The sequence below is a fragment of the Elephas maximus genome, assembly GCF_024166365.1.
Source record: "Elephas maximus indicus isolate mEleMax1 chromosome Y unlocalized genomic scaffold, mEleMax1 primary haplotype SUPER_Y_unloc_1, whole genome shotgun sequence".
Classification (NCBI taxonomy): domain Eukaryota; kingdom Metazoa; phylum Chordata; class Mammalia; order Proboscidea; family Elephantidae; genus Elephas; species Elephas maximus.
The window spans coordinates 3,733,705-3,877,883 of NW_026060237.1; the positions used below are offsets into that span (position 1 = coordinate 3,733,705).

The 144,179-nt window shown below is 39.5% G+C and overlaps 1 pseudogene; it reads left to right on the forward strand.

Moving 5' to 3' along the window:
- Positions 1-104,905: 104,905 nt before the first annotated feature.
- Positions 104,906-106,326, forward strand: LOC126069902 (PC-esterase domain-containing protein 1B-like; annotated as a pseudogene).
- The last annotated feature ends 37,853 nt before the right edge of the window (positions 106,327-144,179 follow it).

The following is a 144,179-nucleotide window of genomic DNA, read 5'->3' on the forward strand; positions in this document are numbered from 1 at the left end:
AGGTGTGTAGGTGAGGACCCCACTTAATAGGCAGAGCAGTGTCAAATGTCACAAACCTACCTCTGCACCATATAGCTGAAACAGTTGAAGTTAGACTTCAGGTATATACCCTGTTGTACTGTGATAATGAGGGCATAGGCTGTTGAAAAGGACCCACATAGGTCTATGCAGGAATGAAAGGCATTGAAAGTCTGTGGACTGCATATGCCTGTGCCTAGGCAAATGAGCTGTTTCTCCCCTGAGTTCCCAGCTTAGGGGACCCAGCAGATTATTTTTCCCCCTGTTTGTTAATTTATTCCTTCTCTAAGGCTGGGAGGATGACTCAGGGCATGTGAGAGTTCCTTCTTCTATCCCAGGGGAAGCAGCTACCACTGAAGACAGCTTTGTATCTGTGCAGAACAGGAAGGGGTCAGTTGAGAGAGGTTTTTTTTTTTCCAAAGGGCTGTTTTTTGGTCCACATTGTACATTGGGGGCAAGTTCTTATCACTTTCTGGGGACAGTGATTTTTGCTGATTTTGTCACATGTGTGGACTCTCTACCACTAGGTCTCTGCTGACTTGGAAAACATGTCCCAAATGCCACTGCTTGCCTCACTGCACTCAGGCCAGCAGATCTGGCTTGTAGGCTACTGGTTCCCACAAGATCAGGTCTGGTATCTCCTTGCTGCTTCTGTGCTGTTTCTCAGTCACCATGCCTCTCAGTCTGATTCCTCAACTTTGCCTTTGAAATTCAGGGTCCCTAGATTGTCATATATAATTGATTCAATTTTTTTCAGGCCTTTGCTGTAAGAGGGACCACAGGATTCATCTGACTACTCCAGCATCTTGGCCCCCGCCTCTTTCCAAAGTTCTTGACATAGACAAGTGAGAACCTCCAGTGCTTCATCAATTTGTTGAAACACCTGAATGGGTGTTCTGACACTTCTTGGAAGCTTGTTTCTTCACAGATGTGTAGCTTCGACTTCTTCATTCAGTATCTTAATTTCTTGATGATATGCCACCTCCTGAAATGGTTGAATATTGGCCAGTTCTTTTTGGTACAGTGACTGTGTGTTCCTTCCATCTTCTTTTAGTTCTTCCTGCATCATTCAGTGTTTCGCCTACAGAATCCTTCAAGATTTGCTACAAGTGGAAATACCATAGGAACCAGCAAATAAGAAGAAATGATGGAGCAATCAACAATAAGTGGTAAAAATCCTCGCAGAAGGCTACTGCATTGTGAGTGACAGCACCTCCTGGAGGGGCTTGACCAAAAGGAGGAAACTGTGGAAGCTAGAAATCTATGTAGAGTCTAAAAATGGAAAACTGAGGACATTTCTGCCTAGTCTGGAGAATATGGAGAAACCTGGTATCATGGAGCAAGTGTTTTAAGACAATAAGAAACCTAAACCTTAGAGTTAACAACTAGCTAGTTTCTTTAAGTTAATTTGTAATGAACCCTATTAGACTTGCTCTGCATTCCACATAAATTGGCTTAGTTAGGCATTGACCCCTCAGACCTTTGTCATTTGTCTTCTTAGCCAAACACAGTTCTGAGGAAGAAAGGATTTCAAAAGACATTTGGATGAATATCTGAAAGACTTATCGAAACCTCTTGGATTTCCCTGACTTTCTTTGTTCCTCGGACTGTAAGGACTCCGTATTGCTTCACCTTTTGTACAACACACATTCTCATGCTGTTTGTTATCCAATTCACGAATTGTATGATAAAATAATAAATCCCTAGCACTATTTTGAACTTTGTTGCCATCCTATGCAATTCTTTTACATAGGTCACTACTAATTTGATGATATTTTGAAGTGGCTATCAACATGCAATGCACTCATTCTTGCTATCTCCAAATGAATTAACAAATGAGCATTTTAGTTAAATGATCTTGAATTTTCATTTCTAATGTGCTTAATGTTTATAGTTACCCTCCCACTCCCTCAATGAACTCTCAAAGTCTTTAATTCTGAAGCTTGAAGAGTGCCAAGGAATTTTGAAAAAAAATAAGTATATGATTGAATAAAATAAACATTGTTTTGAAAAAACACCTAGTCGTTTTCTGGGGCTGCGCAAGAGAAGTCAGTACATGGTTGTATTCCTCTGAAACTGTTTTCTTCTCAGCATAGTCTCATCCCCTATCAAATTTCATAACTTTTAAGGAAAGTAGTTCTATTACATACAGAAAATTGAGGGGCAGATTTTTTCATTGTGATTTTTGTCTTTTGACTTAAAATTTCACCACCATAGAGAGTGCTTGTTTATGGTTCATTTATTTTCTGATATCTGTATTATCAAAAACCAAACTTATGTTGACATCATGTTGATTCTAACTCATAGCGACCCTAATGGACAAAGCAGAATTGACCCATATGGTGTCTAAGGCTATTATCTTTTTGGACACGGACTACTTCTGTGGAATGGCTGGCAAGTATGACATGCCAGCTTTTCAGTTAGCAGCCAGAAAACTGTAGTAAGAAATCATTTTTTGTTATTTTAAACGTCATCAATGTCCACATTGTTTATCCTGTTTTCTTTTATCTCTTTAAAGTTATTCACTCTGTTGTGAGGAATTCTCTCTTTAAAAGTTTCCCTGGGGCTCCACCTGCAAACCTCAGGCCTCAAAGGGTATTGTGTGCTGAGGCCTGATCCTAAAACTCTTCCTTTTCTGAGGCTAATTGTCAAAAAGGATATGGAAATCTCAAATAATTTACATACATTTAAATTAACATAGGTATTTTGGAAGACAAAAGAAACTTTAATACCTCAGGTTATTTTCAGAAACCAATTTCTTTTCTTTTTCTTTATTATGCTCTTGTGTGATAGTTAAGGTTGTGTGTCAGCTTGGCCGTGTCATGATTCTCAGTGGTTTAGGAGTTCTGTAAGTATATAGTTAGGTAGTTTTGTAATGACATATTTTGACGGTTATGTAAGGATGTATTTATCCTCCATGATGTCTCTGAGATGTGATCAGGAAATCAGTTGTAAGGAGAGTTTCTTTGGGTGATGTGGCATGCATCCAATGTATGTATGGACATTCTGGCAAAGCTCACATTGTAGCTCTGGATTCTGCATACAGCTCATTATCCTCCGATGTCCAGTTCTTGGGATTTAAGACAGCAGCCTACTTATTATGTTGCCTGCAGATCTTGGATTTGTCATCTTCCACAGTGCATAAACCACCAGACTGTTGTCTGACCTACTAATCCTGGACTCATTGACACCTGCAGCTATGAGAGTCAGGAGAAGCCTATAGCCTGAAAGTTCGAATACTGCTAGCTTCTAAAATTGCATGAGCCATTTAAAACAGATAAATATAATAAACATCAAAAACTAATAAACACATAATAGTTTTCAGTGCTGACAGGTCTTAAAGGTGCTGATGTCTCTAACCCCAATAGTAAAAAGGGTGCTGCTAATCCATGGAGTAATATTTGACAATATTAATAGTCAAAATATTACCAATAGATCAAGTGATATTAGAAGTGAGGCTATGGGTGATTGCATGTTTGATGCTCTTCTGCAGTTTGTCAGAATGAGGAGTACAGGCCAGCTAGTTGACTGATCTTACTTTAAAAAGGCAAAGTACTGAAAAAAGAGATGAGATCAGGGTTTCAGAATCACAGCTTCAGAATCAAGCGCCATATAAAAAATCTGAAAGTTGCCGTGTGTGCCCTGAAGGAAAGCCATAGTTCTTATAGCAACAGTGTTGATACGCTGAAAAACCAAACCCAGGGTCATATTGTAAAAGTGACTGAATTACAAGGCCAGCTGAATTCCCAGCCTTCAATGGTGTCTAAAGTGAGGACAATGATTCCAAAGAAATACTGCCCTGCAACTTGGAATGGGGACATATGGGCAGATAATCAGGAAGTTGTAGACATGGAGCCCCTAAATTCCATTGAATCGCTCCGGCCTACAAAGCCAACCCTGTCACTCCCATCTAAAGAGATTACTCAATTTTTGTCTGCTAAACCACCTACCCCAGTAAAATCGTTAGCCCCTAAATTCCTATCTGATTACATTAACCCAGGTGTGTCTGAAAAGCCTTTGAGATATCAACTGGGGCAGCATCTGAGACATGGCCTGGGACATTGCCTGAGGTACATGCCTTGCATGACATTGATGAATGTTCCCAAGAGCTACACTAGCCACCCATTTTTATTTCTAGACCTATACCTAGGCTTATGTCCCTGTCAGACTCCAAAGGTGAAGTATAAAATGTGACCCAGGAGGAGGTATGCTACACTCCAAAAGAACTGTTTGGTTTTTCTAATATGTACAAACAGAAACTTGGAGAATAAGTGTGAGAATGGCTACCAAGGTTTGGGATAAGGTATGAGGAACATAAAGTTGGATCAGTCTGAGTTTATTGATATGGACCCTCTAAGCACAGATTCTTCATTCAATGTTTCAGCTCAGAAGTTAGGAAAGGATCTAATAGTTTATTTAATCAGTTTCTGAAGCATGGATTATGGGGTGACCTACAGTAAATCAAGCTGAAGTATCAGACCTGCCTTAGTACACTAGAGAAGAGGGTATCCAAAGGTTTAGGGAAATAGGCAAATTAGAGTAGACTTATCAGATTTATCAATGGATTCATCCAGAGACAAACACGGAGTGCACAGAGAGTGCACCTTTTATCGCAAATGTGAGAAAAAAGTTTGTCACAAGACTCCAGGATCCATGAAGACTGCTGTGATTCCTGTTTTATGTCAGTAAGATTTGACATGGGAATTGCCCTAACTAAATTAAGACTCCTAAATAGTATGGAGCTGATCGGACCCTGTGGTGGTAGCAGCCGAAAGGTGGGTATGGGTTTCGTAATGGACAGCAGAGTGGAAGTTGTCATCAGAATAATCTGACTCCTACGGTCTATGGTGTTGGCTAGTCATGGTGACCTTAAGAGTGAAAAACATAGGAAATTACTAAATGTTTACTTGATCTGTAGAAGCAGATGAATTCTAAGTCAAGGTAACAGCAATCTAACGCAAATATCCAGAATAGAGAGTCATAGCTCCTCAATTCATTCCCAGATTGAGCAAGTTTAAAGGCTCACAATCCCTTGAATGAAGGGAGGTGAGATCCCCTCGAGGAAGGACTCCAGTACATCGACAAAAATGTATACTGGAAATCTTCCAGCCTTCCTTAAAGGGATCTGTGGCCTTTGAGAGAGTGACTTTTTGTTGGAGAAAAGAAAATGAGACTTTTCAGGGATTCATATACTGGCTCTGAACTGACACTGACTCCAGGAGACCCAAAACATCAGTGTGGCTCCCCAGTTACAGTGGGGGTGTATGGAGGTCAGGTTATTAATGGAATCTTAGCTCATGCCTATCTCACAGTAGTTCCAGTGGTTCCCCGAACTCATGCTGTAGTGATTTTCCCGGTTCCAGAATGCATAATTGAAATAGATACACTCAACAACTGGCAGCACCTCCACATTGGATCCTGACAAGTGGAGCGTGGCTATTATGGTAGGAGAAGCCAAGTGGAAGCCAATGAATTGGCTCTATGTAGGAAAATAATAAATCGAAAGCAATGCTGCATTCCTGGAGGGGTTATGAAGATTACGGCCACTATCTGATATTAAGAAACAGTTTTTGTCTTGTTATTCATCCTTAGCTCATCCATGGGCCACCAAGTCACCATGTGGCCTGAGCTGCACATCATGAACTGGGTGTTGCCTGACACAGAGAGCGTTAAAGTTGTACACGCACAGCAGCACTCCATCATTAAATGGAAATGGTATATACAAGATCAGGTCAGAGCACGACCAGAAGGCACAAGTTGCATGAGGAAGTGACCTATATGCCCATGGTGTCCACTTCTGGGTCATAACCTTACATTTCCCAGTCTACACTATGGCCTTACTGGGAGTTCCTTATGTTCAGTTGACTAAGGAAGAGAACACTTGTGTCTAGTTACAAGTGATTCTATGTCAGCGCCACTCGAAAGTGGACAGCAGCAGCACTACAGTCCCTTTCTGGGACCTCCCTGAAGGATAGTGGTGCAGGGGAATCCCCCAAATGGACAGAACTTTGAGCAGTTCACCTGGTTGTCCACTTTGCTTGGAAGGATAAATGGCCAGTTGTGTGACTGTATACTGATTTGTGGAAGTTTTTCGGCTGGATGGCCAGGGACTTTGAAGGAACATGATTGGACAACTGGAGACAAGAAAGTATGGGGAACAGGTTTACAGATAGAGCTCTATGATTGGGCCAAAGAAGTAATGGTATTCATGTCTCATGTGAATTCCCAACGAAGGGTGACCTCAGCAAAGGATGATTTTAACAGTCAATTGGGTAGGATGACGCATTCTTGGACAACCAGTCATCCTCTTTCCCTAGCCACTCCCATCCTTGCTCAATTAGCTCATGAATAAAGTGGCCATGGTGGCAGAGATGGAGGTTATTTATGGGCTCAACAACATGGATTTTCACTCACCAAGGATGACTTATATACTGCCACTGCTGAGTGTCCAGTCTACTAGCAACAGAGACCAACACCGATTCCCAGATATGGCACCATCCCTTGAGGTGATTAGCCAGAAACCTGGTGACAAGTGTTTACATTGGAGTACTTCCATCATGGAAATGGCAGCATTTTATTCTTATCAGAATAGACACATATCTGATATGGGTTTGCTTTCCCTGCATGCAATGCTTCTGCCAAAACTACAACCCATAGACTTACAGGATGCTTTATCCACTCTCATGGTATCCCACACAACATTACCTTGGATCAAAGGACTCACTTCAAGTGAATGAAGTTCATCAGTGGGCCCATGCTCATGGAATTCACTGGTCTTACCATGTCCCCCATCACTGTGAAGCAGCTGCTCTGATAGAATGATCGGACAGCCTCCTAAAGACACAATTATTGGGCGAGCTGAGTGTCAATACCTTGTAGGGTTGGGGGAATGTTCTCTAGGAGGCTATATATACTTTAAACCGGCCCCCAATATATGGTGCTCTTTCCTCCATAGCTCCAATTCATGGGTCCAGGATCAAGGGGTAGGAATGGGAGTGGCATCACTCATGATTACCCCTTGTCTTGGATGGAATTTTGTCCCCTGAAAATATCTGTCAACTTGGCTGGGCCATGAGTCCCAGTATTGTGTGACTGTTCACCATTTTATGTGAGTTTCCTATGTGTTGTAAATCCTGTCACTATGATGAAATGAGATGGATTAGTGGCAGTTATATTGATGAGATCTACAACATGAGATAGTGTCTTAAGCCAATTTCTTTGATGTATAAAAGAGAGAAGCGAGCAGAGAGACAAGGGGACCTCATACTACCAAGAAAGCACCACCGGGAGCAGAGTATGTCCTTTGGAACTGAGTTTCCTGTGCTACGATGCCCCCAGAACAAGTGAAAATTGATGACAAGGACCTTCTTCCAGAGCAGACAGAGAGAGAAAGCCTTCCCCTGGAGCTGACACCCTGAATTGGGACTTCTAGCCAACTAGACTGTGAGAAAATAAATATCTGTTTCCTAAAGCCATGCAATTGTGCTATTTCTGTCACAGCAGCACTAGACGACTAAGACTCCCCTAGTGACTCACTAGCAAAACTTTTGCTTCCTGTTTCCACTACCTTGTGCTCTGGTGGTCTAGAGCACACAGTTCCAAAGGGAGGAATATTCCCACCTGGAGACACATCATTGAAATGGAAGCTAAAAATGCTACCTGCTATGCAGGAACAGCTCAACATTAGGAAAAAATCTGATGTAATCCATCACAGAAATAAAACAAAAGACAAGAACCACATGATCTTATCAATTGGGGCACAAAAGGCATCTTTAAAAGTCCAACACCCATTCACGATAAAAATTCCCAGCAAAATAGGAATAGAAGGAAAATTCCTCAACATAATAAAGGGCATTTATGCAAAGCCAACAGCCAACATCATCCTAAATGGAGAGAGTCTGAAAGCATTCTCCTTGAGAATGGGAACCAGACAAGGACGTCCTTTAATACCACCCTTATTCAACATTGTGCTGGAGGTCCTACCAGAGAAATTAGCGTAGATGAAGAAATAAACAGCATCCAGATTGGTAAGGAAGAAGTCAAAGTATCTCTGTTTGCAGATGACATGACCTTATACTCAGAAAACCATAAGGGATCCTCGAGAAAACTACTAAAACTAGTAGAAGAGTTCAGCAATGTATCAGAATAAAAGTTAAATGTACAAAATCAGTTGGATTCCTCTAAACAAACAAAGAGAACATCGAAGAAGAAACCACCAAATCAAAACCATTTAGAATAGCTCCCAAGAAGATAAAACTCTTAGGAGTAAATGTGATCACAGAAATAAAAGACACAAAGAAAACTAGAAGAAATTACTGCAAGAAACATAGGTGGAAAAACACACCTTGTTCATGAATAGGAAGACTCAACATTGTAAAAAGGTCTATTGTACAAAAAACGATCAATAGATACAAGGCAATTACAATCCAAATTCCAAAGGCGTTTTTTATTGAGATGGAGAAACAAATCACCAGCTTCATATGGAAGAGAAAGAGGCCCCAGATAAGTAAACCATTACTGAAAAAGAGCAGAGTCGGAGGCCTCACACTACCTGATTTTAGAACGTATTATACCACCACAGTAGTCAATACACTTCATCCACATTTGAGCAACTGATACTTCACAAAGGCTCACAATCGGTTATTCGGAGAAGAGACAGTCTCTTTAACAAATGGTGCTGGCATAACTGCATATCCATCTGCAAAAAAATGAAACAAGACCTAGACCTTACACTATGCACAAAAACTAACTCAAAATGGATCAAATACCCAAATATAACTGCTAAAATGATAAAGATCATGGAAGAAAAAAATAGGGACAATGCTAGGAGCCTTCATACATGGCATCAACAGTATACAAGGCGTTACTAACAATGCACAAACACCAGAAGAGAAACTAGATAACTGGGAGCTCCTAAAAATCAAACACCTATGCTCATCAAAAGATTTTGCCAAAAGTGTGAAAACATTATCTACAGACTGGGAAAAAATTTTTAGCTGTGACATTTCCAGTTAGCATCTGATCTCAAAAATTTACATAATACTGTAAAAGCTCAACAACAAAAAGACAACTCAATTAACAATTGGGCAAATGATATGAACAGGAACTTCACCATAGAAGACATTCAAGCAGCTAACAGATACCTGAGGAAATGCTCATGATCATTGGCCATTAGAGAAACATAAATGAAAAGTAAAATGAGATACCACCGCACTCCAACAAGCCTGGTATTAATCCAAAAAAAAAAAAAAAAGGAGAGGTTGTGGAGAGACTGGAACACTTGTACGCTTCTGGTGGGAATGTAAAATGCTATAACTGCTTTGTAAATAGGTTTGGTGAGAACGAAAAATGGTATAACTATTTTGGAAATAGATTTGGTTCTTCCTTAAAAAGCTAGGAATAGAACTACCATGTGTTCCAGCAATCCCACTTCTGGGAATATATCCCTGAGGAATAAGAGCCTTTACACCAACAGATATATGCACCCCCATGTTAATTGCAGCAGTGTTTACAATAGCAAAAAGATGGAAATAACCAAGGTGCCCAAAAACAGATGAATGGATAAATGAATTATGGTATATTCACACAATGGAATAGTATGCAATGATGAAGTACAATGATGAATCCATGGAACATTTCATAACATGGAGGAATCTGGAAGGCATTATGCTGAGTGAAATTAGTCACTTGCAAAAGGACAAATATTGTATGAGACCACTGTTATATGATCTCAAGAAATAGTTTCAACACAGAATAAAATATGCTTTGAAGGTTACAAGGTGGGGAGGACAGAGAAAGAGGTGTATTCACTAATTCTATAGTAGACAAGAACTCTTTCATGTGAAGCGAAAGAAAACACAATACAGGAGAGGTCAGCACGACTTGACTAAAACAAAAACAAAGAAGTGTCCTGAATAAATCGAATTCTTCCAATGCCAGCATAGCAGGGACGAGGGTCTGGGGACCATGGTTTCAGGGGCCTTCTAGGTCAATTGGCATAATAAAATCTATTAAGGAATCATTCTGCATCCCACTTTGGTGAGTGGCATCTGGGTCTTAAACGTTACCAAGCTGCCGCCTAAGATGCATCAATTGGTCTCAACCCACCTGGAGCAAAGGAGAATGAAGAACACCAAAGACATAAGGTAATTATCAGCCCAAGAAACAGAAAGGGCCACATAAATCTGAGACTCCATCATCCTGTGACCAGAAGAACTAGACGGTGCCTGGCTACTACTGATGACTGCCCTGACAGGAAACACAACAGAGAATCCCTGATGGAGCAGAACAGTGCGATGCAGACCTCAGATTCTCATAAAAAGATCATACTTAATGGTCTGACTGAGACCAGAAGGACCCCAGAGGCCATGGTCCTCAGACCTGTTAGCCCAAGGCTGGAACAATTCCCAAAGCCAACTCTTAAGACAGGGGTTGGACTGGACTATAACAAGGAACGTGAGGTGTGAGCTTTGTGGCTCAAGTAGACACATGAACCTGTGTGGGCAGCTTCTATGTGGCAGGAAGATAAGATGGCACAGGAGGAGAGAAGCTGGCTGAATAGACACAGGGAATACAGGCTGGAGGTAAGAAGTGTGCTGTCTCATTAGGGCGAGAGCAACAAGGAGTACAAAGCAAGGTGCAAATAAATTTTGTATGAGAGACTGACTTGATCTGTAAATTTTCACAATAAAAAAAAAGAATACCACCTGCCACTTTGGGGTCCTTATGCCTCTAGATCAACAGGCAAAGAAGGGAATTACCATACTGGCTGATGTGATTTATCCTTGTTACCAAGAGGAAATAGCATTGATATTATATAAAGGAGGTGAAAATGAGTATGTCTGGAATGCAGGACATCCCTTAGGGTGTCTTTTAGTACTATCATGCCCCATGATTAAAGTCAACAAAAAACTACAGCAACACAATTCTGACATGACTACTCATGACCAGGACACTTCAGGAATGAAAGTTTGGGTCACCCACCAGGCAAAGAAACACGACTAGGTGAGGTGCTTGCTGAGGCCAAAAGGAATATGGAATGGGTTGTGGAAGAAGGCAGTCCTAAATACCAGTTATGACCATGTGACCAATTGCAGACAGCAGACTGTCATGAGGATATGTGCTTTGTATGTGTTCATCAGTTTTTTTTTCACTTATAAAATATGAGATGTAAATAGTGCTAGTGCATTTTTGGTTGTATCTGAATTCACTGTATGATGTTAGGTGCAACTGTATCTTTATGATTGTGTTTATTCGGTGATTATGTAAGGCTTACGGAGATGTGTACAGGTGCCAAGTTGATAAAGGGTGGATGGTAACAGTTAAGGTTGTGTGCCAACTTGACTGGACCATGATTATCAGTGGTTTGGCAGTTACATTTTGGCTATTATATAATGTTGTGAGCGTTTCCATGATGAGATTTGATATACATAATCACCTCCATGATGGCATCTGCTGTGAGTAGCCAATCAGTTGAAAGGGAATTTTCTTGGGCATGTGGCCTGCATTGAGCTGGCAAAGCTCATTGCCTTTTGCTCCCTCTGGATCCTGCAGCTGGCTCCTGTTCATCTGACCTCAAGCTCTTTGGACTTGGGCAAGGAGCTTACCTGCAGCCTTGTCTGCTCATCTTGGGATTCATTGTTCTTCACAACCTGTGAGAAACAGCCTTGCTCTCTGTCTTGCCAATCCTGGTTTCACCAGCCCCTGTGGCTACATGAATCAGAAGTCTCTATGCTGATCAGCGGACTTGGGATGATCCAGCCTCTACAATGATGTAATCATTTCCTTGATATAAATCTGCCTACTTATATTTATATGCTTTTCTGGTTTTGCTTTTCTAGAGAACCTAGCCTAAGACATAGGCTTTATCAATTCCCAGACTTCAGCCAGTACTACTTAAATGTAAGGGAGGCCCAGTTCCCTTGAGGATGGACTCCCCTGCATGGCCAAAAAATATAATTCTAATTTTCCTTGTAGCTTTCCAAAGAAATAAACAATGACTTTTTTGTTTGTTTCTTACAATGGTGACTGCTCTTGAGGTAAAGGAAATAATCAGACTTTTCTGGAATTACTGGATACCGACTCTGAACTGACACTAATCCCAGAAGATCTAAACATTACTGTGGGCCAACACACACAGTACCGCACTATGTAGATAAGATTATAATGAAATCTTAGTTCAGGGTCCAAGAGCCCATCCTGTACTGATTATCCATGTTAAATGATTCATAATTGGAATAGACATACTCAACCACTAGCGGAACCCTCACACTGGATAATTGACAAGTGGAGTAAAGGCTATTATGGTAAGAAAAACAATGTGGAAGTCATGAGAACTGCTTCTACTTGGAAAATAGTAAAATGAAAGAAATATTCCATTCCTGCAGGAATTGATAAAATTACTGCCTCTATCAAGGACTTAAAGGGTGCAGGGCTGTAGATTCCCACCACATCCCTATAAAACACACAAAAATAGGTGAATCTTGGAGAATGACAGTGGGTTAACTTAAACTTATTCAAGTAGTGACTGGAATTGTAGCTGCTATTCCAGACGTGCTTTCATTGCTTGAACAAATTCACACATTCCTGATGCCTGGTATGCAGCTATTGATTTGGCTAATACATTGTTCCCCCTTAAGAAGAGACACCAGAAGCTGTGTCTTCCACTGGTAAGGCCAGCAATACACCTTCACTGTCCTTCCTCAGCCGTATAGCAACTCTCCAGCCCCATGTCATAAATTAGTCTGCAGGGATCTTGACTGCTTTCCCATTGCACAATATGTCATACTGGTCCATTACATTGATGACATTTTTCTGACTGGGCCCAGTAAGGAAGAAGTGTCAATGGCTACGGACTTATTGATGAAACATCTGCTTTGCAGAGGGTGGGAAATTTGTCCCACAAAAGTTCAGACCCTTTCCACCTCAGTGAAATTCCTAGGAGTCCTTGGTTGTGGGACATGTTGAGATATTCCTTCAGAAGTGAAGGGTAAGTTGTCAAACCTGGTCCCTCATACAGTTAAAAGAAAGGACAACACATAGTGGGCCTTTTTGGATTTTTCAGGAAATATACATCTAATTTGGGTGTGTTACTCTGGCCTATTTATCAAGGGACTCTAAAACCTCCTGGTTTTGAGTAGGGCCACACAAAGAGAAGTTTCTGCAAAAAGTTCAGGGTGCCATGCAAGCGGCTCAGCGGCTTGGGTCATATGATCTGGCTGATCCAATGGTACTTGATGTGTCAGTAGCAGATAGAGAGGTTGTTTGGAGTCTTTGGCCAGCCCATATTAGTGAATTAGAGTACAGTCCCTTAGGATTTTGAAGCAAAGCACAGACATCCTCTGCAGATAAACACTTTCCATTTAAGGACAGGTTTTAGCTCATGTCCCCATGGGAGTTTGTTATGGTCACTTGACTAAGTTAGGGAAAACTTGTGTCTGGTTTACAGATGGTCCTGTATGCATACGGTTAGAGCACTACAACCCCTTTCTTGGACCTGCCTGAAGAGCAGTGTGAGGGAAAATCCTCCAAAGGACAGGGCTTTGAGCAGTGCACTTTGCTCGGAAGGAGAAACGGCAAGATGCACAATAGAATACTTCTTCAAGGGCTGTGGCCGATACTTCGACTGGATGATCACAGACTTAGAAGGAACTTGATTGGAAAATTGATGACAAGGGTGTATGGAGAAAAGATATGTGGACACACCCCCCTGAATGGGCCAAAGAAGTGATGCTATTTGTGTCTTATGGGAATGCTCATCAAAGGTTGACATCAGCAGAGAAGTATTTTAACAACCAATTGGATCTGATGATGTGTTCTGTGGAAACCAGTCATTCTCTTTACCAGCCACTCAATTCATTGCACAATGGTCTCAAGAGCAAAAAGGCCATGGTAGCAGGGATTGGAGTTATGCATGAGCTCAGCAAAATGGAGTCCAACTCACTGATGCTAACTTAGCTACAGTCACTGCAGGGACCAACACTGAGCTCCTGACATGACACCATTCCTGGAGGTGATCAGCCAGCAACCTGGTGGCAGGTTGATTACATTGGACAGCTTCCATCGTGCCAAGGCAGCATTTCATTCTTACAGGGATAGACACTCTGGATACCTGTCTGCCTTCCCTGCACACAATGCTTCTGCCAAGACTACCATCCGTGAACCCACAGAATGCTTTATGCACAGTCATGTTATCACAAACAGCATTTCCTCTGATCAAAGGACTCACTTCACCTAAAGTGAAGTGCAGCACTGAGCACATGACATGGGATTAACTGGTTTTACCATGTTCCTTTTCATCCTGAAGCAACCTGCTTGATAGAACAATGGAATGGCTTTCTAAAGACACAATTACAGTGTCAGCTATGTAGCAACACTTTGCAGAGTTGGGCAATGTTCTCTAGGAGGCTGTATATGCTCTAAACCAGCATCCAATATGTGATGTTATTTCCCCCATTGTGAGGACTCATGGTTCCAGGAATCAAGGTGTGGAAACTGGAGTGGTACTAGTCACTATTATCCCCAGCTTTCCACTCACAATGTTTTGCTTCCTGTCTCTGTGACCCTATGCTCTGCAGGTCTAAAGGTCTTAGTTCCAAAGGGAAGAATGCTCCCACCTGGTATTCATGATTCAGTGGAACTGGAAGTTAAGAATAACCTCTGAACAGTTTTAGACCCTCATGCCTGTGGATGAAAAGGCTAAGTACTTACAATGTTAGGTGGGGTAATTCATCCAGATGACCAAGAAGAAATCAGATTGCTCTTGCCTAATGAGGTAAAGAACATTATGTCTGAAATACAGAAGATCCCTTAGGGTATCTCTTAGTACTATCATGCCCTGTGATTAAGGTCAATGGGAAGCTATAGCAATCTCATATCTACATGATTACTAATGGCTCAGGGGCTTCAGGAATGAAAGTTTGGGTCACTCGACCAGACAAAGAACCATAAACAGCTATGAGGCTTGCAGAGGTTACAGGAAATACAAAACTGATGGTAGATGAAGGTAGTTTTAAATACCAGTTATGACCACGTAACCAGCTACAGAAATGAGAACTGTAATTTTTTTATGAATATGTCTTTCTCATATGTGTGCATCAGTTTTTTTGTCTTCACTTATAAAATATAAGATGTAAACTAGGCTAGTGTGTCTCTGGTTGTACACGTTTGTTGTATCATGTTAGGCACAAGTATAACATTGTCATTGTCTTTATTTAGAGATTTATTAGAGCTGTGTATGGTTTTAGGTGATGTGTAAAGGTACCAAGTTGACAGCAGATGAACTTTGGTGGTTACAGTTGTGTGTCAACTTCGCTGGGCTGTGATTCTCAGTGGTTTGGCAGTTTTGTATTACGTAATGATGTAATTTGACAGTTATGTATTGATGTAGTTATCCTCCATGATATTTTTTGATGTGATCAGTCAATCAGTTGTAAGTGGAACTTCCTTGGGGGTGTGGCCTGAATCCAGTATGTATATAGACACTCTGTGAAAGTTCACATTGGTATCCTTCATCTGATTCATCATCATCTTTCCTACTGACATAGTGGCCTACCATATTGCCTGCAAAACTTTGGAATCATCTGCCCTCACAGTCGGTGAGTCAGTGTCCCGCTCTCTGACCTGCCAATTTTGGGCTCATCAGCCCCTGGAGGTATGTTACGCCTGACCCACTGACTTGGGACTTGCCACTGTCCACAGGTGCATGAGCCATCTCCTTAGACAAATCTCCCTTATTTGTACGTACTCTTCACTGGTTCTGCTTGTCTAGAGAACCCAACCTAAGACACTTGGTGAACACTTTTGCCTTCTCTTCATAACCTTCTTTTGATCATTTTTAACCTGCCGTAGCCACCCAAATTTCCTTCTCAGTGTTTCTCTTTCTAATTCTGGACCAACTAGTTTCTTTCATTTCAGTGCAAAGTTACTATCTTTTCACTTAAACATACTCCATAATCTTAAACTATTCTAAGGTACTTGGAAATTCCTTTGAAATTGACATAAAGTTTTGTAAGAATTCACTTTCATTAATTCCTGGGAATATTTGAACTGTTAAATATATAGAACCACTTATTTATCATTAGATAAAACAAAATAAATCTCTTTAACAGAATATTATAATCTAACAATACCATCCATAGGTAAGAAAATATTCCATTTTCATAACTCTATCATCCGTGTGCTTTAAGTAGTTCTTTATAGAAGTAAATTTAGAATAAATTGTATTATTTCGAGGCTTTGTTATATCGGTCAAAATAAACAACCCATAGTTTTCCTTTTTAGGTGCACTTTTCAAATGAGCCAACTTGTACCAACATTTCTCAGGGTAGCTACTGAAAGCCCAGATCATAAGACATGCATATGAAACACTTTTTTATAGAGCAGAGTTAAAGTAAGCTCATGACGCTGTTCAGAAAAACAAAAATTAAAAATCCCAAACTAAATATTCTTTCTAAGTCAAAACCAAAGTACTCAAGTTAAAAACTCATTCACTTATTTTTTTAGATGACCCACCACAAAAGTTGTCTAAGTGGACATGATTTTTGGGGAAAAAACACACATTTGGCAGTGTGTCAAGCCAACTTAAGCATCAGGCTCATAAGGTCTAAACCAAACACATTGTAGTTAAATTAATTTTTATTCATAGGGACCTCACAGAACAGAGGAGAATTGTGTAAAAGGGTTTGTCAAGCCTGTAAATCTTTACAGAAGCAGACTGCCACATCTTTCTCTCGTGGAGCAGCTGTTGGGTTTGAGCCACCAAAATTTCAGTTAGCAGCTGAGTGTTTAATCACTGTGCCACGAGGGCAGTTTTCAGGGGCAAATTTATAGTTATAAATGTCTACAACAACAAAAGAAGAAAAGGCCCTAACTTTAAGTCTTGAGGAACTAGAAAAATAGCAATTCATCATCAGTAGTAGTATAAGGAAGGAAATAAAATATACTAGAGCACAGATATAAATGAAACAGAAAAAAAGCAATCAAGAGAATCAATAAAGCCAAGAATTAACTCTTTGAAAAGAGCAACAAAATGGATAAATCGTAGTTAAACTGGCAAAAAAAAAAAAAAAAGAAAGATGTTCGTAACTAAAATCAGAAATTAAATTCATAATGCAAAACCCAATCCTGACTCATGGTGATCGAACAGGCCGGAGTAGAACTGCCCCATAGAGTTTGCAAGGCTGAAATCTTTACAGAGTCTGATTGTCACATCTCTCCTACACAGTGGCTGGTGGAATTTGAACCACTGACCTTTTAGTTAGAAGCTGATTGTTTAACCACTGCACCACTAGGAGTCTCTTTGAAAGTGCCAACACTACCATCAAGTTGAAAGAAATTAAAGGCATTATAACAATACTATAAACAATTCTATGCTAAAATCCTGGGTAACCTAAACAGAATAACTAAATTGACAGAAACATACACACTACCTAAACTGGATTAAAAAGAAATAGAAACTAACCTATAACCAGAAAAGAGGTTAAAATTGCAATCAAACATCCCAGCAGAGAAAAGACCTTTACAAGAAGGCTTCATTCATAAATTCTACCAAATATTAAGGCATTAGAAACAATCCTTCTCAAACACTTGTTAAAAATAGAGGAAACACTTCTTAACTTATCCTGTGAGGCCAGCATTGTTGTGATAAAAAAAGACAGAAAAAGATGCCTACCTCAAGAGAAAAGGTACAGCAAAAGAAATAGTCTTCATGATTATAGATACAAAATCCTCACTGAAATAGTAGGAAAACAAATACAACAGCATATTAAAATGATTCTATACCATGACCAAGAAGAATTTCTCCTAGGATGTAAGGTAATTTTCAGTATAAGAACAGTAATATTTTTATACAAACAATGCACACCTTCTATGCTTGTTTTCCACCCATGCCCTCCCTGCTGTGAAGTATTTCCATAAGTACCACAATGTCAAACTTAATTAACATGTAAAAAATAGCATACTGCACTGAAGGATACCTTGTGGCAGGAAGAGATGTATGGCAAACAAGCAGAGAAGGCATGCATTATTTGAGTAAAAACATGATAATTCTCTTAATTGATTAAAAACAGGCAAGTGACAAAATCTAACACTCTTTTAAAATAAAGGTATTCAACAAACTAGGGATAGTAGAAAATTCCTTAATATAAAGTTTATTTATAATAAAAACACAATAGAGGAGGCAGAGGGCGGGGCCAAGATGGCTGACTAGGTAGAAGCTACCTCTGATCCCTCTTGCAACAAAGACTCCAAAAAACAAGTGAATTGATCACATACCTGACAATCTACGAACGCTGACCATCAAACACAGATCTAAAGAGTTGACCTGAGTGACAGGTGAGCGAAAAACTGCATCCTGAAACAGCAACTGCCTCTGAAGCCGGTGACTGGCACCGTAGCCTTGAGCCCTTGCAGTTCCCTGGTGCCGAGTGGTGAGGCTGATTGCAGCTTGCTGAGGAGGGGCAGGCAGGGACACAGCCCTAACCTTTAGCCCCCGGGGTAACCTCCATAGAGACTCAGCCAGCGCAAACAGGCTGCACATTGACGTGGCTAATGGAAGAACGAGCAACCACGGGGAAGCAGCGACTGTTTTTGGAGCCTGGAGCCAGCATCCCTGTCAGAAAACCTTGGCGCCAGCCTTTGGTCTGGGCGCAGGGGAGCTGAGCAAGTCATCCTGAGATGGCGCAAACACAGGATGCAGCCCTAGCCCCCAGAAGTGACCTCAGGGGAAGCCCAGCCAGTACCTGCAGGCAGCACAGTGATTCAGCTCACAGAAGGAAAAGTCACTGGGAGGCAGCAACTGTTTTGGAGCCTGGAATTCAGCGTCCCAGCCGGGGAACCTTGGCGCTGGGCTTTGGATAGGGAGTGGAGGAGCTGACCACGGCTTCTGAGACAGCACAAGCACAAGACACGGGCCTGATCTTGGGGTTAATCTTGACCCAGGCAGTGCACACAGGCTACATGCCCCTCGGGAATCTCAGATAAAACAGGCATCACCAAGCAAGATAAGTAACTTTGTCTATATTCCTGGGTGCTACTCTCTCCTATCTATCTGATCCCTCCCCTCCCTTCCCAGCGGCTTCATTAACATTGGAATTCCCTGGGCCAGAAAGTGAAGTGCTCTGCAGTTTTTATTTTATTTTATTTTTGGTCTTTTCCTAACCCATTCTCCTGGCCTGAGAGAAGCAGCTACAAAAAAACCAGGGACCAAAAATCCTTCCCTGACTTCTCAAATTTGGAATAAAAATACAGAACCAGCTCCAGCCAAGCATATGAGATCCACAGTCTTGAACTTTCATCCCTACAGGGAACAAGGTGGATGTTATAATGCAAAAGCAATTCTGATACTGATCTGACTGTAATTGTTTTAGCAGATTACTGGAAAGACGAGTTCTCCAGGTCTGATATCTCTACCTATTAAACAAAGCCCTCACTGACCCACAATGGGGAACTGAGGGCTGAAACTCCACCCAAACCACGTAGCCTCCTGCCATAGGGATATGAGGATAATGACACCTACCAATCTGTAGGGGTACCAGCATTCGGTGCCTAAGGTACAGCTGCACAGCCCACCCACCAAAGTCCTTTAGAAATAGAGACACATCTACCTCACTGGCACTTGGGGGAAGCCTGTCAGCATCCTGCCCCCGCTGGAGTGTGACACCCTGATCTACTAGAATCTGATATACAAGACTATCACCGTTACTCCTCTAAGTGAAAAGGTGATAGTCTACACCACACACTTGGTGACCCAAAATCAGATTCTACTCAAGAAAATGAATGGACTCTTAGGTTTATATATCTGGTAACAGCCCAAACCAGCTGGTAATAAGACATAAGTGATTCAAAGGCTACAACAATCAAGACAGCGCAATCTAGTAGCCCGTCTATGTATATTGAAAGAAAACAAAACAAGATAAGACTCAGTGAGCAAATATAAAATAAATCACTACAATATCTTAGAGATGGCTCGGAGACAGCAGTCGATATTAAACCACATAAAGAAGCAGACCATGATTGCTTCTACAACTCCCCAGATTAAAGAATTGAAATCTTTCCCAAATGAAGATACAATCCTGGAATTGCCAAATGTAGAATATAAAAAACTAATTTACAGAATGCTGAAGACATCAGAGATGACCTCATAAATGAAATAAGGCAATCTACAGAAAAAAACAAGGAACACACTGATAAAGCAGCAGAAGAACTCAAAAAGATTATTCAAGAACATAGTGCAAAAATTAATAAGCTACAAGAATCCATAGAGAGACAGCATTCAGAAATCCAAAAGATTAAGAGTAAAATTACAGAATTAGACAACTCAATAGGAAGTCAGAGAAACAGAATTGAGCAATTGGAATGCAGAGTGGGGGAGCTGGAGGATAAGGCAATTGACACCAATATAGTTGAAGAAAAATCAGGAAAAAGAATTTTAGAACATGAAGAAACCCTAAGAATCATGTGGGAGTCTATCAAGAAGAATAACTTGCATGTGACTGGAGTTCCAGAACAGGGAGGGATAACAGAAAATACAGAGAGAATAGTTGAAGATCTGTTGGCAGAAAACTTTCCTTACAGCATGAATGACGAAAGGATATCTATCCAAGAAGCTTGTCGAACCCCACTTAAGATTGATCCAAAAGGAAAATCACCAAGACATAGTATCATCAAACTTGCCAAAACCAAAGATAAAGGGAAAATTGTAAAAGCAGCCAGGGATAAAAGAAAGGCCTCCTACAAAGGAGAATCAATAAGAATAAGTTCAGACTACTCAGCAGAAACCATGCAGTCAAGAAGGCAATTGGATGACATACATAGAGCACTGAAGGAGAAAAACGGTCAGCAAAGGATCATATATTCAGCAAAACTCTCTCTCAAATATAAAGGTGAAATTAAAACCTTTACATATGAACACAAGCTTAGAGAATTTGCAAAAACTAAACCAAAGCTACAAGAAATACTAAAGGAAATTGTTTGGTCAGAAAATCAATAATATCAGATACCAGCACAACACAAGGTCACAGAACAGACATCCTGATATCAACTCAAATAGGGAAATCACAAAAGCAAATTAAGATTAATTTGAAAAAGAAAAAAAATGCTCAAAACAGAATCATTGAAGTCATTATGTAAAAGATCACAATAATCGAAAAGAGGGACTAAATACAGGAGGCCTAGAACTGCCATATGGAGAGGAAAACAAGGTGAAATAGGACAATACAAGTTAGGTTTTTACTTAGAAAAATAGAGGTAAATATTAAGGTAACCACAAAGAGGTCTAACAATTCCACAACTTAAAATAAAAACCGAGAAAAACATAACGATTCAGCAAACATAAATTCAACTACTGTGAAAATGAGGAACACAATTTACAAAGAAAATGTCTCAGCACAAAAAAGTAAGTGGAAAAAAGAAATTGTCAACAACACACACTCAAAAGCATCAAAATGACAGCACTAAACACATACTTATCTATCATTACACTGAATGTAAATGGACTAAATGCACCAATAAAGAGACAGAGAGTCTCATACTGGATAAAGAAACACGATCTGTCTATATGCTGCCTACAGGAGACACACATTAGACTTAGAGACACAAACAAACTAAAACTCAAAGGATGGAAAAAATATATCAAGCAAACAATAAGCAAAAAAGAGCAGGAGTAGCAATACGAATTTCTGACAAATAGACTTTAAAGTTAAAACCACCACAAAGGATAAAGAAGGACGCTACATAATGATTAAAGGGACAGTAGACCAGGAAGATATAACCATATTAAATATTTATGCACCCAATGACAGGGCTGCAAGATACATAAAACACACTTGAACAGAACTGAAAAGTGAGATAGACGCCTCCACAATTATAGTAGGAGACTTCAACACACCACTTTCAAAGAAGGATAGGACTTCCAGTAAGAAGCTCAATAGAGACACCGAAATCCTAATTGCTACATCAACCAACCTGACCTCATAGACAACCAGACACTCCACCCAACAGCTGCAAAGTAGTCTTTTTTTTTTTTCTAGTGCACATGGAACATTCTCTAGAATAGACCATACTTTAGGTCATAAAACAAACCTTTGCAGAATCCAAAACATCGAAATATTGCAAAGCATCTTCTCAGACCACAAGGCCATAAAAGTGGAAATCAATAACAGAAAAATCAGGGAAAAGAAATCAACTACTTGGAAACTGAACAATACCCTGCTCAAAAAAGACTGGGTTATAGAAGACATTAAGGATGGAGTAAAGAAATTCACGGACTGCAACGAGAATGAAAACACTTCCTCTCAAAACCTCTGGGACACAGTAAAAGCAGTGCTCAGAGGTCAATTTATATCAATGGATGCATGCATACATAAAGAAGAAAGAGCCAAAATCAGAGAACTGTCCCTACGACCTGAATAAATAGAAAGTGAGCAACAAAAGAATCCATCAGGCACCAGAAGAAAACAAATAATAAAAATTAGAGCTGAACTAAATGAATTAGAGCACAGGAAAACAATTCAAAGAATTAACAAAGCCAAAAGCTGGTTCTTTGAAAAAATTAACAAAATTGATAAAGCATTGACCAGACTGACTAAAGAAATACAGGAAAGGAAACAAATAACCCGAATAAGTAACGAGATGGGCCATATCACAACAGACCCAAAGGAAATTGAAAGAATTATATCAGATTACTAAGAAAAATTGTACTCTAACAAATTCGCAAACCTAGAAGTAATGGATGAATTCCTAGAAAAACACTACCTACCTAAACTAACACAATCAGAAGTAGAAAAACTAAATAGACCCATAACAAAAAAGAGATTGAAAAGGTAATCAAAAAACTCCCAACTAAAAAAGCTCTGGCCCGGACAGCTTCACTGAAGAGTTCTACAAAACTTTCAGAGACGAGTTAACACCACTACTACTAAAGGTATTTCAAAGCATAGAAAATGATGGAATACTACCTACCTCATTCTATGAAGCCATATCCCTGATACCAAAGCCAGGTAAAGACATCACAAAAAAAGAAAATTACAGACCTGTATCCCTCATGAGCATAGATGCAAAAACTCTCAACAAAATTCTAGCCAACAGAATTCAACAACATATCAAAAAAATAATCCACCATGACCAAGTGGGATTTATACCAGGTATGCAAGGTTGGTTTAATATTAGAAAAACCATTAGTGTAACCTACCATATAAATACAACAAAAGACAAAAACCACATGATCTTATCAATTGATGCAGAAAAAGCATTTGACAAAGTCCACCACCCATTCATGGTAAAAACTTTCAGCAAAACAGGAATTGAAAGAAAATTCCTCAACACAATAAAGGGCATCTATACAAAGGCAGCAGCCAACATCACCCTAAATGGAGAGAACCTGAAAGCATTTCCCTTGAGAACGGGAACCAGACAAGGATGCCCTTTATCACCACTCTTATTCAATATTATGCTGGAGGTCCTAGCCAGAGCAATTAGGCTAGACAAAGAAAAAAAGGGCATCCGGATTGGCAAGGAGGAAGTAAAATTATCTCTATTTGTTGATGAAACGATCTTATACACAGAAAACCCTAAGGAATCCTCCAGAAAACTACTGAAACTAATAGAAGAGTTTAGCAGAGTCTCAGGTTATAAGATAAACATACAGGAATCACTTGGATTCCTCTACATCAACAAAAAGAACATCGAAGAGGAGATCACCAAATCAATACCATTCACAGTAACCCCCAAGAAGATAAAATACTTAGGAATAAATCTTAACAAAGATGTAAAAGACCTATACAAAAAAAAACTACAAAGTACTAGCGCAAGAAACTAAAAAGGACCTACATAAGTGGAAAAACATACCTTACTCATGGATAGGAAGACTTAACATTGTAAAAATATCTGTTTTACCAAAAGCCATCTATACATGCAATGCACTTCCGATCCAAATTCCAATGACATTTTTAAATATGATGGAGAAACAAATCACAAACTTCCTGTGGAAGGGAAAGAAGCCTCGGATATGTAAAGCATTACTGAAAAAGAAGAAGAAAGTGGGAGGCCTCACTCTACCTGATTTCAGAACCTATTATACAGCCACAGTAGTTAAAACAGCCAGGTACTGGTACAACAACAGACACATAGACCAATGGAACAGAATTGAGAACCCAGATAGAAATCCATCCACATATGAGCAGCTGATATTTGAAAAAGGCCCAGTGTCAGTTATTGGGGGAAAGATAATCTTTTTAACAAATGGTGCTGACATAAATGGATATCCGTTTGCAAAAAAATGAAACAGGACCCATACCTCACACCATGCACAAAAACTAACTCCAAGTGGATCAAAGACCTAAACATAAAGACTAAAACGATAAAGATCATGGAAGAAAAAATAGGGACGTTAGGAGCCCTAATACAAGGCATAAACAGAATACAAAACATTACCAAAAATGACAAAGAAAAACCAGATAACTGGGAGCTCCTAAAAATGAAACACCTATGCTCATCCAAAGACTTCACCAAAAGAGTAAAAAGACCACCTACAGATTGGGAACAAAATTTCAGCTATGATATCTCTGACCAGCGCCTGATCTCTAAAATCTATATGATTCTGTTAAAACTCAACCACAGAAAGACAAACAACCCAATCAAAAATTGGGTAAAGGATATGAACTTGCACTTCAGTATAGAAGATATCCAGGCAGCTAACAGATACATGAGAAAATGCTCTCAATCATTAGCCATTAGAGAAATGCAAATTAAAAATATGGTGAGATTCCATCTCGCTCCAACAAGGCTGGCATTAATCCAAAAACACACAAAATAGTAAATGTTGGAGAGGCTGTGGAGAGATTGAAACTCTTATACACTGTTGGTGAGAATTTAAAAAATGTACAACCACTTTGGAAATCTATCCGGCGCTTTCTTAAAAATCTAGAAATAGAATTACCATACAACCCAGAAATCCCAATCCTTGGAATATACCCTAGAGAAATAAGAGCCTTTCCATGAACAGATATATGCACACCCATGTTTATTGCAGCACTGTTTACAACAGCATAAAGCTGGAAGCAACCAAGGTGTCCATCAACGGATGAATGGTTAAATAAATTTTGGTATATTCACACAATGGAATACTATGCATCGATAAAGAACAGTGACAAATCTGTGAAACATTTCATAACATGGAGGAACCTGGAAGGCATTATGCTGAGTGAAATTAGTCAGATGTAAAAGGACAAATATTGTATAAGACCATTATTATAAGATCTTGAGAAACATTACAAACTGAGAAGAATGCATTCTTTTGTGGTTATGGGGGGGGCGGGGGAGGGAGGGTGGGAGAGGGTTATTTACTGATTAGATAGTAGATAAAAACTACTTTAGGTGAAGGGAAGGACAATACTCAATACAGGGAAGGTCAGCTCAGTTGGACTAGACCAAAAGCAAAGAAATTTCCTGGATAAACTGAATGCTTCGAAGGTCAGCAGAGCAAGGGCGGGGGTTTGGGAACTATGGCTTAAGGGGACTTCTAAGCCAATTGGCAAAATAAATTCTGTTAAGAAAACATTCTGCATCCCACTTTGAGTGTGGCGTCTGGGGTCTTAAATGCTAACAAGCAGCCATTTAAGATGCATCAATTGGTCTCAACCCACCTGGATCAAAGGAGAATGAAGAACACCAAGGTCACACGATAACTATGAGACAGAAAGTGCCACATGAACCAGAGACTTACATCATCCTGAGACCAGAAGAACTAGGTGGTGCCCGGCCACAACCGATGAGTGCCCTAAAAGGGAGCACAATAGAGAACCCCTGAGGGAGCAGGAGAACAGTGAGATGCAGACCCGAAATTCTCATAAAAAGACCAGACTTAATGGTCTGACTGAGACTAGAAAAATCCCAGCGGTCATGGTCCCCAAAACTTCTGTTGGCCCAGGAGAGGAACCATTCCTGAAACCACTCATCAGACAAGGATGGGACTGGACAACGGGTTGGAGAGATATGCTGATGAAGTGTGAGCTATTTGTATCAGGTGGACACTTGAGACTGTATTGGCATCTCCTGTCTGGAGGGGAGATGGGAGGGTAGAGAGGGTTAGAAACTGGCAAAACAGTCACAAAAGAGACTGGGAGGAGGGAGCAGGCTGACTCATTAGGGGGAGAGTAAATGGGAGTATGTAGTAAAGTGTATATAAGCTTATATGTGACAGACTGACTTGATTTGTAAACTCTCACTTAAAGCACAAAAAAAATTATTTTAAAAAAAGATTTTAAAGGACACCTCAAGAAGGCAAATTCAGTATTATAAAGAAATGTGCAAAGAACTGGAATTAGAAAACCAAACGACAAAAACACACTTGGCATTTCTCAAGCTGAAGAACAGAAGAAAATCATCAATTCTCCATTTGCAGTATTCTAGGATTCTATGAGCAAAATGCACCACTTTTCATGTCAGTTTGTCATGCTGTGGTTTCTTTAATTTTCCTGTGATGCTGGAAGCTATGTCACTGGCATTTCAAGTTAAAGCAGGTCAGCCAGGACGGACAAGTTTCAGTGGAGCTTCCAGATTAAGACAGAGTAGGAAGAAGGACCTGGTGATCTACTTCTGAAATAACTGGCCAGTGAAAATCTTTTCTCATTGTCTGATATAGTGTTAGAAGATGAGCCCTTGGGATTGGAAGGCCTTCAAAATAATGCTGGGAAAGAGCTGATTCTTCAGAGTAGGGTTGATTTTAATGATGTGGTTGGAGTCAAGCTTTTGGGACATTAATTTGCTGATGTGGCATGACTTAAATTGAGAAGAAACAGCTGCAAACATCCAGTGATAATCCGAGAGTGGAATGTACAAATTAGGAAAAGTGGAAGTCACCAAAAGCAGAATGAAATTCATAAAAATCAATACCCTAGGCATTAGTGAGTTGAAATGGACTGGTATTGGCCATTTTGAATGAGACAATCACATGGTCTACTCAGGAATGAAAATTGAATATGAACAGTGTCTTATTGCTTATCATAAAAGCATTTCAATGTCTCTCCTAAAGTGAAATGTGGTCAGTGATATGATAACATTCATGGGATTGCAAAGAAAACAAGCTATTAAAATTATTATTCAAATTTAGGCAGCAATCAGTTGAGCCACAGATGAAAATTTTTACCAGCTTCTGCAGCCTGAAATTGATCAAACGTACAATCAAGATGCATTGATATTTACTGGCAACTGGAATGAAAAAGTTGGAAGCAAAGAAGGATTGGTAGTTGGAAAATAAGGCCTTGGTGACACAAAAGATGCCAGAGATCACATGTTAGAATGCTGCCAGCCCAATGACTTCTTCATTGCAGATACCTTTTTTCAGCAACATAAATGATGAACCATACAAGTGGGCCTTACCAGATGGAATACACAGGAATCAAACTGATACCTATGGAAAGAGATGATGGAGAAACTAGATATCATCAGTCAGAATAAGGCCAGGGTAACTGCAGAACATACTGTCAACTGCTTATATATAAGTAGAAGTTGAAGCGAAGAAATTTAGAGCACATCCACAGAGCCACAATTTGACCTTGGGTATTTTACACCTGAATTTAGACACCATCTCAACAGTAGATTTGAAGCACTGAAAACTAATGACTGAAGACCAAATTGTAGAACACCAAGGACATCATAACATGAAGAAAGCAAATGGTCATTAAAAAAATGGGAAAAAAGGAAAAGACCAAATTGAACATAAGAAGAGACTCTGAAAGTTGCTTTTAAATGTAAGGTAGCTAAAACAAACTGAAGAAATGATGAAGTAAAAAGAGCTGAACAGAAGATTGCAAAAGCAGCTAGAGAAGGCAAAATATTACAAGCACATGTACATAGACCTGGAGATAGGAAACCAAAAGGTGAGAAAATGCTCGTTATTTCTCAAGATGAAACAGTTGAAGAAAAACTTCAAGCTCAAGGTGCAATATTGAAGGATACTACAGGGAAAAAAATCTAATGACTTACGAAGCATCAAAAAAAAGAGGAAGAAATAGTCACCGTACCAAAAAGAACTGGTCGATGTTCACCCATTTCAGGAGGCAGCATATGATCAAGAACTGATGGTACTGAAGGAAGAGGTCCAAGATTCACTGAAGGCATTGGTGAAAAACAAGGCCCCAGGAATTGAGGGGATAGAAACTGAGACTTTTCAGCAAATGGATGCATCCCTGGAAGCACTCATTTGTCTATGGAAAGAAGTTTGGAAGACAGCTAACCTGGACAACTGACCAGAAGAGATCCATACCTGTGCCCATTCCAAAGAAAGGTAATCCAAGAGAATGCGGAAATCATTGAACAATATCATTCTTATCACGGGCAAGTAAATTTTTGCTGAAGGTCAGTCCAAAGCGGTTTCAGCAGTACATTGAAAGGGAACTCCCAGAAATCTAAGCCAGATTCAGAAGAGGACATGGATCAAGGGATATCATTGCTGATGTCAGATGGATCTTGCTGAAAGCGGAGAATACCAGAAGAGGTTTACCTGTGTTTTATCGTGTATGCAAAGGCATCTGAATGTGCAGATAACAACAAATTATGGATAACATTGTGAAGAACGAGAATTCTGGAACACTTAACTGTGCTCATGAGCAACCTGAACTTAGACCAAGGAACAGCTACTCAAACAGAACAAGGAGACTCTGTATGTTTTGCAGTCAACAAAGGTGTGCATCAGGGTTGCGTAATTTGACCATATTTATTAAATCTGCTGAGAAAATAATCCAGGAAGCTGCACTACATGAAGAACAATGGTGTATCAGGATGGGAGGAAGACATGTTAACCTGCGGTATGCAGATGACACAACCTTGCTTATGGAAAGTGAAGAGGACTTGAAGTGCTTACTGATGAAGACCAAAGACTACAGCTTTCAGTATGGGTTACAACTCAACATGAAGAACACAAAAATCCTCACAACTGGACCAATAAGCGAGATCATGATAGAAGGAGAAAATATTGAAGTTATCAAGGATTTCATTTTACTTGGATCGTAATCAATGCCTATAGGAGCAGCAGTAAAGAAATTATATGACACATTGTATTGCACAAATCTTTTGCAAAAATCTCTTTAAACTATTGAAAAGCAAAGATGTCACTTTGGGAACTAAGGTGCACCTAACCCAACCTACAGTGTTTTCATTTGCCCCATATGGATGTGAAAGCTGGGCAATGAATAAGGAAGACCAAATAAGAATTGACACTTTTGAATTACACTGTTGGTGAAGAATATTGAATATGCTATGGACTACCACAAGAATGAACAAATGAAAGTAGTAGTACCAGCATGCTACTTAGAAGGGAAGATGGTGAGATGTTTTCATGCATAATTTGGACATGTTATCAAAAAGGAATAATCCCTGGAGCAGCCCATCATGGTTGGTAAAGTAGAGGGCCAGCGAGAAAGAGTAAGACACACAATAAGATAGATTGACGAAATTGCTGCTACAATGGGCTCTAAGATGGCACAGGACCTAGCAGTGTTCTGTTTTGTTGTACATAAGGTTGCTATGAGTAGGAACTGGCTGGACAGTACCTAAAAACAACAACAACAACCCTTCTTGGGATTAGCTTATTATGGGGCTGTTTGTTTGTTGGTGTTTGATTGTCTAGCAACTTTTGTAAATGGTTTTGTAAGTATTTTTTTTAATATGGGTGGCCGTTGAGTTCTTTGTTCTACTTACCCATTTTGCTCTATTCCATGATGACCCTAGATATAGATGCTATTCACAGTAGCCAAGCTTAAGCCTTTGCCCAAGTTGCCAACTCAGGTAACAGCCACAAAACTGTAGACTAGCTAACATTTGATTTGAACATGTTTCTTGCTCTTGGAGTATCAAAATGAGCATGTCTGCACCTTGCTGAATGGTTTTCCCTGTCCTGTTATATGGACTTCTCCGTCAAACCACTCACACTATTTTATGGGCCTGCTTCAGGCTAAGGGAAGGGAGAGGACTGCAGTAGACTCACCCATGTGTTAAAAGGCTCCCTGAGAAGTGGCTTTCACTTATAGTGCTCCTTCCTGAGGCATAGCTGCTTCCCAGAAACAGTGCTAATCTATGGACAGACAAGAGTCTGAATCTCCCATCGCTGGACAAAGGTCCCAGTACTTTCCTTGGAACATTTTTTCCTCTATTCTGAGGTGAATAATTACAACATGAGTATCTCTGTCACTGACATTCTTATATTGACCATATGCAGACTTCCTCAACCAAGGTCCTTAGGAGAAATCCTATGCTCTGTGTCTCAGCAGCTTTTTCAAGGATAAGCATTTGAAAATGGTTGTTATCCACATGGTCAAATACTTTGCATAGTCAGTAAAACACAGGTGAACATCTTTCTGATAGTCTCTGCTTTCAGCCACGATCCATCTGACATCAGCAACAGTGTCGCTTGCTCCATGTCTTCTTTTTAAACCTGGCTTGAATTTCTGGCCATTCCCTTTCAATGTTGCTGAAACTGCTTTTGAATGATCTTTAGTAAAATTTTACCTGTGTGTGATATTAATTATATTATTTGATAATTTTTACCTTTCTTTGGAGTGGGTTCAGGTATGGATCTCTCCCAGTCAGTTGGACAGGGAGCTATCTTCCAAATTTCTTGGCATAGATGAGTGAGTGCTTCCAGTGCTGCACCCATTTGTTGAAACTTCTCAGCGTGTTTTCCATCAGCTCTTGGAGCCTTGATTTTTGCCAATGCCTGTAGTGCGGCTTGAATATCTTCCTTCGGTACCATCATTTTTTGGTCATATGCTGCTTCCTGAAACGGATGAACGTCAACCAATTCTTTTTGCTACCGTGACTCTGTGTATTCCTTCCGTCGTCTTCTTTTTTTTTTTTTGTATTGCAGTTTAGATGAAGGTTTACAGAACAAACTAGTTTCTCATCAGACAATACACAAATTGTTCCATAACATTGGTTAACAACCCACGACGTGTCAGCACTCTCTCTTCTAAACCCTGTGTTCCTTATTACCAGCTTTCCTGTTCCCTCCTGCCTTCCAGTCCCTGCCCCTGGGCTGGTGGGCCCCTTTAGTCTTGTTTGTTCCCCGGGCCTGTTCAGTCTTTGGCTGAAGGGTGAACCTCAGGAGTGACGTCATTACTGAGCTGAAAGGGTGTCTTGGGTCACACCAGACCAGGAAGTCTGGTCTTTCTTTTTAAGTTAGAATTTTGTTCTACATTTTTCTCCAGCTCTGTCTGGGACCCTCTATTGTGATCCCTGTCAGAGCAGTCAGTGGTGGTAACCAGGCACCACCTAATTGTACCGGCCTCAGGCTAGTGGAGGCTGTGATAGATGTGGCTATTAGTCCTCTGAACAACTCTTTCCCTTATGTCTTTAGTTTTCTTCATTCTTCCTTTCCTTTGAAGGGGTGAGACCTGTGGAATATCCTAGATGACCACTAACTGACTTTGAAGACCCTAGAAGCTACTCATCAAAGTAGAATGTAGAACATATTCTTTATAATCTATGTTACACCAGTTGAGCTCGGTGTTCCCTGAGACCACGGTCCCCAAAGCCCTCAGCCCAGCAACTGGGTCCCTCAGGGAGTTTGGATCTGTCTGTGGAGCTACCATGTCCTCGTCTTGTGCAGGTTGTGCTGGCTTCCCCAGTATTGTGCATTGCCTTACCCGTCATGAAAGTTTCTGCTTATCTATTTCTATTAAGTGTTTTTTTTCCATCCCAAGCCCTCCCCTCCCTCATAATCATCAAAGATTGTTTCTTTTCGTACATAAACCTTTTCGTGAGTGTTTACAGTAGTGGTCTCATACAACATTTGTCTTTGTTTTGACTGACCTATTTCACTGAGCTTAATGCCTTCCGGATTCATCCCTGTCATGAGATGCTTCAAAAATTCATTGTTGTTCTTTATTGTTTCTTAATATGCCACTATGTGTCTCCACCACAGTTTGTTTTTCTATTTATCTGTTGATGGGCATCTAGGTTGTTTCCATCTTTTTGGTATTGTGAACAATGCTGCAATGAACATACGTGGGCTTATGTCTATTCGTGTGACGAATCTTCTCTCTCTAGGATATATTCCTAGGAGTTGGATTGCTGGATCATATAGTATTTCTATTTTTAGCTTTCTAAGGAAGGTGCCATATACTTTTCCAAAATGGCTGTATCATTTTGCATTCCCACCAGGACTTCATAAGAGTTACGACATTTGTTATTTCCTGTTTTACTGATTCGTGCCAGTAATGTCGGGGGTGAGATGGTATCTCACTGTGGTTTTGATTTGCAATTCTCTAATTGCTTAGAGATTGTCAGACTTTCTTCAGGCATCAGTTGGCTTCTGGAATGTCTTCTGTGGTAAACTGTCTGCTTATTTCCTTTGCCCATTTTTTAATTGGATTATTTGTCTTTTTGTCATAGAGATGTTGAATTTCCTGGTAGATTTTAGAGATTAGACTTTTGTCTGATTTGTAATAGCCAAAATTTTTCCCAGCCTTTAGGTTCACCTTTTTACTCTTTTGGTGAAGTCTTTTGATGAGCATAAGTGTGTAATTTTTAGAAGATCCCAGTTACATAGCTTATCCGCTGGAGCCTGTGTGTTGTTGGCTGTGGTTTGTATACTGTTAATGGTGTGTGCTAGGGCCTGTAGCGTCGATCCTACTTTATTCCATGAACTTCACGGTTTTTGGCTTTATGTTTAGGTTTTTGATCCATTTTGAGTTAGTTTTTGTATATGGTGTGAGGTATGGGTCCTGTTTCATTTTTTGTAGAAGGACATCCTGTTTTGCCAACGCCTTTAGTTTAAAAGACTGTCTTGTCCCCATTTGATGGACTTTGGGCCCTTGTCGAAGATGAGTGACTATAGGGGGATGGATTTATATCATGCCAGGCTGTTTTGACTACTGTAGCTGTACAGTAGGTTCTTAGGTCAGGTAGTGCGTGTCTTCCTACTTAATTCTTCTTCAGTAGTGTTTTACTTATCGGGGGCTTCTTCTCTTTCTGTATAAAGTTAATGATAATTTTGTCCATCTCTTTAAAGAATGTTGTTGGTATTTGGATCAGTATTGCACTGTATTTATAAATTGCTATGGGTAGAATTGTCATTTTCACAGTGTTGAATCTACCTACTCATGAACTGGGCATGTTTTTCCATTTATGTAGATTTCTTTTGGTTCCTTCCAGTAGGGTTTTGTAGTTTTCTTCGTATAGGTCTTTTACATCCCTGAATAGATTTATTCCCAAGTTCTTTTTTTAGGGGCTATTATAAATGGTATTGTTTTCCTGATTTCCTTTGCATCATTCTCTTTATTGCTGTCTAGGATTCCAACTGAATTTTTTTTTTTGTTTATATTGTAGCTTGCTACTCTGCTCAATCTTTTTATTATTTTCAGTAATTTTCTCATAGTCTTTTGGATTTCCTATGTAGAGTATCATATCATCTGCAAACAGGAAGAGTTTAACTTCATCACTACCAATCTGGATGCCCTTTATTTCTGTTTCTTGCCTTATTGCTCTGTCTAGGACTTCCAGAACAACTTTAAATAGGAGTGGTGATAAAGGGCAGTCTTGTCTTGCTCCTGTTCTCAAGGGGAATGTTTTCAGCCTCTCTACATTAAGAATGATGTTTGGATATGTGCCCTTTATAGTGTTGAGAAATTTTCCTTATTATCTATTTTACTGAGATTGTCTTTTTAATCAGGAATAGGTATTGGACTTTTTCAAATTCTGTTTCTGCATTGATTGAGATGATCATGTGATTTTTTTCTTTCTTTTTATTTATGTGGTGGATTACATTGATTGATTTCCTAATGTTGAACCTTCCTTCTATAACTAGTATGAGTCCTACTTGGCTGTGGTTCTTGTTGTTTTTTTTTTTTTTATGCTGAATTCTCTTGGTTAGAATTATGTTGAGAATTTTTGCATCTGTGTTCATGAGAGATATTGGTCTGTAATTTTCGTTTTTTGTGGAGTCTTTGCCTGGCTTAGATATCAGAGTTATGGTTGCTTCATAAAATGAATTCAGAAGTATCGCTTCCATTTCTATGTTTTGAAGTAGTTTGAGTAGTGCTGGTGTAAGCTCTTCTCTGAATGTTTGGTTGAATTCTCCAGTAAAGCCACGTGCTCTAGGGCTTTTCTGTGTTTTGGAGTTTTTTGTTTTTTAATTACCTTTTCAATCTCTTCTCTTGTAATGTGTCTGTTCAGATTTTCAACATCATTTTGTCTTAGTTTGTGTAGGTAGTGTGTTTCTAGAAATTTGTCCATTTCTTGTAGGTTTTCAAATTGTTGGAGTATAGTTTTTCATAATACTCTGTTAAGCTTCTTTTTATTTCAGTCAGGTCTGCTGTAATGTTCCCCATATCATTTCTTATTTCAATTGTTTGCATCCTCTCCTGTTTTTCTTTCATCAGTTTGGCCAGTGATTTGTCAATTTTACTGACCCTTTCAAAGAAACAACTTTTGCTTTTGTCGATTTTTTCAATGGCTTTTCTGTTCTCTATTTCGTTTAATTCTGCTCTGATCTTTATTATTTCCTTTCTTCTGGAAACCGTGGTGGTGTACTGGTTAAGTACTATGGCTGTTAAACAAAAGTTCAGTAGTTGTAATCTACCAGTGCCTCTTTGAAAACTCTATGGGGCAGTTCTACTCTGTTCTCTAGGGTCACTATGAGTCGGAATTGACTCTGCAGCAATGGATTTGGTATTTCGTTTTGTTCTGGTGGATGTGGTCTTCTTTTGTTGTCCTCTTTCTTTTTGTTCAGGTTATGTAGCTAATGTTCTGATTTTGTCCCTTCTTTTTCTATGTGTGCATCTACTGCTATAAGTCGACCTCTATGGACTGCCTTTGATATGTCCCAAAGTTTTTGGTATGATGCATTTTCATTCTTGTTTGATTCTAGGAATTTCTTTTTTTCACTCCATCTCTGATTTTGTCTATTACCCAGTGGTTTTTAGGAAGCTATTATTCAGTTTCCATGTAATTTAGTTTTTTTCCCCTTACTCTTCCTGTTGTTAATACCTACTTTGATGGCCTTGTAGTCAGAGAAGAAACTTTATATTATCTCAGTGTTTTGGATTTTGCTGAGGGTTGCTCTGTGGCCTAAGATGTGGTCTATTCTGGAGAATGTTCCAAGAGTGTTGAAAAGAATGTGTGCTTTGCAGCTGTAGGGTGGAGCACTGAATGTATGTCTATGAGGTCAAGTTGCCTGATTGTGCTCTTTAGTTCTTTTGTATCTTTGTTGAGTGCTGTGTTGAAATCTGCTACTATTATTGTGGAGCTGTCAATTTCTCTTTTCAGTGCTATTAGAGATTGTAGTTTATGTATCTTGGAGTCCTGTCATTGGGTGCATACGTGTTTATTATTGTTAAGTCTTCATGACGGTTTGTCCCTTTAATCATCATACCATGCCCTTCTTTGTCTTTTGTGGTGGATTTTCTTTTAAAGTCTATTTTATGTAAGATTAGTGTTGCCACCCTATTCTTTTTTGGTAGTTATTTGCTTGATAATTTTGTTTCTATCCTTTGATTTTTAATAAACTTACATCTTTGTTCTTAAGGTATGTCTTCTGTAGACAGCATATTGATGGATCCTGTTTTATTTTTATCCATTCCGTCACTCTCTGTCTCTTTACGGATGCATTTAGGCCATTTACATTCATTGTACTTATTGATAGGTGTGAGTTTATTGCTATCATTTTGTAGTCCCTTTTTGTGTAGTGCTAATACTTCCTTTGGTCCTCTTACTCTCATGTAGTGAGTTCCTTTTGTTTCTAGGTTTCTTTTTCATTTCTTTTGTTTTTGTAGATTTTGTTTTTACTGAAACTTTATGTTTTTCTTTTTTTTATTTTGCTGAGTCACTTTGTTAACTTTCTTTGTGGTTACCTTGAAATTTACCCTTATCTTCCTAGGTTTGAACCAGTCTATAAATACTTGGTATTGCCTTGCCTTCCTCTCCATTACAAAGTTCTATAACTTCACCGTTTATGCCCTCTTTTATTTTTACTGATGTTGTTGTAATTTACAAATTAACCGCTCTGTTTCCCGGTCATGATTCTTTTGGTTTTGGATAGTCTTTGAGGGTTTGTTTCCTGTGTTCATATCTGGCTGTTACAATCTTGCATTCTAGATTCATGCTGTGGGCTGATGTTTGTTCTCAGACCGAAGAGCTCCCTTTGATAATTTTTTAAGTTCGTTTTTTCATATTCCCTTAATTTTTGTTTATTTGGAAATGTCCTACTTTCACCATCATATTTGAACAAAAGTTTTGCAGCATATATTATTCATGGTTCAAAATGTTTTTCTTTCAAGGTTTTATATATATATCACCCCATTTGCCTTCTTGCCTGCATGGTTTCCACTGAATAATCAGAGTATAGTCTTATTGTTTCTCCCTTGTATGTGACTTGTTATTTTTCTCGAGCTGTTCTCAGGATTTTTTCTTTGTCTTTATTTTTAGCGAGTGTGATGATGATATGCCTTGGTGTTTTTCTTTTGGGGTCTATCCTACATGGGGTTCTTTGAGATTCTTGGATAGTCAACTTTTCATCATTCATGATATTTGCAAAGTTTTCTGTAAGTAGGTCTTCAATGATCCTTTCTGTGTTTCTTGTTTTCTCTCGCTGTTTTGGAACTCCAGTCACTCACAGATTTTTGCCTTTGAGTGTATCCCACAGAATTCTTAGGGTTTCCTCATTTTCTTCATTCCTTTTCCTCAGAGTTGTATTCAAGTGTTTGTCTTCAATGTCACTGATCCTGTCTTCCATGATTTCAAACATGCTCCTCAGCACTTGTATGTAACTGTTCATTTCTGAAATCTTGTTTATTTTTTGGATTTCTAGTTTTTGGTTTTGTGTGGTTTCTAGCTGTGAGTTTATTTTTGGCATTTTCTTCCTGTATTATTTTCTTGAATTCTTCCATGTTGTTTTCTGTACTTTCCATGAATTTATCCACCTTTTCCATAAATTTGTGTATTTTTCCCTCATTTTTGTCTACTTTTCTCCTCAACTTTTGGATAGCTCTGAATATTAGAGATTTGACTTCCTGTGAGGTAGTTCTAGTGCCTGTTCTACTAGAATATCATCTGGTGTTTTATACTGGATGCCTACTGGAACCATCCATGCCGCGTTAGCTGATAAGGAACTTTGGCACGTATTTCTCCTCACTCTCAGTCCTCCATCGGTTTCTTATTTCATTCAGTGTTTGGCTGAGTTATTTCTTCATTTGACACTTAGGTCCCAGAAATGATATTTGTCTCTGTTTTATTTACTTTTTTGGGTCTCTGCTGTGGTGGGACATTGTGGTGCTCCTCTATCTGGCTCCATGTTGGCCAGAAGTCTCCTTTCCATCTTCTTTTGATGTTTCATGAGTCTATTGAATATTTTCTCCATAAAAACTTAGAATAACTAAATATTGGAACCCAGGAGTTGAAGTTTTCCTTCAGTTCTTTCAGCTTGTGAGGTGTCAAGTTTGTTCTTCCCTTTTTTTCCCCCCATCTCAAGGTCTTTACTACTCTGAATAGAAACAGGAAATCGTACCACCTACTGAGATCTGTGGCCTTGTCTGGTTACTTTAACATGTTGTCCAACCTCAGGGTTGGACAACAGTTTTTTTTCCCCCCCTCCTGGATCAGAAAGCATTGACCAAGGTGGAATTGAGTTTGTTTTGATTTCACATGAGCCCCAAAATTTGTGTTTTCCAAAGTGGGCACATAACTTTCCCAATGTGTTGTTCCATTAGATATTAGTACACCCAGGGCCCTGCAGTCCTCTCTGTTAAGAGGGTCGCCTGACCAGTTTTTGAGCACAGGAGATTAATCTCTCTGAACCTTATGTGTTTTTCACAGTCTGTCAGGATCCTGGTGCTATTCTTCATTGGAAATCAGGATTTTTGGTTCATACGATTGTATTTATCCCTTTTGTTATGCGAATTTGTAACTCTCTGTATTTGTATATTTATCTCCTTGATAATTGTCTATCTCCATTTTCACATAAATATATCTGTAATACTGTCTGTCTTTGCTGAGCTCTTCCTTTTTGTTATTGAAGTGCAGTTAAACTATTTCTGTATTTCTCAATCAAATCGTCTATCTTGTTTAACCAAAAAATTCATGGTATTGTGTTATTCAAATCTCTAGAAAGACAAGAAATACTTTATTGTGGGCATGGAAAATAAAGGCTTATATTTAGGAAAATACCAGTACAAACCCTGGAAATCAGTGAGCCTGTGTTCCACTTGGCCCACTTAGAATGTAAAGACAGAGGCTGGTGCCCAGAAAAGTAATAATAACTATGGTTTCCAGAGTAATGAAAGGTTTTAAGGCTGTTTCAAGGTTGTACACATTCTACAAGAGCCTTTTTATACTGATTTGTAATATATTACAAATTCTACAGAAGGAAAGAAGTAAATTCACATTAATTACCCCTCAAATGTCCTTCGATTACTCCTTTAGCATGTGCGAGGAACTCTGAATTTTGGAGGTGCCAGCAGATGTAACTGTGGAAATTTCAGTACCAAAATTAAGCACTCTATTTAGAAATTAAACTAAGAGTGTTACTTCTATGCTCCTGATAACAAATCAGCTTCTGTTAAAGTTGCTATGCGAATAACAAAGCTTAGTCATGCTTGTTATGTTAACACTGGTCCCAGAATTGGCCTTAGAAAAACTTCACTGTTGTGGAAGTAAATTAGAGCCTATAGATTATCATACTGTTTGAACTACCTCAAGAATTTCCTCAGGAAGCACCTAGGCGTAGTCTCTTTTATCTCAGCTAATAAGTTTATGCTTTCCTAATTAATGTTTTCCTTTGACATCCATTTTGGTCTTTTCTTTCTTTCCTGTCTTTTTAGCAACTGTTGCTCTCATTATGTATGATGTCCTTGATATCATTCCACAACTTGTTTGGTCTTCGGTTGTTAGTGTTCAGCTTCTCAAATCTGTTTGGCTGCAACAACAGGCTCAAGCATAACAACTATTGTGAAGATGGTACAGAACTGGGCAGTGTTTTGTCCTATTGTACACAGGCTCGGTATGAGTTGGAACTGACCTGACAGCACCTAACAACAGCAAGCCCATACCAGATACATTATTTTCAGGTAATTCCTGGAAATAAAAAGTGCATAGTTTGTAGCTTCATGTCATTCTTGACAATGGCAGATGTTTTTAGTTTGATAAAGTCCAATATATCTATTTATTTTCTTCTGTTGTTTATGCTTTTGGTGCAGTATCTAAGATTCCATTGCCAAATGAATGGCCTCGAAGATTTGTCCTTCTGTGTTCTAGCAAGAGTTTTATACTTTTAGCTTTTATATTACTTTTGAGACTCAGTGTGGGCTCTCTGAGAGACAAATTCTCTAAGGGTACAGTCTGAGTGCGGTTCACATCATTTTATGTATTTTGCCTTCAGCAGGTAATCGCCTTGAAGATTAGGGATAAACCCCCTTCATGGTTCTGACAAGTGAGAGGGAGGTAACCATTTTGAAATACTTTCAGATATTTCTATTCTCCTTAACTAGGGTTGACATAAAGGGAAATTATTTTACTAGTGTCTGAAAGATTTATTTTAATTAAAGCACAAACAATGTAAAAAAAGGAAACTGTCCAAAATTTGAACCCCCCTAGCCTAGCCAGACAAATTGTGGAATGACATCAACCACAGCGTATATAAAGAACACAAGAGGTCCTTAAAAGAGAGTAAAGAAAGAAAAAAAAAAGCAAAATGGATGTCAGAAGATACTGTGAAAGTAGCTCTGGAACATACAGTAAATAAAGCAAAAGGAAGAAATGATAAAACAAAAGAGCTGAACAGAAGATTTCATAGGGCAACTTGAGGAAATGGAGTAAAGTACTACAATGAAATATGTAAAGAGCTGGAGAAAGAAATCCAAAAAGGAAGAATACATTCGGCATTTCTCAAGCTGAAAGACCTGAAGGAAAAAATTCCAGACCCATGTTGCAATATCGAAGGATTTCATGGTGAAATTTTAGATGTGCATGAAACATCAAAAGAAGATGGAAGAAATGCAAAGATACTGCTGTAGCAAGAAGAATTGGCCAATGTTTAAACATTTCAAGGCATAGCATCTGATCAAGAACCAATTGTACTGAAGGAAGAAGTCCAAGCTCCACTGAAAGCACTGGCGAAAAATAAGGCTCCAGGAATGGACTGAATAACAAATGAAATGTTTCACCAAACAGATGCAGTGTTTGAAGCACTCACTCATCTATGCTAAGAAATTTGGAAGATAGCTACCTTGCCAACTGATTGAAGAGATCCATAGTTGTACCGATTCCAAATAAATGTGATCCAGCTGAATGTGAAAATTGCCAAACAATATTTTTAATATCACACACAACTAAAATTTTGCTGAAAATCATTCCAAAACGGCTTCAGCAGAACACTGAAAAGGAACTGCCAGAAATTCAAGCCACATACAGAAGACAACGTGGAACAAGGGATATCATTGTTGATGTCAGATTGGATCATAGCTGAAAATTGAGAATATCAGAAAGGCGTTTACCTGTGTTTTATTGATTATGCAAAGGCATTCAACTGTGGGGATAACAACAAATTATGGATAATATTATAAAGAATGAGAATGCCAGAACACTTAACTGTGCTCATGAGGAACCTGCATTTAGACAAAGATTTTTTTTTCAAAGAGAACAAGGAGATTCTGTGTGAAGCCGACAAAGGTGTGTGTCAGGGTTGTATCTTTTCACTATATTTATTGAGTCTCTATGCTGAGCAAATAATCCAAGAAGCTGACCTATTCAATGAAGAATGCAGTATCAGGATTGGAGGAAAGACTCCTTACCAAACTGTGATATGCAAAGTATGCGAACTTGTTTGCTGAAAGTAACGAGGACATGAGGCACTTACTGATGAAGATCAAAGACTGCAGGCTTCAGTGTGGATTATACATCGACATAAAGAATATAAAAATCCTCAAAATTGAAGCAATAAACAACATCATGATAAAGAGAAAATATTGCAGTTATCAAGGATTTCATTTTACTTGGATCCACAATCAATACCTGTGAAGCAGGAGTCAAGAAAATGCACGATGTATTACATTGCAGAAATTTGCTGTAAAAGACCTCTTTACAGTGTTAAAAAGCTAAGATGTTATTTTGAGGACTAAGGTGCACCTTACCCAAGCCCTGTTTTTTTTTGTTTTTTTTGTTTTTTAATTATCTTGTATGCAAGTGAAAGCTGGGCAATGAATAAAGAAGACCTGAAAAGAATTGATGCCTTTGATTACAGCGTTGTTGGTGAAGAATACTGAATATGCAGTGGAGTGCCAGAAGAATGAAGAAATCTATCTTGGAAGAATTACAGGCAGAGTGCTCAGTAGAAGCAAGGATGGCAAGAGTTTGTCTCACATACTTTGGACGTGTTATCAGACAGGACGATTCTCAGAACAAGGAAATCTTGTGTGGTAAAATAGAGGGTAATGAAAAAGAGGAAAACCTTCAAAAAGATGGACTGACACAGTGGCTGCAACAATGAGCTCAAGCATAACAGTGATTTTGAGGATGGTGCAGGACCAGGCAATATTTCATTCTCTTGTACATAGTGTTGCTATGAGTTGGAACCAACTGGATAGCACCTAAAAAAACAGAAACAACGACTAGCCTTTCTTACGGTGGCAGCGGCAACCCCAATTCAATCCTCATATTTCCTTCATGTCTCACCTAAGGGATTAAAAACTAGGAGCACATGTGAATGTCAAACCCTAGGGACTCAGTCTTATTAAAAACAGACCTGATAAGGGGAATTTACAATTATTCCCTTCCTTCCACATGTTACCCCTACCTCAATAGGCTTCTGTATAATAATAGGAAGTTACAGGTAGAAGATCTGCAAGATTAGATCTTATCTCAGGAGCATTCTCTACCACACTGAAATGGAACAAGAGAGGCAAAAACAAGGACACTAGAGGACATTTCACCCTCTGACACCTACTGCTATCACAAACAATAAACACAGCTAGGCACTGCTAATCAGACAAACAATAAAGTGAACATTAAAGAGACAGTTACCTCAGTTACTTTTCTTTTTTATTCAATATGTATTGCACAGTCTTAACAAAAACAAAAATTACAAATCGTGCTAAAGAGCTAAAAATTTTTTTTGAAGAGAAAAAGTATCAGAATCAGGATCAGGTTTTGGAATTATCAGACCACGAGTTTAAAAACTGTGATTAGTATTCTAATGGAAAAAGAGGGCACCAAGCAAGAACCAATGGTAAATAGAAGCAGAGAGATGGAATTTTGAACATAGCCAGTTGGTGTCATTGATGCCACTGAGTTGTACATCTATAGAAAGATGAATTGGCAGATACGTGAGATATATTTTCAAGACAAAAAAGTTTTAGAAGAAGATGGGAGGAGAAGAGGAGAAGGATGAGGAGGAAAAAGAAGAAAGTAGCTGCTGAAGTTTCTTATGTATAAGGAAACACCTTAAGGGATTTGGTTTCTTGGTTTGGAGGTTTAGGGTCATGGTTTATGGGGTATCCCAGTTAACTAGCCTAATACCATTTTTAGTGCTTCTGTTGTATCTCCTAGTTTACTGTGCAGTATATGGACTCTTAAAATCTTGGAAGTGGCCACCCATGTTAGAGTTGGTCTCTATTCACTTGGAGCAACCAGGGAAAGAGTCAGGAATAAGGGGAGATAGAATACATGGCTATTTGCCAGCAGGAACAACTGCCTCTTTTGCCATAAGACAAGAAGAATGGAAAAGTGACCACCTACTGTTACTGAACATTTTGGGGGGATTTTTTTTTTTTTTTTTTTTTTTTACCTCTTCAATATCATCTCTTGTTACAGGTTTGTTCAGGTTTTCTATCTCAGCTTGTATTCGCTTAGGTAGGTTGTATCTTTCTAGAAATTTGTCCGTTTCCTCTAGGTTTTCAAACTTGTTGGAGTACAGCGTTTCATATTATTCTGTTATGATCCTTTTGATTTCAGCTAGGTCTGTTGTAATGTCACCCATCTCATTGTTATTTGGGTTATTCGTTTTCTCTCCCTTTTATCTTTTGTTAGTTCAACTTTGGTTTTGTTCATTAGCTCTTTTTTCTATTCTCTGTCTCTGCTGTAATAGTTATTATATCCTTTTTCTGGTGACCGTGGGCTTCTTTTGCTACTCTTTTTCTATTTGCTTGAGTTGTAGGGTTGAAATTTGATTTTGCCTCATTGTTTCTCGGTGTGTGTGTTTATCACTAGAAATTAACCTCTGAGTGGCATCTTTGCTGTGTCCTAAAGATTTGGGTATGATGTGTTTTCATTCTCATTTAATTCTAGGAATTTATTTTATTTTATTTATTCCCTCTTTGATATCTTCTGTTATCCAGTTGTTTTTAAGCAAGGTGTTATTCAGTTTCTGTGTATTTTTTTTTCCTTGCTCTTCCTGTTACTGATTTCTACTTCTATGGCATTGTGATCAGAGATAATCCTTTGTATTATTTCAATGTTTTGTATTTTATTGTTTTTTTTTTTTCACCTAAAATGTGGTCTGTTCTGAAGAATATTCCATGTGTGTTGGAAAATATATACTTTGATGCTTTTGGATAGAATGTTCTATATATGACTTTGAGGTCAAGTTGATTAATTTTGGCTTCTAGATCTTATGTATCTTTGTTGACTTTCTTACTAGACATTCTGTCCTTTACGGAGAGGAGAGTATAGAGCCCCCTACTATTATTGTTCTTGATGTTGTTAGGTTCTGATTCACAGTGACTCTACATACAACAAAACAAAACACTGCCTGGTCCTGTGCTATCCTCAAAATTATTCTTATCCTTGAGCCCACTGTTGTAGCCACTGTGTCAATCCAACTTGTCTTCCTCTTTTTTTGCTCACTCTCTGCTTTACCATGTATGATGTCCTTCTCCAGGGACTGATTCATCCTGATAACGTGTCCAAAGTATGTGAAACAAAATCTCACCATCCTTACTTCTAAGGAACATTCTGGTTGTACTTCTTCCTCTCCCCACTTCAACCTCCTCTGCTTCTTTCCACCCACAGACTCTTGGCCAGGAAGCAACAGTTTTCTCCTCAGGCTTCTTGGATTTGCTCTGCCCACACTGGCTGGGCCCCTGAGCTTGTGTTGGTTCTTCCCGTTTCTCTTGTTTTCTACCATGCCTCCCGTCACTTTCACCTCCTTTCTCTGGAACACCTGACTCAATGTGCCATCTTTGATTCTTCTTCTTGAAAGGCTATGAAGCCATGTTTGACTTCGGAGCCATTCCTCCGGCCTGTGACACCACACTGGTGGGATCCCTGGGTTTTTTTTTTTTTTCTTTTTGTTTCTTTCCTTTTTCTTTTTGCAGGTTGGGAGCCCCTTCTAGCCAGGCTGCACTGCACAGTTTAGGAGCCACTCCCCCAATCTGTGCAGCTGAGTAGGTGGGGTCCCTGGGGCTCTCTCTTATTTTCTTCATTCTTTTCTCTCTCTCTTTCCCTTTCAGTCTGTCTTCATTTCTCAGTTCTTATCTTTCTACACTTATCTTCTTTTCTGGTCTCCTGAATACCTGTTGCTGTGTGATATCTATATCCCCTCTAGCCAGGCTATTCTGTGCAGCCAGGGAACCACTTCCCTGGTCTTAGAAACCTCACTGGTGGGTCTCCAGGACTCCTGGGGGGTTTCTTTTCCAAATTTTTATCTCTTTATCTTTTTTCTTTTCTCTTTTTCATTTTTGCTTCTCTCCATTTCTCAGTTCCTCATCTCTCCACTCCAACGGGAAGCTCTCTTAGCACTTTTTTTTTCTCTTTCTTTGTTTGCATATCTCTCTTTGGTTCCTGATTTTCTCTTCTTTTTTCCATACCCCTATTAGTTCCAGAATCACAGCCTCCTCCCTGTTTCCTGCTTGCCCACACCATGCACTGAACATCATACCTCTAAGCAGCACAGGCACAACCTACAGGAACCTGCCCAGCACTGATTCCTGGCCACCCTGCCGGCCCTAATACCTGCCACAAACAAAGCATCCCAGTCCCTCCGCTTCATCTGGACCTGCCCTGCTACACCATAGCTGGTTGGACAAGAAAGTAAAAAGTGTCGTGACTACAGATAAGCAAATAGCAAAGAACACACAGCCCACCTTCTCGGGCACAACCAAATAATAAAAAAAAAAGCAGGATGAAACAAACAAGTCTACAAACAAGAAATAAAGAAATCACTACTGAATATCTGAAGACAGCAGATGATATCAAAACATAGAAAAAAAGATGACAGGATGAGTCCAGTAAGCATCCAAAATAAAATACCAGATGACTTTTCAGTAGAAGAAAAGGCAATAAAACTACCTGACAAGGAATTCAAATGTCGATAACATTCAGAGGAATCCAAGAGTTGAAGCAAAAAACAGACAGAAATGAGGAAAAAATAGACAAACTCTGGGAAAAGACAGACAAATTCATGGAAAATACAGATCAAAAAAATGGAATAATTCAGGCAAGTAATACAGGAATAAAATGCTAAACTAAGTTTAGAACTAGAAGTCATACAAAAACAACAATTAGAAATCCAAAAGATAAACAACAAGATTTCAGAAATGGACAGTGTCATAGAAGGACTGAGGAGCAGGTTTGAAACTATGGAAGACAGAATAGCAAAATTGAGGACAAACACTTCGATACAACTTGGTTTGCGGATAAACTGGAAAAAAAGAACCAAGAAAATGAAGAAACTCTGATAATTATGTGGGATACAATCAAAAGCAAAAGTTTGTGAGTGATCAGAGTTCCACGGCAGGGAAAGAAAACGGAAAACTAAGAAAAGGTCATTGAAGAACTGCTGACAGAAAACTTCCCTAATGAATGATGAAAAGCTGATCATCCAAGTAGCTCAACAAACCCCATATAGGATAGTCCCCAAGTGAACACTGAGACATATCAGAATTACATTCGCTAAAACCAAAGACAAAGAAAAAATCCTCTGAGCAGCTTGAGAAAACCAAAAGCCACATACACAGGAGAAACAAGACTAAGCTCTGATTATTCATCAGAAACCATGCAGGCAAAAAGCAATGGGATGACATATATAAAACCTTGAAAGAAAAAAAAGTTGCCAACCAAGAATAATATATCCTGCAAATCTTTTGTTCAAATATGATGGTGAAATTCAGACATTTTCAGATGAATGGAAATTAAGTGAATGTATGAAAATCAAACCAGACTCACAAGAATTATTAAAGGAATCCTTCAGTCTCTGAGCAAACAACATCAGACCACACCCTGAATCTAGGATGCAAGATTGTACCAGCCAGATACCAACCTAGGCAATGAACTGTCAAGGACTATCAAAAGCAAAACACTTGCAGCAGGTAACCAGAGGGGTTAATCTGTATGGGACAACAACATCAGAACAATAAAAGAGGGAATCAACAGTATAGGTATAGAACTTTCTAATGGAGAGAAAGGCAAGGCGGTACCAAGTAATAACAGGCTGGTTCAAACATTGAATAAGGGTGAATTTCAAGGTAATCACAAAGAAGGTTAACAAACGTACTCGTCAAAATAAAGAAGAAAAACATAAAGTCTCAATAAAAACAAAATCTACAAAAACAAAAGAAATGAAAAAGGAATGCAAAAACAAAAGGAACTCAGCACAGGACACTAAGAGGAACAAAGAAAGCCTTAGATGGATCTGTGAAGCATCTCATAATATGAATGCATCTGGAAGAGTTTATGCTGAGTGAAATAAGTCACTCACGAAAGGACAAATATAATATGAGGCCACTACAGTGAAAACTCATAAAAAGTTTTACAAATAAAAGGAAACAATATTTGATGTTTGTGAAGGAGGGGAGAGGGAGGGAGAGATGGAGAAACACTTAATAAACAAAATAGAAGCAATAACTTCGGTGAAGGGAATGACAGCACACAATATTGGGGAAGTCAGAACAACCTGTATAAGCCAAGGTCATGGTAGCCCCATAGACACATCCAAATTCCCTGAGGGACTGAATTGCTGGGCTGAGGGCTGTGGGGACCATGGTTTCAGGGAACATCTAGCTCAACTGGCATAACAGAGTTTATAAAGAAAATGTTCTACATTCTAGTTTGGTGAGTAGCATCTGGGGTCTTAAAAACCTGTCAGGGGCCATTTAGAATACTGCACTGGTCTCACCCCTTCAGAAAAAAGGAATAATGAAGAAAACTAAAGACACAAGGGAAAGATTAGTCCTAGGGACTAATAGGCCCCATGTACCATGGCCTCCAGCAGACTGAGTCCAGTACAACCAGATGTTGCCAGACTATCACCACTGAGTGCTCTGGACAGAGCCAGAGAAAAATGTAGAACAAAAGTATAACCCACAAAGAAAGACCAGACTTTCTGGCCTGACAGAGACTGGAGAAACCCTGAGAGTATGGCCCCCAGATACACTTTCAGCTCAGTAGCAAGGCCACTCCTGAGATTTACGCTTCAGCCAAAGATTGAACAGACCCATGGAACAAAACAACATGAAACAGGTACACTAGCACTGGGGCAGAGACTGGAAGGCAGGAGGGAACAGGAAAGCTGGTAATAGGTAACCTAGGGTTGAGAATGGAGAGTGCCGACATGTTGTGGGGTTGTGAACCAATGTCATGGAACAATGTGTGTACTGTTTAATGAGAAACTAGTGTGTTCTGTAAACCTTCACCCAAAGTTCAATAAAAAACAATTTTTTTAAAAAAAAGAATTCCTTACGCAATTGAGTTTTCATTCAAAAATGAGGAGAAAATCAAGACATTGTCAAATACACAAAACTTGAGGGGATTTGTTACAACTAGACCTGCTTTGCAAGTATTTCTAAAAGGAATTTTTCAGAGGTAAAAGAAAGAATACTAGACAGTTACTCAAATCTGCACATGAAAAATTACAAAAGAGAGAGAGAGATTTCTAACAAAGGTAGGCACAGAGGCTAAAAAAGAGCCAGATGTATGGTATCTCAAGTGAATAAATTTGGTAATTAAATTCTTCAGGCATCATAGCAGCAAATGTGTAAATAATAAGTAAAAATTTAACCTAATGAAGACAGTATGTGAGATGATATAATTGGAGTTAAAACAACTGAGATAGGAGAGAGAGGAGCAAGACAGAAGTAGAGTTTTAGTGAGCTCCAGTTTCACAATGGTTAAGCACTGAGTTGCTATTGGAAAAGTCTACGGTTTGAGCCTATCAGCTCTTCCATGGAGGAAAGCAACTGGTGACCTGCTCCTGGAAATATTTCAACTAGGAAACACTTTGGGGGAAGTTCTACTCTGTTATATAGCATCACTATGAGTTACAATCAAACCAGTAGCACAAAAAAAAAGAATTTTTTTTGTAATGTTGATATAAGCTAAAATAGGATGAGATTATTGTAAGTTATTGAATGTAATTTTAGTTGTAACCATTGAATAAAGTACTTATATACACAGAAGGGAAGGAAGAAAAAAATTCTATGAGAGTGAGCAGAACACGTACGCAAAAATAACAAAATAATGGCAATTGTGAGACAAAAAATTCAAGATCCAAAAACAATCTGCAAAATTAATTCAGTAGGTCCTTCATTCTCAGTAATTACCTTAAATATAAATAATTTAACTCTCCATTCAAAAATCAGAGAGGGGATGCATGGATTAAACTAAAAGAACAAAGAAAGCCGAAATAAACAAAGAACTATGATACATCTATATGCTTTCTACAAGAGACTCACCTTAGACCCAAGGACACAAATAAACTAAAAATGAAAGAATGAAAGGAAGATTCCACGCAATGAGTAACCAAAAAAGATGAGCAGTCACCACACTGATAACAGATGAAAGGCATTTTTAAAACAAAATCTGTGATAAGAGATGACAAAGAACATTACATAATAATAACAGGGTCAATCCATCAAGAAGACATAAAAATAATAAATATATATGTACCTAACATTAGTACTTCAAAATATATGAGACAAAAACTGAGAGATTAGAAAGGAGTAATACACAACTCCAAAATCATTGTTGGGGACTACAGCACACCGCTTTCAGTGTTGGACAGTACGTCTAAAAGGAAATAAGTAAGGACATGGAAGGTTGACACAACGTCATAAGCCAGTTACACCTCACAGAAGTGCATAGAACACTCAACATCAGAACAATACATGTATTTCTCCTGTGCACATGGGTCATTCTCCAAAGTATACCACATGCTAGGCCCTCAAACAAGTCTCGATACATTAAATCTATAGAAATCATACAAAGTATCTTCTCTGCTCATAAAAGAATAATATTAGAAATTAACAGCAGAAGGAATACTAGAAAACACACAAATGCTTGGAAATAAAACAAGGCGTTACTAAGCAGCTAATAGGTGAAGGAAGAAATCAAGAGAAAAAGAAAAAGAACTTGGAGATAAAGTAAATGAAAACACAGAGATAAAGTACTTATGGGACAGAGTGAAGGGAGTCCTCAGAATGAAACTGATAGCAATAAATGACTACATTAACAAAGAAAAGAGATTTCAAATGAATAGTTAATAGTTACAACTTGAGGAACTAGAAAAGAAGAGCAAATGAAACCCAAAGTTACTAACCTCCAAAAGACCCACTGCCCTTGAGTGGACTCTGACTCACAGGGTTTCCAAGGCTGCAAATCTTTATGGAAGCAAATTGCCACATCTTTCTCCTGCAAAAGACAGGGAGGTTTCAAACTGCTGACTTTTTGTTAACAGTTGAACACATTAACCACTGCTCCACAAGGGTCCCCACAGAAAGGAAATAATAAAGATCAGAGCAAAAGTGAATGAAATTGAGAATAGAAAAACAATAAAGAGAATCAGCAAAACCTGAGTTGGTTTTTTCGTAAGATCAATGAAATTGACAAACCTTTAGCTATGGTGACAAAGAAACAAAGACAGAAATTGCAAATAATGAAAATGGTAACTTTGCAACTAATGGAAATGAAAAGGCTCTTAGCAGAATACTCTGAACAACTGCATGCCAACAAACATGGTAACTTAGATAAAATGAACGAATTCCTCTTGTTGTTGTTGTTAGGTGCCATCAAGTCGGTTCCGACTCATAGTGACCCTATGCACAACAGAACAAAACACTGCCCAGTCCTGCGCCATCCTTACAATCGTTGTTATTCTTGAGCTTATAGTTGCAGCCACTGAGTCAATCCACCTGGTTGAGGGTCTTCCTCTTTTCTGCTGACCTGGTACTCTGCCAGTCTTGGTGTCCTTCTCCAGGGACTGATCCCTCCTCACAACATGTCCAACATATATAAGATGCAGTCTCACCATCCTTGCTTTTAAGGAGCATTCTGGTTGTACTTCTTCCAATACAGAAACCTATAATTTACCTAAACTGAAAAGGAAATAGAAAAGCTCAACAGACCCACAACAAGTGGATACTGAATCACTGAAGAAAAGTATGGAGACAGATGGCCTCACTACAAAAAAAAAAAAAATCTGCTAAATATTTAGGGAAGACTTGACACTAATCCTGTTCAAATGCTTCCAAAAAGTAAAGGAGGAAGGAATAATCCTTGTCTTAGCTATCTAGTGCTACCATAACAGAAACACCACAAGTGGGTAGCTTTAACCAACACATTTATGTTCCCATGTCTAGGAAGCTAGAAGTCAGAATTCAGGGTGCCAGGTCCAGGCTTTCTCTCTCTCTGTCAGCTCTGGAAAAAGTTCCCTGTCATCAATCTTTTCCTGGTCTAGGAGATCGCATTTACACCCTGGGTTTAAAAGACACACTCTGTTCCTGGCTCTTCTTGCTTGGCGGTTATAAGCCCCCAACACACACAAAAAATACTCTGCTCAATTCTCTCTTATATCTCTAAAAAGGGTTAACTCAAGATACAACCTAATACTGTATATTGAGCCCTGCCACATTAACATAACTGAGTCTAATCTTGGCTCATTAATATCATCTTGTTGTTTTTCTGTGCCAACAAGTCAATTCTGACTCTTAGCGAGCTATAGGACAGAGTAGCACTGCCACATAGGGTTTTCAAGCAGCAACTGTTAGATTTGAACTGCCAAGCTTTTGGTTAGCAGCCGTAGATCTTAACCACTTTGTCACCAGAGCTCTGATTAGGATTTAAAACACACAGGATAATCACATCAGATCACAAAATGGTGGAGAACAACACAATACTGGGAGTAATTGCATGGCCAAGTTGACACAGATTTTGGGGGGACACAAGTCAATCCATAGCCCTTCCCAGATTTTTCTAAGACAGCATTAGCTAATATCAAAGCCAGGCAAATACACCACAAAAAAAAAAAAAAAAAAAAAAAAAACTACACGTCAATATCCCTTCCAAAATTATGCCAAAAGTATCAATCAAATACCGGTGAACAGAATCTAACAGCACATTTAAAGAAATATACACAGTGACTAAATTGGATTCATTCCAGGAATTCAAGAATGGTTCAGTATTAGAAAATCAGTCAGTGTAATACGCTACATTAATAGAACAAAGGAAAACAATCACATGATCATCTCAATTCATTCAGATATGATATTTTATGAAATCCAACAGTCTTTCTTGATAAACAAACACACAATAACCTCTCAACGAGATAGGGATAAAAGGAAAGTTCCTCAACACGGTTAAGAGCATTTATGAAAAACCAGCAGCCATCATTATTCTCAATGGAGAAAAACTGAGAACTTTCCTTTTGAAAACAGAAACATCTTTCTCCATTATTATGCAATATTGTACTGGAAATCTTAAAGCAATAAGACAAGAAAAAGAAATACACTCACTACTCACTTATTGACATAATTAGTTTCCAAGACCAGGTCATTATGCAAAAAATTGTAGTATACAAAAATGGAGAATGATCACATGAGAACACAAAATGAAGGATGACTGTGTCATTAAATTACTGCCAAACCACTGGGTATCATGGCCCAGCCAAATTAACACATAACCCTAACCATCACAGCCAGCGTTACTCTTACCTTGCACGTCAACATTCGTTACTGCTGTACGTATGTTGTTAATGTGCAAAACAGAGACTAGTTTTTTTTCACTATTGCCATAAATGCAAAATATCAGATAGCAACATAGTCAATAATTGGAAAGTAGGTATCCAAATTGGAAAGGAAGAGATAAAACTTGATCCTGTATGGAGAAAATCTGAAAGAAAGTGCTAAGACATTTTGGAAGCTAATTGAAACATTTATCAAAGTTGTAGGGTATATTCATTCTTGAAGGATATTTGGTCATATATAATATTCTTGGTTGACAGATCTAGCCTTTCGTTACTTTAATTCCACCTGCTTGTGCTCTGAAGTCTTTTAGGGAGAAATTGTCACCTAATCTTATTGAGGATACTTTGTAATATTTCACTTTTTTTGGCTTCAGGATTTTCTCTTCATAAAATAAAACTGTGAAAGCTGGAAATTGCGTAAGGCAGAAATCTGCCAGAGGAAAGAAACGCAAATATCTTCCACTAGAACAAGTGACGGAAAATGGTAAGACTGCACCTTGTCAAAGGTGGAAAACATGTGAGACCTAGAAAAACAAGGCAGTCTCACTGAACTCCAGCTCTCACAGGTTTCGCTGTATATGGTTTTTGAGAGCTGGATTACAACGTGTCTTGTTGTGGATCTCTGGTTTTATTCTGCTTGGAATTTGTTGAGGTTTTAGGATTTGAAGATTTTTGCCATTCCTTAAGGTAGCGATTTTTTTCTTCAAATAATTTTTTTCTGTCATTTTTCTCTCATCTCCATCTGTGAGTACCATGATGCATATGTTAGTCCACTTGTTTGTGTTACACAATTCCATTAGGCTTTTCTCTATTTTCCCACACTTTGCTATTCAGCATAAATAATTTTGTCTTTATACTCTATTTCACCAATTCCTTTTTTTGCCAGATTGAATTTTTTGTTAGGATCTTTCAATTTTTATTTCATTCATTGTATTCTTCAGCTCAAATTTCTCTGTTTGATTTTTTATAGTTTACATATCTTTATTGAATACTACAAAGAATTGTACATCAAGAAATTAGGTCATGTAGATGAAATGTACAAGTTCCTAGAAACATATAAATTACCAAACTGACTGAAGAAGAAAGAATAAATATGAACATAATTATAATAATTTTTAAAATGGTTTAATCAGCAGTAAAATATCCATAACCACAGGTCTTCTCTTGTGAATTCTACCAAACTTCTACTGTAACTCATTCTTTGATGCCAGTGTTACCCTGAGACCAAAAGCGGATAAATAATTCATAAGTATGTACTATATCCCTTATAAATATAGGTGCAAAAATCCTCAACATCATACTATTAAACCAAATCCAATAGAACATTCTCTGGTGGCACCGGCAACAGTCTGGGTACCATGTAAGGTCATAGGACCAGCCCTGCTGTAGGCCATTCTGAATGATATACCAGAAGCCCTGGGAGTTACCAGGCTACACAAGCGATAGCAGCCAACTAGCCACAGTAAACCTTCTCCTGTTTGCCTACAAACTCTTAATCTGTTCATAGAGGGTGCTGGGCAATGGTGGGATGAATGTGAGGCCACATATGGGTAGGGGGAGGCAAAGACAGGGCTGAAGCTGTCTGAGAGGTTGATGAGGGGTAGAGGCAAAGCAATCACAGGGGGTTGTGAGTCCCAGGCAGATGAAGGACAAATGGGGTCCTTTCCTGAGTAGGTGATGGGTGGCAGCAAGAGGCAGTGAATGGCTGTCAGCTGGCAACACTCAACCACCACCACCACCAGGTCCCATGGGCTTGGAGGTGGTGGGGAAGCTGTGGTGGGGAAAGAGGGTCAGCCACACCATGTGCATCTCCAGATGCACAGGGGCATCCAATGGGCAGCAAGATATCAGGGAAACACCGGAGCTGCTGAAGATGGGTGTGCCCTGAGTTGCATAACACTGATTTCACATAACAACCTGGTCTTTCAAACCTAACCATACGGATAAAGTAGGAGGGGTTGTAATGTTAAGAAGCAATACTCCTCGTAGGTATCTTAGTGAAATTCTTATCTAAATTCCAGTGGCCTTTCTGGCAGAAATGAAAAGTCCAATTTTGGAATTCATATGGAATTGCAAGGGACCCAAAATAGATAAACCAATCTTGCAGAGAAGAACTAAAATGGAGGGTTCATATCTACAGATTTCTGAACATGTTCTAAAAGGTCGAATAAATTAAAACAGTCTGGTGCTAGTATAATTGTCTACTACCTCTTGATCTGGTCACAGAGGGTGCTGGGCAGTGGTGGGATGATGTGAGGTCAAAGGCGGGCAGGGGGAGGCAGGGGGAGACATACATTGTTGTTGTTGTGTGAGATGAAGTCAGTTTAGAGTCATAGCAACCCTGTAGGACAGAGTACAACTCTCCCATAGGTATTCCTAGGCTGTAATCTTTCTGGGAGGAGATCACCAAGTCCTTTCTCCCATGGAGTGCTGGTGGTTCAAACCACTGACCTTTCATTAGTATCCAAGTGCTTAAGCATTTTACCACTAGAGTTCCTGATAGAAATATTGATCAGTAGAATATAATTGAGAGTGCAGAAATAAATCTATATATCTATGATCAACTGATTTTTAAACAAGAGTGTCAAGGCCATTCAATGGAGGAAATAATAGTCTCTTTTCTAAATGTCTCTGGGACGACTGGATATTCACATGGAGAGAGTGAAGTTGAATTCCTAATCACACCGTATATAAATTAATTAGAAAAAATGAATGATCTAAGTATGGACTAAGACCTAAAATATGGACTGAAAATGAATTATTGAACTAATACCATAAAACTCTTAGAAGAAAACAGGGAGTAAATTTTCATATCCATGTATTTGGCAATAGATTCTTAGATATGAGTCCAAAAACATGAGAATAGAAAAAAAGAAAAGGTAAATTAGACTTAATTAAAATTTTAAAAAAGAAAATTACATTACAAGACACTGTCTACAGAGTGAAAAGCTAACCCACAGAAACACACTAAATGCTAATAAGCCATTGCACTCTAGAGTCTAGTATGTATAAAGAACTCTCAAAATACAACAACTAAAAGACAATCTGCATTAAAACTTGTTACAAGACTTAAATATTTTTATAAAGAAGACACACAAAAGGCCAGATAACACATGAAGAAATGCTGACATCATTAGTCTTTAGAAAATGCAAATCAAAACCATATGAGATGGCAGAGAAGGCAAGATGGTAGCACAAGCAGTTCCTGTCTCCCCATATAAAAACGAAACAAAGCAAACAAACATTACCATCAGGTTGATTCTGACTCATGGTAATTCATGCACATCAGATTAGAATTGCGTTCCATCAGGTTTTTAATGCAGGATTTTTCAAAAGCACATCACCAGAGCTTCATTCCAAGGTGCATGTGGTGTACTCAAACCTCCATGCTTTCAGGTGGCAGCAAGCATATTAAATATTTGTACTAAACACCAAAAAAAGGAAGGAAGGGAGGCAGGGAAGGAGGGAGGGAGGCAGGGAGGGAGGGAGGGAGAGAGGGAGGGAGGGAGGGAGACAGGGAGGGAGGGAGGGAGGGAGGGAGGGAGGGAGGGAGGGAGGGAGGGAGGGAGGAAGGAAGGAAGGAAGGAAGGAAGGAAGGAAGGAAGGAAGGAAGGAAGGAAGGAAGGAAGGAAGGAAGGAAGGAAGGAAGGAAGGAGAAGGAATGAAAGAAAGAGAAAAAGGAAGGAATGAAAGAGAAAAAGGAAGGAACGAAAGAAAAAAAGAACGAAAGAAAAGGGAAAGACAGAAAGAAAGGAAGGAAGGAAGGAAGAAAAAAGGAAAGAAAGAAAGAAAAGAAAAACAGAAACTCAGAACTTGTCAGAACTCTGGACATTAAATAATTACAGCAACCAAGATGTACTGAAAAAGGTGGAATTAAATGGTAAGAAAGCTTTGGTGTTCTCCCTGCTTTGCACCACCCGCTCCTCAGAATGGTGTCCATATTAAAGCTGTGGTTGTTCACCTTTCTAGAACGGGTGTTTGGCCTCTGGATCCTGAAGAAGCAGAGCAGACTTTATCACCAAATTATTGTGTATGTCTCTTCTGACCTGTTTCAGAGCAACCTGAGATAATGAAGGAGTGGACTTGGCTGTTTTTTGACCTATCTAATGGTTCATTCAGGTTCATGTTAGAATCATAAAACTGAGACGATAAGCCTGAGGAGGTATATTTTGGGAAAGAAGGATATTCAAAAGCACTAAGCATATGATGGAATTGAGAAAATCGCACATATGTCCTGGGCAGGATGTTCAGAAAACCTCTTTGAAGACTCTACACTTATATCTCAGAGTAAATACGAGATTTAATGTTTTATTGTTGTTAGGTGCTGACGAGTTTGTTCCAACTCAGAGTGACCCTATGTGTAAGAGAATGAAACACTGCCCAGCCCTGAGTTATCCTCACAGTCATTGGTATGCTTGAGCTCATTGTTGAAGCCACCATGGCAATTCATGTCATTAAGAGTCTTCCTCTTTTTCACTGATCCTGTACTTTACCAAATACGATGTCCTTCTCCTGACAAAATTTCTGAAGTATATGAGACATAGCTTCACTATTCTTGCTTCTAAGGAGCCTTCTGACTGTTCATCTTCCAAGACAGATTTATTTGTTCTTTTGGCAGTCTATGTTATATTTAATATTCTTCACCAGCACCACAATTCAAAGACATCAATTATTCTTCAGTGTCCCTTACTCACTGTCCAGCTTTTGAATGCATATGAGTTGATTGAAAGCACTGTGGCTTGGGTCAGGTGCATCTTAGTCCTCAAGGTGATATTGTTGCTTTTCAACACTTTAAAGAGGTCTTTTACAGATTTCCCCAATACAATGCATCCATTGGTTTCATGGCTGCTGTTTCCGCAGGTGTCGAATGTGAGTCCAAGTAAAATGAAATCCTTGGCAACTTCAGTCTTGTCCCCTTTTCTCACGATGTTGCATATTGTCCCAGTTGTGAGGATTTGTGTTTTCTTTATGTTGAGGTGTAATCCACACTGAAGACTGTAGTCTTTTATCTTCCTCAGCAAGTGCTTCAAGTTCTCTTCTCTTTCAGCTAGCAAAGCTGTGTCATCTGCAGAATGCCGGTTGTTGCAATCCTGATGCCCCACTGTTCTTCATATTGGCTTCATATATCTTCTTCTTCATATAGCTTCTCAGATTATTTGCTCAGCATATAGGTTGAGTAAGAATGGTGAAAGGATACAACCCTGATGCATACCTTTCCTAACTTTATACCATGCAGAATCCCCTTGTTCTGTTCAAATGACTGCCTCCATAGATCCAACCTGCAAAGACTGGTACAGATGTATTATTTTTGTTTTCCTCTTGGCATTTAAGGAAATCTCTGTCAAAAATCTAAATGAAGACAAGCGAAAGAACTGAGACGTTAACGTCTACACACAACCAGAAAGGGATTCTTTAAAAAAATATGTAGGAGAAGTCTCTAGTCACTTGGACTAGTAAAACCTTCAGAAATTAAAACAAACTACAGGTAAGTGAGAGAATCTAATACTCAGAGTCTTACATCATAATAGTTAAATAGACATTTAAATGAATTTCAACATAAAATCACAAAGCATACAGAGAACAGGAAATGATAACAATTTTAAAAAATACATGAAATAAGAAAATTATGCCTTGAATTGTGACTGCTAAAATGTATGTCGAAGTGCTAATCCTGTACCTGTGTATATGTTTCTGTTTGGAAATAGGTTATTTTTTATGCTGATAAAATTACATTAGAGTAAGTTTGGTCCTGAAACTAATCCCTTCTGTGTTATCTCTTACAAAATGTGTGTAGACACAGAAGGACAGCACAAGGGAATCATTCCATGTAACAGTGGAGGCAGATACATTCACAAGCCCAGAAATGTGAAAGATTTCCAACAGCTCTTAAAACCTGAAAGAGGGAAATAAGGACCTTTCTCTAAAGTTGACAACAAGAATTTGAATTCGTAGCATCCTGACTGATGAGAATTTTTGTTGTTGTTATTTAAAACCACCCACATGTGGTGTTCTCGTTATGGCATCAGCATCACATAAAGGCAAAGTGAAAAACTGTCCTTACAGAAATGTAGATCATGAATGTAAAAGGAAATATTAAAAATAACTAACTTTGAGAAAATTCTGTATGAATAAAATGATATCAACATATAGAATTAAAAAATGCTGAAGTTGAATATTTCAATAATAGACATTAAAAATTAACTACAGTGATATTAATCAGGAATAAGAAAAAATCTCTAAATTTAAAAATTAAAATATTGAAGTCTGAGGGGAAAAAAAGAACAAGAAAAAAGGTGACCATAACCTAAGGTACTTGTACAACTTCATCAATGTACTAATATACACAATATGGAAGTCTAAGATGAGAATAGAGAAAAGGGAAAAATAAACATTAAAATAAGTAATAGCTGAAAACTTCCAAAATTTGATGAAATAAATAAAGTTAAACATCTAAGAACAACAAATTCCAAATGGGATAAACTCTGAGACATCCACACATTGTAATACAATGCCAAAAAACAAAGATAGGCACACTTCAAAGCAACAAGAGAGAAGCAAAGGACAACATATAAGGGTCTTCAATATGAATAAATATCAAGTTCGCATCAGAAACCAGAGGGCCAGAAAGCACTAGAATTAAGTATGTAAAATGCTGAAAGGAAAAAATGAAACTGTTAATCCAGAATTTTATATCTAGAAAGATGATTTGAAATATATGGGCAAAATTAAGATATTTCCAAATAAATGAAAGCTGAGGAAATAAAGGAAGCTAATATCAGCAAATTCAAATGGAAATAGTTCTGTAATAACAATTAGAAACTTTAAAATGCCACTTTAAAAAATGGATAGATTATCTAGAGAGGTGGTCGATAAGGAAATAGATTGCATGAACGCTGTAAAACAACTAGAACTAGCAAATGTATATATGTATATACATGTATATATGTATTCATGTGCTCATTTCTGGTTATATATATTAAATATATGTATGATCTCATAGCAAAAACACCTTTGTCCACACAACAGCTTACTACACATTCTTCTCCAGTGTTCTTAGATAATTCTCAGAATAGACCATATGTTAGGTCACAACATGGAGTCCTGGTGGCACAATGGTTAAGAGTTCAGCTGTTAATCAAGTCAGTAGGGAAGTCACAAAATAAGTCAAAGCCAATAAACAGAGAATAGGGAAACAGGGACTTGAACTCTTAAAGCAGAACAACATTAAAACAACAAAGAGAGACTAAAAAATATAGTCCTAGATCTTTCATATGGAGAGGAAGTCAAAGCAATATAAAGAAACAAAAGTCTTTTTTATACTTAAAAAATTAGGGGTAAATAGTCACATAACCACAAAGGAACCAAACAATCTTACACATCAAAATAAAAAACAAGAAAAACAGAAAGACTCAGCAAAAACAAAATCAACAACAATGAAAAAGATGAAAAGAAAATACTTTTAAAAAATGACTCAGCACAGAAAATTAAGTGAAAAAAACTGTCAACAACGCAAAAAGGACATCAAAATGACGGCACTAAACTCATCCCTATCAATAATTGCGCTGAATGTAAATGGACTAAATGCATGAATAAAGACACAGTGAGTAGCAGGATGGATTAAAAAAAAAACACGATCTGTCTACACGTTGCCTGCAAGAGAGACGTCTTAGACTTAAAGACACAAACTAAAACTCAAAGGATGGAAAAAAATATCAAGTAAACAATCAAAAAAGAGCAAGAGTACCAATAGTAATCACGGACAATATAGACTTCCAAGTAAAATCCACACCCAGCAAGGAAAGACACTGTAATATAATTAAAGTGACAATACGCCAAGAGGTTATAACCTTAATAAATATTTACACACCCAATGACAGGACTCCAAAATATTAAAACAAACTCTAACAACATTGAAAAGAGAGATAGACAACTCCAAAATAATACTAGGAGACTTCAACACAACACTTTCAGTGAAGAATAGGACATGCAGAAAGAAGCTCAATAAAGACAGGGAAGATATAAATACCACAATCAATCAACGTGACCTCAGAGACACATACTGAACACTCCACCCAACAGCAGCCAGGTAGACTTTCTTTTCTAACGCATGTGAAACATTCCCCAGAATATTCAGCATATAAGGCCATAAAACAAGACTTAACAGAACCCAAAGCATCAAAACAATACAAAACATCTTTTATGGCCATAAAGCCATAAAAGGAAAAATCAATAACAAAAAAAGAAAAGAAAAAAATCAAAAACATGGAAACTGATCAACCCCATGCATGAAACCTACTAGGTTATAGAAGAAAATAAGGACAGAATAAAGATATTCACAGAATCAAATGAGAATGAAAACACATCCTACCAGAACATTTAGGACCCAGAAAAGGCAGCGCTCAGATGTCAATTTATATCAATAAATGCACACATCTAAAATAGAAGAAAAATGAACCCAGGCCCATACATCACACCAAGAATAAAAACTAACCAAAGTATTAACCCTACAACTGAAACAAATAGAAAGAAAGCAGCAGAAAGAGCCCTCTGACACCAGAGGAAAGCAATTGTTATTAAGAACAGAATTAAATGAAATAAAGAATAAAAAAAGAATCGGAAGTCTTAACATGACCAAAAGCTGGTTCTTTGAAAAGATTTAACAAAATTGATAAACCACTGGCCAATCTGACAAAAGAAAAGCAGGAGAGGAAGCAAATAACCCAGATTAGAAATGAGATGGGCAATATCACAACAGACCCAAGTGAAATTAAAAGAATCTTAACAGAATACTATGAAAAATTGTACTCTAACAAATCTGAAAACCTAGAGGGAATAGACAAATTTCTGGAAACACACTACCTACCTAAACTAACACAAACAGAGGTAGGACAACTAAATAAACCTGTAACAAAAGAAGAGATTGAAAAGGTAATTAAAAAGCTCTCGACAACAACAACAACAAAAAGACCTGGTCCTCATGGCTTCACTGTACAATTCTCCCAGACTTTCAAAGAAGAGTTAAAACCAGTGCTACTAAAGGTATTTCAGAGCATAGAAAAAGATGGAATGCTCCCAAACTCATTCTATGAAGCCAGTATAAGGCTAATACCAAAACCATTTAAAGACACCACAAAAAAAAGACAGGCCAATATCCCTCATGAACAAAGGTGCAAAAATCCTCAACAAAATTCTAGCCATTAGAATTCAACAACATATAAAAAAAAATAAATACTTCGCCATGACCAAGTGCAGTTCATACCAGGTATACAGGGGTGGTTCAACATTAGTAAAACAATCAACATAATCTAGCACATAAATAAAACAAAAGACAAGAACCACATGATTTTTTCAATTGATGCAGAAAAAGCATTTGATTAATTCCAACACCATTCTTGATAAAAACTCTCAGTAAATTAGCAACAGAAGGGAAAATCTCAATACAATAAAGGACATTTATACAAAACCAACAGCCAACATCATCCTAAATGGAGAGTCTGAAATCATTCCCCTTGAGAACAGGATGCCCTTCATCACCACTCTATTCAGCATTATGCTGGAGGTCCTAGCCCGATCTATTGCCTAGAAAAAGAAATAAAGTGCATCCAAACTGGTAAGGAAGAAGTAAAAGTAAATCTATTTTCAGAAGACATGATATTCTACACAGAAAATCCTAAAGATTCCACAGGAAAACTACTGGAATTAATAGAAGACTTCAGCAAAGTATAAGGAAACAAGATAAAAAAGAGAAAAGTCACATGAATTCTTCTACAACCAAAAATAGACCAGTGAAGAAGAAACCACCACATCAATAACATTTACAAGAGCCCTCAAGAAGATAAAATACTTAGGAATAAATCTAAAGAAAATAACAACATACTAGTGCAAGAAACCAAAAGAGGCCTACATAAGTGGAAACAAATACCTTGTTCACGGATGGGAAGACAACATTATGAAAATGTCTATTCTACCTAAAGCTAACTATAGGTACAATGCAATCCTGATCCAAATTCCAATGACATTTTTTACCGAGATGGAGAAACAAATCATCAGCGTGATACGCAAAGTGAAGAGACCCCGGATAAATACAGGAGGACTGAAAAGAAGAATGAAGTGGGAGACCTCACACTACCTGATTTTAGAACCTATTATAACACCACCGTAGTTAAAACAGCAAGGTGCTGGTACAAAAACAGATAGATGCACCAATGGAACAGAATTGAGAATCCACACATAAATTCATCCATCTATGAGCATCTGACATTTGACAATGGACCAAAGTCTGTTAAATGTGGAAAAGACAGCCTCTTTAACAAATGGTGCTGACATAACTTGATATCCATCTGCAAAAAAGTGGAAAAAGACCCATACCTTACACCATAAACAAAAACTACCTCAAAATGGATCAAAGACGTAAATATAAAATCTTAGATGATAATGATCATGGAAGAAAATATAGGGACAACACTAGGAGCCCTAATACATTGTGTAAACAGTATACAAAATAGTACCAGTAATACACAAACACCAGAAGAGAAACTAGATAAGTGAGAGATCGTAAATACAAAACACCCTCATCCAAAGAATTCACCGAAAGAGTAAAAAGACAATCTATAGGCTGGGAAAAAGAATTTGGTTACAACAAATCTGGTCATCATCTAATCTCTAAACTCTACAAGATACTGCAAAACCTCAAGAGCAAAAGACAAATAACCCAATTAAAAAATGGTGAACAGGCACTTCAGCAAAGAAGACATTCAAGTGGCTCACAGATACACAAGGAAATGCTCATGACCAGTAGCCATTAGGGAAATGCAAATCAAAACTATGAGATACCATGCACCTCAATAAGGCTGACATTAATCCAAAAATACAAAGTAATAAATGTTGCACAAGTTTTAGAGAGAGTGGAATACTTACGGACTGCTGGTGGGAATGTGAAATGATAAAAACAACTTTGGAAATTTTTTTGGTGCTTCTTTCAAAAGCTAGAAATAGAACTACCATACCATCCAGCAATCCCACTACTTGGAATATATCCTAGAGACCTAAGAGCCTTCACACAAATAGATATGTTCACACTCATATTCACTGCAGTACTGTCTACAATAGCAAAAAGATGGAAATAACCAAGATGCCTATCAATGGATGAATGGATAAACATTATGGTATAGTCACAAAATGGGATATTACACAGGGATGAAGAACAACAATAAAAAAATAATAAAAAGGAACAATGATAAATCCATGAAACATCTCATAATATGGAGGAATCTGGAAGGCATTGTGCTGAGTGAAATTAGTCAGTTGCGAAAAGGCAAATATTATGTGAGACAACTATTAGAAGACCTCAAGAAAAGGTTTAAACACAGAAGAAAATATTTTTTGATGGTTACCAGGATGGGGAGGGAGGAAAAGGGGTATTCACTAATTAGATAGCAGGGAAAAATTATTTTACTTGAAGGGAAGGACAACACACAGTACAGGGGAAGTCAGTACAACTGGACTAATCCAAAAGCTAAGAAGTTTCCTGAATACCATCAAATATATCAAGGGACAGAGAGGCAGGTATGGGGTATGGGGACAATGGTATCCATGGATATCTAGGTCAATTGGCATAACAAGTGTATTAAGAAAATGCCCTGCAGGGGGCAGAGCCAAGAGGGTGGAATAGCCAGATGATTCTGATGATCCCAGCTACAGCATAGATCCAAAAATAGAAGTGAAATGATTATATTCTAGAGCACTGAACATCAAAGACAAAGTTAGGGAATCGGATTAAGTGGCAGGTGGAGGGAGAGATGGTTCAGAAGCAGTGAGGACTTGCCGGACCCGACTTGGTGGGAACGAGTACCCCTCAGGCAACTGTTGGGGGGCTGGCATTGGCTTTTGGGATACAGATTACTCAGGAAATCACAGCAGACCTCTTAGTCCACTCAATATCTGGAACTAGAGAAGAGCAGCGCTCCCAGCAAAGCCTAAGTACTTGCATTTATTTTACCGAATTCCCAGCCCCCAAGCCAGCTTCAGTGGCTGTTGATTTCCCTGGGCCTGAGATAGGTTCTGATGTATACTCTGAGCCATTCCTTGGAGAAGGAATAAAGAAACAGTTGGGGGAAAAGATAATCTGCCAGCTCTTCTAAGCTGGACAGCTCAAGACATAAGTGGCTTCTGTCCAGGCAGAAATGATCCATGGTCTTTGAATAACTTTCACACCTACATGAACTTGTGTGGGTGCATTCCAGATTAAGCCCTTGTTGGCAGACTGCAATAGTGTATGTGCTTGAGATCTGATATCAACAGTTACAGCTGTGTGGTGGAGAGGTGGGTGTTTGATATTTGACAGCACTTTACCTATTAAACAGGGGGCCTGAGGACTGGTGGCTCCACCCTCATCCCTTAACTACCTGCAACAGGTGCCCAAGGATAAGTGGCGCCTCCCAGTCCTTACAACCAAACACATTGGGTGCCCATTTTCTGATTGCAGAACACACCCACCTGTGCACTCTAGGGAACAGGGATGCGCTTTCCTCCTAGATACTCGGGATGATTGTCAGCCCCTGCCTTGTTCAGAGTGTGACCCCTCGTTACAACCAGATACCTGTGCCTACACCAATCACTTCCACCACCTCTAAGACTGTATGACAGAGCCTGTACCACTCACTTGATGACCAACTACCTGGACACTTGAGCCCAAACCATACAACAAACGTGAATGGACTTCTAGGCTCATATACATGGTAAGCACTCTAGCCATCTGGTGACTGGACTTTAGATTTTCAAAGGCACAAATAAGCTAGCTCACTCAAGCAGTCTATTTAGGCATTTCAAAACAACACAAAGCAATAAGCTAGGATAAAGTACGCAAACATAACATAATACAATAAATTATAGAAAGCAGTCAATATCAAATCAGAGAAAGAATCAGACCACAATCACTTCAACAATCTCTGAAAACAAAGAACCAAGGAATCTTCTGGATGAAGATGTATTCCTAGAATTACCATATGTATGTAGAATAGAAAAGATTAGTCTACAGAACTCTTCAAGAGATCAGGAAGGAGATCAGGCAAAATGCAGAACAAGCCAAGGAGCACGCAGATAAAGCAGTCAAGGAAATCAAGAAGGCTATCCAAGAACATAATGAAAAATTTAATTAGCTACAAGGATCCACAGAGAGACAGCAATCAGAAATTCAGAAGATTAAGAATAAAATTTCAGATCTAGACAACTCAATAGAAACTCAGAAGAGCAGAATTGAGGAAGTGGAAGGAAGAACTAGAGAGACTGAAGATAAAACACTTGGCACCAATATATTCAAATGAATATCAGATAAAAGAATTTTAAAAAATGAAGAATCTCTAAGAATCAACTGGACCGTATCAAGAGAAATCACCGACAAGTGATTCGAGTACCAGAATAGAGAGGGATAACAGAAAATACAGAGAGAACTGTTATACATTTGTTGGCAGAAAAGTTCCCTGATAAGGTGAAGATGAGAAGGTATCTGTCCAAGGTGCTCATCAAACCCCACATAAGTGAAATCTCAAGAGAAAGTCACCAAGCCATATTAAAATCAATTTCTAAAACCAAAGATAAGGAGAGAATTTTAAAAGCAGCTAGTGATAAATGAAAAGTGACCTATAAAGAATAGTAAAGAAGGTTATACTTGGACTAATCCACAGAAACCATGCAGGGAAGAAGACAATGGAATCTATAATATAAAGCATCGAAGGAAAAAAAAATTGCCAGACAAGAATCATCATATATCCTGCAAAACTTTCTCTCAAATATGAAGGTTAAATTAGGACGTTTCCAGATAAACAGAGGTTTAGGGAATTTAGAAAAACCCAACTAAAACTACAAGAAATACTAAAGGGAGTTCCCTGGTTAGAAAATTAATAATATCAGATATCAACCCAAAACCAGAACACAGGACAGAGCAACCAGATGTCAACCCAGAGAGGGAAATTGCAAATGTAAATCGAGTTAGAAAAAAAAAAAACCTCAAAACACAGTGAATCAGTGTTGTCATTATGTAAAAGATGACAATCTTAAAGCAATAAAGAGGAAGTAAAAAATGTAGCCATACATCTTTCATATGCAAGGCAAGTCAAGGCAATATAAATAAATAAATAAAGGTTACTTTTAAATTTACAAAAATATGGGTACATATTAAGGTAACCACAAAGGAGACTAACAAGCCTACACATCAAAATAAAATACAAGACAAACATAAAGACTAAGCAAAAACAAAATCAACAACGAATGAGGAAAAGAAAACATAAACTGCTCAGCGCACGTACATAGGCGCACACACATACACAGACACATAAAACACACCACACGTGCATCACTCTGCACACACATATATACGCTCACACACACATACATGCACATACTCCACATGCATACACAGACACACATATATATAGACACACACATACGCATACGCCACAAGCATACAGAGACGCATAAAACACAGCACATCTTCTAGCACTATATCACACACTGTATTATGGTGACTCGGAGTTTTCATTTTCTGATTCTCCACAAGTATATCACTGGGTCTTTCTTCCTAGTCTGTCTAAGTCCAGAAATTCCTCTAAAACACATCCACCATGCATGACCCTGTTGTTGTTAGGTGCCGTCAAGTCAGTCCCGACTCACAGTGACCCTATGCACAACAGAAGGACACATTACCAGGTCCTGCTCCATCTTCACCATTGTTGTTATGCTTAAGCCCATTGTTGCAGCCTTCTATAAATCCATCTCATTGAGGGTCTTCATTTTTTTCGCTGACCCTCTACTTTACCAAGCATGATATCCTTCTCCAGGGACTGATCCCTCCTGACAACATGGATGTTTGCAGCTGTTTCTTGTCATTTGGAGTCAGCAAATGAAGATCTCAAAAGCTTAACTCCACTCACATCATTAAGGTCGAATCTATTTTGGGAAAGCAGCTCTTCCCCAGTCATCTTTTGAGTGGCTTCCAGCCTGAGGGGCTCATCTTCCGGCACCACGTCAAACACCGTTCTGCTGCTATTCATAAGGTTCTCACTGGGTAAATCTTTAGGAATTGACTGCCAAATCCTCCTTCCTAGACTGTCTTAATCTGGAAGCTCAGCTGAAACTTGTCCACCATGGGTGACCTGGTTGGTACTTGAATACCGGTGGCATAGCTTCCAGCATCGCAGCAATATACATGCCTTCATAGTAGGACAAACTGACAAGTAGGGGGTGTGTGACTCTGCTGGTATTTAAAATATCAGTGGCAAAGCTTCCAGTGTTATGGCAGCACGGAAGCCACCACAGTAGCACAAACTGACACATGGGTGGGGGCTTCTAGAAGTAAAAGTTTCCTGAATAGCTACAGTAGTCAAACAGTGTGGTATTTGTGAAGGATGAGGTACACAGGTCAATAGACTAGCACAGAGTTCCCAGAGATGAAACTACACAAACAGCTGTAACTGATTTCGAACAGCATTATTGAGATGTAATCCACATACAGTGCAATTATTCAAAGTAAAATTCAGTGTTTTTTTTAGTATATTCACAGATGTGTGCAACCATGACGAAAACCAGTTACTGTCACCTTGATTCCAACACAGGTCAACCCCTTGTAAGTCAGAATACTCCACAGGGCCTTCAATGTCTGATTGTTTTGAAAGCAGGTCACCAAGCCATTCATGCAACGTGCCTCTGGGTGAGTACAAATTCTGAAACTCTTGACTAGCAGCAAGCACGTTAAACATCTGCACCACCCGGGGACTCTACAAATACTGCCACAGTCAATTTTAGAGAATTTTAATCAGCTCAAAAAGAAATATATACACTCTAACTACCACTCATTCCCTCCCCTGTCCCAGGTCAAAGTAACTGCCAGTCCCTGTCCAAACCAAACCAAACCCACTGCTATTCCATTGATTCTGACTCCTAACAATATCAGGTGTATCATAGGGGAATTGTGCTCAGTAGGGTTTCCTTGGCTGTAATCTTTACAGAAGCAGATCGCGAAGACTTTCCTGCAGAGCCACTGCTTGAGTTTTGACTGCCAAACTGTAGCTTATTAGTCAACTGCAAACCACTTGCACCACACAGGACCTTCTATCCCTACACATTTGCCTATTCCTCATATTCAGTACAAATGGACTAATATAATATACAGTCTTTGTGAACATTTTCTTTCACTTAACATAATATTCTCAAAGCTCATTCACATTGTAGCATGTGTCAGTACATTAATCCACTGCATTTTGTTTGTGCTGTCAAATATTTATTAAAATTTGGGTTGTTTTGACATTTGTCTATTATCAGCAACAGAGCTATAAATATCTGTGTACAAGTTTTTGTGAGGAATGATGATTTTATTTCTCTTTAGTATATATCTAACTGTGGAATTGCTGGTTTACATGGTTTAACCTTTTGAGGAACCCATAACCATTCGGCCAACTGCAGTGTGTGAGGATTCCGAGGTCTCCACATCTTCACCAACACTTATGTGACTTTCTGAAGTGGTGTCCATAGCGAATTTGAGTTTTGTTTCCCTGATGACTAATGATGCTAAGCATCTTTTCATGTCCTCGTTTGCCATTTGCATAGGTTTTGTGGAACCAGTTATTTTTGACAAAGATGAAAAAGCAGTTTATTTTTGGGAAATAGAGATCAAAACAAAAGTAAATGCAATGGAGAATAAAAGAACAATAGAGAAAAAATTAACAAAACCAAAAGTTGGTTCCTGGAAAACATCAATAAAATTGACAAGCCTTTAGTTACTCTGAAAATACAAACAAACAAATCTCAGAGGACTGAAATAACAAAAATGAGAAAGGAAATTGAAGATATTTCAAAAGAATCAACAATATATACACATGGTACTATAAAAAGTTGTACTCCAAACATTTGAAAGCTTAAATAAAATGGGACAATTCCTAGAAAAACATAACTTACCTAAGTAATGCAAACAGAGTTAGAAAATATCCACAAACTCATAATAAGACAAGAGACTGAATCAACAACCAAAAAAGTATTGGGCCAGACAAATTCAGTGGGGAATTTTATGAAACATTCAAAGAAGAATCAACACCATTCTTGCTCAAATTCTTCCAAAATATAGAAGAGGTAGGAATACGAACTAACTCATTTTATAAAGCCAGAACTACCAAGGCACCAAAGCCAGACAAAGCACAACAAAACAAAATGAACAAAAAATCAAAGATGTATATCCCTCATGAATATGGGTGAAAAAATTCTAAAGAAAACACTAGTGAGCAGAATTCAGCAACATATTAAAATAATTAACACCATGAACGCTAGGAAGTTATTGAAGGACTGCAAGGAAGGATCAACATTTTCACATTTATAAATATAATACACTACATTAACAGAACAATAGGAAAAAAAAACTACATGATCATCTCAATAGAAAAGGTATTTGATAAAATTTAATACCAATTCCTGATTTAAAAAAAAATTATCAGTAAGATATGTATAGAAGGGACATTGCTCAACATGAACGAACCAAACCAAACCCATTGCTGTCCAGTCGATTCTGACTCATAGCGACCCTGTAGGACAGGGTAGAATTGCCCCTGAGGATTTCCAAGGAGCAGCTGGTGGATTTGATAAGGGCATTTATAGAAGAACAACAGCCAGCATTATACTCAACAGAGAAAGGCTGGGTATCCCGCTTGAGAATAGGAACGAGGAAAGGATGCCTGTTATGACTACCCTCTTGTCAGGATGCAGTCTTAACATTTTTCACTTGCTCAGTTCACTGGATAATATTAAAGTTCTCCATCTCTGACAGGTTTCTGGCTTACAGAGGTTCTGGCTATCTCAGGTTTTTACTGTACAATGAAATGCACAATGTCCTGGGGTTAGAAAAACAAAGGGAACAACACGATAGGCATTAATCAATCTGAAAGAACTAAACTGAAGACTCAACTTGCAATATTGAAGGATTCTATCGGCAAAAACTGAATGACACAGGAAACATCGAACGGCAGTAGAAGGAATATAGAGAATCACTGTACCAAAAAGGACTGGACAAAGTTCAATCATTCAGAAGGAACATGAGGAAGAACCACCGGTAGTGAAGGAAGAAATGAGACCCACACTGAAGGCACTGGCAAGAAACAAACCTCCAGAAATTGGAAGATTATGATTAACAGATTTCAACAAACGCATACAATGCAGGAAGTGCTTAGTTGTTTCTGTCAAGAAATTTGGAAGTCAACTACCTGGCCAGCCAAGTGAAAGAGACACAAATTCCAGTCCAGTCCAAAGGAAGGTGACCAAATAGAAAATTGTGGAACATCATTAATATCACATGCTAGCAAAATTTTGCTAAAGGTAAGTGAAAACCAGCTGCAGGTATATATAGAGAAGGAAAATGCCAGAATTTTAACACAGATTTGTAAGAGGACATGGAACAAGGAATAAGATTTCTGATGTTGGGTGGATCTTAGGAAAAGCAGAGAATACTGGAAAGATATTTTTGTGTTCTATCCACTATGGAAGGGCATATTGCTGCTTGGATCGTAAAAAAAAAAAAAAAACAGGAAAAAAAAAACATGGCTAACATTATGAAGAATGGGAATTCCAGATTTCTTACTAGTGCTAATATGGAACCTGTACATGGAACATGAGGCAACTGTTCAAACAGAAATGGGGATACTGTGTGGTTTAAAACCGGAGAAGGTGTGTGATAAGGTTCCATCCTTTTACTTAGTTATTCAATCTGCATCCTGAGCAAATAATAAAAGTACCTGGACTATATGAAGAAAAATGTGTCATGAGGATTGGAAGAAAACTCATCAGCATATTAAAAACATTCAGATGACACCATCTGTTTGTCAAAAATGAGTGAAGCACTTAGTGGCAGAGGTAAAAGACTTTGGTCTTCAGTACGGATTACACCTGAACATGAAGAAAAACAAAATCCTTGCAATTGGTCCAAGAACCAACATTTAATAAGTGAGAAGAATTGAAATTATCAAGGATTTCCTTCTTCTTGGATCAAAAACAAATGCCAATGGAAGAAGCAGTCAAGAAAGTAAACAACGTACGGGACTGAGAAAATCTGTGACAGAAAAAAAAAACCTCCCCTTAAAACCTTAAAGAAGAAAGTTGCCACTTTGAAGCCATGTTGATACCAAATGATCGAAGCCATGTTCTTTTCAGTTGTCTCATATACCTACAAAATTTGCATGATGATACAATAAGAATCAAAAGGAACTGATGAATTTGAATTGTGGTGTTGGCAAAGAATGTTGAATATACCATTGGCTTCCAGAAAAAATGAACACAGTATTGGAGGAAGAGCAGCAGAATGCTCCTCAGAAGCAAGTGTGGCAAAACTTCATCTCAATAACTTTGGACAGATCATCAGAAAGGACCAGTCAATGGAGAAGAACATTGTACCTGGGAAGTAGATGGTCAGCAAAACGAAGGGAGGCTCTCAGTGAGATTGATTAACACAGTGGGTGCAACAATGGGTTGAAAAGTAGCAACTACTGTGAGGATGGTACAGGAATAGGAGTTTCATTCCTTTACACATAAGGTCACTGTGAGTCAGACCCAACTCAAGGGAACCGAACAACAACAGCATTAGCAGTGTGTTGTCAGGAAAAGAGTGAAAGTGAGTCCTACCAGTACCGGTGTCATTCCACAGTCACTGTGGACATATCCAAACCTGTGGCTTTCTGATGAGTAACATCAGAGTCTTACAACGCTAGGTAAGGAACACACTTCACTAAAATATGCCATTCAGCCACTGAGCAAATAAACAAAGCATGAGCAATAACAAGACCCCAATGAATGGTTGGTGTGTAAATTTGAATAATAATATTAACTAGTCTTCCTTGTAGGTGTATGGATATTATCCTATCACTGATAGCATTGTGCTTCAGGATAGATCTTGAAACATTCTTTTTGACCGTGAATGCAATACCATTCCTCTTCGAGTTGTCATTCCCAGCATAGTAGACTATATGATAGTCCGATTCAAAGTGGCCAATACCAATCCATTTCAGCTCACTAATGCCTAGGATATCGATGTTTATGTGTTCCATTTCATTTTGGATGATTTCCAATTTTCCTAGATTCATACTTCTTACATTCCAGGTTCAAACAATTAATGGATGTTTGCAGCTGTTTCTTCTCATTTTAAGTGGTGCCACATCAGCAAATGAAGGTCCCGAAAGCTTTACTCCATCCACGTCATGAAGGTCGACTCTACTTTGAGGAGGCAGCTCTTCCCCAGCCATCTTTTCAGTGCTTTCCAACCCAGAGGGTTCATCTTCCATTACTATATCAAACAATGTTCCACTGCTATTCATAAGGTTTTCACTGGCTAATGGTTTTCAGAAGTAGACTGCCGGGTCCTTCTTCCTAGTTTTAGTCTGGAAGCTCAGTTGAAAACTGTCCTCCATGGGTGACCCTGCTGATATCTGAATACCGGTGGCATAGCTTCCAGCATCACAGCAACACACAGCCCCCCACAGTATGACAAACTGAGAGACACCTGGGGGTGCCAGTCAGTAGGTAGTCTTTTTACTCTTTTGGTGACGTCTTTGGATGAGCACAAGTGTTTGATTTTTAGGAGCTCCCAGTTATCTAGTTTTTCTTCTGCATTCTTAATCATGTTTTATATACTGTTTATGCCATTTATTAGGGCTCCTAATGTTGTCCCTATTTTTTCCTCCATGATCTTTATCGTTTTTGAATTTATATTTAGGTCATTGATCCATTTTGAGCTCATTTTTGTGCATGGAGTGAGGTATGGGACTTGTTTTATTTTTTTGCAGATGGATATCCAGTTATGCCAGCACCATTTGTTAAAAAGACTGTCTTTTCCCCATGTAACTGTTTTGGGGCCTTTGTCAAATATCAACTGCTCATATGTGGATGTATTTATGTCTGGATTCTCAATTCTGTTCCATTGGTCTGTGTATCTGTTGTTGTACCAGAGCCAGTACCAAGCTGTTTTGACTACTGTGACAGTATAAGAGTTTCTAAAATCAGGTAAAGTAAGGCCTCCCACTTTGTTCTTCTTTTTTAGTAATGCCTTATTTATCCAGGGCTTCTTTCCCTTCCATGTAAAGTTGGTGATATGTTTCTCCATCTCATTAAAGAATGTCATTGGGATTTGGATCGGAATTGCATTATATGTATAGATCACTTTAGGTAGAATAGACACTTTTGTACTGTTAAGTCTTCCTATCCATTAGCTAGGTAAGTTTTTCCACTTATGTAAGTGTCTGTCTTTTGCTTTCTTACAGTATTGTAGTTTTTTTTTTTTTTTGTATAAGTCTTTTACATCTCTGGTAAGATTTATTCCTAAGTATTTTATCTTCTTGGGGGCTATTATAAATAGCATCAATTTGGTGATTTCCTCTTCGATGTTCTTTTGTTGGTGTAGAGGAATCCAACCGATATTTGTATGTTTAATTTGTATCCCAATACTCTGCTGAACACTTCTATTAGTTTCAGTAGCTTTCTGGCGGATTCCTTAGGGTTTTCTGTATACAAGATCATAAAACCCAAAAACCAAGTGCCGTCAAGTCGATTCCGACTTATAACGACCCTATAGAGTAGAACTGTCCTATAGAGTTTCCAAGGAGAGTCTGGCTGATTCGAACTGCTGACCCTTTGGCTAGCAGCTGTAGCATTTAACCATTATGCCACCAGATCATGTCATCTGCAAACAGAGATACTTTGACTTATTCCTTGACAATCTAGATGCCCTTTATTTCTTTATTTAGCCTAATTGCTCTGGCTAGGACCTCCAACACAATTCTGGATAAGGACAGTGATAAAGGGCATCCTTGTCTGGTTCCTGATCTCAGTGGGAATGCTTTCAGACTCTCTCCATTTAGGGTGATGTTGGCTATTGGCTATGTATAAATGCCCTTTATTACGTCGAGGAATTTTCTTTCTATTTCTATTTTCCTGTGAGTTTTTATCACAAATGAGTGTTGAACTTTGTCAAATGCCTCCTCTGCATCAATTGATAAAATCATATGATTCTTGTCTTTTGTTTTATTTACTTGGTGGATTACATTAATTGTTTTTCTAATGTTGAACCATCCCTGCATACCTGGTATGAATCCCACTTGGTCATGGTGAATTATTTTTTAATATATTTTTAAATCTATTGGCTAGAATTTTGTTGAGGAGTTTTGCATCTACGCTCATGAGGGATATAGTTCTATAATTTTCTTTTCTTGTGGTGTCTTTACCTGGTTTTGGTATCAGGGATATGGTGGCTTCATAGAATGAGTTTGATAGTATTCCATCCTTTTCTATGCTCTGAAATACCTTTAGTAGTAGTGGTGTTAACTTTTCTCTGGTAGTAGAACTCTACAGTGAAGCTGTCCAGACCAGGGCTTTTTTTTTGTTGTTGTTGGGAGTTTTTTGACTACCTTTTCAATCTGTTCTTTTGTTATGGGTCTATTTAATTATTCTACCTCTGTTTGTGTTAGTTTTGGTAGGTAGCGTGTTTCTAGGAATTCATCCATTTCGTCTAGGTTTTCAAATTTGTTGGAGTATAGTTTTTCATAGTAATCTGACATGATTCTTTTAATTTTAGTTGGGTCTGTTGTAATATCTCCCCTCTCATTCCCTATTAAGGTTATTTGCTTCTTCTCCTGTTTTTCTTTTGTCAGTGTGGCCAGTGGATTATCAATTTTGTTGATCTTTTCAAAAAAACAGCTTTTAGTTTTGTTAATTCTTTCAATTGTTTTTCTGTTTCATTTAGTTCAGCTCTAATTTTTATTTGTTTTCTTCTGGTTCCTGTGGGTTTCTTTTCTTGCTCTCTATTTGTTCAAGTTGTAGGGATAATTCTTTGATTTTCACCTTTTTCTTCTTTTTGGATATGTGCATTTATTGATATAAATTAGCCTCTGAGCACTGCTTTTGTTGTGTCCCAAAGGTTCTGATAGGAAGTGTTTTCATTCTCATTGGATTCTATGAATTTCTTTATTCCATCCTTAATGTCGTCTATAATCCAGTCTTTTATGAGCAGGGTATTGTTCAGTTTCAAAGTATCGATTTCTCTTCCCTGCTTTCCTGTTATTGATTTCCACTTTTATGGTGTTATGGTCAGAGAAGACGCTTTGTAATATTTCAATGTTTTGGATTCTGCTAAGGCTTGGTTTATGACCTAATATGTGGTATATTCTAGAGAATGTTCCATGTGCACTAGAAAAGAAAATATACTTGGTTGCTGTTGAGTGGAGTGTTCTGTATATGTCTATGAGGTCAACTTGGCTGATTGTGTCATTTAGATGTTCGGTGTCTTTATTGAGCTTCTTTCTGGATGTCCTGTCCTTCACTGAAAGTGGTGGGTTGAAGTCTCCTACTATTATTGTGGAGCTGTCTATTTCACTTTTCAATGCTGATAGTTTGTTTTATGTATCTTGCAGCCCTGTCACTGGGTGCATGAATATTTAATATGGGTATATCTTCTTGGTGTATTGTCCCTTTAGTCATTATATAGTGTCCTTCCTTATCCTTTATGAGATGGATTTAACTTTAAAATCTATTTTGTCATAAATTAATATTGCCACTCCTGCCTTTTTTTTTTTTTTTTGGCTTAAACAAAGAGAAATTTATTCTCTCATAGTCTATTAGGCTATAAGTCCAAATTCAGGCATCAGTTCCAGGTGAAGGCTTTCTTTTCTCTGTGGGCTCTAGAGGAAGGTCTTTGTTATCAGTCTTCCCTGGTCTAGGATCTTTTCAGCCCAGGGACCCTGGATCCAAAGGACATGTGCTCCTGGCTCTTCTTTCTTAGTGGTATGAGGTACCCTGTCTCTCTACTTGCTTCTCTTTTTTTTATAATTTTTATTGTGCTTTAAGTGAAAGTTCACAAGTCAAGTCAGTCTTTCACGTAAACCTTATATACACGTTGCTATATACTCCCAGTTAATCTCCCCCTAATAAGAAAGCCCACTCTCTCCTTCCACTCTCTTTTTTCATGTCCATTTCGTCAGCTTCCAACCCCCTCTACCCTCTCATCTCCCCTCCAGGCAGGAGATGCGAACATAGTCTCAAGTGTCCACCTGATGCAAGACGCTCGCTCCTCATCAGCATCCCTCTCCAACCCACTGTCCAGTCCAATCTATATCTGAAGAGTTGGCTTCGGGAATAGTTCCTGTCCTGGGCCAGCAGAAGGTCTGGGGGCCATGACCACCGGTGTCCTTCCGGTCTCAGTCAGACCTTTAATTCTGGTCTTATTAGAATTAGGGTTCTGCATCCCACTGCTCTTCTGCTCCCCCAGGGATTCTCTGTTGTGTTCCCTGTCAGGGCAGTCATCGGTTGTAGCTGGGCAACATCTAGTTCTTCTGGTCTCTGGCTGGTGTAACCCCTGGTTCATGTGGCCCTTTCTGTCTCTTGGGCTCATAATTACCTTGTGTCCTTGGTGTTCTTCATTCTCTTTTGATCCAGATGGGTTGAGACCAATTGATGCATGTTAGATGGCTGCTTGCTAGCATTGAAGTCCCCAGATGCCGCTCTTCAAGTTGGTATGCAGAATGTTTTGTTAATAGATTTTATTATGCCAATTTCCTTAGATGTCCCCTGAAACCATGGTCCCCAAATCCCTGCCCCTGCTACACTGGCCTTCGAAGCATTCAGTTTATTCAAGAAACTTCTTTGCTTTTGGTTTAGTCCAGTTGTGCTGACTTCCCTGTATTGTGTGTTGTCTTTCCCTTCACCCAAGGTAGTTCTTACCTACCAAGTAATTAGTGAATACCCCACGCCCACCATCCCTCCCTCCCTCCTCTCATGACCACAAAAGAATGTTTTTTTCTCAGTGTATACTATTTCTCAAGTTCTTATAATAGTGGTCTTTTACAATATTTGTCCTTTTGCAACTGACTAATTTCCCTCAGCATAATGCCTTCCAGGTTCCTCCATGTTATGAAATGTTTCACAGATTCCTCACGGTTCTTTATGAATGCATACTATTCCATTGTGTGAATATACCATAATTTATTTAATCATTCATCTGTTGATGGGCACCTTGGTTGCTTCCATCTTTTTGCTATTTTAAACAGTGCTGCAATAAACATGGGTATGCATATATCTTTTCATGTAAAGGCTCTTATTTCTCTAGGATATATTCCGAGGAGTGAGATTGCTAGCATTTTAAGGAAGTACCAAATTGATTTCCAAAGTGGTTGTACCATTTGACATTCTCACCAGTAGTGTATAAGTGTTCCAATCTCTCCACAGCCTCTCCAACATTTATTATTTTGTGGTTTTTGGATTAATGCCAGCCTTGTTGGAGTGAGATGAAATCTCATTGTAGTTTTGATCTGCATTTCTCTAATGGCTAATGATCGTGAACATGTCCTCATGTATCTGTTAGCTTTTCGAATGCCTTCTTTAGTGAAGTGTCAATCCCTATCTTTTACTTATTTTTTGATAGGATTATTCGTCTTTTTCTTGTTGAGTTTTTGCGGTATCATGCAGATTTTAGATATCAGACACTGATTAGAAATGTCATAGCGAAAAACTTTTTCCCAGTGTGTAGGTAGTCTTTTTACTCTTTTAGTGAAGTCTTTGGATGAGCATAGGTGTTTGATTTTTAGGAGCTCCCATTTATCTAGTTTTTCTTTTACTTTTTTTTTAGAGATACAGAACCTTTTATTTCTTTCTTTCTGTACTTCACTGTAAATAAGAGAAAAATGTTCAACAGAAGAAGTGAGAACTGATATTCTTGCCTTGATCCCATCCTTGGGGAAGAATTTTCAACATTTCACCAATATCTATGATACTATAAGCAGGTTTTTCATAGATGCCCTTGATCAGATTGAAGAACTTGTCTTCTGGTTCTAATTTGCTGAGTTTTTAAAAAATCATAAATGTCTACTAATTTTTTTGAAATGCTTTTTCTGCAGTAATTGACATGCATGTACTTTTTTCTTCTGTGATGTTATGGTGGTGAATGATATTGGTTTTTGAATGTTAAACTCTACTTGGTCATGATATATCATATACATTATACATGTTGAATTAAATTTGCTGATATTTAAGTAAGAATTTTTCTACATTCATGAAGAGTCTTGGTCTGCAATTTTCTTGTGATGTCCTGGTCAAGTTTTTGTATCTGGCTTGTACTTTCCCTCATGAAATGAGATACCTTCCTCCTTTATTTACTGAGAAAACTTGGGAAAGTTTGGCATTTTTTAAAAAATAGTTTTTATTGTGCTTTAAGTGAAAGTTTATAAATCAAGTCAGTCTTTCACACAAAAAACCCATATACACCTTGCTACACACTCCCAATTAACTCTCCCCTGAATGAGACAGCCTGCTGTCTCCCTCCACTCTCTCTTTTCGTGTCCATTTTGTCAGCTTGTAACCCCCTCCACCCTTTCTTCTCCCTTCCAGGGAGGAGATGCCAAAATAGGCTCAAGTGTCCACCTGATCCAAGAATCTCACTCCTCACCAGCATCCCTCTCCAACCCATTATGCAGTCCAATCCATGTCTGAAGAGTTGGCTTCGGGAATGGTTCCTGTCCTGGGCCAACAGAAGGTCTGGGGGCCATGACCACTGCGGTCCTTCTATCTGAGTCAGACCATTAAGTCTGGTCTTATGAGAATTTGGGGTCTGCATCCCACTGCTCTCCTCCTCCCTCAGGGCTTCTCTGTTGTGTTCCCTATCAGGGCTGTCATCAGTTGTAGTCGGGCACAATCTAGCTCTTCTGGCCTCAGGATGATGTAGTCTCTGGTTCATGTGGCTCTTTCTGTCTCTTGGGCTCATAATTACCTTGTGCCCTCGGTGTTCTTCATTCTTCTTTGATCCAGGTGAGTTAAGACCAATTGATGCATCTTTGATGGCTCCTTGCTAGCATTTAAGACCCCAGACACCACTCTTCAAAGTGGGATGCAGAATGTTTTCTTAATAGATTTTATTATGCCAATTGACTTAGATGTCCCCTGAAACCATGGCCCCAAGACCCCTGCCCCTGCTACACTGGCCTTTGAAGCATTCAGTTTATTCAGGAAACTTCTTTGCTTTTTGTTTAGTCCACTTGTGCTGACCTCCCTGTATTGTGTCCTGACTTTCCCTTTGCCTAAAGTAGTTCCTATCTACTATCTAATTTGTGAATACCCTTCTCCCACCCTCCCTCCCCCATCTCGTAACCAAAAAGAATGTTTTCTTCTCAGTTTAAGCTATTTCTCAAGTCCTCATAATAATGCTTTTATGCAATATTTGTCCTTTTGCAACTGACTAATTTCACTCAGGATAATGCCTTCCAGGTTCCTCCATGTTATGAAATGTTTCACAGATTCCTCATGGTTCTTTATGAATGCATACTATTCCATTGTGTGAATATGCCGTAATTTATCCATTCATCTGTTGATGGACACCTTGGTTGCTTTCATCTTTTTGCTATTGTAAACAGTGCTGCAATAAACATGGGTGTGAATATATCTGTTAGTGTAAAGGCTCTTATTTCTCCGGATATATTCCAAGGAGTGGGACTGCTGGATCGTATGGTAGTTCTGTTTCTAGCTTTTTAAGGAAGCGCCAAATCGATTTCCAAAGTGGTTGTACCATTGGACATTCCCACCAGCAGTGTGTAAGTTTTCCAATCTCTCCACAGCCTCTCCAAAATTTATTATTTTGTGTTTTTTGGATTAATGCCAGCCTAGTTGGAGAAAAATCTCGTTGTAGTTTTGTCTGTATTTATCTAGTGGCTAATGATTGTAAATATTTCCTTATTTATCTGTTAGCTACCTGAATGTCTTCTTTAATGAAGTGTCTATCCATATCTTTTGCCCATTTTTTAATTGGGTTATTTGTCTTTTTGCAGTTGCGTTTTTGCAGTATCATGTAGATTTTAGAGATCAGGCACTGATCAGAAATATCATAGCTAAAAACTTTTTTCCAGTCTGTAGGTAGTCTTTTTACTCTTTTGGTGAAGTCTTTGGATGAGCATAGGTGCTTGATTTTTATGAACTGCCAGTTACCTACTTTTCTTCTACATTATTTATAATATTTTGTATAATGTTTATGCCATGTATTAAGGGCTCCTAAAGTTGTCTCTATTTTTTCTTCCATGATCTTTTTCATTTTAGATTTTATATTTAGATCTTTGATCCATTTTGAGTTAGTTTTTGTGCATGGAGTGATGTATGGTTCTTGTTTCATTTTTTTACAGATGGATATCCAGTTATGCCAGCACCATTTGTTAAAAAGACTGTTTTTTCCCCATGTAACTGTTTTGGGGCCTTTGTCAAATATCAGCTGCTCATATGTGGATATATTTATGTCTGGATTCTCAGTTCTGTTCTATTGGTCCATGTATCTGTTGTTGTACCAGTATCAGGCTGTTTTGACTACGGTGGCCATATAATAAGTTCTAAAATCAGGTAAAGTAAGGCCTCTCATTTTGTTTTTCTTTTTCAGTAATGACTTATTTATCCAGGGCCTCCTTCCCTTCTATGTGAAGTTGGTGATATGTTTCTCCATCTCATTAAAGAATGTCGTTGGGATTTGAATTGGAATTGCATTATATGTATAGATCGCTTTTGGTAGAATAGGCATTTTTATAATGATAAGTCTTCCTATCCAAGAACAAGGTATTTTCTTCTACTTATCTAAGTCTCTTTTCGTTTCTTGCAGAAGTGTACTGTAGTTTTCTTTATACAAGTCTTTTACATCTCTGGTAAGATTTATTCCTAAGTATTTTATCTTCTTGGTGGCTACTACAAATGGCATTGATTTGGTGATTTCCTCTTCCATGTTCTTTTGTCTGTGTAGAGGAATCCAACTGATTTTTGTGTGTTTATCTTGTATCCCAATACTTTGCCAAACTCTTCTATTAGTATCAGTGGTTTTCTGGAGGATTCCTTAGGGTTTTCTGTGTATAAGATCATGTCATCTGCAAATATAGATACTTTGACTTATTCCTTGATAATCTGGATCCCCTTTATTTGTTTATCTACCCTAATTGCTCTGGCTAGCACTTCCAGCACAATGTTGAATAAGAGTGGTGATAAAGGGCACCCTTGTCTGGTTCCCGATCTCAGTGGGAATATTTTCAAGCTCCCTCCATTTAGGGTGATGTTGGCTCTTGGCTCTGTATAAATGCCCTTTATTTTGTTGAGGAATTTTCCTTTTATTTTTATTTTGCTGAGTTTTTATCATGAATGAGTGTTGAACTTTGTCAAATGTCTTTTCTGCATCAATTGATACCTTTTCTCTGAAATTTTGGTAGAACTCTACAGTGACGCCGTCCAGACCAGGCCTTTTTTTTGTTGGGAGTTTTTTGATTACCTTTTCAATCTCTTCTTTTGTTAGGGGTCTATTTAGTTACTGTACCTCCTTTTGTGTTAGTTTTGGTAGGTAGTGTGTTTCTAGGAGTTCATCCATTTCTTCTAGGTTTTCAAATTTGTTGGAGTATAGTTTTTTGTAGTAATCTGATATGATTCTTTTAATTTCAGTTGGGTCTGTTGTAATATCGCCCCTCTCATTCCTTATTTGGGGTATTTGCTTCCTCTCCTGGTTTTCTTTTGTCATTTTGGCCAGTGGATTATCAATTTTGTTGATTTTTTCAGAAAAACAGCTTTTAATTTTGTTAATCTTTCAATTGTTTTTCTGTTTTCTATTTCATTTAGTTCAGCTCTAATTTTTATTATTTGTTTTCTTCTGGTGCCTCTAGGTCTCTTTTGTTGCTCTCTTTTTATTTGTTCAAGTTGTAGGGATAGTTCTTTAATTTTGGCCCTTTCTTCTTTTTGGATGTGTGCATTTATTGATATAAATTTGCCTCCGAGCATCGCTTTTGCTGTGTCCCAAAGGTTCTGATAGGAAGTGTTTTCATTCTTATTGGATTCTATGAATTTCTTTATTCTATCCTTAATGTCTTCTATAATCCAGTCTTTTTTGAGCAGGGTATTGATCAGTTTCCAAGTGTTTTTTTTTATTTTCCCTGCTTTTCCTGTTATTGATTTCCGCTTTTATGGCCTTATGGTCAGAGAAAATGTTTTGTAATATTTCAATGTTTTGGATTCTGCTAAGGCTGTCTTTAGGACCTAATATGTGGTCTATTCTAGAGGATGTTCCATGTGCACTAGAAAAGAAAGTATACTTCGTTGCTGTTGGGTGGAATGTTCTATATATGTCTAACAGATCAAGTTGATTGATCGTGGCATTTAGATCTTCCTTGTCTTTATTGAACTTCTTTCTGGATGTCCTGTCCTTCACCAAAAGTGGTGGGTTGAAGTCTCTTACTATTATTGTGGAGCTGTCTACTTCACTTTTCAATGCTGACAGAGTTTGTTTTATGTATCTTGCAGACCTGCCATTGGGCAGATAATATTTAATATGGTTATATCTTCTTGGTGTATTGTCCCTTTAATCATTATATAGTGTCCTTCCTTATCCTTTATGAGATGGATTTAACTTTAAAGCCTATTTTGTCAGAAATTAATATCTCCACTTCTGCTCTTTTTTGATTGTTGTTTGCTTGATATATTTTTTTTCCATCCTTTGAGTTTTAGTTTGTATCTCTAAGGTGTGTCTCTTGTAGGCAGCATATAGACAGATGTTTTTTAATCCAGCCTGCCACTCTCTGTCTCTTTTTTGGTGCATTTAGTCCATTTTCATTCAGGGTAATTATGGATAGGTATGAATTTAGTGCTATCATTTTGATGTCTTTTTTTTTTTTGTGTGTGTGCTGTTGACAGTTTTGTTTTCCCACTGAATTGTATGTGCTGAGTAGATTATATATTGTCCTTTCCTCAAATTTTTGTTGTTGATTTTGTTTCGGCTGAGTCTCTATTATTTTCTTGCATTTTATTTTGATGAGTAGGGTAGTTTGTCTCCTTTATGGTTACCTCATTATTTACACCTGTTTCTCTAAATTTAAAACTAACTTTTATTTCTTTGTATCGCCGTATCTTCTTCTCCATATGGAAGGTGTATGATTACATTTCTTAGTCCCTCTTTATTATTTTAATGTTGTCTTTTTTTTCTATAATAACATCGCTGTTACTCTGTTTTGGGCTTTTTTTTTTTTTTTTTTTTAAGAATCTTGCTTTGTTTTTTTTTTTGGATTTCCCTGTCTGCGTTGACTTCTGGTTGCTCTGCCCAGTGTTTTAGTCTTGGTTTGATATATTATTGATTTTCTAACCAAAGAACTCCCTTTAGTATTTCTTGTAGTTTTGGTTTGGTTTTTATGAATTCCCTCAACTTGTGTTTATCTGGAAATGTCTGAATTGCACCTTCATATTAAGAGGCAGTTTGCTGGGTATAGGATTCTTGGCAGGCATTTTTTTCCTTCAATTTTTTACTTACGTCATCCCATTGCCTTCTTGCCTGCATGGTTTCTGTTGAGTAGTCTGACCTGATTCTTATTGGCTCTCCTTTACACGTAACTTTTTGTTTATCCCTCGCTGCTCTTATATTTCTCTCTTTATCTTTAGTTTTGGTAAGTGTGATTATAATACATCTTGGTGGCTTTATTTTAACATCTACCTTATGTGGAGCTCGATGAGTATCTTGGATAGATATCTTCTCATCTTTCACGATATCAGGGAAGTTTTCTGCCAACAAATCTTCAACAGTTCTCTCTGTATTTTCTGTTATCCCTCCCTGTTCTGGTACTCCAGTCCTTCATAGGTTAATTTTCTTAATTGAGACCCAAATCATTCTTAAGGTTTCTCCATTTTTTTAAATTCTTTTATCTGATTTTTTTAAATATATTAGTGCCAAGTGGTTTATCTTCGAGTTCAGAAATTCTAGCTTCTACTTGCTCAATTCTGTCCCTCTGACTTTCTATGAGTTTTCTACTTCTGTAATTTTATTGTTAATCTTCTGAATTTCTGATTGCTGTTTATTAAATTAAATTTTTCATAATATTCATGAATAATCTTTCTAATTTCTTCAGTTGCTTTATCTGTGTGTTCCTTGGCTTGTTCGGCATATTGCTTCATTTCCTTCCTGATGTCTTGAAGGGTTCTGTGTATTAAGTTTTTCTATTCTGCATCTGCTAATTCCAGGAATGCACTTTCATCTAGAAGATCCCTGGGTTCTTTGTTTTGAGAGCCTGTTGAGGTGATCATGGTCTGTTTCTTTATGTGACTTGGTATTGACTGTTGCCTCCGAGCCTCGTATAAGTTTTTGTATTAGTTTATCCTTGCTTACTGTGTCATAGCTTCTTGCTTTGTTTTGTTTTGATATACCCCTAGGTGTTCCTCGAGTGAGCTAGCTTGATTATTTTCACCTTTGGAGCTCTGAAATCTGGTCCCCAGCTGGCTAGGGCTGTTATCAGGTATTTCAGTCTAGCAGTCCATTCAGTTTTCTTGTATGAATTCAGCTCAGGTTTCCAGGTAGGTGATCATCAAGAGTGTGGTACAAACTCTGTCCTACTATCTTAGAGGGGTAGGGGTGATTGGCATATATAACGGTACTTGACTGCAGCAGGGGGTCATGCTCTGAACAAGGTGAGGGGGCTGAGAACCGACCCCCGAGTGTCTCCAAGGAACACACATCCGTGTTCCCTAGAGAATGCACGTGGGTGAATTCCGTAGATGGACCGTGGGTACCTAAAGTTTTTGCTTGTAAGTACTGGGAGGTACCAGTCATCTTTGGACCTCTGTCGCAGGTGGCTGAGTGACATCAGTGGAGCTACCAGCCCTTAGGCCTGTCATGTCAGTAGCTGAGGACCTTGTTTAATAGGGAAAGCAATGTCAAACATCAAACACCCACATCTGCACTGTGCAGCTGAAATGGTTGGAGTCTGCCGACAAGGGTGTATTCTCCCGAAATACGCCCACACAGGTCCATGCAGAAGGGAAAGTTGCTCAAGGTCCGCGGACAGTTTATGCCTGGACAGGAGCCGCTTCTGTCCTCAACTCCCGTGGTTAGTGGAGCTAGCAAATTATGTTTTCCCCCAAATGCATTTTTTTTCCTTTGCTGAGGCCAAGAGGATTGCTCTAGGTGCTCAACAATGTCTATTTCTGGCCCAGGGAATTCAGCCACTGAAGACTAGAAGAATCCCAGCTGTCATGGTCCCCAAACCTTCTGTTGGCCCAGGACAGGAACCATTCCCTAAGACAACTCATCAGACGTAGGAGGGACTGGACAATGGGTTGGAGAGAGATACTGACAAAGAGTGAGCTACTTGTATCAGGTGGACACTTGAGACTGTGTTGGCATATCCTGTCTGGAGGGAAGATATGAGGGCAGAGAGGGTTAGAAACTGGCAAAATCTTCACAAAAGGAGAGACTGGAAGGAGGGAGCAGGCTGACTCATTAATGGGAGAGTAAATGGGACTTTGGAGTAAGGTGTATATAAGCTTGTATGTGACAGACTGACTTGATTTGTAAACTTTCACTTAAAGCACAATAAAAATTATTTAAAAAAAAGAAAGAGTGAAAGAAAGTCCTGCCAATACAACTGTCATTCCACAGTCACTGTGGACCTACCCAAAGTTATGGTTCCCTGAGGAGGAACATCAGAGTCTAAAAGCTTCAGAAAAGGTATACACTTCACTAAAATATTCCATCCAGTTCCTGAACAAATAAACAATTAACAATAACAAGACACCAAGGAACAGACAGTATCCAGAGTTTCTACAACGTATTATCTAAAATGTCTAGTTCCTCCTCAAAGAAAAAAAGAAAGAAAACCATGAGACATGTAAAGGAACATGGAAGTATGACCTGCATATCAGCAATGATGCAAGCAAAATAACTGCCTGTGAGACCAACAAAAAGTTGAGTGTAACAGAGAACAATTTCACAGAACTACCTTCTTTGAACAGTCAAAGAAAGGTATGATGAGAATGCCATGTCAATGAAGAATATTAATGAAAAGATATAAATTACTTTTTTAAAATGGAAATTACACAGTTGCAATGGGTATAATTTGCCAGTAACCAGAAAATTTAAATTTAGATGGACAGAAGTTATGGAATTTGAAGCACAGTGTCTAAAGAATGAAGGCAAATGAACCGGGCCTCAGAAAAGTATGAGGTGCCAATAAGGACACCACTGAATGGGTTATGAGAATAATGTAAGGAGAGTAGTGAGAAGAGGGAGGGAGGGAGTGATAATAGGAGAGAAGGAGGGAGGAAGTAAGGAATTAAAAGACATAATTTCTATAATGTTCAGAAAAGTATTTAAAAAAATAACCTGTACATCTAGGAAGCTCTAATATTTTCCCAGAGGTAAAACACAGGGATCTACGAATAAATATATCATAGTAAAAATGCTAAAAGCTAAATACAAGCTGAAAATCTCTAAAGCAGCAAGAAAAATACATCATTGACAACAGAAACACAGTAAGATTAAAAGATGATCTCTAAGCAGAAAGACACGAGGGTAGAAGGCAGAGGGACAGAATCTGCCAAGTTATCAAAGGAGACAAAAATGTCAACCAAGGACCTTTTATGCGGTAAAGGTATAATTAAAAGAATTATTGCCAATTAAAAAAAATCCAGTTAAAGAAAGATCAAGAGAATTTTTCTCCAGCTTATCTCTCATGAGAAAGACTAAAAGAGTAACTCAATACAAAGATCACTTTAAAAATGCATATTTAAAAAATGCATGTGCAACCTTCTTAATCCTCTTCTTTTAAAACAAATCATATGAAATGATATGTGTTGTTGAATCTATGCTATATACAAAATTAATACATGTGTAATATATGGACGAGGGCAACACAAAGGAAGTGAGTAGGGAAAAGATTATAACTGCTAAAAAATGAGGTTAGATATGAAGTATAATTATATGAGTATATTTATAACAATAACAATGCATGTATGTACACACATGTAATATACATATGCATGCATAAATTATATATAATAAGTAGAATTAAGATATAAAACCATTTTGTTGTAGTTCCTCTGAAATGACTCTTTTGATTCCTATATTATTTAAGGAAAACTGTAAAAACTATTATCATCCACATGGTATTAGACTTGCACTATGTTCAGATGTAATGGGTGACAATAACAACATACCCAAAAGATGGACAACTGTATAGTACTAAAACTAAATTAGTATTAAGGTACAATGAATGTTTTCTAAGCTTAAGGTGTTAACATAATTTGAAGGGAACCTGCAAAGAAGGAAAATGAAAAAATGCAGAAAAAAGTTAGAACAAAATTAAAAATTTGCACAGCGATAAAGTCAGTAAAACACCAAGAGATGAGGCAAAGTTAAGGTCTTTGAAAAGCACCACCTTAGAGAACACTTTCTGTCTCATTCTATGAGTCTAACATTACATTGACATCAAAGCTAGAAAAATACGCCAGTAGGGAAACAACAAAACAACTACAGAGAAACACATTTTATGGATATGCCTGCAAAAATCCTGAAGAGAATGCTAGCAAAATCCAGCAGATAATTACAGGATTATATTCCACGTTCAGAAAGAAGGTATTCCCATCATACAAGTTGGCTGAATATATAAAAATTCATACACATAATACAGCACATTGAGAGAATGAAGAGCAAATTTACATCATCTCATTGCAGAAGCAAACTGGACACAACCCAACAGCCTTTCGTGATGAAAACCCTCTAACAAGAAATAGAAGGATGCTTAACGTCAAAAGGAAATTTATTAAAAACCCCAAACTAGCATCACATTCAATAGAGAAATACTAGAAGCACCCCACTACTGCCAAGAACAAAAGTAGAATGCCTGCTTTTGCCATTTGTATTCAACAGTACGTCCAGAGCTCTAGCCAGAGAAATTTAGCAAGATACAGATGGCATCAAATCAGAAGTGAAAAAGTAAAACTATCTCCTTCCACATATAACATAAACTTACAATAAAAACAATTCTATAAAATCCATAAAAAAAGAAAAACAACAAAACCATCAGAGACAGTAAATAAGTTAAAGTTGTAGGACACAGTATCAAAATGAACTAAGTCCAGTGTATTTCTTTGCACCAGAAATATACATTCTGAAAGGAAATCATTAAAACATTTGCACTTAAAACTGATTCAAAGTTTAGTACAAAGTAACTTTATATTTACATAAGCATAAAACAAACTGGTCACTAATTTACTAGCAATGTCTTTCTCTATAGTCTTGGGCTTTTCTTTGTGTATCAGTTTTTGATTAGCGGCTCAACCTCCATTTACTTGAGTTCTCTCACTTTTGTGCATCATTTGGGACTATAGTTTCTGTTAGTTATTTACCCAGACTCAAACACACGGGTACACCTTGTGTTTGTATCATGGCAAAGAGCATTGCTGGCCCTCCTGGCTGGAGTTACTGGATCAGCAGACATGGATGTACAAGATGGTTCTCTCAAAATGGATCAAACATTTGTTATCTATAACATCATCCACCCATGCCCAGGAAAAGCTTATGTTGGATTCAGTTGCGTATGGGGTGAATGTACCAGAGTTAGACTCGACACCCCACCCCCAGCTCCTGTGTATTAGAATGAAACAGTAGATTGCCCCAAGAGACCTGCAGAAATAAGGAGTTTCATTTTAGAAGGATTTGTGCTAATTCTTTAAATGTTTGGTAGAATCCATCTGTGAAGCCATATGGTCTTGGGCTTTTCTTTGTGGATCAGTTTTTGATTAGTGACTCAATCTCCACTTTTCATGTTGTTACCAATAGATGGCTTCGTGTCCCTTCCACCTCAGGGCAACTCCATGCAGAATGGAATGAAATTCTCTCCTGTTCATCACCTGTTCTCTCCAGTGCCTCTCCTGCTTCCTTCCTCCCTCAGGTGTTACTTTCGGGAATTAATGCACAGGTCCTCACTGATGATCTGATAGTAGAAACAGGACAGATTATGCCAGGTTCAGCCCTCATTTCCAAAGCAGTAGGAACATACCAAAGCCATTTCTGATCCTACCTACAGCAGCCCACCTCAGCAATCCTGTTATACACTGAGAAGTTCAGACCAGAAAACCAGTAGAAGAAGCGAAGGCTGCTGTCATGATGCCTGCAGCTCTGAGCCTCATGTTCACAGTCCTGGAACTACTGGGTTAGAGTTGAATGAGATGGTATACACCTTGGAGAAAAAGGAGAATGTAGGAAAGGGGCTGGGTCATACTAACACTCTCCCCTACCCATCCAGGAAACCACTTCTTACCAGTGATGTTAAGGTCATATTCTTTGTTGATGACTTCATTTCCGAAAATAGAGGTTGCTCTGAAAAAGAAATGTGGCTTTTGCATTGGTTATTAGGATGGATGAGCTTTTCCACATGGGAGAAAGGAGTAGGTGAGAACAGCAAAAACATCTTTTTAGGTGACCTGCCTTTCAGGGAGTCCTGCCCCTGTCTGTTTTCATGAATGAATCCTTTCCCACTCCCCTCCCCCACCTGACCTCTGTCCTGACCTCCAGATTGATCATGTAGCTGAGCATGTCTTCCTCTTTCTCACTGATCACTGGGTGGTTCATAATCTGCATGGGGTCAAGCGGCTTTCAGAGGCCAGGCAGAGAAGGGCTAGCAGCAGTAAAAGCTCACCTGGCCAGCAACCAATGGCTGGGATAGATAGTCTCCCACACCTCCTACCATTGTCACCTCCACCCCTACTACCCCTCAACCATGGTTCTTCCTCACATGTCCCTTGGGGCATTGAAGTTGGCCTTTGTGCTCATCTGAGTTTCTTAAATGTGCGTATTCATTTCTTCCTTAAAATGTTATGTTTTTGGTCATTAGTTCTTCAAGTTTTCTTTTGTTCCTATTTTTGTTTTCTTTTGTTCCTGTTTTGGTATACTTGATGACGATCCATAGGACGTTTAAACAAACAAGCAAAAAATACTTGCCATCAAGTTAATTTCTACTCATTCTGAATGTTTAGGACAGAGTATAACATCCCCATAGGGTTTCCAAAGATGTAAATCTTTATGGGAGCAGACTGCAATCCTACTCTTGCAGAGCAGATGGTGGGTTCAAAGTACAGACCGCCCACTCTTTGGCCAAACCCATAGCCACTGCATTGCATTCTTCCTGCTTACTTTAACTTTTTTTACTATGAGTGGAAAATTTTAATTTTCTGTCATTAAAAATGTATTGATTCCTTTTTCTGCCTGCTCAATCTTCTGTTGAGACTCCCTGTTAAATTTTTCACTTTAGTAATTTTACTTTTTACTTCCAAAAAGCTCCCTTTTTGTATCTTCTGTCACTTTACTAGTATTTTCATTTTATAGAATCACAGATTTTTTTTCTCTCTTTAGTTCTTCATCCATATTTGCCTTTCATTCTCTGGGCATATTTAAGAGTTCCTTTATTTTTCTAGTAAGTTCAATACCTGTATTTACTCAGAGTTCTATCAATTTTTCCACTGTGAATTAGCATTCTTCCCTATTGTTTTTGTTCTTATGTGTTCCTTTGATATTGCTGAGTTTGAGCACTTTTAGTGTTAGCTCTGGGAAACAGAGTCTTTACGCTTCTATGCATTTGCCCTACTTGCTGTTCAGAGTTGCTTTATTCTTTCATTCTGTAACTTCTCCAAGCCTTTTTTTATCTTTTCATGTCATTATGTTGCTGTTGAGAATATACACAGCAAAGTATACAGCAATTCAATAGTTTCTACATGTACAATTCAGAAGCATTGCTGCCAAGTGGATTCCAATTCACAGCAACCCTATCGAACCGAGAATGACTGCCCTACAGGGTTTCCAAAGATGTTATCTTTATGGAAGCAGAGTGCCACATCTTTCTCTTGTGGAGCTGCTAGTAGGCTTGGACCACCAACCTTACAGTTATCAGCTGAGTGCTAAATGATTGAGACGCCTTAGTTCTTATATACAATTTAGTGACATTGATTACATTCAAGTCGTGCAACCATTCACCCTCATTTTCTGGCTTTTCCTCCCCCATTTACACAAACTCACTCTTCCCTAATTTTCCTATCTATTCTTTCAAGTTACTGTTGTCAGTTTGGTCCCGTATGTTGTTGTTGTTGTTAGGTACACTTAAATCAGCTCCCACCCGAAGTGACCCCATGTACAACAAAACTGGTCTTCGGTCACTAGTGTTCAATGCATCATCTCTACTCTTCAGATGATCTCCAAGTTCAGGTGGGACACACTCAAGGTCATATTTTGGCTCTCGTGGACTTGTTCTGATTTTCTTCAGCTTCAGCTTGAACTTGCATATAAGCAATTGATGGTCTGCTCCACAGTCGGCCCCTGGTCTTGTTCTGATGGATGATATTGAGCTTTTCCATCATCTCTTTCCACACATGTAGTCAATTTGATTTCTGTGTGTTCCGTCTGGTGAGGACCATGTGTATAGTCACCATTTATGTTGGTGAAAGAAGGTGTTTTTAATGAAGAAGTCATCAGTCTTGCAAAATTCTATCATTCGATCTCTGGCATTGTTTGTATCACCAAGGCCACATTTTCCAACTACTGATCCTTCTTCTTTGTTTCCAACTTTCACATTCTAGTTACCAGTAATTATCAATGCATCTTGATTGCATGTTCAATCAATTTCAGACTGCTGCAGCTGATAAAAATCTACTGTTTCTTCAACTTTGACCCTAGTGGTTGGTGGCATATTAACTGGTCTTCCTTGTAGGTGTATGGATATTATCCCATCACTGACAGTGTTGCACTTCAGGAACAGATCTTGAAATGTTCTTTTCGACGATCAATACAACACCATTCCTCTTCAAGTTGTCATTCCCTGAATAGTAGGCTATAAGGTTGTCTCATTCAAAATGGCCAATACCAGTCCATTTCAGCTCACTAATGCCTAGGATATTGATGTTTATGCATTCCATTTCATTTTTGACAATTTCCAATTTTCCTAGATTCATACTTGTACATTCCAAGTTCTGATTATTAATGGATGTGTGCAGCTGTTTCTTCTCATTTTGAGTTGTGCCACATCAGCAAATGAAGGTCCCAAAAGCTTTACTCCTTCCACAACATTAAGGTCGACTCGACTTTGTGGAGTCAGCTCTTCCCCAGTCATCTTTTGAGTGCCTTCCAACCTGGGGGGCTCATCTTCCAGCACTATATCAGACAATGTTCCATTGCTATTCATAAGGTTTTCACTGGCTACTCTTTTTTAGAAGTAGACTGCTGGGTTCTTCTTCCAAGTCTGTCTTAGTCTGGAAGCTCAGCTGAAATCTGTCCTCCATGGGTGACCCTGCTGGTGTCTGACTACCGGTGGCATAGCTTCCAGCATCACAGCAACATGGAAACCCCCATAGTACAAAAACCTAGAGTACAAAAACCAAAAGCAAAGAACATACTCACCATTTCTCAAGCTGAAAGAACTGAAATGGATTAACTCAGTGGCTGCAACAATGGGTACAAGCGCAGCAACAATCATGAGGATGGCACAGAACTGAGAAGTGTTTCGGTCTATAACGTGTAAGTTATCTATGAGTCAGTATTAACTCGACGTGCCTAACAACAAGTTGCAATTGTGAAAGATTGTATGGGGAAAATATTAAACGGCATGATGCATCAAAAGAAGATGGAAGGAGTACACAGAGTCATTGTACCAAAAAGAACTTGTTGATGCTCAACCCTTTCATGAAGTACCGTGTGATCAAGAACGGAAGGTGTTGAAGGAAGAAGCCCATGTTTCACTGGAGGCATTGGTAAAAACAAAAGCAAAAAAACCCAAGACTCCAGGAATAGACAGAATACCAAGTGAGATGTTTCAAAAAATGGACCCAGACCTGCAACCACTCACTCATTTATGCCAAGAATTTGAAAGATAGTAACCTGGCCAACCAACGGGAAGATATTGATATTTGTGCCCAATCCAGAGCAAGGTGATCCAATAAAATGCAGAAATTATCAAATAATACCATTACTGTCACACACAAGTAGAATTTTGCTGAAGATCATTTGAAACCAAATGCAGTAATACATCAACAAGGAACTGCCAGAAATTCAAGCTGGAGACAGAAGAGGACATGGAATGAGGGATATCTTTGCTGATGTCAGATGGATCCTGACTGAAAGCAGAGAATACCTAAAATGTGTCTACCTGTGCTTTACTGACCATGCAAAGGCATTCAACTGTGTGGATCATAACAAATTATGAATAACATTATGAAGAATGGGTATTCCACAACACTTAACTGTTTTTATGAGGAATCTACATAGACCAAGATATAGTCATTCTAATAGAATGAGGGGACACTGCATAGTTTCAAATCAGAAAGGTGACTTAGGGTTGTATCCTTTCACCATACTTATTCAACCCACATGCTGAACAAAAAATCCATGAAGCTGGACTATACGAAGAAGAAAGGGGCATCAGGATTCGAGGAAGACTCACTCACTACCAGCAATATGCAGATGACACAACTTTGCTGGCTGAAAGTGAACAGCACTTGAAACATTTACTCATAATATCAAAGACCACAGCCTTCAATATGGATTGCACCTCAATTTAAAGAAAACAAAAACCCTCACAAGCAGACCAGTAAGCAATGTCATGATAGAAGGAGAAAAGATTGAATTTGACAAGGATTTCATTTTACTTGGATTCACAATCAATACCCATGGAAGCAGCTGTGAAGAAATCAAAAGAACTGTTGCACCAGGCCAATCTGTTGCAAAAGACCTCCTTAAAGTGTAAACAAGCAAATATGTCACTTTAAGGTCTAAGGTGCACATGACCCAAGCCATGCTTTTTTCAGTCCCTCATACACATATGAAAGGTGGACAAAGAATAAAGAAGACTGAACTGATGCATTTGAATTATGTTGTTGGCGAAAAATATTGAATATACTGTGGACCCCTAGAAGAAAGAACAAATCTGTATTGGAAGAAATAAAACACAGCCAGAATGCTTCTTAGAGGCTAGGATGGTGATACTTTGCCTCACGTACTTACGATATATTGTGAAAGGACCAGTCCTTGAAGAACGACATCATATTTGGTAAAGTAGTTGTCATTGTTGTTAGGTGCCATCTAGTCAGTTCCAACTCATAGTGACCCTGTGTAAAACAGAACGAAACACTGCCTGATCCTGCCTGGACCTTTCCCATCCTCACAATTGTTGTTATGCTTAAGCCCATTGTTGGAGTCACTGTGTCAGTCTATCTTGCTGGGGTCCTTTCTCTTTTTCACAGACCTGTAAAGTAGGTGGTCAGTTAAAAAGAGGAATACCCTCAACAAGATTGGTTGACACAGTTGCTGCAAAAGCAGGCTCAAGCATAACAACAATTGTGAGGATAACAAAGGCCCAGGCAGTGTTTGTAGGGTCTTTATGAATCAGAACCAACTCTAAGCATCTAACAACAACATTGCAAATGATACTGCTTACTCGATTTCCTTTTCTGATCTCTTTTTGTTGCAATACAGAAAACCCAAGTGATTGGTGTGTTGATCTTGTAGCCCGCCACCTTGCTTTATTTTTCTATTTGTTCTAGCAGATTTGTTGTGAAACCTCCAGGGTTTTATATGCATGTTATGTCATTTCCATACAGTTTTATGTCTTCTTTTCTACATTAGATACATTTTTTCTTTCTTTCTTTCTTTCCTCCCTCCCTCCCTTCCTTTTTTTCTTTAGTCTTAATTTGCTCACTAGGATTTCCAGAACAATATTGAACATAAGTTGTGATAGGGGCCATCCTTGTCTCATTCTCCTTACAAACGGCAGTCTCTGGACTTTCTTTATTGACTTTGATATTCTCTCTTGGTTTTTCATAGATGCCCTTAATCGCATTAATGCCATTTCCCCTCTATTTCTATTTTGTCAAAAGTTTTAATAAGGAAGTGGTGTAGGCTTTTATTAAAATAATTTCCTACATATATTAAGATGATCATACGGTGTTTCTTTTTTTTTCGTGTAGTATATTACATTGATTGATGTTCTAATGTTGAACCAGCCTTGGATCCTTGGAATAAATACAATTTGATCATGTTGTAGTTTTTTGTTGAATGTGCTATTGGATTCTGTTTGGTAAAATTTTGTTGAGAGTTTTTATGTCTATATTTATGAGGGATATTGGTCTATAGTGTTCTTTTCTGGTGATGTCTTTGGCTTTGGTATCAGAGTCATGCTGGCTTAATAGAATGAGTGAAGAAACACTTCCTTCTGTCCTATATTTAGGAAGATTTTGAGTAGGATCGATGTCATTTCTTCTCTGAATGTTTGCTAGATTCTCCAGTGAGGCCATCTGGTCATCTGCTTTTTTTTTTTTTTCTGGTTGGGGAGAGCAAGGTGTTTGATGACAGATTGAATATCCTCTTTTCTTATGGGTTATTGGATATTTTTTATTTGTGTGTGTATGTGCGTTAGTAGCAGTAGGTTATGTTCTAGGTGTATGCGCATTTCATCTAAGCATTCCAGTTTGTTGAAATGTGACTTTTCATAATATTCTCTTATGTTCCTTTTCATTTATCTGTTGTAATGTCTCTATCTTCATTTCTTATTTTGGTTATTTGCATCTTCTCAGTTTTTTCCTTTGTCACTTTAGGCAGTGGATTGTCTATTTTATTGAGTCTTGCAAAGAACCAACTTCTGGTTTCATTGACTCAATTCTTTTCCTATTTTCAAGATCATTTATTTCTCTGAGGATGTATATTATTTTCTTTTTTTCTGATAGTTTGGTATTTTTCTATTGTTCCTTTTCTACTTCTTCATGGTGGAGAGTTAAACCATTGATTTGGGATCCTCATTCATTCTTAATGTAATCACTCAATGCTAATGATTTCCCTCAGCAATTCCTCCACTATGTCCTATAGATTTTGGTATAGTGTATCTTCATTCTTGTTTAATTGTAATTTTTTTAAATATTTCTCCTTTTTTCTTCTATAATCCTTTGTATCTTTAGTAGTACACTATTAATTTCCTTTTGTCATCCAGCCACTTTACTTCCTGTTTTTGGTTTCTAACTTCATTCTGTTGTAGTCTCAAAAGATGCTTTGTATGGTTTCAGTCTATGTTTATTAAAGTTTGCTTTGAGCACTAAAATGTAGTCTATATTGGAGAATAATCTTAGTTCATTGGAGAAGAATGTATGTAGAGTTGCTGTGGGTAGATTGTTCCATAAATGCCTGTTAGGTCCAATTGTTTAATAGTGATAGTTAAGTCTCCTGTTTCTTTATTGATCTGCTTTCTAGTTCCTTCCATAACAGCAAATGGTGTATTAAAGTTTTCTACTATTGTAACTTTTCATACATTGGTAGCACAATCATTAAGAGCTTGGCTGCTAACCAAAACGTTGTCAGGTCAAACATACTCAATAGCTCTGCAAGAGAAAAGACAACCTATTTTATTAAAAATTTAGCCTAGGAAACTCTATGGGGCAGTTCTACTCTGTCCTGTAGCATAGTTATGAGCTGGGATTGATTCAACTGCACAAAACAACTATTATTGCACACCTTCCCATTCTCTGCTCACTTCTGTCAGAGATTGCTTTATATATTTTGAGGCTCTTATGTTAGATGCATATTTGTAATTGTTATGTCTTCTTGAATCAACAGTTGTTCTTTTACCTTTTATAATATTAATTTAATGTCTGATTTTTCAGATATTATCACACCTGTTTTGTTTCGTTTGCTATTTGCATTGACTTTTATTTTTCATGTTTTAGCTTTTAAACTATATATGACCTTGTTTCTAAGGTGTAGACAGCATAGAGATGTATCATGTTTTTTTTTTTCTTTGTGTGTGTGTGCTTTCTAGTTTTTCAATCCATCCTGCCACTCTCCACCTCTTGATAGGAGTATTTATTCTATTTACATTTATGGTGATTATCAACATGGGTGGGTTTACTTCTGACATTTTGTTGTATTTTTTCTTGTTTTAATTTTGGTGAAATTTATGGTTTCTTTGTTCTTTACCTTCAGTGCTGATATCTTTATGAATATGGGTTTTTCTTCATTTTATTTATTATTTTCCTGTGAGTCCTGAGACATTCGTTTGCTTTACTATTTATTTTCAGAAATGATTTCTTTTTATTTACTTTTTTGTGCTTTCCTTGAGATTTGTATTTAGCATCTCACATTTATAACAAACTGATGTATCTTTATAACACCTTGAATTCCTTAACATAAAAATATTCTATGTTGCCACTTATCCTCCCTGTTTTTTAGGTGGTATTATCAATTACATCTTTGTCTCTTCGCTTTCCTGTAACATGAATGTAAATTATTTTATTATTGTATGTATTTAGCTCCTATTTTCTGCATATAGCTTTACCTTAGTTAAGTATTTGCCATCCAAATGTGTCTTAGTTGTCATTTTTATACTGACAATGCTTTTGTGTATGTATTCCTTCAGGTTCTCTTTAGTGTCATTACTTTTGTTGTGGAAGAGTCCTTTTAGTGTTTCTTGTAGGGCTGATCTGGTGCTAACAAATTCCCTTAATTTTTGCTTATCTGAGAATGCCTTAATTTCTCCCTTGTTTCTGAATGATATTTTTGCTGTGTATATTATTCTTGCCATTTTTTTTTCTTTCTGCACTTTAAATATGTCATCCATTACTTTCTTGCTTCTGTGGTTTCTGAAGATATAACTAAAACTAATTGCCACTGAGTCAATTTAGACTCATAGTGACCCTACAGGACAGAGTAGAACTGTCCCATAGGGATCCTAAGGAGCAAATGGTACATCTCAACTGCCAACTTTTGGACAGCGAAGCACTGTGCCATCAGGGTTCCTTATGAAGATAAGTCAACACTTACTTGGGACAACTTGTATATAGCAGTTCTCTTTTCTCGTTCTCTCCAAATTTTCTCTTTGTTCTTGGTTCTCAGGAGTTAGATTATGAAATGCCTTGGTGAATTTTTTTTAGATTTTATTTTTCATGTAGTTCACTGAGCTTCTTGGAGATTATATTTCCTTTCTTTTGTCATGTTTGGGAAGTATCCTACCACTATGTCTTCAAAATTTCTTACTGACCCTCTCACTCTCGTCTCCGCCTGGCACCCTTAAAATGCATAAGTTATTTTTCTTGATGGTCTCTCACATCTCTCTTAGGCTTTGTTTTCCTTCATTCACCCACTTTTTTTTTCCTGTTGCTCTTTAGGCTAAGCTTTCTCAAAGTTCTGCCTTTATGTTCACTGGAAGTCTCTGTCATTGCAATTCTACTTTTGTGTCCTTCCATTTTGCAGATCATCTCTTTTGTTCTTGAGCTGTAATATTTGTATATATAGAGTACTTTTTTCAGTTTTCTATCTTATTAAAGTTCTATTTTTTGTATTGTTTTTCTAATTTCTTTTAGATCTTTTTCTGTACTTCTCAGTATCTCTTTGAACATACGTAATACTAACAATAAAATCCTTGTTGAGTATTTCCGTTATATGACCTTTCTCAGGGACAATTTATTTCCTCTTATTTTGTTCATTGAATCAGCTATGGTTTCCTGTCTCAACGTATGCTTTCTAACTGACTGTTGTATTTTAGACATTAAGAATTACTAATTTATTTAATATTTCATTTGTTTGATTAATGGACCAGGACAGTGGCTTTTCCCCCTTCTCTTTATGTTGCCCTTCTTCCTCATTGTTTCCTCTGGTGGTTCAAAGAAACTTTCATCTTAGCCGTGGTTACTCTGCCAAACTGTTCCAAGACAGCTTGTTCATATGTCTTGGATGCAATTATGTAAACACTACCTCTTTGTTTTTTGAGCTGACAGTTCTACTCCTCTGTATTGCATTTTGTTCTTGGTAAGCTGTCAGGTGACTGGTAGGTGTTTTGTAGTCTTTCTCTGTTGTATCAGAAGGCCGGTGGTAGTGGATTTCCCCATGTACTAGCCAGGGGAATAGTTTTTATTCTTCTATATCACAGCTGGAATGGCACATTTCTTTCATCAGTTCTAGGGAGGTGTGTGGCTATGTCACCTGTCATCTCTATGTCAGGGCAAATTGTCAGCTTACTCTGGTCTATGCTACATGCCAGGAAAGGTATCAGATGTGTCTGGAGTTTTTTGGATTTTCTGTTGTGCTGGAAGGGGTAAGGGTGGAGTTTCTCCTGAAATTATACCCGAGATTTGCTTAAGGGACTGGAAGTGCCAATTGGCTGGGTGTGGCATTCAGTCACATGTGTGTGAGGTGAATTGATTTAGGCTCTACAGAAAGGCTAAAGCATAGAGCTAGGAACCCTTCTCACCATAGGCTGTGTGGTGATGGGGGCAGTGCCCTTCAGAGGGTAACTTGTTGTGGGACCCTACCATGTGAATCAGTACTACTGGCTGTCATGGCAGTGCTGCCAGTGGCAGATCCTTGGCTCTTTGGGCTGCATTGCATGTGGTAGAGGCATGGCTTAAGAGGAGGCAATGCTTGAGGATGGTGGGTAAAACTTCCATCCCTGGGGTCAAGGACCCTGATTCACTTTTATGGTAGTAGGTAAGGGGGTACTAGGATTTGCCTGAAGAGTTGCTGTCCTATTGCTGGTAAGTGATCCCAAGTACTAATCCTGGACTCTCCTACCAATACCTTCAACTCATATTTTGGAGTGTACACCCTTATTGTTGCTCCTATCCTGCTTCCCTCCTTAGGGGTACACTCTCTGCCATTCCTACCACCTGCTCATGTATTTTACCCAGGCCATTCCACACCACTTTACTCTGCCTGTATTTTCCTGGAGTTCCTGGAACTCAATTCTATGCTGCATTGAAGCATTGTTCTCTGTCAGGTCTGGCCAACTGCAGTGTATGCCTTTCCCATCTTGTTAATCATTTTCATGTCTGCTTATTCAGTATGTAGGTCTCAGTCTCAGTCTTCCATTTTGCTCCTGCCCTGGGTATTGTTTCATTTGGAGATGCCACCAACAGCCTTCTTAAAATGGCCATACTAGCTGGGTTGGTGAGTAGAGCGTGGAAGTTCTACAAATATCCTTCCCATTGTCCCTGCTACCACTCTCTCCTAATTTTATAATCAGGCTAGTTCTCCAGCCCTTCCTTGGAGAGAGTTCTGAGATCGCCGAATGCATCAATCTTGTTTTTTCCTCTCATTGTCCTAGAGGGGAGTGAGTATACTATATTAATGCTGCCTGCTCACTGGAATTCCTCTTTCTGAGTGTTCTGATGTCACCTTTTCTTTATTCAGCATCTACTTCATTGCCATAAATTTTGACTTTCTTTCAGGTTTCTGACAAATTGCTTCTAACAGTTTGTTTCTTTCTTAGAATTTTTGTTCAGAAAGGAATGTGAAGCACTTATGCTAACTCCTCCTCACTTAAATTGAACTGATAGTTCTCAGATGTGGGAGGTATTCAGCATGCATATTCTTTTAGAGAGGAGGTCAAGGTTAAAAGGCTTATAGGTAGTCTATGAGCAAGAACCTGTGGGACTGAAGGAAGAAGCTGAAGCTACACTGCAGGTGTTGGTGAAAAACACAGGAACTGACAGAATACCCATGGAGATGCTTCAACAAATGAATGTGGTACTGGAAGTGCTCACAGCAACCTGGCCAATCTACGGGAAGAGATCCATATTTGATACCATTCTAAAGAAAGGAGATCCAACAGAGTGCAGAAATTATCAAACAATACCATTAATATCACATGCAGGTAAAATTTTGCTGAAGATAATTTAAAAATGATTATAGCAGTATATCAATAGGGAACTTCCATAAATTCAAGGTGGATTCAGAAGAGGACACATAAAAACTGTTATCATTGCTGATGTCAGATGGGTCATGGCTGAAAGCAGAGAATACAGAAAAGATATCTACATGTGTTTTATTGACTATGCAAAGGCATTCAATTTTGTGGATCATCACAAATTATGGATCACATTGTGAAATATGGGGATTTTAGAATGCTTAATTTTGATGATATGGAACCTGTACATAGACCACAAATCAGTTGCTCATGCAGAACAAGGGAATACTGTGTGGTTTAAAATCAGGAAATGTATTCATCGGGGTTGTATCCTTTTACTATACATACTCAATTTATATGCTGATCAAATAATGTGAGAAGCTGGACTATCTCAAGAAAAATGTGCCATCAGGATTGCAGGAAGACTCATTAATAATCTGAGAGAGGCAGATGATACAACATAGCTTATTGAAGGCGAAGTGGGATTGAGGCACTTACTGATAAAAATCAAAGATTACAGCCTTCAGTATGAATTACACCGCAACATATAGAAGAGAAAAATCCTTACAACTGGGCTAACAAGCAACATCATAATAAATGGAGAAAAGGTGGAAGTTGTCAAGGATTTCATTTTACTTGGTTACACCATCAGTGCCAGCAGTCAGTAAATGAAATGATGTATTTCACTGGGCAAATCTTCTGCATAAAGACCTCTTTAAAGTGTTGAAGAGCAAAGACGTTACTTTTTGGAGTAAGGTGCACTTGATCCAAGCCATGATGTTTTCAATTGTCATCCATATCCTAACATAAAGTGGGGCACAATGTTACAACCTCCATATGCAAGGAGAAAGAAGGTTAGGGTTCAAGGAATCATGAGCCTACAATCATATTTTAGTAAGAGATACATCATGTGTCTTAAAGCCAGGAAGCTGACGTCACATACTATTTAACAGAAGATCAGGGTTCATAAAGCCCTGGTCTGATTCAGATAGTGCTAAGAATTGTGTTACGGTTGCTATATGCAGGTAAGTAGCAACCACGTTCATGGCCAAAAACAGATTAGGGTTCATAAATCTAACAGCCTACATCCATATTCTAGTAAAAACAGCCCATGGTTCTCATGGCCAGGGAGCTAGAATCCATATCCTGTGAAATGTAAAGACAGAGTTTAAAGAATACAACTCTGAGTAAAAATCTGAAACTGGATCTGAGTGTTAAAGAGGCCATGGTTGTTAGAGTCAAGAAACTAATATGTTGGGAGCTGAAGGTCAGGGTTCACTGAGCCAGAAAAATGCATCCGTAGCCAAGTGAAACAGGGGGCAGAGTACAGCCAGGTAGACAGTATTCATATTCATGATTGAAGACGGTCAGAGTTCATATGAAAGGAAATTTGCATTAATACCTACTTTAAAAAAAGACACATGCCTTGTGAGGGCTGGAAATTAGCATCTATATCTAGAGAAACATGAAGGCAGGATTCATAGAGAAGAACCTTAATGTATGTACTAGTGAGAAAAAGGTCATTTTTAACAAAGCTAAAAAAGGAACATCCATAGCCTTAAAATAATATCTATGTCTTTACTAAGATATTGACATAATAGTAAGGATTATGCCATGATTGTTACAAAAAGGAAGTTAGCAACCATATCCAAAGGAAGAAAGAACAACAAAAAAGATCAGGTTTCATAGAGCCAGGAGCTTGACCCATATCCTGGTAATGATTTAGTCAAAGGCGGTACGGTTAGAAAGCTAGCATCCTATTCAAGTAGACAAGAGGTCAGGGTTCATAGAGCTTGATACATTCACACATTTTTTCATAAGAAATACGACGTGAGTATTACAGCCAGAATCTGCTAATAGAGAAGTTCATGTTTCATAGAAACAAGAGACTAAATCAACACCCTATGAAGTAATGGGGCATGGTTGTTACAGAGCCATGCCCCATAGGCACCTATATTAAAGAGAGGGAAGGGAAGGGTTCTTTTATCAAAGTTGATATCGATATCCTGTTGAGAATTAGGCCTTGGATTTCAGCCAGGAATCCAGCACCACTATACAAGGGATAAGGAAATCATGCTACATCTTGGTAAGAACTAGGAATGGTGCTTTCAGCCAGTAGGTTAACATTCATATTCAAGGGAGAGGAAGTCATTGTACGTGGAACAACTACTGACCAGTTGCCATCGTGTTGAATCTGACTCATAGCAACCCCAGATATTGCAGAGTAGTAATGTACTCCACAGGTTTTTTGGTTTTCTAAGTCTATGCCCTTTGGGAAGTAGATAGCCAGAACTTTCCCTTGAGGGGCCTCTATCTGGACTCAAACTGTCAATCTTTCTGTGAGCACTCATATGTTTAGTGGTTTGGGCCACCCAGAAGATAGTGTCATAATTTAAGGAGTGAGGATGTTAAGATTAACAGATCCAATGGCTGGCAGAGCCACTGTGGAAAAGGGTCTGAGCATTTCTCAAAGCAATGATTGTGCTACCACCACACCAGCAGACAAGTGCAGCTCTGGGCTTTTACCAAGAGCTGGAGCTCTCTTTTTTTTTTTTTCTTATTAAGGGCAGGTTAATTCTATTCATTTGTTTATTTAGTTATTTTTTTATAATTTTTACTGTGCTTTAAGTGAAAGTTTACAAGTCAAGTCAGTCTGTCACGTATAAGCTTATATACACCTTACTACATACTCCCACTTACTCTCCCCCTAATGAGTCAGCCCACTCCCTCCTTCCAGTCTTTCTTTTCATGATGGTTTTCCAGTTTCTAAACCTCTCTACCCTCCCATCTCCCCTCCAGACAGGAGATGCCAACACAGTCTCAAGTGTCCACCTGATACAAGTAGCTCATGCTTCATCAGCATCTCTCTCCAACCCATTGTCCAGTCCCTTCCATGTCTGATGAGTTGTCTTCGGCGATGGTTCCTGTCCTGGGCCAACAGAAGGTCTGGGGGCCATGACCACCAGAGTCCTTCTAGTCTCAGACCATTAAGTCTGGTATTATGAGAATTTGGGGTCTGCATCCCACTGCTCTTCTGCTCCCTCAGGGGTTCTCTGTTGTGCTCCCTGTCAGGGCACTCATCAGTTGTGGCCGGGCACCATCTAGTTCTTCTGGTCTCAGGATGATGTAAGTCTCTGGTTCATGTGCCCTTTCTGTCTCTTGGGCTCATAGTTATCATGTGACCTTGGTGTTCTTCATTCTCCTTTGGTCCAGGTGGGTTGAGACCGATGTATCTTAGATGGCCGCTTGTTAGCATTTAAGACCCCAGATGCCACACTTCAAAGTGGGATGCAGAATGTTTTCATGATAGAATTATTTTGCCAATTGACGTAGAAGTCCCCTTAAGCCATAGTCCGCAAACCCTCACCCTTGTGGAGCTGTCTTTTTGCACAAGTCCCCCTGCAAAAGTGTAATAGCAGCCTAATTTGTAAGAGCTAGAATTCGGATACTAAGCTTACCGTGCTTGAACCACACCAAGGACGTTTCTTAGTGCAAAAAGGTGGTGGACGGCAGGAGTTCTACACTGGACACCCAGGAGGGATCCCCAGAGAGGCAGAATGACTGCCCAGAAGAAGGTGACCAGGAAGGGTAAACCGTCCACCTACTTTACATACTGTAGGATTCCTTTGCATCAGATTGTCCAAAGGGCAACGCTGGGTAAATGCGGAGGAGCTCTGTGGTGGCCAGGCCTCAGCTCAGGAGCACTGGGTGTGCAGATGGAAGGGTGAAGGGTGGACTGCTTGGGGACACCATCATGGCCAATACCTTGTGGGTATGGCTTCCCACATCCCTGTTCTGACACTGTGTTAGAAGGGGTCTCTAGACTTTACCCTGGGACAAAGGCAGTGATCAGGTCATGGGATGTGTTCTTGTCATTTCTCAGGAGGGCAGGGGTACTCACAATGGGATTCAGAAGAGAGAGACAAAATGAAAACAAAGTCAAAATCATCGTGGAAATAAGATGCGTATGTTTTCCTGAGTATTCTCGCCAACGCTGCCTGGAAATCCTGGGTGTGGATCCACCACCAGCTGGGCCACGGCCCTGGAAGTGGTCTGGTTCTCCCAGTGGACAGACGTTGTCCCAGTGCCTGGAGCACAGGTGGTGGCTGAGGCGGGAACAACCCATATCTATTCAGACCAACAGCATCAGTCTCAGCACCGATGCCCTCCACCAGGGGGAGCCAACCCGGGTACGGGGGCAGGGCCATGGGTTCAGAGGTCACACCGTGGGCCGAAGGATTGGCGAGACGGCTTTCAGGGCCCCGGACGCTGCCCCCTTTCTCCGCCCGGTCCAGGCCCAGGCCAGTCCAGCTGCATTAAACAGCCCCCCGTCTGCCCGCCCGGCCGTCCCCACAACCGCCAACCAGCCAGCCAGCCAGCCTTCTCTCCGTCTCTGGCAGCAGCCGCTCAGCCCTTGGTCCAGAGCTCTTTCGGGACCCGCCCTGAGGGAAGGCAGGAGCTAGGCCACCTTCGCCCAGCCACCATGGTCCACCTGAGGGTGTCCGAAGTCCGGCAGCTGCTGCACAACAAGTTCGTGGTCGTCATGGGGGACTTGGTGCAGAGGGCCGTGTACAAGGACCTGGTGCTCCTGCTGCAGAAGGACTGCCTGCTCTCAAGCAGTCAGCTGAAGGCCAAGGGCGAGATGAGCTTCGAGCAGGACAGGCTGCTGCACGGCGGCTGGTGAGGCCGTATGCACAACGGGACCCACTACCGCGAAGTCCGCGAGTTCTGCTCCACACCCCACCTTGTGCGCGTCTACTTCCTCACACGCGCCTACTCCCCGTACGTGGAGAAAGTCCTGCTGGAGCTGCTGAGGGGCGAGCACGGCCCAGACGTGGTCATAATTAACTCCTGCCTCTGGGACCTGTCCAGGTATGGCCAGGATTCCATGTGGAGCTACAGGAGGAACCTGGAGACCCTGTTCTGGCGCCTTCGCCAGGTGCTGCCCGAGTCCTGCCTCGTGGTGTGGAACACTGCCATGCCAGTGGCTGAGACGGTCTCGGGGGGTTTCCTCCCTCCTGAGGGCATGCCCCCGACAGTGTGCCTGCGGGATGATGTGGTCGAGGCCAACTTCTACAGCGCCGCTGAGGCCAGCAGGCTCGGCTTCGAAGTGCTGGACTTGCATTTCCACTTCCGGCACTCCTGGCACCACAGGCAGGCAGATGGCGTGCACTGGAACCAACACACTCATCGAAGGCTCTCGCAGCTGCTGCTGGCCCACCTGGGCGACGCCTGGGCCGTGGACCTGCCCTGCGACGTCCAGGTGGGCAGGTGGATCTAGGAAGGCCCTGGGAGCCCTCTCAGAGGGTCCGGGAGCGATGGGCTGCTCCAGCGCCATGGAGGTGAATCCGGTGAGGAGGCCCCACCTTCACGCCCACCTAGGCCCCCGCGCCCTATCACTCAGTCGTGAAGACCCACTGTTTCCCTGCCCCAGGTTCCCAGGTGCTTCCGGTGGAGCTGGCATGGCTCCACTTTGCCCGGGGACCAATCCCTGCATGCGACCCCTACATGCTGCACAGTAGATATGCAGAGGAAGCAAACATGACAGCTGGCCGGCTGCCGCGCAACGCCGGAATACATAAGGCCTATGATCAGCACCAGCGCCGTGTGGTTCACTGGGCTTTTTGGCTTTACCCTCCAGGTCCCCCCGCAGGGCCACAGAGGTGCAGGGGCAGGGACCGCAGCCCCCACGTGATGAGAGGCAAGGCTTCGATAGCGATCCCTCCACATAGGCCGTCCTCTCCCTTGTACACTTCCCTGGGGGATGGCCTATGCATGCAGGTCTGGAACACCTTCAGCCACCCCTCCATCCCTCTCAGCAGCGATAGGCCTTACTCGCTGCGAGTTGGGGAAAGGAGCAGATACCAGAGGTGCACTCCCATGGCTGTCTCCTCCTTGCCTTGACGCACAAACTGCGAATTAAAAATTGCCTTCACAAACACAATGTCTGTCTCCGCGGAGTCTTCATGGGGGTGCACCGTGGCAGCGTGTCCATGATGGATCAGTGTAGCCTGTCACTCCCATTATGCTCTAACTGCCTTTCGGGGCAAGGAGCAGGACGTCCAGATGCCTTCTTGCGGGCTGCCGCTGCTTTCAGGGCCAAAGAGGCAATCAGGCGAAATCCATTCCTTCCAATTACCTGTAGTTTCTGTAGAAGAGTTACTTGTTCAGAAAAGCCCCGAAGTTGAGCTGCGCTTCACCACTTAGCAAGATCCAACCCTCAATTCAGTGAGCTGACATTAAGTGCCTCTCAGGGCTGGTGAAAAAAACAAGCCTCCCAGACTGTCTTCTATACCCATAAAGTGAATTAAGTTATTTGCACACAATTGGGAGACTCTGACAGCTTTTGCAGCAAGGGAGTTTTCTTTGCAGAGAAACCAGCTTCTCTTTCCTCACTTGAGGAACTTTTACTTAAAGGAACAATGTGCCTTAAGGACAAACGGGGAGGGGAGGCCGCCAGGGAGGAGATGGGACTCAGAGTGATCTCAAGCATGCTAAGAACGAATGAGCAATTCCAGGACTGGTTACAGAAAAGGAGAAATGACACATTTTGGGCTTGAAATGATTTAAAGCATTGTTAAAGGAAATGTCAAAAGTTGATATAAGAACCCCAGAAAATGTTGGCCTGAGATCATGTTTAAATCTTAAAAATATCCCCTGAAATCTTCTTTAACTAAGAATAGCTTAATTAGTAAAGAATGTCTGCCTTGAGCCTTGTGCTGTTTTAACGAGCTCTCTATATGAGATCAAACTGACAACAGCAACTGTTGAAAGATGAGATAGGAAGCTTAGGGGGCAGTGAGTCTGTGTTAATGGGGGAGGAACAACTCAGAAGAGGAGGGTGAGAGTGACTGCACAACTTGAAGCATGTAAAAAATGTCACTGAATTGTGTTTGTAGAAACCGTTGAATTGGTTTATATTTTGCTGTGTATATTCTCAATAACAACAAAAAATAAAATAAATTTTATTACAAAAAGCAAACAATAGTTAACTAGTAAAGGCTGCCTACCTTGACCATTATGCTCTTTCAAGAATTATCTGTATGGAGCCCTGATGGTATGATGGTTAGGTACTCACCTGGTGGCCAAAAGGACAGGAGTTCGAATCCACCAGCTGTTCCTTGAAAACCCTATGGGGCAGTTCTACTCCGTCCTATAAGGTGGCTATGAGTTGGAATCAACTCAACAGCAACAGATTTTTTTTTTATATATGGGGTCACATTGACCACAGCAACTAGAAATGTTGGATAGGAAGCTTAGTAAGTTTATGTTAGTGGGGCAAGAACAACAACTCAGAAAAGGAGGGTGAGAATGGCTGCACCACTCAAAGAATGTCATCGATGTCACTGAATGGCATGTGCTGAAACTGGCGAATTGGCTTGAGTTCTGCTGTGTGTATTCTCAACAACAGCAAAAGTAAAATAAAGTATCTAAAAAAGAAAAGACAAGATGGCGTAAACAGTCTAATGTGTTCTGCTATAAACCTGGGTCTCACTATCGATTAAGAGATGAGACTGATATTTCATGCAATTTGAAAATTGATGAGGCATAATTTCAAAATCAATAAGTGCAACAACAACAAGTAATTGAGCTCCTTCTATCTATACAGCACTGTGCAAAACACAGGGAGGGTGCAGCTTATCCCCTTAAAGAGGAAGAACTGGGATGGCCCATGCTTTGGGCACTGAGACTTCCCTTACACATGATATTTATTCAACAGCAACCATATTAGGAAGGTAATGTTTTTAAGAAACTCTGCTTGCACAATGGTTAGGTGCTTGGCTGCTAAACCAAAAGGTTGGCGGTTCTGACCCACCCGCTGCTCTGCAAGAGAAGGATATGGCAGTCTGCTTCCATAATGAATACAGCCTAGAAAACTTTATGAGGCAGTTCTACTCGCTCCTGTAGTTTCTGTATGAGTTATGAGAACTGTTGTTAGCTGCTACGGACTCTTCAGAGACTCATGGTGACCCCTTGCACAATGGAACGAAACACCACCTGATCGTGTGTCAACCAAATGCTTGGTTGGTGTTACAGATTGAAATATGTCTGCCCAAAAATGTGTATATCAGTTGGGCTGGGCCATGATTCCCAGTATTGTGTGATTTTCCTATGTGTTGTAAATCCTGCCTCTATGATGAAAATGAGGGAGGATGGGTGGTAGTTGTGTTAGTGAGGCAGGGCTCAATCTACAAGATTGGATTGTGTCTTGAGGCAATCTCTTGAGATATAAAAGCCAGAAGCGAGCAGACAGACAGGGGGACCACATACCACCAAGAATGCAGAAGAGATCCTTTGGACCCAGGGTCCCCGCACCAAGAAGCTTGTAGTTTAAGGCAGATTGATGAGAAGGCTGACAGAAAGAAAACTTTCCCCTGGAGCTGACACCATGGATTTGGACTTTAAGCCTATATTACTGTGAAGAAATAAATTTCTCTTTGTTAAAGCCACTCCCTTGTGGTATTTCTGTTATAGGAGCACTAGGTGACTAAGACAGGTGGAGATCAGACTGTTGATCTACCAGGTTCTCAGTGGCTGATTTACAGACTAGATTGCCAGGCCTTTCTTAATAATCAGTCTAATTCTGGAAGCTCCCCTGAAACCTGTTCAGCATCACAGCAGTATAAAAGCTTCTGCAGACAGACTGGTGGTGGCTGCGAATGAGGTGCATTGGCTGGGAATGGACCCCCAGTCTCCCTCATGGAAGGGAAGGAGTCTGCCACTGACCAACCACTGCCCCCTTAAGTTCGGTTATAGAGACCCACTGTTAGAGAGAGGAGACAGCAAAATAGGTGAAGGCCGTAGTTACCACATGGTAACAGAGTCATGATTCAGGTTAGGTTTGCCTAACTCCAGAATTCACATGCCTTGCACTATACCACATGCCTGCAAGGTAGACAGGAAATATGTGTGTGTATATGTGTGTGTACGTACACATATATGGTGGACATGTACACTGCACACACACATACACACACAAATACCAAGCACAAGAGAAGGGCTGTCAGCTGGGTGGTGTCTTAGTCATCTAGTGCTGCTGTAACAGAAACACCACAGAGGATGCCTTTAACAAAGAGAAATTTATTTTCTCACACTCTAGTAGACTAAAAGTCCAAATTCATGGGGCCAGCTCCAGGGCCATGCTTTCTCTTCTCTGTAGGAAGGTCCTTGTCATCAATCTTCCCCTGGACTACAAGCTTCTCCATGCAAGAACCCCAGGTCCAAAGGATGTGCCTTTCTCCTGGGCATTGCCTTCTCGGTGATACAAGGTCCCCAAGCCTCTCTGCTCACTTCTCTCTTTTAAATCTCAAAAGAGAATCCAATCTTGTAGATTCAGTCCTGCCTCATTAACATAACTGCCACCTATTCCACCTTATTAACATCACAGAGGTAAGATTTACAACACATAGGAAAATCATATCAGATGACAAAATGGTGGACAATGACACAATACTGTGAATCATGACCCAGACAAGTTGACACATATTTTGGGGGGAACACAATTCAGTCCATAACAGGTGGGTTATGGAGGTGTCACTATTTGAATTGGCACTCAGTGAAAGATAGGGAGAGATCAATACTGAGATGTTTCCATGTAACAGATGAAGAGTGGGGTATCAGGAATGTGGGCATTAAATGGGGGGGGGGCGGGAAAACCCAAAACATATGGAAGGCTCTGGAAACTGATCAGAGTGGCTAGATCCAAGATCCGTGTTGAGTGTAATCAGAGGTTAGGCTAGAGGCATACGGGGATTTGAATGTTAAGGGTATGGCAAATTGGGTCTAGATAAAGATAATATTGGGAGTAATTATCAAAAACACAGCTGAATGTTTCCTTAAGAACTTAAAGGATTCCCAGGCTGGTACAAATGGTTAACATGCTTAGCTGCTAATCAAAAGCTTGGAGGTTCGAGTCTGCCCAGAGATACCTCAGAAGAAAGGTCTGGCAAGATACTTCCAAAAACTCAGCCATTTAAAAACTCTATGCAACACAGTTCTACTTGGAGTTGACTCCATAGCAAAAAAAAAAAAAAAAAAAAGTCTCTAAAGGAAACACTGGTGGTGTAGTGGTTAAGAGCTATGGCTACTAACCAAAAGGTCAGCGGTTCGAATCCAACAGCTGCTTCTTGGAAACCCTATGAGGCACTGTTACTTTGTTGTATAGAGTCACTATGAGTCAGAGTCCACTCGATGGCAGCAGGTTCCGGTTTTAAAGGGTATATTTCAGTTAACAGAAAATTTTATTTTTGTGCAAAACCATTCACTACAAATGGTATAGGAATAAAAAGATCTATTCAGAAACATGGAAATCTTTGAATCAGCAATTGAAAAAATTTCATTTCAGATAATGGAGGAATTTTTATCTTACTTGATGAAAAATTCTTGGAAACATGAGCATGAAGACTAAAATGATAAAAAAAAAATTCCTATCGAAATGCATTGAAAACAAGTCCAAAGTGGATACAAACTAATTGTGGCAAAAAAGGCTTATACACACTAAAAGAATGCATTTCCCTCTCAGCCAAAGATGGGTTTTGGTCCCAGGAAAGATTCAAAGCTGGATAAGTACAGCCATTAATAACCTGGTATATGAGTCAGAATTGACTTGATGGCAACAGGCTTGGTTTTTTTGGTATATATGGGAGTTCCAGGGTGGTACACACAGCTAACATTCTTGGTTGCTAGCCTAAAGGTTGGAAGTTTGAGTCCACCCACAGTACCTTGGAAGAAAGGACTGGAGATCTAATTTTGAAAAAATCAGCCATTGAAAACCCTATGGAGCACAGTTCTACTCTGACACACATGGGTTAGAGGTGACACCATGGCAACTGTTTATTTTTTATAGTTGATAATAGATGAAGACCCATGGGTTAAATATCAAAAGCTAATTCTGATCTTGTGACTTAACAAATAGTGTTTTTCATTAAAAGAAAAGTACTAAGAACCTCTTTGGTTATTTATTTTTAAAATGAAGGTGACCTCCAACAAAGAATGAAAAATACCAGCACCAGAATTCCATTGGAAAAATCAAATAACACAGAAAAAGCAAAGGGGTGTACTATACCAAAAAACAAAACAAAACAACAACAAAAAAAAAACCCATGGCCCTTGAGTTGATCCTGACTCAGAGTAATGCTATAGGTTAGAGTAGAACTGCCCCATAGTGGTTACAAGGAGGAGCTGGTGGATTCAAACTACCAACTTTCTGGTTGGCAGTCAAATGCTTAACCACTGCCCCATCAGCGCTAAAACAAAATTCTAGCTGAAAAAAAAGGACCAGATTTACTGGCCTGACAGAGACTGGAGAAACCCATAGAGTATGGCCCGCAGACACCCATTCAGCTCAGTAATGAAATCACTCCTAAGGTTCACCCTTCAGCCAAAGAATGGACAGGCCCATAAAACAAGACAAGACTAAAGGGGCACACCAGCCCTGGGGCAAGGACTAGAAGGCAGGAGGGGACAGAAAAGCTGGCAATAGGGAACCCAAGGTGGAAAATGGGAGAGTGATGACATGTCATGAGGTCAGTAACCAATCTCACAAAATGATATGTATACTAATTGTTTAATGAGAAGCTAGTTTGTTTTATAAACACTCATCTAAAGTACAATAAGCAAAGGAAGAAAGTACAAGTGGTTTCATTTGAGCCTACTTTTTCCAGTATCCCTTTTCGTGTGGTGAATATATAAGTGTTGTTATTGTTAGGCACAGTCTAGTCCATGTTGACTCAGGGTGATCCCATGTGACAGAGAAGAACTGCCCTGTAGGATTTTCTAGGCTGTAATCTTTACAGGAGTAGATCCCCAGATCTTTCTCCAGCAAAGCCACAGGATGGGTTCAAACCACCAACCTGTCACTTAGCAGTGGAGCGCTTAACCATTGTGCCACCAGAGCTCTCTGAATATATACATACCTGTTGAGTCAGACCCATTCCACGGCAACGGGTTTGCTTTGGGTAGATTAAAGAGAATCAATTAGCAAAGGCAGAAATTAACATTATCTGACTTCTGAAATGATGTGTTCAAAATCACCTACGTAATGTCCTTTCCAAAAAAGCTCAAATGGAATCTAATCATGAGAAAGCCATTAAACAAATTCAGGGTGAAGGGCACTCTATGCAATAGCCAGCATGAACTCTTTACACTTGTCAAATCCGTGAAACAAACAAACCCAAAAGGCAGAGGGAGAGCTCCAGATTAAAAGGGAATAAAAAGACGTGACAACCAAAAGACAGGCACAATGATTAATGGAGCCTGAGTTTATATAAAAAACAATTTTGACACAACAGAAAATTTTTAATATGGGACGGTACATTAGAGGATATTATTGTGTCAATTTTTAAATGTCGTAGACATGACAGTGATAATTTTACTATGGCTATATAGGAGAACGTCTTTGTTACGAGGAGATGCACACTGAATGATTCCGTATTTAACATGAATTGGTGCATTACTTTTAAATGATTCAGAAGTACATACAAAACCCATTGCCATCAAGTCTATTCCAAATGCTAGCGACCCTATAGGACAGAGCAACTGCCTGGCAGGATTCCCAAGGAGTGTCTGGTAGATTTGAAATGGCAGACTTTTAGTTAGCAGCCGTAGCTGTTAACGTCTACTCTACCAGGGTTTCGATACCACTATATATGTGTATGTACATACGTATCTATATATATACACACACACATATATACATGTCTTGGAATAAGTATAGCCACAATGCTCCTTAGTAGAGAGGATGGTGAGACTTCGTCCCAACTACTTTGGACATGTTATCCGGAAGGACTAGTCCCTGGAGAAGGACATCATGCTTGGTAAAGTAGGGCGGCAGCGAAAAAGAGGAAGCCCCTCAGTGAGATGGATTGATACAGTGGCTGCAACAATGGGCTTAAGCATAACAATGATTGTGAGGATGGCGCTGGACTGGGCAGTGTTTCATTCCGTTCTACATAGGGTCCCTTTGAGTTGGAATCAACTCTACAGCACCTAACAAGAACAACAACAATATATATATATATATATCCTATATATGATATATGCGCTCTGTTAGTGCAGTAGTTAAGGCCTTGGCTGCTAAGTGAAAGGTTAGCAGTCAGAACCCACACAAGAGGCTCTGCATGAGAAAGACCTGCCAATCTGCTGCTGTAAAGACTACAGCCTAGGAAACTCTATGCGTCACTTCTCCTAAGTCGCATGGGATTGCTATGAGTCAGAAGATCTGGACAGCACTCACAACAAAAATGTGTGTGTGTGTGTATTTGTGCATGGGGAGAGAGAAAGAACACAAGTAACCTCCATGTTGTTGCTTGCTGTCTAGCCAGCTCTGACTCATGACAACCCTATTCACGCTCCCCGGTCCCGCACCATCTTCATGATTGTTGGTCAGCTTGAGTCCATTTTTGTGACCACCGTGTATTCTGATTGGCTTCCAGCCCAAGGGGCTCATCATCCAGTACTATATAGGACAGTGTGCTGTTGGGACCCACAGGGTTTTCACTGCCTGCCTTTCAGAAGTAAATCGCCAGGTCTTTCTCCCTAGTCTTAGTCCAGCAGCTGCACTGAAACCTCTCCACCATGTGTGACCCTGCTGGTATTTGAAAGACCCATGACATTGCTTCCAGCATCACAGCAGCATACAAGGCACTACGGTACAACAAACTAATAAAGGAGACAAAAAAAGGTAAAGTATTAATAATTAGTGAATCTCCATGAAGGATATACAGGCATTCATGGTATTATTCTATTTTTCTCTAGGTTTGAATGTTTTTAATGGGCATTTGAGGGAGAAGTGAAACAGGCCTGATGCTAAATGAGGAAAACACAAGTAAAAATTAGTAAATACTTCCTATAACTACCTTTCCCTGTCCAGCCATCAACTATCCCCTGAGTTTTGCTTCTCCCATTTGGTCTCTGTATCTTAATAGCATTGAAATTGCTTTGAGAGACAACAACTCATTTTTTTTTTCCTGTCTCAATGATGTGATATAGTTTTTAAACCTCTGACAGCAGCTTTCAGCCCAGGAAATTACTAAATTTATGCAGAGCCAACTCCTGTGAATTAGGTGGGCAATCCAAATGGTATTATCACAGAGTAAGACAGAATAGAAGGTGAGTTGGAATATCAGACAAAGCCAGTGAGTTCTGGTCTAACTCAGAGAGCCACAATCATCGTGCCTCCACGTGTGTCAGAGTAGAACTGTGCTCCCTAGGGTTTTCAATGGCTGATTTTTCAGAAGTAGGTTGCCAGGCCTTTCTTCCAAGGAACCTCTGGGAGACTCCAACATTCTGTGTTGCAGCCGAGCTTGTTAATCGTTTGTACCACCTAGGGACTCCATACAGTTGATAAGTGTGACATATATTAGCGAAGTGGGAAATACTGTCTTTGTTAAAATCTAGACCTTTTAAAGCTATAAGACTGATTATTTTTTGTAGGTTACATATCTTTTCAAAACAATTTCTACCAGAGGCGTTTAAGAAACAGTTTGAATGACATTAACATTGTGGAATAACATTTGGATTTTTAGGTCAGATCCACCAATTTAAAAGTGCTGTATTAACCAATGAAACAGGTAACAGGCATTTATGTAAGATTACATTTGTATGTTCATATGCAGTTAGGAACACTGTGATAAGCATTAAATGATATTCTAAAAACTGCAATAAACCGAGATATGTTCACGAAAAAGAATGTGATAAATAAGGGCAAATTCTGATTCATCTGGTGTAAAATGAAAGTGTAATTTCTAGCTGACAGATGCAGACAGATGATGGGATTTGAAATTGAAATTGGTACATGGAAACTATTGGGGGAACTGGCAGGCTCGACAATCAAGAACATTGAAAGAAAAAAAAAATCACTTTTGCTGTTGTTAGGTGCCATCAAGTTGGTCCCGACTTACAGGAGCTATAAATATGATGGAGGAAAATTGCTCCATATGGTTTCATAGGCTGTAATCTTTACAGGAGGAGATCACCAGATCTTTTCCCCCTTGACGGCACTAGGTAGGTTAGAACTGTTAACCTTTTGGTGAACAGCCAAACACTTAACTACTGGCACTAATACAACGGTCGTCTTCATTAATGAGTTGCTTTTCCAAGAGTTATTTTGCTATAACCACCATTAATACCTCTATCCGTGAGGCTCAGGAACTTAATGGATTAACTTTTATTTCCTTGAGATATGAAAGACCAAACCAGACCCATAGCCAGGGAGTAAATTCTGACTCATAGTGACTCTACAGGATAGAGTACAACTGCTCCATAGGGTTTCCAATCCTGTCATCTTTACCAAAGCAGACTGCCACATCTTTCTTCCATGGAGCAGCTGGTGGGTTCAGACCACCAAATTTTTGCTTAGCAACCAAGCGCTGAGCCACGGACCCACCAACCGTAATCTCCCTACATTGTCAATCACGTTGTAATTTTCAAAACCACCCCCCTACCTTCACTTTTGTCAATATCCATGAAGCTGTAATAGCTTATTTTGCTAACTTTCCCTTTCTGTAACATCTTGCTTTACCCAGGTGCTGACTCCTGGGAGTGACTTTCCCCAATTCTTTCCCCCGTGGTCTGGTTTGGTGTTAACTGGTCCCCAAGTCCAGAGACCTCGCTGTCTCCCATGGCTCTGATGGTGACTTCCTTTAGTGAGAGGATTCTAAGCAGTGTGATGGCCCGATGGATGGGAGCCTGGCCGTAATTCACTCTGTTGCTTGAAAGCCTTCCACCCACCAAGCCCCTCTGGGTTGCTTGCCTGGGGCACTGCTGAAAGCCATGGCATTAACAGAAGATAAAAATCCAAACCAGTTACTGTCGAGCCCATTCCAACTCATAACACACCCGTGTGTGTCTGAGTAGAATGGTGCTCTGTAGGGTTTTCAATCACTGACTTTTTGGAAGTAAATCACCAGGCCTTTCTTCCAAGGTGCCTCTGGGTGGACTCGAACCTCCAACCTTTTGGATAGCAGCCCCAAGATTTTGAACCATTCAGGGACTCCTCGATTCAAGTCAGCCCAAACAAACACTGCCATGGAGTCAATTCTGACTCATAGTGATCCCATGGGGTTTCCAAGGCTGTAAATCTTTAAGGAAGCAGGCTGTCACATCTTTCTGTCATGGAGCTGCTGATGGTTTTGAACCGCAGACCTTTTGGTTAGCAGCTGAGCGCTTAACCACTGTCCCACCAGGGCTTCAAAGTCAACAAAGAGTAATTTCTACTAAATAGAAGACATCGTTGAAGGGGAAACCACACAGACATCCATCAGCGGATAAATGAATAAACAAAAGGTGGTCTAGCCACACAACAGAGTATTACCTGGCCATGAAAAGATCACAGTACTGAAACATACACAACGTAGAAGAACCTTGAAAACATAGTATTAACTGAAGGAAGGCAGTCACAGAACACCACATATGGTCTGTTTCCAAGTATTTGAAATGTCCAGAATAGACAAATTTATAGAGACAGAATGTAGTTTGTAACTGCTGGGTGCTGTGGAGTCAATTCTGACCCCACATGTTACATAGCAGAAGTGCCCCAGGGGGGTTCCCAGGCTGTAATCTTCATGGGAGTAGATCACCAGGTCTTTATTCCACAGTGCTGCTGGCTGGGTTCAAACCAACAACCTTTTGATTAGCAGCTGAGCACTTAACCATTGCTCTGCCAGGGCTCCCAAACTCAATATTTGAAATAGTAAATGCAGTATGTGTTTTTTTTTTAATTTAAATTTGTAGCTGTTTCTTATAATGTCATAGAGTCTCTGAGTGAAGCAAACAGTTAAAGTGTTCAATTACTAACCAAAAGGTTGGTAGTTCAAGCCCACGCAGGGGTGACAAGGCCTGGCAATCTACTGCTAAAATGTCACAGACATTGGAAACCCTAGGGAGCTGTGCTCTGCACACGTGGGGTCCTCATGGGTTGGCATTGACGCGGCAGCCATTGGTTTGGGGTTTTTGGTTCTTTTAAGATCAGTCCACGAAAAGCAATATGGCTGCTTTAATAAATGTGAGAATTGGAAGTTGGAATACACTGGAGGCAGGTACAAACTTCTTTTAACTTCAGTATCCACAGATTTGAATCAAAGGCTTTTGGGGTATTTGAAATATCTTCCTAAAGCAAGGCTTTCCAGGAAATACGTGGGAAGAAACCTGTTCTAACAGACCTAATCATCACTTAACTCTGAATACCTGGCTTTCAGGCTTCTTGCCTTTAAAACGAGTCTGTTTCTGTTGTGTTGACCTGGTTTTTGAAACTCCAGTCCTAAATCTGAGTATACGTATTTATGTACAGATGGATGGATGTATATGAGGAACCCTGGTGTTGCAGTGGTTAAAACACTTGACTGCTAACTGAAAAGTCAGTACAAAACCACCAGGAGCACAGCTGAAGAAAGATTACAGCCTTGGAAACCCTATAGGGAAGTTCTACTCTGTCCTGTAGGGACATTATAAATTGGAATCAGCTTGACAGCAGCACATTGTGGTTTTTTTTTCTTTGATATATATATATATATATTTATTTATTTATATAAATATTATGTGGAAATAAATCTATATGTATACATATAAACTTCTTTCTGTGTGTGCATACATATAAACAACAAAAAAAGCCAAACCCATTGCTGTTGAGTCAATTCTCACTCATAAGACAAAGCAGAAATCCCCTATAGGGCTTCGAAGGAGTGGCCGGTGGATTCAAACCGCTGACCCTTTAGTTATGAGCCAAGTATGTTGTTGTTGTTGCTAGGTGCCATGGAGTCAGTTCCAACTCATAGTGACCCTATGTACAACAGAACAAAACACTGCCTGGTCCTGCACTAACCTTACAATCGTTGTTAGGCTTGAGCTCGTTGTTGAAGTCACTGTGTCAATCCACCTCATTGAGGGTCTTCCTCTTTTCCTCTGACCCTGTACTCTGCCAAGCATGATGTCCTTCTCCAGGGACTGTTCCCTCCTGATACACGTGCAAGGTATGTAAGATGCTTCTCGCCATCCTTGCCTCTAAGGAGCCTTCTGGTTTTACTTCTAAGACAGATTCGATCATTCTTTTGGTGGTATATTCAATATTCTTTGCCAACACCACAATTCAAAGGCATCAACTCTTCTTCGGTCTTCCTTATTCATTGTCCAGCTTTCACATGCATATGATGCGATTGAAAATGCCATGGCTTAGGTCAGGAGCACCTTAGTCTTCAGGGTGACATCTTTGCTCTTCAACACTTTGAAGAGGTCCTTTGCAGCAGATTTGCCCAATGCAAGGCGTTGATTTCTTGACTGCTGCTTCCGTGGCTGTTGATTGTGGATCCAAGTAAAATGAAATCCTTGACAACTTCAATCTTTCTCCATTTATCATGATGTTGCTCATTGGTCCAGTTGTGAGGATTTTTTTCTTTATGTTGAGGTGTAATCCATACCGAAGGCTGTGGTCTTTGATCTTCATTAGTAAGCACTTCAAGTCCTCTTCACTTTCACCAAGCAAGGTTGTGTCATCTGCATAACACAGGTTGTTAATGAGTCTTCCTCCAATCTAGATGCCCTGTTCTTCTTCATATAGTCCCGCTTCTCGTATTATTTATTCAGCATACAGATTGAATAGGTATGGTGAAAGAATACAATGCTGACGCACACCTTTCCTGACTTTAAACCATCAGTATCCCCTTTTTCTGTCTGAACACCTACATCTTGGTCTATGTAAAAGTTCCTCATGAGCACAATTAAGTGTTCTGGAATTCAAATTCTTCGCAATGTTATTTATAGTTTGTTATGATCCACACAGTCAAACGTCTTTGCGTAATCAATAAAACACAGGTAAACATCCTTCTGGTATTCTCTGCTTTCAGCCAGGATCCATCTGACATCAGCAATGATATCGCTGGTTCCAGGTCCTCCTTGGAAACAGGTCTGAATATCTGGCAGTTCCCTGTCGATACACTGCTTCAGCCATTTTTGAATGATCTTCAGCAAAATTTTTGCTTCTATGTGATATTAAAGAAAATGTTGTATAATTTCCACATTTGGTTGGATCACCTTTCTTGGGAATAGGCATAAATATGGATCTCTTCCAGTCAGTTGGCTAGGAGGCTGTCTTCCACATTTCTTGGCATAGACGAGTGAGCAACTCCAGCGTTGCATCTGTTTGTTGAAACATCTCAGTTGATATTCCATCAATTTCTGCAGCATTGTTTTTTGTCAATGCCTTCAGAGCAGATTGGACTTCTTCCTTCAGAACGTTTGGTTCCTGATCATATACCACCTCTTGAAATAGTTGAATATCAACTAATTATATTTGGTGTAATGACTCCGTGTATTCCTTCCATCTTCTTTTGATGCTTCCTGTGTCGTTTAATATTTTCCCCATGGAATCCTTCACTATCGCAACTCGAGGCTTGAATTTTTTCTTCAGTTCTTTCAGTTTGAGAAACACTGAGGGTGTTCTTCCCTTTTGGTTTTCCATGTCGAGCTCTTTGCACATGTCATTATAATACTTTATTTTGTCTTTTCGAGAGGCCCTTTGAAATCTTCTGTTTAGTTCTTCTACTTCATGAATTCTTCCTTTTGCTTTAGCTGCCTGACGCTCAAGAGCAAGTTTCAGAGTCTCCTCTGACATCCACCTTGATCTTTTCTTCCCTGTCTTTTCAGTGACCTCTTGCTTTCTTCAAGGATGATGTCCTTGATGTCATTCCACAACTCGTCTGGTCTTCAGTCTGTAGTGTTCAATGAGTCAAATCTATTCTTGAGAAGGTCTCTAAATTTAGGTGGGATATATTCAAGGTTGTATTTTGGCTCTGGTGGACTTGTTCTGATTTTCCTCAGTTTCAGCTTGAACTTGCATGTGAGCAATTGATGGTCTGTTCCACAGTCGCCCCCTGGCTTGTTCTGACTGATGATATTGAGCTTTTCCATAGTCTCTTTCCACAGATGTAGTCAATTTGATTTCTGTGTGTTCCATCTGGTGAGGTTCATGTGTATAGTCACTGTTTATGTTGGTGAAAGAAGGTATTTGCAGTGAAGAAGTTGTTGGTCGTGCAAAATTGTATCATTCGATCTCTAGCATTGTTTCTATCACCAAGGCCATATTTTCCAACTACTGATCCTTCTTTGTTTCCAACTTTTGCATTCCAATCACCAGTAATTATCAATGCATCTTGATTGCATGTTCAATCCATTTCAGACTGCAGCAGCTGATAAAAATCTTCTATTTCTTCACCTTTTGCCCCAGTGGTTAGTGTGTAAATTTGAATAATAGTTGTATTAACTGGCCTTCCTTGTAGGCATATGGATATTACCCTATCAATGACAGCGTTGTACTTCAGGATAGATCTTGAAACATTCTTTTTGACGATGAATGCAATTGCATTCCTCTTCGAGTTGTCATTCCCAGCATAGTAGACTATATGATTGTCCAATTCAAAATGGCCAATACCAGTCCATTTCAGTTCACTAATGCCAAGGATATTGATGTTTATGCGTTTCATTTCATTTCAGACGATTTCCAATTTTCCAGATTCATACTTCGTGAATTCCAGGTTCTGATTATTCATGGAAGTTTAAAGCTGTTTCTTCTCATTTTGATTTGTGCCATGTCAGCAAATTAGGGTCCCGAGAGCTTTACTCCTACCACGTCATTAAGGTCGACTCTACTTTGAGGAGGCAGCTCTTTCCCAGTCATCTTTTGAGTGCCTTCCAACCTGGAGGCTTCATCTTCCAGCACTATATCAGACAGTGTTCCACTGCTATTCATAAGGTTTTCACTGGCTAATGCTTTTCAGAAGTAGATTGCTGGGCCCTTCTTCCTAGCCTGTCTTAGTCGGGAAGCTCAGCTGAAACCTGTCCTCCATGGGTAACCTGCTGGTCTTTGAAAACCGGTGGCACAGCTTCCAGCATCACAGCAACACACAAGCCCCCACAGTATGACAAACTGACAGACATGTGGGGGGGAGCCAAGCATACGCATATGCTTATATAAGAAGCCCCAGTGGGGCCGTGGGTAAGCATTGGACTGCTAACCAAAAGGTGGGCAGTTCACATCCTCCAGCCCCTCCTTGGAAACCCTACGGGGCAGTTTTACTGTGTCCTATAGGGCTGTTATGAGTTCAACCTGACTCAACAGCACCTAACAACAACAACACACATACACATACATAGATAGATTTATATATATATATATATATATATATATATATATATATATATATATATATATATATATATATATATATATATATACACTCATATACAAAAAAGACAAAAAAACCCACTGCTGTTGAGTCGATTCTAACTCATAGTGACTTGAGAGGATTTCCAAGGATGTAAATCTTTATGGAAGCAGACTGCCATGCCTTTCTCCCAAGGAGCTGCTAGTGCTTTCAAACTGCCAACCTTTCATTTAGCAGTTGAGTGCTTTAACCACTGTGCCACCAGGGCTCCATATATATACACACACACACACATACACATGTACTTAAAATATACATACATACAAATGTATATCCTGTCGTATCACACAGGAACTCCACCTATGTCACCCAAAAAAACAAAAACAAAAACAGTTGCCAGTTGACTTTGACTCTTGGCAAACCCATGTGTTGCACAGTAGAGCTGCCCCACAGTGTTTTCTTGGCTGTCATTTTCTTGAAAGCAGAGTGCCAGGACTTTCTTCCACGGCAGTGCTGGGTGGGCTTGAGCCACAAACCTTTAGGTTGTGCCAGCAGGAAACTTTGAAACTTTAATCAGAATTTGCATTAAAAAATTAACTTAATTCCATTGTTATTCGACAAAAAATTTCTTTAGAAACAAAGAATTGCATAGACAAAAGCATCTTGAGAACGTAGGGTCTATTCTGATCATTGTTCTTCTGAGCAAGGTGGGAAGAGAAGGTCAGAGAATGTTCTTTCTACAACCACAGTGAACAAGCAGCCCTCTCGGGTGGCCGGGGAGGTGGGGGCCACGATTATATTTAAGTCTGTATGAGAACTGTCTCTCTCTTTTTTTTTTCTTACATCTATTTACTTTCCTCTTCTCTTAGAAAGTCTCCTAGATAAGCCATGCCTAATGGCTGCATTTATATTTCACCTTTCAGGAACATGGCCTGTAACTGTGAAGCCCATGGTAACGGAAAATCTCGCCAAACATGTTTGCAGTAGGTGATATGCTTTTTTTCATTTTTTCTGTAGAATTTTTCTACAGAAAGTTGAATCTGCTCACTTAGAGTTAAAATGACCCTGCTGATCATGTTTAATTTTTCCACCATGAATAAACCCAAGCCTCTGTCTCTTTCCTCTGTCTCTCTCTTTCTTTCTATACGCACAGACACACACACACACACGCACACTCCAGACTTACATATAAGTTTCCTTATTGGTCAGACATTTTCAAAGTCTATGAATCTTGTTTTCCCTGGGTAGATGGCTCTAGAAGATTCTAAAGCAAACACACCTCCCTCCATTGCCGACTGGAGTATAAAATGCTACAGCTGCTGTGCAGAACAGTTTTGGCCGTGCCTCAAAAAGTTAAACATACAATGACCCTGAGATCCAGCAAACCCAATCTTAGGTATGCACCCAGAAGAAGCAAAAACAGGAATGCAAACGGAACCCTGTACACCAGTGTTAATTACAGCACTTTTCATAATAGCCAAAAGACAGAAACTGCCTAAGTGTTCATCAACAGATGAATGGATAAACAAAATGTAGTCTCCCCTGCCCTTGCGGGCCCTCTCCTTCACCAAACATGATGTCCTTCTCCAACCATTGACCCCTCCTAATGAGGTGTCCAAGGCAAGCAAATTGGACATTGTTCTGTGTTGATCTGTACAGTTTTCACTGGCTCATTTTTGGAAGTAGATGGCCAGGACTTTCTTCCTGGTCTGTCTTAGTCTGGAAGCTCTGCCGAAATCTCTCCACCACGGATGGCCCTGCTGGCATTTGAAATACTGGTGGCATAGCTTCCAGTATCTCAGTAACACCCACGCCACTACAATAGGACAGACTGATGGACAGGTGGCAGATTGTTCTCTGCACACATCAGGCCTCAAACTACACTACCTATTCACAAACCTTCCAGCATTTCCTTTGTTAGTCTCTCTGAGTGGTTTTGTTCTTCCCCTTGGCATGTTTTTGGGAACCTCCTGCTTTCTTGCCTAGACCCATTACATACTCCCCCTTCCAGGAAACGTTTCTAACCATCCCCAGAAGATTTAGCAGTATTATGGGTGGCACACCTGTATTCCAGGTAGCATGCACTGTACCTTTGGAAAGCCTAGCTCCCCTACTAGACTGTTACCCCTTCCTCTTTATTCCCATACAGTCTTCTAGTGTATCCCAGAATATGGTAGGCTCTGAGTCAACATTTGTAGAGTTTGTGGAATATAGAATACAAATTAAATAGAGGACTGATGATAAATTGTGCTATTGAACGTTGGCAGTGAAAAGCTTATATAATTATTATGTTTGGAAACCCTAGTGGCGTAGAGGTTAACAGCTGTGGCCACTAACCAAAAGGTCAACAGTTCGAATCCACCAGGTGCTCCTTGGAAACTCTATAGGGCAGTTCTGCTCTGTTCCTAGGGTCGCTATGAGGCGGAATTGACTTGATGACAATGGGTTTGGTTTCCTTTTGGGTAGCAATGAAGGACCTCTGGTGGCATAAAGGTTAAGCACTTGGCTGCTAACAGAAAGTTTGGCAGTTCAAACTCACCCTGTGGCTCCAAGGGAGAAAGGCCTGGCAATCTGCTCCTGTGAAGACGGTTGTTATTGGGTGCCGTCGAAGCACTTTCAACTCATAGCGACTGTATGTGAAACAGAAAGAAGCACTGCCCAGTCTTGCGCCATCCTCGCAATCCTCGTTATGCTTGAACCCATTGTTGTAGCCACTGTGTCAATCCATCTCATTGAGGGCCTTCCTCTCTTTCACTGACCCTGTACCTTGCCAAACATTATGTCCTTCTCCAGGCACTGGCCCCTCCTGATAACACATCCAAAGTAAAGATGACAGCCTAGGAAACCCTATGGGGCAGTCGTATTCTGTCAAATAGGGTTGCCATGAGTTGGAATCAACTCCAAGACACCCAATATCAACAGCTTGGCAGTGAACCCAAAATTGAACGTGTTTCTTTGGGGATAAAGGATTCTGTTGACAACAAAAGCAGAAAAATATAATGAAATTTAAACGTTGATGGGATGTTAACTGGCTGAGGCTAAGCAGTCAGAAGACGATGGGCTGAGAGATGCACATGACAACCCCAGGAGGGAGTAAAAATCAACCCTCTAGCCTGTAGAGGTACAGCTAATTTTCTGTAAGTGATACTGTGAGTTACAATAGCAATGGTAAGCACAAAGAACTTCCACTAGAGTCTTGGACCTTTGGGATGGGGGAGATTTATAACATGCTCTAAGGTGAAGGCTCTGTGGGTAAATTAGGTCTGGAAATTGTCCTCGGACATCACCCTGCTGGTTTTGAGTTGGGTCTTTGATAAAAGTAGTATTTTATCCAGAAGAGTTGCTTACAAGGGCAATTAAAACCATTTGAAATAACTCCAGGTCAGTTCTCTAAACTGGCTTTTCGTAACCTTCCTCCCTGCTTAAAGTTCCAGGAGGAAATGTCGACATTTCCGGCATTGAAAGAAGAGAATCTCAGCTCCCTCAATATTTTACCAATTAATTCATTACATCAAGGGCTTCATAGGAGTCCCTGGGTGGTGCAAACGGTTAAATTCTTGACTAGTGGCTGAAAGGTTGATGGTTCAAACTAACCCAGAGGTGCCTTGGAAGGAAGACCTGGCAATCTGCAGTAAAAGGTCACAGCCATTGCAAACCCTCTGGAGCCCAGTTCTTCGTCATGATTCGGATTGATCCAATGGCAGCCAACAACATGAAGGGCTTCATTAACTGTGCATGCTGGGTGTTATCATTCTCTGTTGTTATCATAACAAATGACCACCCACTTAGTGGCGTGAAGTAGAGTCCTCGAGTGGACCAAATGGTTAAGCATGCAGCTGGTAACACAAAGATGGGAAATTCAAGCCTACTCAGAGGTGCCATGAAACAACGACTTGGTGATCTACTTCTGAAAAACCAGCCATTGAAAACTGTATGGAGCACAGTTTTACTCTGACACAAATGGGGGCGCCTTGAGTCAGAATCCACTGGAAAGTAATGAGTTTTGATTTCATTTTTGGTTCCTGATGGCTATGGAGTCCCTGGATGCTAAGGAAATTGAATGCTAAACCAAAGGTTGGAGATTTGAATCCACCCAGATGAACCTAATAAAAAAGGAGTGGTAATCTACTTCTGAAAAATCAGCCACTGAAAACCCTATGTATAGAGCCCAGTTCTATTCTGACACACATGGGGTCACCATGAATCAGGCTGGACTCCAGGGCAACTGGTTTAGTTTTTGTTTTTAGAGGTTACCTTAGTTATCTAGGGCTGCTGTAAGAGAAATACTACAAGAAGTTGACTTTAACAAAGAGAAGTTTATTCTCTCACAGTCTGGTACAGTGTAAGTTCAAATTCAGGACATCAGCTCCAGGGGAAGGTTTTTTCTCTCTGTAGACCCTGGGGGAGGGTCCTTCTCATCAATCTTCTCCTGGTCTAGGAGCATCTCATCACAGGAACTCCAGGTCCAGAGGACGCACTGTGCTCCAAGCTCTGCTGTCTTGGTGGTGTGAGGTCCCCCTGACTCTCTGCTCACTTCTCTCTTTTATATCTCAAAGTAGATGGACTCAAGACACAACCTCATCTTGATTGAGTCAACCTTCATTATTATAACTGCCTCTAACCCTGCCACATTAACATAATAGAGCTAGAATTTACAACACAAGAGAGAATCACATCAGATGACAAAATGGTGGAAAATCACCTAATACTGAGAACCATGGCATAGCCAAGTTGACACATATTTTGGGGACCACCGCATTCAACACGTGTGGAAGCAGCAGTCCAGAAATCAAACGATCAAATGACACATTGCATTGGGCAAATCTGTTACAAAAGATCTCTTTAAAGTGTTAAAAAGCAAAGATGTCACTTTGAGGACTAAGGTGCGCCTGACCGAAGCCATGGTATTTCAATATATTATCCTACATAGCCACCATAAATACATACTCTAGTATTTGCATTTTGTTGACAATGTTTTCTCCTTCTCTTCTGGAGTTCCTTTTGTTGTGTCTGGTCTTCAGCAATACTTTCTAAAGCATCTAGAATCTTAGTATAGGGTTTCAGAATTGGGCTTGTCGCTACAATGTGTGCATTCCATCATGTATTAGAAAGACGTTTTAATACTCAGTCATTGCCTAAATATGTTTTAAAAACTGTCCATTGGTGAGCAGAGGTGGCAAAAAATGTGTAGAGTAACTAAACAGTAGAAAAAACTCAACTGTCTCTAGACAACAATCTACTGAGCTATGTCCTACAAGATTAAGCAAATGAATAGCATGTGGCATGAAAATGGCATATTCATTATGTTCTAAAACTTTTTATTGCATGTCTTTATAACACCCTAAAATACTGGCAGCATTGTTATAGGACTGGCCTGTGCACTTAGAAAAATTGATTTTGTAAACTTCGCATACATAGTGAAGTATTTGATTTGCAACTCCTTCACTGGTATGAATTTTTAAGCTAGTAATTGTGAAAAATCACTCAAAATGTTTTTCCACCTGTAGTAGATATGTATCTTAAAACAATACTTAGCTGCTCTATATAAGAAAGATCATGAGTGGGATCTACAGATTAACTGAAAGATTGAGCTATACATATCTTGCTGAAAATAGTTGATCAAACTTTATCACTTTTTACATTTATTAATTTCTCACACGTTTTTGTAGACACATGATGGGTTGCTTTCCTGTGTTATCATATTTGAAATGTGACCTGCTAAAAGTGGATCAAACTGAGCAACATGTTCAAGTAAACCCCCAAAATTTCCGTTTTGTGGGAACCCAAACACTTCATTTCTTCCTCAAAATGGTAGCCTGCATTCAGCGATTGTTAGAATGACAACAATAATGCATTGCAAAATGAGTTTCCAATATTGACAATCTTCATTAACTTGTATTTCTAGTTCACGAGTTAAGCCCATCTATGTCTTCAGTTTAAATAAGGGAACATACAATCTCTGTGAATTGAACTGTTTTCATGTTTATGGATCATATCTGAGTTGTGCTCATTCTTAAATCTACCCTTAGCAAATCAAGAATTAAATGATTTAGGGCTGAATAGTTGTCAATCAAAACAATATGCAGAGCTCACTGATGGAGAAGACGGTAGCCACTCCCTTTCATAATTTCCACCACTAGCTTTGCATCCTCGAAATATCTTCTGGCTACAGAATTTTGTTTGTTTACCATCCAGAAAATTTTGACATGAATTTTCACATGGTCCACTGTGATACTGACAATCACTTGGCCTTATTTCAATCCGATAACTTACATCATTAGAAGAAAAGTTATTCCCTAAAGTAGCCTCTGCGTTTCTGTTATTTACGAGGTCTGCAGACACAACAATTTCAGATGGTAAGATCGTTTTACTTTCTACACTATTATTATTTTTTTTTACTACTTCAAGGAATGGACGCAGAATTTGCAACAAACTCTGTTATATTTGTATTGCTATTCATAATTTCAGAACTACTGGTGCTAATACAATGATCTGTACCCACTGAACTTGAGTGTTCAAGGGCAGAAGTCTCTTCTGGTTCATTACGTTTTAAAAAGGAAGTTAATTCTGGAATTGTCTTTAGGGATTCACAAATCCTATTTATCTTCTGCAGGTTTTCATTTTTTGCACTCCAGTTAGTTGCCATTTCATTTTACATGTTATATCCACATTATGGCACTTTTAAAAAAAATTGGTGCTACCACTATTGTTGTTAGGTGCCATCGAGTAGGTTCTGACTAACAGGAACCCTAAGTACAACAGAACAAAACACTGCCCAATCCTGTGCCCTCCTCACAATCCTTGTACTATTGAGCCCATTGTTATAGCCACTGTGTCAATCCACATCGTTGAGGGTCTTTCTCTTTTTTGCTGACACTCTACTTTACCAAGCAAGATATGCTTCTCAAGGGACTGATCCCTCCTGATAACATGTCCATAGCCAATACATTTAAATAATTGAAAATGAAGAAAATTTATGCAACCAGTAAAATTTATAAAATAAAATTTACATTCAAATTTGGAAGTTAACACAAAAATTTGTTCGAAAATTAGTAAGTAAGAAAGAAATTTGATTTGGACCATGTAATGTGTTCTTCAGGTCTGAGAGAGTCAAAAGGAAGAGCGCCTACAAGGTAGTGAGAAATAATTTCATTAGTTTGTCCTATGATGTTTGTTGGCAGGGCCTTCTAGAACACCGCAGGTGTTTTTCATCTTGAAATACTTAAAAACTTGTGCACTCTCTTTCCGTTCTCTGATGCCATGTCTCCAAAGTTAATTGGACTGATGTCGATATCTGTCAGTGGTGAGAGCAGTCGCAAAGACCGTGACACAAATTCAAGGGTATGCTCAATCTTAAGATGTGTTTTGGCTCACTTTGCACAGGACTGGATGAGCCACCTCAAGAGTCACAGTGAATGTGAGGCTATTTATACCTGACTAATCTGAAATGAAAAGGAAAACATAATTATTATCTTATGCAAAATTTATAAAATGTGTATTTTATTTCCTTGCAAAGTTCTTCAACACCTGTACTGAATATAGCAATAGCAGCATCTATCAACGAGCAAGTTTGTTTTGCAGAGTTATAATGATACCAGTTTCTTAAAGGAGTCAGTATGAGGAAAATGGAAAATAAAGTACATTTTTGTACTTTTTATTATCTAAATGTTCATTTATTTTCTCAAGAAATCTTCCATTTTCCTTAATGAGATATGTAATTATTCTGTTAAAATATGAATGTAAAGTTGTGATAGCTACCCTTTGTCGTTTTCCTGGAAGAGAAATTTGGAAACATGTTGTTGCAAAACAGAAACATATTTTGTATGGTAAATAAAATAATACACTTTGCATCCTTTTAATGGGCCCAGTGGAGCCCTGGTGGCACAGTGGTTAAGAGCTCAGCTGATAATGAGAAGTCAGCAGTTCAAATCCACCAGCTGCTCCTCGGAAACCCTACAGGGCCGTTCCACTCTGTCCTGTAGGGTAGGTATGAATAGGGATCAACTCAAAGGACTGGCCCTAATATCACAATTATTAGCATATATAGAGTAATATCAAGCACTGTGTCCTGTGCAACAGACAATAAAAAACTAAACTCACTTGATACATAAGTTAAAATTTTCCTTGTTAGATAAATTTTAATATTTCCAGTATTTTTTCACTTTTGCTATGTTACTATTATATTAAATATTTCCCATGTTGGCATTATATTAAATGTATGCTAGATTACATCCATGTGTATGCCAAACATATTTTAAAGTTATGAATGTTATTGTTTACAAAACTTAGGACGTAACTTTATATGTAAATGTTATGCAATTAAAAAGTAACTTGACTGAATTCATTGCAATGGTCCACTTACTTGAGTTCTCTCACTTTGTGTGCCATATGGGACTGCAATTCCTGTTAGTTATTTACCCAGACTCACACATGGGCACACCTTGTGTTTGTATCATGGCAAAGAGCATTGCTGGCCCTCCTGGCTGGAGTTACTGGATCAGCAGACATGGATGTACAAGATGATTCTCTCAAAATGGATCAAAGGTCTGTTATCTATAACATAATCCATCCATGCCCAGGAACAGCTTATGTTGGATTCAGTTGCATATGGCTTCAATGTAGCAGAGTTAGACTCGACAGCCCACCCCCACCTCTTGTTTATTAGAACGAAACAGTAGATTGCCCCAAGAGACCTGTCAAGATAAGGAGTTTCAATTACACCAGAGTGAACTGAGTAGTCAACAAAAGTGTAGAAATGGTAGGTACCTCATAGCTTAAACAACTCGGGCTGGGGGCTCCTTCATGACCCTGTGTGGGCTTTATTTCTGGCCATTACATTCTCACACACTGGAGGTGGTATTAATTTCATTTAGTGCCCTGCCAGTCCCCTTCACTGTGGCGCTCGATTTTCCTTGTGTCCTGTCTGCTTGGCATCTGTGGGTCTTTGCGTTGGACAACTGATGCCCCTGTTTTGTTGATGCCCTAAGCATGTATTTACCTTGTTTATTGGATAATCTGTTTCTGAAGAACAGAAATTTATTTTCTCACAGTTCTGGAGGCTAGAGGTCTGAACTCAGGGGATAAGTTCTAGGAAAAGTCTCTCTCCCTCTCTCTCATTGTTGGCTCTGGGGGAAGATTCTTGTCTCTTCAGCTTCAGTTCCTTGGTTCCTAGGCCATCTCCTTGTGGCATGGATCTTTCCACCTGTGAGCTGGCTTGTCTCTGGGTCTATGCTGCTCAGAAGTGATTATGTTCAGGACATACCCGACACTAACACTGCCTCATTAACATAACAAAGGAAACCCTATACCCAATAGGGTCTCATCCACATGTATGGGGGTTAGGATTCAAACACATATTTTAGAATCCACAATGCAATCCATGCCACTTGGCAGACAGGGAAGTCACTTAAATGTTTTTATTATTGTTATTATTTTCAAGCAGGCTAAATTCCTGTTTATTAACGAAGTCAGTGCCAACTGGTAGAGACCCCATATACTGCCTGATACATTTAGCTACATGTGTCTGTTTGAGCTTAAATTCACATTTGTTCAAATTAAATAAAACTTAAAATTCAGCTCTTCAGGCATACTAGCCACTTTTCCCAAGTTCAAGAGCCACTCGAGCCAAGTGGTTTTGATATTGAACAGCACAGGTATAGAACACTTCCATCATTCCAGAATGTTTTATCGGACAGCACCAGTCTAGATAGTAATCTTATGATTTTTCCATGATGGAGCGCTCTTGAGATCATGTAACCTTATAAAGGGTATTATAATATGAATGCTGATTCTTAATACAGTGATATTTATGATAGTTTATTTATAAAGGAGTTATTATCTATTAAACACAGGGCTAAAGAAACGAAGACAGCCATTTATATTGAGGATGTCAAGGAATAAGGAAAGGAAATTGCTAGGCAACATATGTGTCTGCTTAGCGCATTTGGTTCAGCTCGCTGACAGGGTTCCAGAAACGTAATGCTCGCTTTCATTCCTTCCTGATGGATTATACCCAGTGTGCTGTCCAACTCTTCGCTTCTGGTTCACTGTTTCTACAACCCCTTCTTTCTTCAAAACAAAGTTCAAATAAGAGATGGTGAACTGTGAAAATTAACTCCTGATGTGGATACAGTCGTTGCTTTTACATGAAAAACAAAGCAAAATCCATAATTTAGAGTTTATTACCATAGCCTTGGGCTTGGATGTGTTTGCCAGATGAAAAGGAGGTGTGAGTCCCTATGGAAACCCTGGTGGTGTAGTGGTTAAATGCTACGGCTGCTAACCAAGGGTTGGCAGTTGAAATCTTCCACTCCCTCCTTGGAAACTCTGTGGGGCAGTTCTGCTCTGTCCTATAGGGTCCCTATGAGTCAGAACCAATTCGATGGCACTGGGTTGGGTGACACCCTATAAAACCTATTGCTGTTGACTCAGACTTATAGTGACACCATGTGATAGAGTAGTGCTGCCCCATTGGGTTTTCTAGGCTATAGTCTTTATGGAGGAGCCCTGGTCGTGCAGTGGCTAAGAGCTTGAATGCTAACCAAAAGGTCGGCAGTTTGAATTTGCCAGCTGCCCCTTGGAATCTCTACGGGGCAGTTCTATTTTGTCCTATAGGATCACTATGGCTCAGAATTGACTTGACTTGGGCAACCTTTTTTTTTTTTTTTTTTTCATTTTTACTGAAGCAGATCTCTGGGGCTTTACTCCTGTGTAGCCACTGGTGGGTTTGAACCTCCAACGTATCAGTTAGTAGCTGAGCACTTAACCATGGTGTCTCCAGGGCTGCTTGAGATGCTATAAAACCCTACATGTTAATTTATTTATGGATACAATTAAATGTTTCAGTACATATAACGCAACCAAGGTTCCAGAACAGTTTCTAAATTTGGGAGGTCTTTGAAGCAACTGACATATTTGGGTAAGTCCTGGTGATGATTTATGGTGACATATGGATTCTTGTTGTTCTTGTGTGACTTGGAATCCAGTCAATTACAACTCATAGTGACCCCATGTGTTACACAGTAGAACCGCCCCATAGAGTTTCCTAGAAGGAAATCTTTACAGGAACAGATGCCCAGGCCTTTCTCCCGTGGAGCTTCTGGTGGGTTTAAACTTTGACCTTTTTGTTAGCAACTGAGTGCTTAACTGTTATACCACCAGGGCCCCTTTGGATTCTCCACGGACATGTAGAAATGACAGTTACTTAAATAGAAGCAGAGGAGGGAGCGGTGGTGGAGAAATCGTTTGCACCGATCTATGTAACACTGGCAGCCCATGGCCTGATAAATATCTGTGTGTCTGTACACTTGGCAAATGTATCTACAGGACACGAGCTCTGTCCATACACTCAGGCACATTTCAAGCAGGTCGCAGGTTTACCGACAGGTCTGAGCCTCCCTCCTGGGGCACTTACATAAAGTCTAAGAATGTGTAAGATGTATAAGAACATATACATGTGCAAGAATCTTCTCTTTTCACCTCCAGGTCTGCATTTAATAGATGCCTTTGACATTGAACAGTCTTTGCCATTGCTGTTTGCTGCCACTGAGTCAGCTCTGACTCATGATGACCTTATGTTTAACAGAAGGAATCCTTCCTTGCCTGGTCCCGTGCCATCTTCATGAACATTGGTAAGTTTGAGCCCACTATTGAGGCTACCGTGTAAGCCCACCTCATGCAGGGTTTCTGTCATTTTTGCTGGTCCTCTGCTTTACCAAAGGAGTCCTGGTGCTGCAATGATTAAGAAATCAGCTTTTAACTAAAAGGCTAGTGGTTTGAACCCACCCAGCAGCTCCACAGGAGAAAAACCCCAAACCAAACCCATTGCTGTCGAGTTGATTCCAACTCATAGCAACCTTACAGGACAGAGTAGAACTGCCCCATAGGTTTTCCAAAGAGAAAAGACCTGGCAAAATGTTTCTGTAAAGATTACAGCCTAGGAAACCCTATGGGGCAGTTTTACTCTGTCCTATAGGGTCACAATGAGCTGGAATCAACAAAGTAGCACACAACTAAAGAAGACATTCAGGTGGCTAAGAACTACACAAGAAAATGCTCCCGATCATTAGAGAAATGTAAATCAAAGCTGCCATGAGATTCCATCACACTCCAACAAGGCTGGCATTAATCCAAAAAACACAAAACAATAAATGTTGGAGAGGTTGTGGAGAGATTGGACCATTTATACACCGCTGATCGGAATGCAAAATGGTACAACCACTTTGTAAATCCATTTCGAGCTTCCTTAAAAAGCTAGAAATAGAACTACCATATGACCCAGCAATCCCACTGCCTAGAATATATCCTAGAGAAATAAGAGCCTTTCCATGAACAGATATACGAACACCCATGTTCACTGCAGCACTGTTTACAATAGCAAAAAGATGGAAGCTACCAAGGGGCCTATCAATGGATGAATGCATAAATAAATTCTGACTTTGATCCTAAATAGAACACTACCTCTAATTCGAAACCTGAACCTAAACCGAAAACTTACGCTACACCTAACCCTAACCCTAAACTTAACCCTAACTCTAACCCTAAACACAACACTTACCCTAAACACTCACCTTAACTGTAAAACTAACCATAACCCTAACTCTAACCCCTAACCGTATCCCCCAACCCTTACCCTCATGTTCTCCCTAACCCTAAGACTAAACTGAACCCCAAGCCCAAACGATACCTCTACCCCTAACCCAAACACTAACCCCTAACAGCAAAGCCTAACCCAAAACTTAAACCAAACTGTCACTCTAACCCTAACATTAACCCTAAACCTGATCATAAACCTAACCCTAACCATAAACCAAAACTAAGCATGACCAGAACCAAAAATGACTAACCAGGATCCTCACCCAAACACTAACTCTGAACTAAAAAACTAACCCCTTACACCTTACCATCACCATAATCCTAACCCTACCCATCCCTAACCCTAAACCTAACCCTCACCCCAACCACAAAGCCTAACACAAACTGTGACCCTAACCCGAACCGTAACACTAAACTTAACCCTAACCTAAAATCTAACCCTCACCCTAAAAGTAAACAGAACCCGTAAACTTAACCCTAACATGAAACACAACCTTAACACTAACCTGAAAACTAAACCAAACCTTAGCCATAACCCTAACCCTAACCCTCACCCGATCTTAAACTTCACCCTATCCCTAACCTAAAGCTCACCCTACCTCAAAACCTATTCCTACCCCTAAATCAAACCATAACATTAACCTTGGCGCACCTGTAAACCTAAAACTAATCCTTACAATAACTCCGATCCTAACACTCACCCTAAACCTAATCCTATTCCTAACCCTGACCATAGCCCTAACCTAACCTTAACCCTAACTTTAACCCTACCATAAACTCAAACCTCACCCTAAACCCTAACAATAACTCTAACCCTAACCCTAAAACCAACACTGATCTTTAACCAAAATTTCACTCTACCCATAACCCTAAACCTACCCTAACTTCATTCAAACCCTATCCCTAAACAAAACTAAAGCTAACCTAAACCTAATTCTAAACCTAATCCTAAACCTAAACCTAACACAAACCCTAACCCTGACCCTAACCTGAACCCAACGCCTAACGCTAACCACAACCCTCACAATTAACATAAACTTCACTCCAACCCTAACGATAAAACTAAACATAATACTAAATATTCCCCAAATCTGATGCTAACCCTAATCCTAAGCAAAAACCTAACCCTAACTATAAACTTCACCTGAAACCTGACCCTAACTCTATCTCTAACCCCAATCCTAACCCTAAAACTTACTCCACACGCTCAGCTTAAATGGAAACCTAACACTAAACCTCACACTAACATCGAAACCTAAACCCTACCCTTAACCTAACCTTATCTCTAACCTTAAACTAGCCCTAAACCTAACCATGACTTAACCCTAACACTTACCCTAACCCTGAAGCTAATCTTAACCCTAAAACTAATCCTAACCTTAGCCCTAAACCCTAATGCTAAGGCTAAGCTCAACCCTCAACCTTAACTTAAACTTCACCCTAACCCTAACCCTAAACCGAACCCTAACCCTAAAGCTAACCCTAAACCTGACCCTAACATTAATCCAAACACCAAAACCTAACCCTAACCCTAACACTTACCCTAAACCTAACCCTAACCTGATCCTAACATTAACCCAAACACCTAACTCTAATATTTACCCTAAACCTAATCTTAACCTTCACTCTAAACATAAGCCTAACCCTAAAAATAACCTAACTGTAAACTATTCCCTCACTCTAGCCTTAAACCTAACCCTAACCCTCACACTTAACACAAACTTCACCCTAACCCTAACCCTAAAACGAAACATAATACTAAATATCCCCCAACTCTGACTCTAACCCTAATCCTAACCATAAACCTAACCCTAACACTAAACTTAAACCTAACCCTGGCCCTAACTCTATCTCTAACCCTAATCCTAACCTTAAATCTTACCCTACACCGTCAGCTTAAATGGAAACCTAGCACTAACACTCACAAAAATATCTAAACCTAAACCTTCCCTTAACCTCATCTTGTCTCCGACTTTAACATAGCCCTTAACCTAACCAACACTTAACCCTAACACTTACCCTAACCCTAAAAGTGATCTTAACCCTAAACCTAATCCGAACCTTAAACCTAACCCTAACCCCTAACGCTAAGGCTAAGCTCAACCCTCACCCTTAACTTCAACTTCACCCTAACCACAACCCTAAACCAAACCCTAACCCTAAAGCTACCCTAAACCTGACCCTAACCTTAACACAAAAACCAAAACCTAACCCTAACACCAACCCTAAACCTAACCCTAACCTGATCCTAACCTTAACACAAACACCTAACTCTAATATTTACCCTAACACTAATGTTAACTTAACCTTCACTCTAAACCTAACCCTAAACTATCCCCTCACTCTAGGCCTACAACTAAACCTAACCCTAACCCTAACTCTAACCCTGACCCTAACCGTTAACACCGTAAACATCAGCTTAACTGTAAACCTAACACTAACCCTCACACGAACCCTAACCCTTTCCCTAAACCTAACCCTATCTCTAATAATAACCCTAACAGTGACCTAAACGTAACCCTTACTTAACTTTAAAGTTAACCCTAACCTTAACTCTACCCAAACCTAACCCTAACAATAACTCTAAAGCTGACCCTAAACCTAACCCTAAACCCTAGCACTAACTCTAACTCTAAACCGAACCCTAACCTTAACCTAGCCCTACCCCTGCCTGTAAACATAGCCTTAACCCTAACCTTACCCCTAACCTAACCCTGACCCAAAACCTAACCCTAACACTAATCTTAATCCTAACTCTAACCATAACCCTAACCCTTCCCCTAACCTTCACTATTAACTGAAAATTCACCCTAACCCTAACTCTAACTCTAACCCTAACCATAACACTTACCCTAAACCCTCACCTTAACTCTAAACCTAATGCTAACCCTCACCCTAACCCCGAACCGTATCCCCAACCCTAAACCTAACACTATCCCTAAACTTATCCCTAACCCTAACCCAAACACGAACAGCAACCCGAATCTAACACTAACCCTAACATTCACCCTAAACTCAACCCTATCCTAACCATGAACCTAACCTCTAACACTAAGTATAATCCTCACCGTAATCCTAACCCTTACCTTAACCCTCACCCTGAACCTAAATGTAACTCTAACCCTGAACCTAAACCTAACACTAACCCTAAAGATAATTCCTAACCCTAACCTGAATTTTAAACCTAACCTTAACACTAACCTGAACACAAAATCAAACTCTAGCCCTAACCCTAAGAATAACCCTCACGCCATCCTAAACTTCATCCAACCCTAACCCTAACCTTAACCCTAAACCTAAACCTAACCCAAACCCTAACCTTAAACCAAACTCTAACCATAATGCAACTCCACCTGTAACCCTAAAACTTAGCCTTACATTAGCCCTGAACCGAAGTCTAGACCTAATCCTAATCCTAACCTTAGACCTAATCATAACACTAACCCTAACTCTAACCTTGATCTTAAATAGAACACTAATTCTAATTCGAAACCTGAATCTAAACCGAAAACTTACGCTACACCTAACCCTAACCCTAAACCTAACCCTAACTGCAACCCTAAACATAACACTTACTCTAAACCCTCACCTTAACTGTAAAACTAACCATAACCCTCACCCTAACCCCTAACCATATCCCCCAACCCTAACCCTAATGCTCTCCCGAACCCTATCCCTAACACTGAAGAGAAACCCTAAGCCGTAACGATAACTCTAACCCAAACCCTAACCCCTAACACCAAAGCCTAACCCAAACCTTAACCCTAACTCTCACCCTAACTCTAACACTAACCCTAAACCTGATCATAAACCTAACCCTAACCATAAACGAAAACTAAGCATGACCAGAACCACAATGACTAACCGGGACCCTCACCCAAATACTCAGCCTAAATTAAAACTCTAACCCCTAACACCTTACCATAACCATAATCCTAAACTTACCCAACCCTAGCCCTAAACCTAACCCTCACCCCAACCACAAAGCCTAACACAAACCGTGACCCTAACCCGAACCGTAACACTAAACTTAACCCTAACCTAAAATCTATCCCTCACCCTAAAAGTAAACAGAACCCGTAAACTTAACCCTAACACGAAAAACAACCTTAACACTAACCTGAAAACTAAACCAAACCTTAGCCATAACCCTATCCCTAACCCTCACCCGATCTTAAACTTCACCCTATCCCTAACCTAATGCTCACCCTAACTCTAAACCTATCCCTACCCATATACCAAACCGTAACCTTAACCTTGGTGCACCTGTAAAACTAAAAATAACCCTTACAATAACTCTGATCTCTACCCTCACCCTAAACCTAGTCCTACTCTTTACACCGACCATAACCCTAACCTAACGTTAACCCTAACTTTAAACCTACCATAAACTCAAACCTAACCCTAACAATAACTCTAACCCTAACCCTAAACCGAACCCTCACCTTTAACCAAAATTTCATCCTACCCATAAACCTAAACCTACCCTAACTTCATTCAAATCCTAACCCTAACCAAAACTAAAGCTACCCCTAAACCTAACTCTAACCCTAACCCTAACCCTAAACCTAACCAAAACCCTCACCCTGACCCTAACCTAAACCCAACCCCTAAAACTAACCCTAACCCTCACACTTAACATAAACTTCACTACAACCCTAACCCTACAACGAAACATAATACGAAATCTCCCCCAACTCTGACCTTAACCCTAATCCTAACCATAAGCCTAACCCTAACTCTAAACATAAACTGAACCCGGACCCTAACTCTATCTCTAACCCTAATCCTAACCCTAAAACTTACCCTACACACTCAGCTTAAATGGAAACCTAACACTAACCCTCACAATAACATCTAAACCTAAACCGTACCCTTAACCTAACCTTATCTGTAACCTTAAACTAGCCCTAAACCTAACCATGACTTAACCCTAAAACTTACCCTAACCCTAAACCTAATCCTAACTTTAACCCTAAACCCTAACGCTAAGTCTAAGCTCAACCCTCACTCTTGACTTAAACTTCACCCTAACCCTAACCCTAAACCGAACCCTAACCCTAAAGCTAACCCTAACCTGACCCTAACCTTAATCTAAACAGCAAAACGTAACACTAACCCTAACACTAACCCTAAACCTAACCCTAACCTGATCCTAACCTTAACCCAAACCCCTAGCTCTAATGTTTATCCTAACCTTAATCTTAACCTTCACCCTAAACCTAAGCCTAACTCTAAAACTAAACCTAACCCTAAACTATCCCCTCACTCTAGCCCTAAACCTAAACCTAACCCTAACTCTAACCCTCCCACTTAACATAAACTTCACCCTAACCCTAAAACTAATCATAATACTAAATATCTCCCAACTCTGGCCCTAAACCTAATCCTAAGCATAAACCGAACCCTAACTCTAAACTGAAACCTAACCCTGACCCTAACTCTATCTCTAACCCTAAAACTTACCCTACACGCTCAACTTAAATGGAAACCTAACACTAACCCTCACACTAACATCGAAACCTAAACCTTACCCTTAACCTAACCTTATCTCTAACCTTAAACTAGCCCTAAACCTAACCATGACTTAACCCTAACACTTACCCTAACCCTGAAGCTAATCTTAACCCTAAACCTAATCCTAACCTTAGCCCTAAACCCTAATGCTAAGGCTAAGCTCAACCCTCACCCTCAACTTAAACTTCCCCCTAACCCTAACCCTAACCCGAACCCTAACCCTAAAGCTAACCCTAAACCTGACCCTAACATTAATCCAAACACCAAAACCTAACCCTAACCCTAACACTCACCCTAAACCTAACCCTAACCTGATCCTAACATTAACCCAAACACCTAACTCTAATATTTACTCTAAACCTAATCTTAACCTTCACCCTAAACCTAAGCCTAACCCTAAAACTAAACCTAACCCTAAACTATCCCCTCACTCTAGCCTTCAACCTAACCCTAACCCAAAACCTAACCCTAACCCTCACACTTAACATAAACTTCACCCTAACCCTAACCCTAAAACCAAACATAATACTAAATATCCCCCAACTCTGACTCTAACCCTAATCCTAACCATAAACCTAACCCTAACCCTAAACTTAAACCTAACCCTGGCCCTAACTCTATCTCTAACCCTAAAACTTACCCTACACCCTCAGCTTAAATGGAAACCTAGCACTAACCCTCACACAAACATCTAAACCTAAACCTACCCCTAACCTCATCTTGTCTCTGACCTTAAAATAGCCCTAAACCTAACCAACACTTAACCCTAACACTTACCCTAACCCTAAAAGTGATCTTAACCCTAAACCTAATCCGAACCTTAAACCTAACCCTAACCCCTAAGGCTAAGGCTAAGCTCAAACCTCACCCTTAACTTCAACTTCACCCTAACCACAACCCTAAACCAAACCCTAACCCTAAAGCTACCCTAAACCTGACCCTAACCTTAACACAAAAACCAAAACCTAACCCTAACACCAACCCTAAACCTAACCCTAACCTGATCCTAACCTTAACACAAACACCTAACTCTAATATTTACCCTAACACTAATGTTAACTTAACCTTCACTCTAAACCTAACCCTAAACTATCCCCTCACTCTAGCCCTACACCTAAACCTAACCCTAACCCTAACTCTAACCCTGGCCCTAACCGTTAACACCGTAAAACATCGGCTTAACTGTAAACCTAACACTAACCCTCACACGAACCCTAACCCTTTCCTTAAACGTAACCCTATCTCTAATAATAACGCTAACACTGACCTAAACGTAACCCTTACTTAACTTTAAAGTTAACCCTAACCTTAACTCTACCCTAACCCTAACAATAACTCTAAAGCTGACCCTAAACCTAACCCTAAACCCTAGCACTAACTCTAACTCTAAACCGAACCCTAACCCTAACCTAGCACTACCCCGACCGTAAAAATAGCCTTAACCCTAACCTTACCCCTAACTTCAACCTGACCCTAAACCTAACCCTAACACTAATCTTAATCCTAACTCTAACCTTAACACTAACCCTTACCCTAAACCTCACTATTAACTGAAAATTCACCCGAACCCTAACTCTAACTCTAACCCTAACCATAACACTTACCCTAAACCCTCCCCTTAACTCTAAACCTAATGCTAACCCTCACCCTAACCCCGAACCGTATCCCCAACCCTAAACCTAACACTATCCCTAAACTTATCCCTAACCCTAACCCAAACACGAACAGTAACCCTAATCTAACACTAACCCTAACATTAACCCTAAACTTAACCCTATCCTAACCATGAACCTAACCTCTAACACTAAGTATAATCCTCACCGTAATGCTAACCCTTACCTTAACCCTCACCCTGAACCTAAATGTAACTCTAGCCCTAAACCTAAACCTAACATTAACCCTAAAGATAACTCCTAACCCTAACCCGAACTTTAAACCTAACCTTAACACTAACCTGAACACAAAATCAAACTCTAGCCCTAACCCTAAGAGTAACCCTCACGCCATCCTAAACTTCATCCAACCCTAACCCTAACCTTAAACCTAAACCTAAACCTAACCCAAACCCTAACCTTAAACCAAACTCTAACCATAATGCAACTCCACCTGTAACCCTAAAACTTAGCCTTACATTAGCCCTGAACCTAAGTCTAGACCTAATCCGAATCCTAACCGTAGACCTAATCCTAACACTAACCCTAACTCTAACCTTGATCTTAAATAGAACATTAATTCTAATTCGAAACCTGAACCTAAACCGAAAACTTACGCTACACCTAACCCTAACCCTAAACCTAACCCTAACTGCAACCCTAAACATAACACTTACTCTAAACCCTCACCTTAACTGTAAAACTAACCATAACCCTCACCCTAACCCCTAACCATATCCCCCAACCCTAACCCTAATGCTCTCCCTAACCCTAACCCTAACACTGAAGAGAAACCCTAAGCCGTAACGATAACTCTAACCCAAACCCTAACCCCAACACCAAAGCCTAACCCAAACCTTAACCCTAACTCTCACCCTGACCCTAAACCTGATCATAAACCTAACCCTAACCATCAACCAAAACTAAGCATGACCAGAACCACAATGACTAACTGGGACCCTCACCCAAACACTCACCCTAAATTCAAACTCTAACCCCTAACACCTTACCATAACCATAATCCTAAACTTACCCAACCCTAACCCTAAACCTAACCCTCACCCCAACCACAAAGCCTAACACAAACCGTGACCCTAACCCGAACCGTAACACTAAACTTAACCTTAACCTAAAATCTAACCCTCACCCTAAAAGTAAACAGAACCCGTAAACTTAACCCTAACACGAAAAACAACCTTAACACTAACCTGAAAACTAAACCAAACCTTAGCCATAACCCTATCCCTAACCCTCACCCGATCTTAAACTTCACCCTATCCCTAACCTAAAGCTCACCCTAACTCTAAACCTATCCCTACCCATATACCAAACCTTAACCTTAACCTTGGTGCACCTGTAAAACTAAAAATAACCCTTACAATAACTCTGATCTCTACCCTCACCCTAAACCTAATCCTACTCTTAACACCGACCATAACCCTAACCTAACCTTAACCCTAACTTTAAACCTACCATAAACTCAAACCTAACCCTAACAATAACTCTAACCCTAACCCTAAACCGAACCCTCACCTTTAACCAAAATTTCACCCTACCCATAAACCTAAACCTACCCTAACTTCATTCAAATCCTAACCCTAACCAAAACTAAAGCTAACCCTAAACCTAACTCTAACCCTAACCCTAACCCTAAACCTAACCAAAACCCTCACCCTGACCCTAACCTGAACCCAACCCCTAAAACTAACCCTAACCCTCACACTTAACATAAACTTCACTACAACCCTAACCCTACAACGAAACATAATACGAAATCTCCCCCAACTCTGACCTTAACCCTAATCCTAACCATAAGCCTAACCCTAACTCTAAACGTAAACCGAACCCGGACCCTAACTCTATCTCTAACCCTAATCCTAACCCTAAAACTTACCCTACACACTCAGCTTAAATGGAAACCTAACACTAACCCTCACAATAACATCTAAACCTAAACCGTACCCTTAACCTAACCTTATCTCTAACCTTAAACTAGCCCTAAACCTAACCATGACTTAACCCTAAAACTTACCCTAACCCTAAAACTAATCTTAACCCTAAACCTAATCCTAACTTTAACCCTAAACCCTAACGCTAAGTCTAAGCTCAACCCTCACTCTTGACTTAAACTTCACCCTAACCCTAACCCTAAACCGAACCCTAACCCTAAAGCTAACCCTAACCTGACCCTAACCTTAATCTAAACAGCAAAACGTAACACTAACCCTAACACTAACCCTAAACCTAACCCTAACCTGATCCTAACCTTAACCCAAACCCCTAGCTCTAATGTTTATCCTAACCTTAATCTTAACCTTCACCCTAAACCTAAGCCTAACTCTAAAACTAAACCTAACCCTAAACTATCCCCTCACTCTAGCCCTAAACCTAAACCTAACCCTAACTCTAACCCTCCCACTTAACATAAACTTCACCCTAACCCTAAAACTAATCATAATACTAAATATCTCCCAACTCTGGCCCTAAACCTAATCCTAAGCATAAACCGAACCCTAACTCTAAACTGAAACCTAACCCTGACCCTAACTCTATCTCTAACCCTAAAACTTACCCTACACGCTCAACTTAAATGGAAACCTAACACTAACCCTCACACTAACATCGAAACCTAAACCTTACCCTTAACCTAACCTTATCTCTAACCTTAAACTAGCCCTAAACCTAACCATGACTTAACCCTAACACTTACCCTAACCCTGAAGCTAATCTTAACCCTAAACCTAATCCTAACCTTAGCCCTAAACCCTAATGCTAAGGCTAAGCTCAACCCTCACCCTCAACTTAAACTTCCCCCTAACCCTAACCCTAACCCGAACCCTAA